This window comes from Platalea leucorodia (genome assembly GCF_965183815.1).
Source record: "Platalea leucorodia genome assembly, chromosome: 5".
Taxonomy (NCBI): domain Eukaryota; kingdom Metazoa; phylum Chordata; class Aves; order Pelecaniformes; family Threskiornithidae; genus Platalea; species Platalea leucorodia.
The window spans coordinates 77,384,945-77,493,831 of NC_138827.1; the positions used below are offsets into that span (position 1 = coordinate 77,384,945).

At 52.7% G+C, this 108,887-nt stretch overlaps 10 protein-coding genes across 11 annotated transcripts; 1 reads left to right on the plus strand and 9 right to left on the minus strand.

Annotated features, from left to right (window-relative positions):
* Positions 1 to 15,834: 15,834 nt before the first annotated feature.
* LOC309590341 (homeobox protein Hox-D1-like) lies at positions 15,835 to 16,683 on the minus strand (the record flags this gene model as incomplete). The annotated part of the gene is made up of 3 exons (XM_082311460.1): positions 15,835 to 16,106; positions 16,239 to 16,347; positions 16,504 to 16,683. The coding sequence occupies 3 exons, from the start codon at positions 16,681 to 16,683 to the stop codon at positions 15,835 to 15,837; spliced, it is 561 nt and encodes a 186-aa protein (XP_082167586.1).
* Positions 16,684 to 25,689: 9,006 nt separating this feature from the next.
* On the minus strand, positions 25,690 to 27,400 carry HOXD3 (homeobox D3; the record flags this gene model as incomplete). The annotated part of the gene is made up of 2 exons (XM_082313984.1): positions 25,690 to 26,444; positions 26,905 to 27,400. 2 exons carry the CDS (start codon positions 27,398 to 27,400, stop codon positions 25,690 to 25,692), a joined length of 1,251 nt encoding a protein of 416 aa, XP_082170110.1.
* A 14,100-nt stretch (positions 27,401 to 41,500) lies between these two features.
* HOXD4 (homeobox D4) lies at positions 41,501 to 42,623 on the minus strand (the record flags this gene model as incomplete). Its single annotated transcript, XM_082311783.1, has 2 exons — positions 41,501 to 41,805; positions 42,215 to 42,623. 2 exons carry the CDS (start codon positions 42,621 to 42,623, stop codon positions 41,501 to 41,503), a joined length of 714 nt encoding a protein of 237 aa, XP_082167909.1.
* A 16,168-nt stretch (positions 42,624 to 58,791) lies between these two features.
* Positions 58,792 to 60,392, minus strand: HOXD8 (homeobox D8; the record flags this gene model as incomplete). Of its 2 annotated transcripts, none has more annotated exons than XM_082312120.1 (2): positions 58,792 to 59,220; positions 59,834 to 60,392. In XM_082312120.1, 2 exons carry the CDS (start codon positions 60,390 to 60,392, stop codon positions 58,928 to 58,930), a joined length of 852 nt encoding a protein of 283 aa, XP_082168246.1. In that variant the 3' UTR covers positions 58,792 to 58,927. The 2 variants fall into 2 exon arrangements, with proteins under 2 accessions (XP_082168246.1, XP_082168245.1); XM_082312119.1 differs by having other exon boundaries at positions 58,792 to 59,223.
* Positions 60,393 to 65,389: 4,997 nt separating this feature from the next.
* Positions 65,390 to 66,711, minus strand: HOXD9 (homeobox D9; the record flags this gene model as incomplete). The annotated part of the gene is made up of 2 exons (XM_082312122.1): positions 65,390 to 65,631; positions 66,039 to 66,711. 2 exons carry the CDS (start codon positions 66,709 to 66,711, stop codon positions 65,390 to 65,392), a joined length of 915 nt encoding a protein of 304 aa, XP_082168248.1.
* Positions 66,712 to 70,729: 4,018 nt separating this feature from the next.
* Positions 70,730 to 73,173, minus strand: HOXD10 (homeobox D10; the record flags this gene model as incomplete). The annotated part of the gene is made up of 2 exons (XM_082312547.1): positions 70,730 to 71,007; positions 72,432 to 73,173. The coding sequence occupies 2 exons, from the start codon at positions 73,171 to 73,173 to the stop codon at positions 70,730 to 70,732; spliced, it is 1,020 nt and encodes a 339-aa protein (XP_082168673.1).
* Positions 73,174 to 80,909: 7,736 nt separating this feature from the next.
* Positions 80,910 to 82,340, minus strand: HOXD11 (homeobox D11; the record flags this gene model as incomplete). Its single annotated transcript, XM_082313257.1, has 2 exons — positions 80,910 to 81,145; positions 81,734 to 82,340. The coding sequence occupies 2 exons, from the start codon at positions 82,338 to 82,340 to the stop codon at positions 80,910 to 80,912; spliced, it is 843 nt and encodes a 280-aa protein (XP_082169383.1).
* Positions 82,341 to 88,672: 6,332 nt separating this feature from the next.
* Positions 88,673 to 89,739, minus strand: HOXD12 (homeobox D12; the record flags this gene model as incomplete). The annotated part of the gene is made up of 2 exons (XM_082311862.1): positions 88,673 to 88,911; positions 89,178 to 89,739. 2 exons carry the CDS (start codon positions 89,737 to 89,739, stop codon positions 88,673 to 88,675), a joined length of 801 nt encoding a protein of 266 aa, XP_082167988.1.
* A 5,782-nt stretch (positions 89,740 to 95,521) lies between these two features.
* On the minus strand, positions 95,522 to 97,248 carry HOXD13 (homeobox D13; the record flags this gene model as incomplete). Its single annotated transcript, XM_082312551.1, has 2 exons — positions 95,522 to 95,772; positions 96,558 to 97,248. The coding sequence occupies 2 exons, from the start codon at positions 97,246 to 97,248 to the stop codon at positions 95,522 to 95,524; spliced, it is 942 nt and encodes a 313-aa protein (XP_082168677.1).
* A 7,360-nt stretch (positions 97,249 to 104,608) lies between these two features.
* On the plus strand, positions 104,609 to 107,712 carry EVX2 (even-skipped homeobox 2; the record flags this gene model as incomplete). The annotated part of the gene is made up of 3 exons (XM_082312251.1): positions 104,609 to 105,032; positions 106,150 to 106,409; positions 107,047 to 107,712. 3 exons carry the CDS (start codon positions 104,609 to 104,611, stop codon positions 107,710 to 107,712), a joined length of 1,350 nt encoding a protein of 449 aa, XP_082168377.1.
* Positions 107,713 to 108,887: the final 1,175 nt, after the last annotated feature.

Consider the following 108,887-nt stretch of genomic DNA (forward strand, 5'->3'; position numbering starts at 1 on the left):
TACATTTCTTTTTGATGAAAGAATCCCAACAGGTGGTTTTTGGAGTTGGGGGGGGGGGGGGGGCGTATTTTTAAATTCCGTGTAGAAAGAGCTGTTGGGAATGCTGTAACCAGCGCTAAGGTCTCCCAAGAAAAGTGACTCAAGCCATCTTCAGTTCCTCTGCCGCTCTCCTATGTGGAGCTCTGATACGCGTGAGGGTTTAACCCCATTCGTTCTCTGAAGGTAACAGAAATGATAACATATGGTTTGGAGCCTGAAAAGAGAAAAAAGGTCAACCTCTAACCACCTGAAAGTGCCACACTAATTGCAAGTTAGAATTCTTCCCTGCTATAAACATGAAAAAAAATGTTAGTTCTGGCTATATAGCTCTGGAATACGTTGCTCCCCTGAATTGGTTCAGAACAACGTACCAGTTGAACCGTTAATTTTTTTACCTTTAAAACACAAATGATGGAGGAGAGGCAAGGTGGGCATAAAATGATCTGAATCTGGCAGGAGGCTCTTCTGAAAATCTTAGGTGCTTTCTTTACTCACCATACTGAATATCTTTTCAACATCCTGGTACCAAAATGCTTCCTGAACTGTCTTGGGGACAATAAGTTATAACTAAAGGGACCCAGTAAAGGGTACAGCTGCCTTTTCTTCATCCCAAATTAAGATTCCAGAAGACAAACTGCATTTTGAGATGTACACCTTGCCTTTAAACAACTATTAATTTCTTAGTCTTAATTCTATAATATAAAGACTATACAAAGTTTGGGAAAATGCCATAAAATCAGATTATGTATCCAACATGTAGATTGCAGAGAACATAGTGGATATGTGAGACTTGTTTCATTATTCTACAGTGCCTCTTGATCCTCATTTCTTTAGCCACACTTTAGTAAGAATTAAAAATATCTCATTTTATCCAATAGACTTATTCTGCTGTGAAGGACAGATAATACAATGATATTTCAGTCTTGTAAGGTAAGATCTTAAATCTTGTAAGTACTAGAAGGTACTGCGTTTGCCACAGGGCTTGCTTGCCTTACTTTATATTAAAGTCTAGTGCTCTTTAGTGGCTGCTTTTTGCTTTTGCTTCTTGTACTGCTGATCATCTCACCCTGCCGTGCCTGGGAACATTTTGATAACAGCAGTGGCCATGCGCCTGGGCTGGCCGATGGCCAGGGCGTCGCTGCTGTTTCTGTGCTGCTGTGCTGGACAGGCTGGAGCTCCAGTGTCAACCTGAGCCGAAGGGACTGTGACCTGTGGATGAGTCCACGAAGGAGCAGGACATCCCGAAGCATCTGTGGACGTTGATAAGCCCATGCCAGAGCAGGTATGTCTTGAAGCATCTGTGGCCATGGTTATGTCTGTCTGTCCCTCTTGAAGGGATTGTGGCCCAAGGATAAGTCCACACTGAAGAAGGTACACCTCGAAGCATCTGTGGCTGTGGATAAGTCTGTGCTGCAGCAGGTACATCTTGAAGTGGCTGTGTGTGAGGTCATGCTGGAGCACCTCAAAGTGTGTGGCCATGGGTAAGGCCATGCTGGAGCAAGTTTACTTCTGAAGAGACTATGGCTGTGGGTAAGGCCGTGCTGGAGCAGCTATATCTCTGAAGGCATTGTCGCCCATGGAGAAGGCCACGCTGGAACAGGTGCACCTCTAAGTGACTGTGGCTGTGGATAAGTCTATGCCACAGCAGGTATATCCCTGGAGAGACTGTGGCTCATAGATAAGGCTCCACTTGGAGCAGGTAAATCCCTAAGGGACTGCAGTCTGTGGATAAGTCCAAGCTGGAGCAGGGGCAACGGGAAGAGTCCATTGCAGTGTTAAACCCGATGGTCTGGTCCAAAGCATCCAGGGGTGGAGACTGTAATGGAAATACCTTTAAATTGTAACCCAGGATTCGAGTTGCATGTTATGGGAATTACTATAGCAGGAACCCCTTGTTGCTAGCCAGGCTAGGAGCAAGGGGAGGAGTTCCTTGCAATGTTAAACCCTATAACCTGGCCCAAAGGGACCAGGGGTGGCAATTGTAATGGAAACACCTTTAAATTGTTGTAACCCATGATCTGAGTTGCATGTTATAAGAATTACCATAGCAGGAACCACCTGAACCAATGGAAGACAAGCCTTACAAGAAGCAGTGCAAGTGCAGCAGTGACCCAACCTGAGCTGGCTTTGGTGCCCAATAACTCCACGCAACACACCACCTCTCCTGCCCTGAGCAACCATCAACACAGATGAAGCCCAAAGTCATGGACTAAATGAACTCAATGGACATTTTGTGGACATTTGTGGACATTTTACAGACATCTGACAGGGGTGGTCCATAGACTAAGGGAATGATATGCGTGTATTGTATCAAAGGAAGAGAATGGGGGAGGGGTTTAATGAGGATGTATTGGATAATGTGGGACCTGAGCATGACATATATGGTATAGAATAAGGGGTGGATACTGTCCTAGTTTCAGCTGGGATAGAGTTAATTTTCTTCCTAGTAGCTGATAGAGTGCTGTGTTTTGGATTTAGGATGAGAATAATGTTGATAACACACTGATGTTTTGGTTGTTGCTGAGTACTGTTTATACTAGTCAAGGACTTCTCAGCTTCCCATGCCCTGCCAGGTGCACAAGAAGCTGGGAGGGAGCAGAGCCAGGACAGCTGACCCAGAGTGGCCAAAGGGCTATTCCATACCATATGACATCATGCCCAGTATATAAGCTGGGGGAAGAAGGAGGGGAATGCTCCGCACGATGGCATTTGTCTTCCCAAGTAACCATTACGCACGATGGAGCCCTGCTTTCCTGGGGATGGCTGAACACCTGCCTGCCGATGGGAAGCAGTGAATGAATTCCTTGCTTTGCTTGCACGCACAGCTTTTGCTTTACCTATTAAACTGTCTTTATCTCAACCCACGAGTTTTCTCACTTTTACTCTCATGATTCTCTCCCCCATCCCACCAGGGGGGAAGTAAGCAAGCAGCTTAGTTGTTGGCTGGGGTTAAACCACAACAGTATGGAACAAATATAGAAATGTATTAGTGTTTGCAAAGTATGTGAAAGTCCTCTGGTGACACTTACTATTGAATCACTAAGCATCATTACTAAATACATTCTTCACTTGGTAGTGGAAGCACGCTATTAGAGCAGTAGCAAAAGCAGAAGAGCCAGTAAATACATAGGAACAATGGACTGAGAACTGAAAACAGTGATGTGAAAGAGGACCGATTATTTTAAAATGCTGATGAAAGCTACATTTCTAGTTACAGTTGTAAGTTGAATAGCACCAAATTTACAGAAACTCTGAGCAGTCTTGAGAAGTTGAGTGGCTTTGTATTAGGGGATTACAACAGTCTAAATTAAGCTGGTGTGGCCTATTTGAGTCCTTTCATCACCAACAGTACTTAGAAGGCTAAAAGCACAAGACATGGCACAAAAGTTGCCCTGATAAGGCTGAGTGTGAACTAGGTATGAGCTAGGCCAAATCCACATGTTAGCACCCAATTAAAGAGCAAAGTTTATCTGTGGAGGTCAGTTTGATACAAAGAGCTCATCTCCAGAAATGGAGGTGGATGATGCAAACTAAGTCAGGGAACAGAAATCAGGAAGTCATCCAGCAAGTGTCAACAAATACATACCCACAGAAATCTATCAACAAATCCAAACAGTTAGACAAAACAGGAGGAAAACTGAGTGGAGCTCAGCCCATGCCTCCAACATGTGGCAGCACACAGATGCTCAGGCTCTCTTCTCTAGGACAGGAGATTGGGGTGGTGGGTTTTGTTTCTGCATTCCCAGTCCTCCTCCCCGCTCCCACTGAAAGAACTGTTTAAGCAGAGCATCTTGTAGGAAATCCTCCAGGGAGATCTCCACTGATGATAGATAGTAGCAATGAAACCAACTCCATCACCACCTTCACCTTTATTCGATACGCCTCTCTCCTCCCCCGGCTTTTTGAGGAAAGGCATCGCTCTTGTGAGCCTGGCTTCCTGCAGGGCCTGCATGTGAATCATTTCTTCAGCTGGCCACACCGTTAACAAATGTCTTTCTGGTAATTCTTGCTCCACACCATGGAAAGCTCCCCAGCTTTCACAGATTTTAAAGGCATAACAGCAGATCCCAAGGTGCTAGTCCCTCTGATTTCAGTGCGGAGAGAAGGATGCACTTTCAGATAGGATTTCAAGGGAAACCAAAAGGCAGAATTAGGCTCTCCCTTGGGCTTTGTATTTTTCAAAGTCAAATGGAGCAGGTCTAGCAGAACCATTACCCCTTAATAAGGGTCTCGCCTTACACAGACATGCCCAAAAGATGGAGTGCAGTTTTCTCATAGCCCATCTCTCCACAGGGGCTGCCTTTACCAGGTAAGGTATTAATTGCTAGGGTTAAATTGTCCACTGGGGAAACAGGATTAGGCCATATATACATATGCTCCATTTTAAATAGAATGGAATTTGACTAGGATTAATCTTCTGCCTAGAAAAAAAAAAAAGAATGTTCTTATTAGTTCCCTTAATATTACTTAGACAGTTTTTAACATGTATGTTTGATTTGTATTGTTCTTTTGTTCCATGTTAATATTTAACAAAATATATGGCTATCAATAGTGCATACCTATACCTGCAATATAAGTCCTTTGCAGACAGAACTGTTAGGAATATTTTTACAAGAGGAATTGGGAAATGGCAATGAAAGACTTTTGGCCTCCTGCATTTTTTTAAGCTGTTTGCTTTTTAACACATCCACTATTGCAGACCATTCAAATTACAGCCTAGCTGGCCAAGTGTACGACAGGACATAAGATTAAACAAATCACCAGAAAGCAAAGGCATTTGAATGACTTTCTCCAAATTTGAGTTCTGCTAGGTATCACATGCATTTCTCAAGTTCATGAAGCACACTGTAGGCTAAGTCGAATTTAAGGTGGATACAATGGTATTATGTACCAAACACTGATAGCAAGCATTCCTCTTCAGAGCACTGTTGAGGTGGTAGAGGACACTGCAGAGTTGTTCTGTGTTGCAGTATGACCTTTCTTCATCCCAAGACAACTGGCTAGGTTCATGTGTTGCTCAACAGACCTCATCAGAGCACTTTCTCAGCACACGACTGGAGACCTCTGCCCAAACCACTGCTCTCCATTTCCATGGAGCAGGTCTCTAACAAGTCAGGCCTGTCCAAGACACAGAGGAGTGCTGACAGTCGCAGATTCAATTAGGAATGATTCTCTCTGAGAGAGAACTGTGTGGAAATTTCACTGATGAGTGAAACCTCTGAAGACTGTGTGGTATGGCTGGTGTTTGAGAATAGGCCAAGTGGCAGCGAGAGACTGCAAAGAAACCAGCACTGAAACGCCTTTTCCTCACCTGGCCCACAGCCAGGCTGCCCCTCTGGTGTAACTTAGGGCATCCTGGGGGCTGCTTTGCATTATGCTGCCTGTCAGTGTCTTTAAAAAGCTATTATAGCTGCTGGGAATCTCTGCAATGAGGGAAGACTTGAGTAAGTCCTTCCCTGCCAACACATCCAGTGCCAGGCAGCAGCAGGAGGGTGTTTTTATCATGACTTCATGCCAGAGGTTCTCTGTACACTAAACAGTCTGGCAAAGTACACAGAGCAACAGAAACAGATGGATCTGGACTCGCGTGATCAAATAGATCTCATAGGGCACTCTATATCTTTAATGCAAGTGTTTGCCTATCAGCCATTTCATGCAATCCACTGTTCTTCAGTGTGGGGAATGGTGCCAAAATTGCCCAACTATGAGCCAAGTCACAAGTTTTTCAGTCACACACACAGTCCTGGGAGCTTACTAAGGAGGTACCATTTTATATGAGAACCTGAACTCAAAACTGAGGCTAAACTTTCACCTCTGCAGCTCCTGTGCACTTCCTTGGGAAGTTGGCATGTATGTCTTGTGGTACCACCCATGACTGAGTAAGAAATGAGTATGTTTTTATGGGAGTTCAGTTATATCTTACAGTAGATTTTCACACTATGATAACATTAATTGCATGTTGCTGACAGTATTCTCTTATTTTCATAATCAGTCAGGTACAAATTTTGGTCTAATAGTTGCGTAAACAAGATAAGGTACGATTTCTAGGAACACGCTTCTATAAAAATGCAATAGCCAGAGTATTAACACTAACCACATTGCACTTACGGAAGATACTGCATACTTAATTGACAAATCAATTAAATCTGATGCATTTCCAACAACCCACATGAGGATAGAAAGAGTTTTCATAGAGTTTTAAAGGCACAAGAATAGCATTTCTGAAAGCAAACAGGGGATCTCAAACTGTGTATGAAAGCCATTAGATGAATCATTTTCTCCTCCCTTTCTCACTTACCTCCTTTCTTGCCTTCTTTTATTCAGCAGGGTCAGGTTTTCAGGGGTGCCAAGTCTATTTTAGCACATCTGTCATCCTTACAGCGAGCAGGCATCAAAGCAGTTGTGCAGAAATCCCAGCTTCACTGTTCTACTCACTGGAGGCATTACCAGCCCCCAGGCTCTTGCATATTCCTGTCATTCACAGCAGCTGCTGAGGAAGCTTTCTCCATGCTCTGAAATAGCTAAGGTCTTCAAGTCAGACCTTGATCTTCCCAGCCTTACCTGAACTTTCACACGGGGACTCCGCAGGTTGGCAGGGCAGAGCCTCTACAGCCACAGTCCATCCCACTGACCCCAGCCCAGGGCATCAGGCACCCCCATGGGGACAGGGACACCAACTCATAGGTCAGGATCCAACTAAGCAGGAACCACAACTAGACAAAGAAGGTAAATGCCCTGGGCTCAGCTTTAAATAGATCACCTGGGCTGATGGGCAGGGTGTGGTGGGGGTCCCAGGTGGGGCTGGTCAGGCCCATCAATGCCTCCAGGACCCTGGCAGTGTCTCAGCTGCACATGGAGCATGTTTCTCCACGCAAGTGGTGGATTTAGAGCAATAGGTTTCACAGAGCTTATGCTATATGGGACCAGGATTTGGCTTTGAAACAAAATCTCAGATCAGAGGGGCCTGCAAGCAGGAGCTCCCAGAAGGGAGACAACTGCTTCAGCGGGACTTTGCCCTTGTTTCCCTGCCCGTGCTACCGCACAGGTCCATGCTGCTTTCCTCTACCCTCCCTGCCAAACTAACTCTACCTTTGGCTCCCTTGGATCCAACCTGTGTTAACAGACTGCTTCCATACTTGTCTATGTTTTTCTAGTCCCTAATTGACCAGACACCAAGAAATCTTTTTTTAAAGCATGAATCAGGGCTTCATTGTCAAAACAGCACGAATGTCAAAGCAGCAATCATGACTCCAACTTGCAGCAGTGATGGCTGTGAAGGTTCATCCTGATATTCGTATAGCTCATACTGCAGCAAAATCCTGATTCCATCTTGTTAATGAAAGTAAGAATAATTGTTCACAGTTTGACTGTAGGCACTGGTTAGGCAAGTCTTCTCAAACTCTAAAGATGTTATCTGGAAAATTAAGGAGCTGCAATTGAACTCAGTTTCTGGACAAGTGTGGTAAATACTGAGGAGGTTTATTAATTCATCAAAGCTCCTTGTGAGAGGGTCTAAATCCTCCTCTGGAGGCCAGCATAGAAAGAATTAACTTTCTTCTTCTTCCTGTAGAAATGATCACAACTGCCTACCCTGCATGGAGGGAAGAGGCAGCTGTAATGAATTATTTATCTGTAGCACACTGTAAGAGGGATGTGCTGTGATTAATTGTAGAGCTGGGCAGGAAATGGTTTCCTTGTCCCAAAAGATTTTTGAGATTAAAAATGCGTTGCTATTCCACACTGGGATAAAACCAAAACCCCTTTAAAAGATCTTAGAAATAGAGAGAGAGCAAAACCCCCCTACAAAAAAAAAAACTTGTCAGTCGTATGTGTAGGACTCTTGCAATATGAAAGCCCAACAGAAAATTTTAACACCTAAGAAAATTTGGTTGAGAATTCATGGGATCCAAACCACTCCATTCAACCTCCATATCCTTGGGGAGTGTTCTAGGGAAGAGACTAACATGCTGGAGCAGGGACATGAACCTTGTTGATCTTACGTGAATGCTGTCTCTGCTGAGCCGGGATGAGGCTTTTCGTGCTGTCCATCTCACTTCAGGAGAAGTGTCGTGACTGGTTCTACCTGATTACTTGGTCTTCAGAGGATCAGTCCATTGTTTATACTGACTTTTCTGTTTTCACAGCTAAATGCTGCAGAGCCGAATGATCTTTTATAAACTTTTTCCCTCCGGATGGGCCACCTCCGTTTTTAAAAAGCTTACATGGAAGTGACTTTTTATTTTCTGAATCATTTCCCCTGCCTGTCTCATAAATAAGAAGCTTTTCTCTAGTTTTTGGTCAACGTTTCCAGTTTAAACATGTAGCCTGACCATACAGGAGTGCCCTGCTGTATTTTTAAGGGAGGCTGAGAATTGATTCACTAGATATGACATAGCAGCAACTTCAAAAGTTGAATCTACTCCACCTAAAATCATTGTCTTATTCCATAAAAGGAATAAGAAAAGCTTTGCCATATCTTCATTACAGCTGTAGAAGTTCATACTTGACATAGTTTCTCCCCAGGGTACAACTGTGGTAAGGAAAAAAATTATGCTGACTGAAATAACTTGAATGTATGTAGATTAAAAACATATGGTCTTTTTAGTAGTGGGTATGAGTTGGTGAGGCTGGGTACCTCCTGAGATTTGTGAGGAGATGTGGCAGATCAGATTGATCCTTTTCCTGGCACCAGCAGAAGGATGTGAGAAAAGCACCAGGTGTCTCCTTTGGTCTTTTTTGAGATCAAGCAGCCAGAAAGAAAAAGTAGTGCAGCAATGATTTCAGAACATTTTGCAAATAATACGCACTTTGAAGCTTTTTGAACACTGGGACATGGAAAAGGAATGCCTGATTGAAAAATATTTTGAGCCACATGAGCCAGATTCAGTTTCCATCAGTGTGCAGAGAGCACAGGCTAGCTAAATTCCAGCCTAGTCCAGCTAGCAGCCATGTGTAGGCATGACATCCCCAATCCATTACCTCCTCTCAGTTCCCTGAAGGCTGGCAAAAGTTACAAGAGTAATGTTGTTAGGATCTGAAGCCTTCATAGTCAGATGTTCAGAATTAAATGTGTTTAGTAAAATGAATGCCTGGGGTTGCCAATATATCTCAACTCTGGTACAGAAGACTTACAGTGATGAGTTAGATGGCCAGTCAGTCTGAACTATCAGCATAGTTGAATGCAGAGAGGACCAATGCAAAACAAGCCTGGAGACTGACAAACCCAGCACATGTGAGCAATTGGTGGCACTGCTTGTACATCATGCGGCCACCAGTGAGGCTCAGGCTAGCCTGCGGCTGCTGAAGGCTTTAGAAAACAAATTGCAGGCTGGCAGTGACCGCAGATCTGGGTGTCCCTGTCTGGTTGTGACCGCTGCTGACAACAGCCAGATATGCCATCACCTTTTTATTAAATACAATGGATTTTAAATTTAGGAAAAAATCTTCAGAAGAACAGGCCAGAGCCATGCTCTTCCAGTCCCTGCTATGTGCACGCCTTTGAAAGCACGGCTGTCTGCCTCTGGGGTGGCTGAGCTCTGTTGTGGGCCTTAGATCACAGGTGACAGACACAACAGCATCATAGATGACACTGACAACATGCAGACAGGATATAATGCTTTTTTTCTTTTTTTTTTTTTCTTTTTCTTTCGCATTTATGATTAGCCCCAGAGTTGTGATAGTCCTTTTCTTGTGTGGCTCTTGCTGTAACAATTCACACCTGCGAAATCCGAAATCAGATTACCAAATCTATTTGATTTGGTACTACATTTGAAAAGCAACCAGAAGCGCCAGGTGGTCCATTTCTTAAGTAAGACGTGACATTAAGAGTGTTCAACAGTCCTGTCCCATTTTTTTGAACTGTCTGCCTGGTCACATTAAAATGAAAATCACAGTGCTCACAGTGTTGGTTACAATTACAAAATTTTACAGAATCTTGGACCCATTATAAGACATCACCCTGTTGCGTGCACTGTGTTTTGGGGTCTAGTCTCTCCAGCATGAGAAAATGGGTTTGATAACCCATTGGTGCCAGGTACCTTCCACGCTTTTACTCGGCTGAATTTGTAAAGCAAAAGACAGATGGTTTTTATTGATAGGCTTTTAACACAATGATTGGTAATTATCATTGGATTTGGTACACTCAGATGTTGAAAAAATGTCACCCCACATAAATAGTATAATTTATTAATCCATAAATGTGTGAGGTTTAAAAATAATTATTCCAATATCTATGCTTAACATATGGATCTGATACTAGAGATTGCCAGGATTAGAAACTGTTTCCATTATCTGAACAGTTACTGGGCAAAATCTGATCTGAGTGGTCATTAAAAAATTTAGCGAGATTTTTATCTATTTTCAAATACCACGCTAAACTTTATTGTGTTTAATCTAGCTTACTTGTTAAAGGAACATAAAAAGGGGCATTAGGAATGTAGATTTAGTGTAGCACAACAGTTAAGATGAAGAGTAATGGCTGGGAAGCCTTAGCTCTCAGGTTCTCCTGCTATACTAATGTCACCAAAATCATATTACTGGGATGCGAGCGTTTTTCATGGGCTGTATGGGCAGAAGGAATGGTTCCTTATGCCCAGCAGAAGCAGCTCTCCCGATCCACTGAATTCACACATGGGTGTAATTTTATGCACACTCACAGCAGCATGGATCGATGCACTGCAAAGGTCTTTGTTCTCCGTGTAAGGGCACAAGCACGCAGGTTAGGTATGTCCCCCATGCCGGTGGGTGTAGGGGTCTCACTCTGAGGCCAGGGCCATGGGCCACACTCCTTGAGTTAGACCTGTTAAACATTTTAATAAGGCATGATATGCCATCCTGGTTAAAAATGCCTCAGTTTCCAGAATAAACTGAAATTTCTTGTGGTTTATTATTTGTAACACTATGCTTTCTGATGAAGTGTAGTAAAAAGATCTATTTTCCAGGTGGTGGGAAGTCTGATAGGCTGGTAGAGAAGGAACTGACTGTGTTTGTTCATGTATTTGTTTGTTTACTTAAACTGCTGGTTTTCAATCTGCTAATCACCAGGGGCTGTTGCCTTTTGAGGAAACAAAAATATAAGAAAAACAAAATTGTTTATGAAAAGCTCTTTTGTGGGCCAGCGGTCTAAATATTTTCAGTATTAAGGAAGCCTTGTCCTGCGTACAAATAGTTCTCTGGACTGTATCTCTATCTGAGATTTTAGCACTCTATGCAGGCATAAGTTTAAGTCAAGGAAGATTCACGATGCACAGCTGAGGGTTACTTTGTTCACTTGGCTGGTGCTCAAGAAGAGCATATGATTTCTGGATAAAAGTAAAATACAATAAGACACTGGCTCTCGGAAGTATATTTTCCTATATATTGCCCAGAATTATTTGGGGGGCGTTTTAGAGATATGGTTGGGGAGGTGGGTGAATAACAGACATTGTTACGATAGGGAGAAGAATGAGTTGTCATTTTGTTCACCTTTCTTTCTTTCTTTCAACAGGGTACCTTTTCCTGGCCAAAGACTCCTCTAGTACACTGACATTAGGAAAGTCATAAAAAAGGATGGTTGAGATCGAGCGAGTCACATACACATATAGCATATGTAGCCATATATCGCCAATAGAAAAGAATGTGTTTCCCCTGAACTTCAGTCACCTCTTAATGATAAACTGGTAACAACCATGTCTTATTTGGGGTTCCTCTCCATGCCACTTTCTCTTTGGTCATCAGGGATTTGCAAGTGTTCTCAGGATTTCCTTGGAATTTAGGCTAACAGAGCGGTGCAGGACAAATCATAAGTATGATTTATTAGCTGCTAGAGACAAGTGCTTGGAACTACAAGGAGGTCTTTCCATTTTGTAATTTTGCCTGCAAAGATTTTTCTTAAAAGAGGTAATAGTCTGTTCTCCTCTACTAGTAATCTGTGCCGTTTTATGCGTAAGCCACCATTCCAGGTTTTACCAATAAATAGAGGAAATGGCACACTTTTAAAAGGAGATTAAAATGTGGTGATTGGGTTGCATATTTTTGTTTTCTGGCTTACTGCTGTGTTCTTTCATGCTCAAAATAAACCTGTATATGCAGCTCATACCATAAACCGCAGTCGTTGGTTTGACCCTTGGCAAAGCATTCCCTGTGCTGTATTTGCAAGCGATAACATACTCATTCAATTCTGCATGGGAAGCCAGATACCCAAGCAAGCCTGGGTTCTTGCCTAAGCTTGGTTTTCAAAGAGGTGTGATTTTCTGTTATCACTTACCTATCCAAAGGATATGAAATCTCTACATTCACATATACCACTTAGGAACACTAATTTTACAACTTTTTTCTCCTTGGAAGCCTTCTAAATCAATATTTTTGTTCTGTTTCAGGCAAAATGGGAACACATTAAAAAAAAATTATTTTGTTCATATCCCTTTGTAGCCTGTGGCCCTTTGAGCAATAGTCAGTAGGCAAAAATAAATATATGACTGAAATAGAATGGTCTATCTGTGTTTTCTAATGATGTTTGAGGGAAAATAAGGCCAGGAAATAGTATTTTCATAATTTGTGATAAATTATATGGTGGTGGGTGTCTACTGAGGCAAGTCTGGAATATTTTGTTCCAACTGCGGTGAGAACTGCAGCTTGTGCTCATACCTCTATCTGCCTAACCTAAAACCCGTTTCCAGCTGCTAGGCATCAAATTGAACGTGTGTGAGACACAACTCTTGGGATTAATGTTAAATGAGTGAATCTTAGACCTTATCTATCATTTATTTGTCTCATGTGTGCACCCATGTATATCACAGGCATTTTTATTTAATTATTCAGGAATTGGCACATGACTTGCATTAGCTCCTTCCTCTGGGTATCTTGCTGACAGAACAGTGCAAAGGAGCAATATCTAATCCTCATATAGCTAAAACTGTTTGCGAAGAAGAAAGATCCTATTAAACTGGCCCTGTCATGTGAGCAGAAATTACACTTAATACTAAGTACCAGTTCTTAAGACAGAATATAGTTGTGTTCCTACCAGCAAATTGATTCAGACTGCCATAAAAGAGTTGTAAGGTTTCATCTTAATTTGCAAGTAAATCTCTCTATATTCAGGCTGTGTCATTTTGATGGATACAGAACTGTGCACTGCTACAAGGCCGGCACATGTATTTATTTATTCAGGAAAATATATGGCATGAAAACATTCATTATAAAAGACTTAGTGTGCTCTAATGGCCTGATCCAGCACCACTGAAATCAATGAGAATCTTTCTTTCCACGTTGGTAGTGCAGGAGCATGCCAGCAGCGTGGAAAATGTTCCTCTGGCCTGAAGTGCCTAGCACAAATGTCAAAATCATTAGGAAAATAAAAGGCTGACAAACCTCCAACCCCATAGACATGTGACAAATTTGGAGGCAACTGAAAACACAGCTGTTTTCTAAAGTTCGCATGTGAACCATATGCTCTCAGAAAGATGGGTTTTTCTGGCTACATGTCTATGCTTATTTGTTGTTTAAAAAAACAAGGAGTACTAACAGGAGACTTGGTAAAAATGTACCTTAAAAGCAGCTGAAAAGGGTTGGTTAGAAGTTGGCTTGCCTTTAATATTCAGCTTGCAAAACAAATTTGATTTACTTGAATCTGCATGAATTTTACCAGATTTTGCTTTATTCCGCTTTAAATAGCATCTTCTCAAAAACAGGTGGTAGAAATATTATTTCCTATTTTTAATGAATGATCAGCCTGCAGTATAAACGCTTGTTTGGTGTCATTACTTTAATAAGGAACTGCAAACCACATACTTTGGTTGCAACTAGTTTCACACGAGTACTTCAGTCCTGAGAATTTTTCAGTGATAACCCATGAAGTCAATCAGCCAGTGGGACGTGAACCATAACCCCATATACAGAACAAAAACGTCCCTGTGTGCATGCACAACCGCAAGCCTCTAGCTTTATTGTACTTTCCGGGTACAGTCGGGACATGATGTGTAACCAAACACGTCTGTCTTGGGAGGTCCCCTCTCTCAGATGCTTGCTGCTGGGGCACCCGTCTCCTTGCCAAGGAGGCCTCCTGTCCCCACTCAGCCATGGGCCTGCTGCCGCAGCATCATCCCAACGTGCCTGCCCGGCTTTTGGGAGCACGCTGTTTCCCAGGGCTCCCACCAACCTCTGCTGAAGCTGCCATCAGTGGTGGTTTCCTAGTCCCTCGGCAGAAGAGACGTCTTCGTAAGAAAGCCTGTAAGCAGAGGGGCGCCTTGGGGAATGGAAGGTATTACGGAGAATAAGTATCCCCTACACTGCGGACTTTCTGACTCAAAACCTATCTTCGTCTTCTCTCTGTGTTTCTTTTGACCAGCAAGCATCCAACAAAGACCAACAGCTATTGGTGTCTGGGGCTGGCTTCCAGACAGGGACCCAGCGCTTACAGGTCCCCTGAGATCCATCTCCCCTGGTGCTACAATTTGTTCTTCACCCCGAAGTCCAGCACCCAGCAGAAATCCAGGGCAAAGAGAGAGTTGTCCAAAACCATTTTGTACCACAACTAAATAAAATCACTTTCCCATAAATCCAGATGTCATTCCTCTCCGCATTGCTGTTATGCTTTCCCAGTCACAGGCGGGAAAAGAGTCTGAACTCGGCTCCTTTGTCCACTTTGACACTGTTATTTTGTCTCTGGGAAAGATGAAATCAGGACAAGTGAGGATCACTGGTGAATTTTGCACTTGTATGGGGAAATCAGTCATTGTCACTCTTTTTGAACTAGTACCCCAAGTAAAAGAGCCAGGAATCCTCTTGGTCTTTTGCTGGCAGAGGTCTGTGGTCAAACCCCAGCATCCTTCTGCACTTTAACAGGTCTTGAGCTTTTGTATGTGGGAAGATCTGTTGTAAACTGATTTAATACAGTGCATTTCTTAACCATAAGATACAATCAAGCCTGAGAGAGCTGGATGATCTGAGAGTCTGGCCCTAGATGCTGTAAGAGGCTTTTTATTGTCTTGTCCTTGCCCAGGCACATGCGAGAGGTGCCGGGAGCCGGCAGAGCGGCTGCTGGCTGGTCCTGGGGAAGCCCAGAGCCTCTGCAAGGAAAATCCCAGCACCTCTGCAGTTAGCATGGTGCTAACTAGCATAGCTCCTCCTAAGACACTGTTTCTTTTAAAACCTTCCCTCAGAGTTACTAGACAGATTTTGGACTAAATCAGCCACATCAGGAAAAGGAATGGGAACGAATGAGGAATAAATACAAGTATAAACAGCCTCTTTTTTTGCAGCAATTTTGTGAAGGGTAGGGCAGGAGACAAGGGCACTTTTTTCAAAAGGGGATCTTGGACTCATGCTGGTATCCGTTACCATCCCTGCCCTTTCCCGTGAGAGGAAGTTTTCCGTGCTCTCCTCCGCTCTGCCTTCTCGGGGTTTCTTCCCCTCTTCCGCATGAACTTTGCCTGAGCCTGCGGATCTTTCTTTTTAAATGCAAAACGAAGAAGGGGTCGGAAGCTTGGGGCGGCCCCCCGTGGACCCACCGCCGCGCGGACCCCGGGGCCTGGCGGAGCTGCTCTCGGCTCTCCCCGGGGGGAGCGGCAGCCCCCGTTAGCTCCCCGCTGCGCCCGCCCGCTGCCGCGGCCCGGCCCGACACTGAGCAGCAGCGTTTCGGGCTGGCACCTTTCCCTGAAGCCTCATAAATAAAGCCGTAAATAAGTTGCAACAGAAAAGGCAGCGAAGCTGCATCGCCGCGGTCCCGCGTGAAGGGACACCTGGGGCGCCCCGCCGGCCGCAGCTTCCAGCCCAGCCCCGCCGCCCCGGGCAGAGCCCCCCGTGGGGGGCGGCGGGGCCTCACGCGGGGCCGCCCGGGGCACCCGTGGGCGCAGCGGCGGGGGCGGCCAGCACCTCCCGCTCCCGCTTCTTCTGCTTCATGCGGCGGTTCTGGAACCAGACCTTCACCTGGGCGTCGCGGAGGCGCAGGGAGCGGGCCACCTCGAGGCGGCGGGCCCGCGACAGGTACCGGCTGAAGTGAAACTCCTTCTCCAGCTCCGTGAGCTGCCGGGTGCTGAAGCTGGTGCGTGCGGGGCAGGCGGGAGGTTCCCCCCCGCACGGCGCCGCGCCGCCTGCAACGCCGAAAAACACCGCGCTTCAGCGGGGGCAGGGGAAGGGAGCGGGGCGGGGGTCGGGGCGGGAGGGGGGGCAGAGGGGAGCCGGGATGGGAGCAGCCCCCGCCCGCGCCCCGCCGCCCCACTCACTTCTCCCGGGCGGGCTCCGCTTCGCTCGCATCCACTCGAAGGTGCGGGGCGCCGCCGGGGCCGCCGCGGGGGCCGGGGAGCCGGGCGCGGGGACGGCCCCGGGGCCGGGCGAGAGGCGCCGCAGCCCCCCGCCGCCCGCCCCGGGGCAGGGGCGGCCGGGCTCCGGCGGCGGCGGCGGAGGCGGGCGGCCGCTCCCGGGGAAGATGGACGTGGCGAAGGCCGGCGGCCCGGCTCCGCGGGTCGGCCGGTAGCCGGGGCCCGGCGCCGTGGCGGGGGCGGCCCCGTACCCCGCCGCCCCCGCGCAGGCAGGCGGCAGGGGGGGCGCGGCGCTGGCCGCCGTGCCCAGCGCCAGGAAGGCGCCGTCCCCCCGCCGGGCGTAGGGGGACTGCGGGGTCCCGCGGCACAGCCCGGGCGGGAAGGCGAGGGGAAAATACCCCAAGTCCATGGCCCGCGGGGCAGCGCCGCTCCCCGCACCCCGCTGGGGCAATATTGCCCTAATATAGGGTCGGGAGCGGGGCGGCACGTCCCGCCCCGCGGCCAATGGGAGCCCGGCGGGGGGAGCCCGCACCGGGGGTCCCGGGCGCCACCGGCTCCCCTGCCCACACCCGGTTGCCCAGGGCCGGCGTGGGGCTGCGGGCGGGCAGGCAGCTCCCCCGGGCCCTCCCGCGGTCCCCCCGGGACAGGGCCGCTCGCTCTGGACTCGCCGGAGCCGCCGCGCAGTTCGGAGCCGCTTGCCGGGAGTTTGGAGGGCGGGTGAGCCGGCGCTTTCCCGCGACCCGAGCTCCCGTCCCAGGGCAGCTCTGCCCCCTCCCCTTGCCCCGCTGCCGGCCAGGCCCCCGGAGGCTCCCAGGGGAGCCCAAGCAGCCCGGGGGAGCAGCCGGGGGCGCGGCGGGCTGCGCAGGCACCCCCAGGCTGTCCGCCCCTGGAGCGGAGGGGGCTTGCTGCACCTCGCGGCACTTAATGGCCTCGCTCCATCAGATAAGTGCTCTGCAGCCTCTCAAAAGTGAATCCCCGGGCTCGCCCCGTTAATGGGCTTTCATTTTTCCCTTGGTGATTCGGCATTGTTTACTGAGCGTTTGCAGCTGGCAGCAAGTGCAGCGAGTTGCACTGCCCAGCCAAACCCTCCAACTCTCTCTTGGTTTTCATTCTCCCAGAATGGCAGGGAACAGGAACAGGAACAAGCCTGGAGGAGGTGAAGCCTGGACCCCAAAAGTGATTGTCTTTCCCTAAATGGCTCCAAGTGATGCTTGACCATCCAGTCTGAGCTACACATATGCTTGATTTGGATAATGATGGGTTTCATCCAACTCGTGAACTGATAACCATGTGTCAGTGCAGTTCAGAACAGCAAAAGGGTGCGCTGGGCAGAGGATGCTTGCACTTTGGTGACATGGTGACATGACAGACAAGGAACACGAAGAAGGGCTACATCATGCTGCTTCGAATTAGACGTGTAACCTTCTAAGTCTTAGGAGGTGGATGTGGACTCAGATGGGAAATGAAAGGGTGGTACCTTATAAAAAAATATTTTATTTCTAAATAACAGCATGAAATTGAAATGCCTTGATCCATCAACCAGTGCGTTCCACTCAACAGCCCAAAGAGGACTAGAAGCTCTTGGCCGAAGTGCTGCTCGCTGTGGTCAGGAAGAGGCCACAAATTTTGCAAGGACCAGACATGGTGCCAACCACCCAAGGGCAGCCAGGATCCCCAGAAAAGGAAAATTTCCACGGGGTCTTTTGTGGATTTCAGAGAGCTAGGCTGGTGGCAGGGAAGGGACACCTTGGGAAGACACAATCAGACCATTTCACTGACTCAGTCTCAACTCTTTCCCATGGAGACTTGTGCTCTGCAGCTCAGCCCCAGCTGCCCCACCGTTACGCCCAGCTGATGGTTCAGAACAGGCCTGGTTTTCTTTCCTGCAGAGGCCCTGAGAGGACACATCCCTGGGACAGGCAGACACATGCCCACAAGGACACAGGAGCGCTTCCCTGCATGTGGGCTCTGACCAGCAACGTGGCCTTCTATCAGCCCCACTTTCTCCCCAGCTCATCCAGCCCATCTGCTATAAAGCAACTATTACAGAGCAAAGGCTGGCCATCCTGATTACTGCTTTAACGTGCTTGGGACTCAGTCTACAGACAGCACTGTCGCTGTAAGCCCAGAAACCCAAAGTTAGGTGTTCTCCAGACACAGACATGTTCACTGCTCCGGGCTGTGCTACTCTGCTGCACTAATAATGTGGTATCACCTACATTTCCATTTGCAGAGGATGCAGGTATAAATTAAAAGAACAGTTTAAATCAAATACACCTTGTCAGGAAACCTACATTTTGAAGGAGGGGTTAAATTCGGGATGATACAAACTTGCTCAGCACACGCATGGCAATCAGAGTGGTTTGGAAAATGTCATCTTTGACAAAACAGAAGCCTGGGAACACGAGGCTTTCTCTTTAGCAGAGAAGGCTGTCCACACAGGAGAGCATCTGTGCTCTTCAGTCTCCCCTGCTGTAAAAACTCCTGCCCGCAGTGAAGCAAACAGCACTGGCTCTGGAGGAGGGCTGCTACTTTACTTGAGTCTTCTGTTTGCAGAACGCAACTCATTTAATTACACCTAAAGCTGTGTTTTAAATGCTAGAAGAGCTGTCCATGTTCACACCAACATATGATCTTTCCATTCATCTGGCTGGATTCTGTTACCGAGTTTCTCGTTCATTACCTGTTTGGTTTTGCAGCACTGTTCAAGGATGAGGAAAGCAGAAATCAGTGGCTAAACACAGGCAAAGCATCTCTTGTTGCTGCTCTGGCTTTTGAGGGGGATGCAATTTTCTACGCTCCTGAATGTCACAGTGTTCAGACTTAAATAGCTAAGTCCCAGTGATATGAAGTTGAGCGACTGTAGCTGTTTTTTTGCAAGAGGTCTAATGGGAAAGAATCCCTGGAAGTCAAAGGAGGAAGAAGAAAAGTGGGTTAAAAAGAAGAGTGGGAGGAACATGATGCTGTCAAAGGCAATTTGAGAATGGCTGGGAGGTTTAGGGACGTCTGTGCAAGCAGTGCAGTGATGGCACGAGCCAGGGGAGCTGCTGGGGCAGAAACATCTGTGAGAACAATGGACCAAACCAACCCTTGTGCCAGCACGCTTCTGGAAACATGTGGTCCCCTGCAAAGCCTGACACAGCCACTGTGAAATTAAGACATGATGTAGGAACAAGCCCAGCCAAAAGGCCCTAAGCCCTGTTGGGTGCAGACACTTAGCAGCAGTGCCTCAGGGAGGCTGCTTGAGCAGCATGTGTGTTGAAGGCAATGGCAGCCCTGAGCCACAGGGACTACTTTGAGGTTGGGGCGTGTTGTCTTTCCTCTCTGGAGCAAGCCTCCACCCTCTGTGCTTGTCACAATAGCTAACACACAGGAGATGCAACAGATTCCTCCCCAGCCCTCAGGAAAGTGATGTGGAAGGTCTGGCATGACCTTGTTGTTGCCCCTCTGCTGCCACAACATTGCCAGGTGGGGAGAGCTGGTTCTCAGCGGTACGTGGGGATGTACATCCATGGTGTGGAGACAGCCAGGGTGTGGGTGGGCATCCCGAAGAGAGGTAGGCAAACACTGGGGATTTAAGCAGTGGCCCTGTTAACACAGGCAAACCATCAAAGGCCCCTGGGAGGAAGGCTATCAGAGAAGAAGGAGAAGCTCTGGGGAGTTTATTTTGCAAAGTGTGAATAAAACCAGGGATGTACAGAGACCCCAGGGCAAAGAAGGGGAATCATCCTGCGGCTCCGGGGGAGCCAGACTCAGCTCCAGCACAGGCACAGCCCTTCCAGGCAGGCAGGGCACTTTGTGCTCTTCCTGAGGAAGGTGTGTTTCCCTCCGCCATCGATATTTCCCTGCCACAAGCTCCCCTTTCCTGGCTGACCCCTGGGGTGGTTTCACCAGGCCTGGGACAGGGACCTCTCCTCTCCCAGTATGTGGGATTAACTACAAAGATCCTCTGCGTGAACACAGAGAAGAGGAAAGTCTCTCCCTCCCTCTGTAAGGATTTCCCCAGAGGAGTGATTCCCCATGGGCCCCTGTACCGTGTAATTCCCTGTTTCCTGTCCCATGGCTGTGAGTTTGGTAGGAAGGAAAAATTGCGCGTATTGATAACCCAGAGGTATCAAGGTAAGCCACACTGCTGTGTGCAAAACAGAGATGTCAAAGGTTTTGCAGCCAATATTTCTGCCTTGCCTAGCCCTTCTTGCTCCCAAAGATCCTAAAAGGTGGCCTAGATTCCTTGGAGGAAAGATCGAGGGTACGCACCTCACTCAGCATGGGGTTGTGTACCCTCTCCCAAAACTTCTGCTGCATATCAGCAAATAAAAAAAAAAAAAAACCTGCGTATCAGCAAATAAAGAAAAAATGAACCCAAGTGTTCAAATTGTACATTCAGGCGTATTTTTACCCAGAAGACCTTCATCCTGCCTAGTACAGATCCCGTGCTAATTTTGTTCAGCTTTGTGCTTATGATCATTGTAGCTGAGCCTTTCTGGGGTTCATCCCAGAGCTGTTCAGGGTGCTCCGGGACCCTGGGCTCTGAAGGTGGAGACAAAGGCCCGCCTCTGCTCCTGAGCAGCATCTGTAGAGGCCTGGGGATGTGCAGGCACAGACACCTCACTGTGTCCCCTTTTGCATCTCAGCCTTTGTGACCAAAGGAGCTCGGTGCTGTCCTGCCACGTAACTCCGTGGCTCTCGGGCTCCAGGACTGGGCTCTGCCTCTGCTGGCCGGAGTTTCTGGTCGAGTCCCAGCTGGCTCAGGCCCAAGCAGAAGTAGGAGGAACCGTTGTCGAGTGAAAAGTGCTCATCATGTGATTGATGACCCTTAATAGAGCCAGCCCCTTCCCTCCCCCGCCAGCCCCACTCCCAGCGAGGATCACAGCATACCCGCTGCCACTACGCACATGGGAATGGAGAGCTGTTGCCCATTCAGGGATTAACCTGCTGCTCAGTCCCTGCAAAGTAGCTTCGGCCAACAGAGCTCTGGTCCAGCCCATCTCATGCCTTTTAAAAGCAGAGGTAGCCAGTTCATCAATATATAACATCACGTGGTGGTCAACCAACCACTGCAGCCCTAATTGCCCCAGCAGCACCAGCCCCTTTGTGCTGCCCGTCTGGCTCCAGCTTTTGTTCCCAGGCAGGTCTGCAGCAGCAGTGCTGGATGCCTGGGTCTCTCCGCCGCGCAGCACGCTGCACCTTCGCCGGGCTGCCATTTTGTGTGGCCGCTGGGCACACATGGCAGGCTGGCACATAGAAGGATGGCATCGGAACCTGCAGCTCCTTCCCTCCTTCCCTGGCCGGCAGCTGTCAGGGAGGCACCCTCCCAGTGGTAACCCGGCAGCCCCATCCCCTTTACCCTCTTTTTTCCCTAGCTGAGTAGTCCCTTCTGTGCCTGGACCTCCCTGTAGGCTTTTTCATAGGGCTTGCCATGGGGTTCAAAGGGTGTGAGACCCCAGTGGTGGATCCTGCCTTCAGACTTCTTGCCATGGAGCTCCAATGACCCAGCTGGTCCCCAAGAAAGTCAGGGGGATTCTAGCTGGTGCTGGTGAGCTTGCTTTCTTGGCCAGCCTCCCCTCTGTCTGTCCTTGCCTCCTGGGTGTGCAGCCAGTTGCCTACTCTTCACCCATGGACAAGGGTGCCTGCAGCCCCAGGTGACCCAGGGGTGGTCCCATGGTGGCAGCCATGTGGGATGCCCCAGAGTCCCTCCCTGGCCTGCCCAGGGACCAGGGCTGGGAGCCTGCGGTGCTCTGCCCAGGGAGCACTCACTAATGGAGCAGGAGGCATTTGGCTTTGTTTTCCCAGCCCCACATAAGTGGCACCTGCAAGAAAGTGGCATCCCTGGGAGCCCCTGGCTGTGCCTGCCTAGGTCCCCCTGCCTGGGTGCTGCTCACCAGGTCCTAGACAGAAGGACATGGATGGGACCGCCCTCAAAAGAAACAGGGCGCAAAGGGGCAGCTCAGCCCTGCACTGACTGCACAGAGCTAACACAAAGCCTCATCTCCTTTTTGCAGTGGGGAAATGGCTGCGGCCCCATTAAATGGTGGGTGAGTGTAAGGGCCAGACCAACAAGTGGAGACCCAAAACCCACTGATCTGAACAGGAGAACCTGCATGGCTTTGCTGAAGCTTGGTGCACCCCTGATGCCTCTCAGCCAGTGCTGTCGGCTGCTCCCCACCCCAAACACTGCTGCAGCACTGCTGGCATTTAGAGGCCTTGGCTCAGTGACCCTGTTACGGGTCTGGAGCAGATGAAGGGAGCAGGGAAGGAGAGGAAGTGGTGCTCGTGCTCCTACTTGCAAAGAAAGGCAAGGCTGGGATCAGCCCCAGGCTTGGCCTTGGCTGATGAGTTGTGTTTTAAATGGGTGACCAGAGTTCAGCACATCAGATGCTGTTGCAAAGGAGCTGAGTTTCTATTGAGTGTGAAAGGGCGTTGGTTTTAATTTATGGGTTTTAAATGATGGGCCAAGAAAAAGTCTGGCTTGTGCCAAAGTGTCTCTCTCCTCTAGATTGCTGGTGCTTGTACAAACATTGTAAAAATGCCAGCGATCTCGCTAAAGTAACATTACTTCTAATAATTAGGTTATCATCACAGACTTCTGTCGCGTTACAAACGAGACGCCTCTGCCAGAGTCACGGAGAAGAAAGTGAATTTATTTACAAGAAGATTCCCCCTCGCACATGCTCCTCCTCCTCCCCCACTGGAAACCAAGTCTGCAAACCCCCTCTCTCTGCAATATGAAAATAATTCAGGGCAGTGTGCCTCAGTAACACCGTGTTTGTGGTCAGGGTTCCTCTGAAACCCCCTTCTTCCTCAGATCTGGGGAAGGGCTATCTATAAACAGCCTTTTCTTTCTTAACAAATTTAATGAAGGACTAATAGTGTAAGTCAGAGCAGACGCTGTTTGAAGAACAGCCTACAGAGCATGAAGGTGGGAAACACTTGGGAAAAGCACATTGGGTTACACCAGGGACGGCCCTGCAGAAATGGTGCCTTGCCGTTTTGCAGGTAGAAGCAGGTGATGCAAAATACGTCGTGTTTTCAAGAACACACAAAAAAACCTACGTGGACAATTTCAGCCGTGGGTACATTGGTTACAGAAAGTTTTGGAGATACAAACATATATATATATATATATAATTATGGAATATTATAGAAGTGTAATTCATGAGTGGTGCTTAGCCTTACTTTTTGCGTTGTTTCTATGTTTTGTTTACTCCTGGATGGAGCTTCTAAGAAACAATTTGTGTGAAAACTTTCATAGAAAACAATTTTAGGGCTCAAAATGGTTAAAATATGTCTCCGAACAAAGTAGTTTATTCTGCTCTGTTTTGTTTACAGATCTACAACACATATATCCAAATTTGCTTGGGTAAAAGTGAAATTTAACAAAAGATACACTTCTCAACGTAGCACGACATTGTTAAAATTGCACAGAGGGGAAAATAAAACCCTAGGTAATATTTTGAATTGGTACTGTCCAGCCAAACACAAATATCAGAAGGCGAGGAAGAAAGCAGGGAGCAGAAAGAAAAGAAGAAGAAAAGAAAGAAAGAAAACTTGTCTGTGTTGCCCAGAATCGGAGGAGTTAAAATCTCTCTCACAATAGGAATGCCAGGTCCTGTCATTAGAGGATGGAGTAGGAGCCGCAGCGTTTGTCAAACCGGGAACTGGCGCGTCGGACGGGTCGGTGGGGAACACAGAAGTTCGGGTCAATCTTTAATTCGACACTTTTAGAAAGAGATAAGAATAGTCTTCTCGGAGCGACATGTACCGTCAGGAAGAGACTTTAATGACAACGTTTACAAAAGAAGTATCTCTGTAAATCCAGCGAGGGATTCAACACAGCCGCGTAACTAGAGAGGAGGAAACACGAGGGTTCAGAGCATCGTTCCTTTTTTTTTCCTTTTTTTTTTTCTCCTTTCTGGTTTTTTTTTTCTTTCTCTCTTTGTTTTGTTTTTTTTTTTTTTTTTTTTTTTTTTAAATCCTTCCCCGTGTTAGCTGTCCCGTCCGTGGCAGAGAGAGGCGGCGGTGCCCCCGGTGCCGCGGGCAAAGGGGACGGGACCGTCCTCGCCGGGCGCGGGGGGAGCGCGGCGGCACCGCCCGGCCGCTGCCCGCACCCCGCCTCGGCGGCTCCCCTTCGGCTGTACGGATCTGATTGTCAATTTTCTTTCAAAGTTTATTTTTATGAAAAACAAGAGGAAAAGCTCGGGCTTCCAAAGATGTCTAAAAAATTGATTTATGGTTAGTATAAAGACAACAGTATAAATAACAAAGGAGGCGGCAGCTGCTGCGCAGATTGCTATGGAGACCCTAATGAAATTAGCACTATCAGAGGGTTTCTAATTTTTTTGCGTTCTAAGCTTCTAATTTCTTTCCTATTTCAGATAGCCAGAGTGTAATTAAAAATAAAATAAAATAAAATAAAATAAAATAAAATAAAATAAAATAAAGAAAAGAAAATAGCCCACCGAAATAATAATTCGTGCGATAGATACCCAGTCAATAAATAAATGTTAACCTCACCGAGGTTTTTGTATGCAGGATTTGATCTGAAACGAGATGGCCAAGCGCCCCACTTTGCAGATCGCCTCCTCAAAGCGGCTGCACCCCCAACTAAAGGTGGCCTCACCCGGCCGAGCCAGCTGCCGGCCAAGCCACCGAGGCGCTCGAGTGGGGCCAGCCGCTTAGAAATAAATACTTTAAAAATACTTTCGATTTTTTTTTTTAAAGTGTAACGGCTCTTCGCGTGATGTCAGTTTGTTTTACTCTATTAATGACTTACGACTTGCTGTCTTAATTAATCCTTACATAAACTACAAACACCAGCCACTGTTACAACTGTTCAAGACTACTCTCTCAACTAGCTCAGACCGAATATACTAAATAGGTGAAATGTAAGTCACCACGGACCTGAATCGCTCTTCCGAAGTACTGGTGAAGAAACTCTACAAATACCCACATAAATACATTAAGACGAGGATAAATAATCAGTGATACAAAAATGTCTCGCTTAAAATAATAAATACATATCATTTAGTCCGATGCGATCCTTACGTTCCGGAAGAATCCATAAATTAACTTCTCTGAAATAAGCTTACGCGCGGGCGAGTTCCCACCGCTCACGACTGGTCTAAAACACCTCAGCATGACGCGCTGCTAACACTACGGCATCTCTAAGACTTACCTTCAAGTACACCAAGCTTATCAGTCCCTCGGTTGGCAGTATATTGCACTGTCATGCTTAGCACAGCTCTAAGAGAAGGGCTCCTGCTCACGGACCTACTCGGGGCTGCGGAAGAAGGAAGGGAGCTGCTAGGGGAGACAAATCCACTAACACTGTTGGCACTCGAGAGCAAAGTAACACTGTCCCGTCAGAAAAGTGAGGTAATGGAGAGGGGAGCGGGCCCCGCCGGCCGCCGCCCCGCTACAGATGCGTGAGCTTGGGTGCCTCCTGCATCCGTCCCTGAGAGGTGTGGTGGGAGGAGAGGTCCGTGTAGGTGGGGTGGGGGTCGCAAGGTCCGTGGTGGTGGCCGCCGGGGATCTGGGCGGCGCAGCTGTAGTCCACGCTGGCGGAGGAGGGGTGCTGCAGGTGCCCCAGGTTGAACATGGGGCCCGAGGCCGGCATCGAGTCCACGAAGTTGCCCCCCACGTAGACGGGGCTGCCCTGCAGGCTGGGGTTGGCGAAGCCGCCGCCGCCGCCGCTCTGCATGGGGTGGGGGTCGTACTCCGCGCCCGCGTAGCGCTTCTGCTGCGGCAGGCAGCTGCTCAGCGGCGCCGTGTAGGCGGCCAGCCCGTACATGCTCTGCTGGGATTTGGCGAAGGAGGTGGGCGAGGGCGCGTCGTAGCTGAGGCTGTTGACGCTGGGGAGCTGGCTGGAGTAGCCGACGTGGTTTGGGCCGCTCAGGGGGGGGCTGCGGTCCGGGGACTGTCCGACGGGGGAGTGCATGATGCCTTTGGCTTTCTGGTCCTTTTTGTACTTCATCCGCCGGTTCTGGAACCAGATCTTGATCTGCCGCTCGGTCAGGTTGAGCAGGTTGGCCATCTCCACCCGGCGCGGCCGGCACAGGTAGCGGTTGAAGTGGAACTCCTTCTCCAGCTCCACCAGCTGCGCGCTGGTGTAGGCTGTGCGCACCCGCTTGGAGGCCGGCCCGGGGGGGCTCTTGTCCTCGCAGCTCTCTCCTGCGGGGAAGAGGCACAAAGAGCCGTTGGTCCCCCCCGAAAGCCCCCCCCCGGGGTCCCCCGGAGCCCCGCCGCCCCCTCCCGCTCTGCCGGCGCTCGGGGAGGGGGCGCGGGGGGCCCGGGGGCGGCCTCCCCCCCTCCCTGCCCGGCATACACCCCCCCCGCAGCTGCCTCCCCCCGGGGGCCCCCTGGGGCCGCCCATCCAGGCGCTGCCAGGACCCGTCGGAGCCGCGCCTGCCGCCGCCGGGCGGGCAGGGGGAGCGGGGCGGGAGCCCCCAGCCTGCCCCACCCGCAGCGCCCGGCAGGGCTGGGACCCCCGAGCGGGGCGGGGGGGCGGTGGCAGCTGGAGGAGCAGGGGACAAGGCGCAGGGCCAGGGGGCTCAGGCCGAGGGGTTCAGCCCGAGGGACTCAGCCCGGCTCCCCGGGCGGGCGATGGGCCAGGGCGGGCGTGTCGGGCTACCTGAGGGGGCGCATGTGCTTTTCTGCTTGGAGTTCTGCCGGGACTCCTTCATCCAGGGGAATATCTGCTTGCTGAGGGTGGCGGTGGCCGAGCCCGAGGAGTTGGGGCCCCCCTTGGCTTTTTTCGGAGGGGGTGCGCTGGGGGGAGGGTTGGGCGGCGAGGAGGGCGGCAGGGCCGGGGGCTGCTGCTCGCCGATGCCCGGGGGCTGGCTGCCCCCGGGGCCGCCCCCGGCCGTCCGCATGCAGCTGCCGCTCAGCTCGCTGCCCTTGTGGGCCGGGGCCCGGCCGGGCGCCGAGCCCTGGACGGAGCAGGCGGAGCCGGGGTACTCGCCGTCCAGGCCGGCCGGGCCGTAGGGCTGGTGGGCCGCGCCGTAGGGGTAGGCGTCGGCCTTGCTGTAGGTGTAGCCCCCGAAGAGCCCCGCGTTGTCGTAGTAGGCGGCTTTCTGCATCCTCCGCTCTGCGATCGCCGAGGCCCGCGGCCCCCGCTCAAATAACATTGACCGCCGCCCCGCGCCTCACGTCGTCGGCCCGGGCCACTCGCAGCCACCTGGGGAGGGGGACAGCGGGGACACAAAAGAGACCTTCAGTGGGGCGCGCCGGCTGGGAGCGGCCGGACCGGCCCCCGCACGTCCCGCACCCCGCCACCCCCAGCCTCCCCTGGGCGGGTGGGCCCGAGGGCAGCGGGGAGGGAGCGGGGGCACCAGGGGGAGACTGGGGGACATCAGGGAAGGACCGGGAGACATCGAGGAAGAAACAGGGGACACCAGATGAGGAGCAAGGGACATGAGAGAAGGAGCGGGGGACACCAGAGAAGGAGCAAGGGATATCAAGGAAAGAGCAGAAGACACCAAGGAAGAAGCAGGGGACACCAGAGAAGGAACAGGGGACACCAGAGAAGGAGCAGAGTCGCCAGGGAGGGAGCAAGGGACACCAGGGAAGGAGCAGGGTCACCAGACAGGAGCCAGGGCAAACCGGGGCACACCAAGGAGAGAGCAGGGCACACCAGGGAAGGACCGGGGGACGGCAGGGAAGGAGCCACCCGAGAGCGATGGTGCTGGTGGGGACGGGGAGACATTGGCGGCCCTTCCTAGAGGCCACTCTTTGAGGCATTTGGGGGGATGTTTTCTTTCTCTGTTCTGTCTTTGGACCGTTCCCGCACGAATTTGGCGGCTGCAGGCGAGGGCTCTCAGCGAGCGAGGCGAGGCGAGGCCGCGCTGGGTGGCGTCCCCGGGGACCCCGCCGGCCCGTTTCGGCTGAGAGCCCCCGCCGCCCCCTCGCCCGCCACGCGTGCGCAGGGCCGCGCCGGGCTGACATGATGGATTGAGCCCGGGCTGCGGCCGGGCAGCGGCAGAAAAATCCCGTCCCCTTTGTAAACCCGGCCTCCTTCTTCCCCCGGATTCCTCCGGAGTTAAAGTATAACCGGCGCCATTCACTCCCTCCACTTTGCACTATAAAGGAAGTCTCAGGTCAGCTCCTCTATTTTAATCCTGTGATGAATTAAATTCCCTCACCCGACGTTTCTCGTCCCTTTTATTTGTCCCCAGTAGAAAGAACCTGAGACGTTGGAGATCATTTTTAGGGGGTTCTCTTCTTTTTCCAGTCTGCAAACTTGTGGCGCTCCCCTCCCCGGCCCCCTGCCTCCCCAATCAAGCTGCTCAGACCGAAAAAGCACGGTCCCCTTAGGGCAGATGTTTTGGGGCAGGGGGGCTGTTACCTTGCCCCTTGCTGCTCCCGAAACTTCTCTGCGCTTGTTGCAAGATAGAAACTCGTCTGCAATTTTGTTGGGGTTTTTAATATTCCCTGTTCTTATTTTTCTTGTCGGATAGGGGTTTTCTCCGACATTTTTAGTAGTTTTGTAAATTAACACATACTTCACCCGGCAACATAAATCTGTAACTCAACCTGTCTTAAGGATTCATTGTATTTCTCCAGGTTTTAAGCCTATTAACATACCAGAGAAGAGTAGCTGGAAATTTTTGAACAATGTCCGATAATTACCATTCTCCAGCCTATACTTAAGCAATTCTACCAGAGAACTGCTCTTTCTCCCGCAGCAATTGGCACCGCCAAGTACCGCTGGTCTGTTCTCTAAAATTCACCGGGCAACTCCTCTGTGTAACTCGGAACAACCTCAGCGAGCTGCCTCCCGCCGCCGCTCTCGGCGGTTTATCCCCTGTCGCAAACCGCCGCCGTCCTTTTCTTCCCTGAACAAAAGCCTGGGATGATCTGCGAAGCTGATGGAAACGGGAAAAGAGCTATTTTCCTCTCCTGGGAAATTTTAGTAAAAAAAATGTCTTTGGAAATGGACGGTGGCGATTCAGACGAGTTTTAATGCGCCGTGATAATCTTGACGAGTCTTGAAAGTATTTTTGTGCGAAATAAGTCTGAAGCTCGTTTTCCACTTCTGTCATCTGCATTTTCGGGAGCGATCTGGACTGAGGACTTTTGTTAGCACAACACCGCCTTAAGCGTAGGCTTTTATGTGCCTTGTAAAATATAGTTCCCAAAAGAATACGCAGAATCTTAAGAAAGAATATTGCTGTTAAGCTGTTAAAAGCCTTATTTCTTTTCTGAAATACCAACTGCTTGTGAACTCTGCTTGAACCTAAAAAGGAGGGTATGGGCCATAAATCACATGGACAATGCTCAACTGTTTGGTGGCTCATCTTTAGATCTTAAAAAGAGAGAGAGGGAGAGAAAGAGGGAGAGGGAGAGCTTTCCAGGTTTTGATTTTCTACGAGTGCAAGGCCCGGGGTGATGTTTTTATAGGTAACACCAAAGCAGGGGCTCAACACTTGGTGGTTTGGCCAGAAACAGCCTCCAGGAAAAGAAAAAAAAAAAAAAGTGACATCCAAATGGTGAGGCCGAGCCGTGGGAGGTGGGCTCGGAGGCACCGGGGGTAGGAAACCGCGAAGTATCCATGTCTGTGTTTCAAATTTCCCTTCCTCCTCTCCAGAAAGGTTAACCTCGCCTGAACTGTTAGGCGTTGCACACGATAATGGGGATCTTTGTCCCGCCACTGGTTCCAGCGTTTTTGGAGGTTACCGACCCTCTCACGGCTCTGTCTGGGGAGCAGCCGGGAACCCACGCGTCCACTCCACGCGTGTGCGCGGAGCGGGGCGGCCCACACCGGCACCGGCCCGGCACTGCCAGCCACTTTCCTCCCGACACTTTCGTATTAAGCAGTTCTCTTCTAAAACTTCCACTACACTTAATTCTGCTTAGGATCAATATCTAATATGATACCGAATAAATAAGAGGCGGTGAGAGCGGCCAGCGGAGCGGTTATTAAAGCAGCCGGAGCTCTCAGGGTGCATATCAATGCACCTGTCACTGCGGTTTGTAACAAAATTTATGACTGCTAGCGCCGTGGCAGTAAACGCTCTGGCCAGGAATGAAAAGGAAAACACTTCCCAAGCCCCGGCACTTTCAGAAGTGCAAAGCAGCCGGCGCGTAGGAGGGAGCCCGGCAAAAGAATCTCCCGCTCGGCACGTTTCCCGGCCGCCGGCCCGGGGCAGCCCCGTATATAAGGAAAGCGCTGGAGCCGCCGCTGTCCCCGGCCGCCGCGCCGGGCCGCGGGCAGGGCAGCCGGGCGGCGGGGAGGGCAGCCGGGCGGCGGGGAGCCTCTGCCCTGGGCGGGCGGCCGGCGACCCGCCGCTGGGGCTGCGCCTGAGCCGGGGGGGGTCTCGCCTTTGGGGGAGGCTGAGAGCCCCGCGGGGGGGTGGCTGGCTCCGACGCGGAGCGGTGGCCGCCGTGGGGCCTCTTAAACCAGCTACCGAGCTCCCCCCGGGGAGCCACCGGCTCCCCCCGGCTGGGCGCAGGGCTTGGCGGCTCCCCAGCCGGGCTCGGCTCCCCCTGACCCCCGGCTGCTTTCCGCGGGGCTCTCTGCGGGCTGGTACCGGTTTGGCGTGGAGGGCGCCGGGCTCGGCCGAGCAGCGCTCCCGCCCCGCGGGCCGGCGGCCGGGTGCGGGCTTTGCTCCCTGCCGAGGGCCTGTCGCGGTGGGGAGCGGGAGGCGGATGGAAAAGGAAATGGAGAGAACTCACCACACTTATGTTTTTTCTTGATTTTTGACTTTAACTGTGTGGGTAGGATCTTCAGGTTCCTTGGGATAATCCGTGGGCACAGACCTGCAACAAAAGTGAGAAGTCTCAGCGGAAACGGCTTTGGTTTGGACTTTCTTCCTTAGGACTTTGTTAATAAACGCACCTCTCGCCGGCAGCCCCTCACCGTGTCTCTCCGTCCGCGTCAGATCTTTTACCAGACAAAGGGCAGATGCTTCTCTTCATTTATTAATAGCGCTTTGAGAGAGGCGGGGAGCAAAGAAAGAAGCAAAATACCCCGGCTGCGGGTCGGACGCGGGCAGGGCGGCCTGCGGCGGCCGCTCCGCCGGGCTCCGCGCACCGGCCGCGGCCGCGGAGCCGCGCCTGCCTCCCCGAGCGCCCAGCCCGGGCCGAGGCGCGGAGAAGCAGCGCACGGCGGGGAGAGAGCCCCATTGCGGGGGAGCTGCGGTCACCCCCGTCGGCCACAGCCACCGCAGCCGCCGCCCGCACCCACGGCCCGCGGAGCGCTCCGCGGGTCTCTCTCCCTTCCTCCCCCCACTCCCGGGTAAGACAAAGATAAGCGAAGAAACCCCAGCACGGAAAATAGGCCACAAATATTTGCGGCTTGAAATGAGCATTTTGCATTTGGCTGTGTAACGTGTCGACTCAGGACTTTAAGAACTCGAGTGCCAGAAAATCCCCCACAAAGAAGCCCGGGTCATTATAAAGACGATATCTAGCCACCATAAGCCTTTGAAATGACCTTTGGCTCGCATAGCAATAACTCACCACTTAATGAACAACCAACGGAAGCGCCTCCAATAGCTCACAACACAAGAGAGCTTACAACTTTCCACCAAGTCTTCTCTCTCCCTACCCAAACCCAGTAGGATGCAACATTGCCCCTCCAAATCACCTTAATTTATGCTGGCAAACTGGAGTTAGGGAAATGGAGCTTCATGATTACACATGATGCTCGCTCAGGTTCTTGGCCCGGGCCTGTCCCGGTAACGTCTTATATAATATATTCACGTCGGCTTACGTCAACTTTAAGTGCTTTATTTTTTTATTTTTTTAAAGAGAGTTCATTAGAAATAGCACTTTACAGGGTGTATGAAGGCAGCGTAAGTTGGGTTGCACCTTAGCCCCTGAGTGGAGAGATCATAATATTGCAAAGCGAGTCATTGTTAGCCGCTGTTGATTAACACGGTAAGTTTTCATTTTGTGCCTAATTAATTATCGACTTCTCATCCCTTTCCGAAGCAGGTCCTCAGCCTCACAAGCGATAGCCTTCCTGCTCTAGACATGCTTTACTTGGCGAGAGCTTGGCCAAATACCGAGAGTTCCACGGCCGCAGGAATAGCCCCCAAAGTTTGTTCTGCGGAGAGGGGAGCCCGGGCACGCCAGGGCTGTGCTCTGCTCCCAGCGCCGCTCCTGCAGAGCCCAGCTCGGAGAAGAAGTTGCCAGAGCTAAACCCAGGGAAATCTTTAGAATTATCCAGGCGTGGGCCCAATATAGGTATTATTGAAATTTTAGGTGAAGTTATAAGTGAGTGCTTCCATCGAGCCAAATGAAATGCTGCTTGCAGTAATTGGATTCAGCTGACTAACTTGGCAGGCCAGCAGCTTGGAGGCATACAGCTAAGAAAAATGTTCACTGCCTTTAACTTCTGATCGAGCAGAGCAACACGCAACAGAAAGAAAAGAAAAAAAAAACCCACCCCACCCCAACTTTCTCGCCTTCCCCTCGCCTCCCTGCCCCGTCTCCCGCGGGACGCCGCGGCCCCCGCGGAGGGCTCGCCCGGGTGATGCGGGGCGGGCAGGGTCCGCGCAGCCTGGCACCCGCTCCTGCCCGCCAGCACAAAGCCCGGCTCTGCGCGGGGGCTCTCTAAGAAACACAACCCGCGAGTTCACCCGGGCTCCAGGCAGGCCGCAAGTCAGTGGGAAGAGGTGCTCCTGGGAGAGCCGGGCTGGCTGCAACACCCCAAGGGGGAGCGGAGCTGCCAGCGGGTGCGGGGAGGCTGCGTGGCCGCTTCCAGCCCCCCAGTCCGCCCAGAGAGGCACCGGTCCCCCCCAGGCACCTTCCCACCGCCTTATCGATCAAACCGCACAAATGCAGGGCAAGAAACTTCTCGGCAGATAAATATCAAGCCGTGCTGCAAACAGCGTGTGTAACTCGAAGGCATGAGCATACCGGTAACATCAACACTAAAACAACTGGGGGAGGAAAACAACAGCCGCTGAGGAACACGAATGCACGGCGAGGGGAAAAGGTTCGGGAAGGCACTTGGCAGGGATATTTAAGAGACCCTATGTAGGGGCTACATTACCGATGAGCCTATTTTAAACCGCCCTTTACAAATCAACACGGCTACCCCCTGCCCGGCTACCCACGGCAACGCATTAACGTGATGCTCAATCTTACTTTGGCAATGCGAGCATCTAGCAAAGTTGTCTCTCCCTCGTTTCTTCACTTATTTGAAATTCCCTTCCTGAACCACCGCAAATTGGGAGTAGGATAGGGATAAACCTCTTCCCCTAGCCTTTGGGAAGGAGTCCACTTTTTATTTAAAGAGCATAATAAAAAGAAGATACAGCTTAAGACGTTCAAGGAGGTGGAAACCACTCCATGCATTTGCAGCCGTTGTGGGCAGAGATTGCAAACAAATTCCAGACAGTCTCTGAGTAAAGGCGATAATGCAGCCCCTGTGGTTAAAGGTCCCATTTTGTCATGCAGTTGCTTACCTGTGTATCAATTTATCATAAACCTGGGCTCCTCACTTTTCAGGATCTGCGCTTGCAGTTCTTAGAATATATCCTTCACCCTTTGTCTGCAGACAATACTCTCCTAAACCTGATCTTGCGGTTTTACAGACATTTCCATACACCAGAATTCCCGATAGAACGAAAACAGGCTCAGGCTCAACTACCAATAAAAGAGAGCGAGTGGAAATCGGAATTTGTTGGGCTTTAAAAAAAAAAAAAAAAAATCAACACACAACCCTTTAGCCATCAGCCTCCTGCAGCCAAAGGCAGCAATTGGCCGGCTCGTGTTTTGTTTTGGTTTTAAATCGTGCGGCCATTGATGAATTTTGGGGGCGAGCAGGAGAAACCCCTTTATAATCAGAAATATAGGCACTGCCTTAAAATACAGGCATATTGTCCCACGTGATCGCGGGAGCAGCTCGCCGGGGCCGAGGCAGGCGCGCTCCCCGCGGCCACCCGCGCCCCCACGCAGCGGGGCTGCCGCGCCGGGACCCGCGGGGCGGGCTCCCCCCGCGCCCCGCTCCGCGCCCCGCGCACCGGCCCGCCCGGCCGCGCTGCCCGGCCCGCTCTCCTCCCGCAGAGCTCCGCGCCGCTCCGCACCGCGGCGGCCGGCGGCGGCGGCGCCCGCACTTACGCGCCCCGCGGGGCCAGCGGAGCCGGGGAAAAGGTGAATTCCGCGGGATGATCCCAGGGCGCAGAAATTCCCGGCGGAGAAAGAGGAGGTATTTGGGACCGGCTGCAGCCGAGAGTCTGCGCCGGGGGCAGCTCCGCAGCAGCGCTGCTCTGGCCGAAAGGCGCTGGGGCTCACTGGCGTGCGCGAATTTTTGTTTTCTCCTTCTCCGTGCCGGGAAGATGCCGGGCAGCGGGGACTACCCCTGTCTGGAGGCTAAAGAAGCGTTGGGGGAAAAAAAACCCTCATGACATTTGTGCGTGTGTGTGTCTGCCCTGAGCCTGCCTCCCCCCCTCTGTGTGTACGGAGAGACATAGAGCAAACCCGATGTATATCCGTCATGTGTGCCCACAAAGCTCCCCAACAGTTCCAGTTCGGCAAAAGAAAAAAAAATTATATTAGCTCCTCTGATTTTTCTAACATATCTGTAGCTATAAATACACCACACCTAATCTAACATCTGCTATGATTTCATTACCATCCAAAGCATGGGGATGTGACAGTAACGTATTACCTTACAATACTAACCGTAAGTGCATTGTAACATTTATCTAAATTACATTGCTTTTCCTGACTTTGCAAACCAGTTATAAAAAGATTGGAGTCCAGTGATGGAAACATAAGTTCAATGTAAATTATTGTGTACGGCTTCGGATTTATAATCCTATATTTCTTCGAAACGATGCACTTAAATCTCGCCTCAAGTAAGAGGTAATGGTTCTTTATATCCTTTTCCGTCAGCCATATATTTCGGCGTCCGGGTAGTTTTGCGGAGCCCCCCGCGCTCGCGTGTCTGTGTGTACATACAGCAACCCCTACACGCACAGCGTGTTCTGCATACTTGTGTACATACACACAAAGCCGAACATAATTCTGGCCGCTGTTTAGACATTTTGGATGACGGAGAGGTCTTTCGCTTCCTACACAAAAGTGCGAGGGAGAAGTTGGGCACCGGTCGAGCAAAGAGCACGAAGAGGATTCGGAAGAAAACGCCTGTTTGGAGGGCAGTTCGGAACCCCCTGGAAAAAGCCCCACAGCCCTCGGGTGTCTTTTCAGAGGCTAAGGGCAAGGGAAAAAAAAAAAAAAAAAAAAAAAGGCGGAATTTAATGTAAAAATGGAGGACGGCTGAAAGAAAGGAGCGCCTTCGCCACCGCCACCAGAATTAAGACATCGCAAAGGGGACTGAAAAAGTATTAAGGAAATGTTAATCCTTTGGCTGGTGGGACTCCAGCTTTGCGCGAATTTGTCTCCAGTAAAGGATCTAAGACTTCTTCAATCGGAGCATATGTTCATAGAGCAATAAAACAGAAAGATTTACAGTCTCCGCCCGCCCCCCAGCAGCCTCGCACCCTTTCAGGAATTACTTATGATGATTTATAACAACAACTCCGGCAATTGTCAAACTGATAAAATAGCCCGGGCTATATGCGGGAATAAACGCTCTTATGAAAGGGCTGCGATTTATGTTCGGGTCCATTTTACTGCGTGTCTTGGTGGAGTTTGGTTTCTTTCCCGGACCAACAGGATAATATAAAACTTCATTGATAAAAATGTAGGAGTTCCCGTGAAGTAGGAAATCTGTTCCTTAGTCACTACCCAAGCACATAAACATTTGTCATCTTTGAATAATTGAATTAATGTGTTATTGTTTGAATGTATAATTCATAACATAGGAAACTTTGTCTCTGTCCTGCCACCGAAACGGAAGTAATAAAAAGCTACAATCTAGGGCTTTTTAGAAATTACTCCGGCAAGGGATAATAAAGAATATCCTGTTTGTAGAAAGTATTTCCAGCTGACTCTGGGATTTCGCAGAGAAATCTCAGCCTCGCTCTCCATATTCTACGGAGTTTATGGAGACTGGCTTTGTATAAAAACACAAATCCGATTTCCCCCTAGTGCGGGCTATTGATCGGGGGCTGGGGAGGCGGCGTGCCCGCTTCGGAGGCTGGATGCGCCCGGGCTCGTCCGCAGCCCGGCGCCGGGCGGCGAGGCTCGGGCGGAGGCGGGCGGCGGCGGGGGCAGGAGCGGGCAGGGGGTGCGGGGAGCGGGGCCGGAGCCGGAGGAGCGGGGCCGGGGGAGCGGGGCCGGGGCCGCCCGGCCGGCCTTCCTGCCGGCGGCGGGGGCAAGGCGCGCTCGGCGCCGGCTCCGGCCCCTCTGCAGCCCCGCCGTCAGGACACGGGGCAAAATTTACGACCCGGCTTGCGGAGGAGCTGAGGGCCTTTCCCCGCCGGTGGGAGCGGGCGGCGGCTGCCCTGGCAGCCGCATTGTTCCCTCCGCGCCTCCCCGCGCAGGCGGCCGCGGTCAGCGCCGCCGCCCCGGGAGGCGGTCAGCCTGCCTCCTCCGCGGGGCTCCGCGCCGCTCCGCGCTCGCCCTCTTCCCCCCGCTCCCTGGGAAGCAAAGGTCACCGCTTGCGCCCGGTCCGGCTCCCGGCCGCTGCCGAGCTGGAAATCAGGAAGCAGCGTGCCCTATTTGTCAAGCGTTTGACAGCTGAGTTCATTAAGGCTTAAATAAGAAGGAATAGAAGTAAAAAATGTTTACGTACCGGGCGTCTCTTTTTCGGCAGCTACCAAAGAGCTAGGTGTGCAGAGAGAGGGACTGCACCCTTTGTATATTATATTCTTGGGATCTCTTCAGTTTTCAAGTCTGATAGAGTCCTTTGCTTGGCAGATTAATGACGACTCCCTGTTTCTTAAGGGACGTGCTGAATTAATTATTTCGCAAATCACGTGGTCAGGACTTGTAGAAATCTATTCTTATCATCTTCCTTGCACTTTGAAATTCTGCCTGTTATGACTGTTCCTAGCAAGATTATTTTGGTCTCTAGGCTTGAGGGGGGTGGGAGAAAAAAAAAAAAAAAAAAAAAAGGAAAAAGAATCAGGGGAAAGGGCTAACAAACATGGCCGTTGGAAGCGGTGTGGCTCTGCACCGAGAGGTCCCTATTTACTGTACTGTACAGTGAGTGGGCTTTGCTATTGACTCTGCCTTTCCCCTTCATTCTTACCTTAACGACTAGTGGTGATATAATATACAGAACTGTATTGATGTATCGGGAGTAACAGGAGGAGCCATTAAGCAGGAGAGAGGGAAAGTATAATAACAAAATGTGCCTCGGTATTTAAACTTAGCGAGTGTGTGCTCAGAAAGGCACACGCACCCTCCCCTCCGTGCACTCCGGGCAGCAAGGGCACACGCCTCGTCCTGTGCACCACGCTCCTTCCCCAGGCTGAGCAGGAGACTGGCTTTTTGGACTCGTGCCTTAACCACGCTCCAGGAGAGAACGAGTCCTCAGTGACAAATATTTATGGCAAAAACAGTGCAATCGACTTCTCCTGGCCGGAGGTATGTGATATTGTCTGAGGTGCTTACGCAGGGAAGAAAAAAATGATGTTTGCCTTAGGTGGACAGGAAAGTTTAAACTCTCCAGGTTTGTGTTTTCTTGTGATCCTTCGTTTGTATCGGCTGAAAAAGTGAAGCTTCCTGCTCAGAGAAAGCTACTCAGTGCATCTCAATATCAAATGTCCATTTCTTTTTAAATTGATACGTTCCAGGACTCACCTAAAAGGCACACATCTGTGTGGGGATCGAGGTGGCTTCAGGTGTGGCTCCTTGCCTCCTACCACACATGCATAAATCCGGGAGTCATTCTAGGAGGGCTTGTTAAATGCAAAGCAGTAGCAAATGGATGACAGGCACTTTTAACTGCAGCCTAAATGTAAATATAGACTCCAGCTTGGCCTAGAGTCACACCATTATGGCTGGGGCAATCAGCAAACCTGTTCAAAGGGACATTTGGAAGGATGCTATGCAGAGTCACTCATCTTTTAACACTGTAATGATGGGAGGGACCAACATTTTCACAGAAGAGAGACCCACCTTGTAGGGACTGTTTGTTCAAGGTACAAACCAGAAGCTATTTCTCTACACCTTTTATTATTTCAAATGTATATGGAGGGCTTACATCAAAACTACAGGCGACAATTATTATAAATAGTGCTTTAATCAATGGCAGCAAAACATTGGCAAAGTCTATAAAAAGCATCACACTTCAACAGAGATGAGAGTATTGCTGGACAATGCGACCATTTGACAAAGGCTCCAATGCACAACGTTTCACCCATGATAGACAAAAATAACCAGCTTCCCTGCCCACACAAAATAACTCCGGGGGAGGGTTAAAAACCAATAAAAAATAAACCTCAGGTTTGTTTTCCGCGGGAGATAATGTCCAGTGGGTGCTTCTGGTCGTTATTACAGACATTCCTGACCCTTCAGGGCATTGGCAGCTGGAAACTATTTCTTTTGGTACTTTCTGCCTCCAGTTCACATATTCTGCCAGCTTACAGCACAATTACGACTATGTAAACTTACAGTGCCCCGGCCTCGCTCAAAGGGGACTTGCAAACAGGGTTGTAAGAGCTGTGCCTGCTGAACCCAACACTCGTCCTGGAGATATTAACATTTCAAAAGACAATGAGACAAATTCTGCTCGCAGCTACATCCCTGTTTGACTTCAGTGGGCGGGGGAAGGAAATCTGGGAGCAGAATTTGGCCCTTTAACTTTGGGAGCCATTTCTGTCAATGAGAAGTACAAAGCAAGGATTTGCTTATCCAAGGCCATTATTTTCCAGAACTGTACCACAGATGCCAAAGTTGGTAGCTCTCTCTCGAATCACACACTTGCCCTGCTCCCAGCCAACTCATCACAGACTTTAAGTAGACAGCGGGAGTCCGGGAGGGGGATTTTCAAGAAGATCAGCCAGAGAAGTTTTTCTTTTTTTTTTTTCCCCCTTTCCCCCCCCCCCCCCCCTTTCCCTAGATTCGTATGAAGAGCAAAGGCAGGGCTTTGGACAACTGTGGAGACGAAAGGCCGCTACTGCAGGAACCGGGTGTAACAAAACTTGAAAACTTGGCTCAGGAATTCCCTCCTCAAGCGCTGCTGCTCACTGCTCTCCATGCCAGAGAAAGGGAAGGGTAGTTTGGGTCCAAAAGGTTAAGGGTTTAGAGGTCACTCTTCCCGGCTGAAATACAACTAATCGAATAGAAAATTTGTCCTCTGGGTGAACCTGTTCCTGCAATTTAGCCGAACTTCAGTAAAATACCTTTTCAGCTTCTCAACGTGAAGGCGTCAGAAAAAAGACGTCTTTACTATGTATGAACTCGGTGCTTTTTGTCATAGAAACAATGATGCGAATAATGTGGGAATATCCATCTTTAATATCACGACGTGGAGATATTCAAGTATTGCCATGTGCAAGTCTGAGAACTGGGCTAACCCTAAGGAAGAACAAAGAGTTTTCTCCAGGCTCTAAAACAAAAGACCAAGTCTTAAAGACAGTTTGCGGACTGCTAGGAATGAGAAAAGGGCAGAAATTAACCGCTGGCCACAGTTAATGCAGCCGAATACACTCCTGTTGAAAAGCTTGCCTTTTATTTTCGAATTCATTCAAGCCCGTTTTGGCCAGTGTTTTCCCGAGCGAGCCCAGAAAGCAGTGAGTCCTCGGTGGGAAGCACCCAGCCTGGAGATGGGCACCCCCTGCTCTTTCCACCTCCCTTCAGCTTTTGCGCTGGGTTTCCTTCTTTGCCCCTTTTCTCTTTAATAAAGGAATCATCTCGTTACAATTTCGATGATATGGTCCCTCTGCCAGGCTGCCCTGAGGGTACAGGAGATAAGGGCTGAGCTTTAAAACCGCCTGAGCCGAGGTGTAAGTGGCTGAGGCAGCTGGTTTGGCTGGGTTTGGTAGTTACAGCACACTAAAACTTTGGCACGATGCAGCCAGCAGCCAGGGACAAATCCGTGGGTATTGGACCAGCTCTGCTCCCATCCAAGCCTTTCGCCTTTCCCTGAAAGCAACTTGCTGAGATTTCCAACCATTGAAGTCATGTGTTGTGGTTTGCCTAAAAACAATCACTGTTCTTAAAAAAAAAAAAAAAAAAAAAAAAAAAAAGAAAGAGCCTAGCAGACCAAAATAACCCCAAAACAAAACAGCAACCCACATAGCCTCTCTCTCTCGGGCAGAAAAGAAATTTAAAATCTGATTGAAAGAATGCATTCAGCTTTCAGCTTTGAATGGCTCAGGTTATATCAGAAATTGGATTAATTTTTCACTCCGGGGTTTTCTGTTTAGTTTTTTGTTGCGGGGGTTGGGTTTTTTGGTGGTCTTTTCCCCCCCTTTTTTTTCCACCCCCATTTTTAAATGAGGTATCGATGGTTTAAAGCACAGCGCTGAGCAGAGCAGACTTTGGAAACAGATTTCAAGCCTGTTAGCCCTGGATGGCACACGGTAAGGAGCAGGGAGGCTTCTCCTATTCACAAAGAAGGCAATTCAAAAACAGGGACAAGAAAGTTGTGTACGTTCAAGACAAGTAAACATTATACATGTGTTCATGAGACTGGGAAGGAGAAATACTGTATTTCAGCTCCCCTTCCCCGTTTTTGGTTTGACTATTTTTCTTTTTATCTTCACTCTTCTACGTAACAAATAAATAAATACGCTAACACTATCAGTACATAAAATAACCCGTTTTCACTTAATTCCTATGCACATCTTCTGAGACGTTATGGAAATGAGCAAGTATTTTCATTACACCAAGAAAGGTAAAGCAGCACAAAAAGTTCACAATTACTAGTCTTTATGTTCAAATAAAAGACTATGCTATAAATCTCCTGTCCTCAAGTTGCCCAAATGCATCCTCCCGAAATTGCATGGGATAAAAAGACAATCAAAAGTAAAAATCCCAGAATAAAGCATCAAACCTTCACTTTCAAATTCAAAACTGAAACACAGGACAGTTTCATTTTCAATGATTTATTACTTTTTATGGACAGAAGGTCTCGTTTAATATTTTCCCAATTCCCACTGCCTGCATGATGCGTCTTTTTTTCCCTCTCTCTCTTTCTGCCCCCCCCCTTTTTTTTTCTTTTTTAGGTTGTGCTAGCAGAGGCAAATAAAATAAAAGTCCAAAGTAGTGTCATTTTGTCTCCTGTGTACAACGGTACCTTAAAGAAAGATGACAGTTTCTCGAGTCCTTAGCTGCTACATGCAGGTTCTGCTTGGGCAGTGTCAGTTATGTACAGTACTGGTCAGAAGCGAAGGATGAAATGGAAAATTTCACCTCTTCTACAAAGTTGTCAAGTCAGTCTGATGGTCCTTGGAACCAGTCTGTAAATGGGGGTTTGAACCAGAGGAAGAAGACCTGCCCTTCGTGTTGGGCAGTTTGTGGTCTTTTTTCCACTTCATTCTTCTGTTCTGAAACCAGATCTTGATCTGGCGCTCAGAGAGACACAAAGTGTGGGCTATCTCGATACGGCGGCGCCTGGTCAGGTACCTGTTAAAATGAAATTCTTTTTCCAGTTCTAGGACTTGCTGTCTGGTGTAAGCTGTGCGGGAGCGTTTAGGTTCCCCTCCGTTGTAATTGGGATTCACTGGGAAAAAAATACGGAGAACTTTACAAAGCTAATCTTGACTTGCCGGTTCGACTTTACAAAAGAAAACCTTACGAGCTGCGAGCATGTGGCCGGGCTGGATTCGTCCCAGTTGCTTACAATGGACGGGCTGCTCTCCCCCTCATTTAAGGCAGGCGCTCCAGGCACACGCAGCGCAGCTAGGTAGGCTGGGAGCCCCTAGCAGGCTCCTAAAATGGAGTTTTTCCCCTGCACGGCAAAGCCCCGCATGGCCAACGGCCTATTTCCTCAGCAATAAAAATTTATGACGAGTGTAATTGGCTACCTCGGCTTAAAAAGCTCGTCCACGAGTCTGGCAGGGACTCGGGCGAGCGTCGCTGAGGACGATCGGAAGCAGGGTAGAAGAGCAAAGTAAGAAGAGGATCCTTACCCGAGTTAACATGGACTTTCTTCATCCAGGGATAAACTACTGCTGGCTGCTTAAGTGCTGACCCGTTTGGGGGTTTGAGGGCCGGCTGCTGGCTGCAGGCTCGCGAGTTGGACATTGGAGGCGGTGGACAATGCTCTGCTTGGCCGGGGAAGTGGCTCGCCGGGCCGGATTGCTCCTGTCCGTGACCCCGCGGCTGCACGGCAGAGCCTGGGGCATTGCTACAGCTAAAGGGCTGCTCGCTGTAGTTTGACCGTGGGTAGAGTCCCTGGTGCTGGAAATCAGAGCCCTGCGAGGCACTGTAGTACTCGGCCCCCTGCTCGCCTAGGTAGCTATTCTGCAAATATTCCTCGCAAGGAGGAAATTTGGGATCCACATACTTAGAGTTCACCATATACGAACTCATGGCCATTAATTTCTGAAGGTAGAAAATACTAATTTTTCTCGTGTTGTCTTTTTTTCCCCTGCCATAGAGCCCTCCTACTTGCTGTCAACTGAATAAAGTTAGGCGGGCATGTGACCGGCCCGGCCAATGGGGAGGCGGGAGCCGATCACCGGATTTCTCCGCAGCTCAGCATTTCCACCAATTTCACTCCATAATATCCCGGTAACCGGGTGACCCCCCTCCCCGGCGGGTCGCACCCCCCGGGCCAGGTCCCGGCGGTGCGGGGACGCTCCTCGGGCGGCGGCCGCCTCCCCGGCCCGCAGGTAGGGCCAGCCTTTTGTCCGAGCCGCCTGCCCGCAGCCCCCACCGACGGTGCCCCGCCGGCCGATTGACCAGCCGCAATCGCCAGCGGGGTTCGTCACCTCGCTTGAAATAAAATATCGAAAGAAATACGCGGAGCGAGGAGCTGAAGTGGGGTTAAAAGGGAGGAAACGGGCAAGGAGGCGAGGAAAAGAAAAGCCATCAAAGAAGAGGGTAATATGACGTACAATAGATCTGTCCTGTCTTTGTCTCGCAGAGGTCATCCAAAAGTTACCAGAATTTAGTTCTGCTGAATAAAATTAGGCAATCAGTAACTTCTCATTCACTTTCAAGCCTCAATACATATGTGTGCACACGTATGGGGGCACACAGGCAAACGCCCACGTATATACACGAATCTGTACACGCGTGTGAGTAAAGTCATACAGATGGCAAGAAACCGTTCACTTTTAACCGCTGAAGTTCAATCAATTGAGCTGAAGACGGCATTTAATTAGGTTAAAAATATCACGGGTTTAATGAGGTAAATTCGGTCTTCATTCATCAATATCATTCCTGGAGCACAAGTAAATACATTCCAGTGAGGCGAATGCTGCTTTTGCTGCTGTCGTAAATATTTTGATGCGATCTGGACCCTTGACAGAAAAAAATTGCTAACTTCTGGCAGATCTAGCTAATTTATGAGTATCTTTTTAAAGATTCATTCACTGATTGGTGGATAATTTTTTTTTTTCAGAAAATTTGTAACTTCTGTTGAGATTAACTGTTTAAATTCACAGTCTGTTAGTGAGAGTTACAACTGAACGACAACTGAAATTTTAAGAGACGTCCTAAAACCTAGCAAATAGGAGCGAGGCAGCAAAACTTTTATAATTTCTGAGTGTTCGGCACGCACACGCCTTTTGATTCCGCCAGTATTTAAACTTCTAACCATTTGCAGAAAGGTGAAGTTTTTGCATCGACCATATATTCCCCTAGAATCGAATCTGTGACTATATGAATATCACACAAATTCGGTTCTACAGGGTATATATAGACAACGTAATAACATTCTGTTTTCATCTACAATATAGCAGGTCTTTGCAATTCTCTTAGTCCTTACTGTCTTCTGAGGAATGCAAACTATTCTGCTGGGACTCAGTTCTGAAATACGGATTTGCAGGAAGGTGGGATTTCAGAAAAGATTCACGCTTGGTATTATCGCTGCAATAGAGCTCTACGACTCTCCACCAATTTATAGCGATGAATTTCGCCTACCAAATTCTCAGAAAGACCTGCTGCTCACTTTAAATGCTCAGCCGTTTACGTCCTCGCTACGAAAAACGGACGTTACCGGTCAAATTGCGCTATTTAGAATAATAATGGTTAAAATAATTTAGAAAAGAGCCTTTATCTATTTAGGCTAACACGAATCTGAAGAGATTCTCCATAACTAGAAATCCTCCCCCCCCCAGACAAAAAAAAAAAGAATTAAAAAAAAAAAATCGAAACAGAAGTAAAGCAGCCGACAACAGAAACAGCGATTGGTGAAAAAGAGGAGATTAAAGGCTGGAGTTAGTTGCTCTCGGGAAGCAGAGAGTTTCCAAATTTACCTTCATCCCATTATGCTGGTCTAGCTATTATCCCTGCGAGCTGCCTGCGAGCCGCAGCCTCGCACCCTCCCAGGTTCTCCCCGCCGTAGCGTTTATGGTGAAGGGCAGGGCGAGAGGTCAGCCGAAATCATTTACAAACATATCACAAAGTTTCATTATTTTTACTTTGTCGACAGCGGCACACAGGAGTACAAAAGTTCATGAATTGTGTCTGACCCAGCTCCTCACTGCTGTCCTGCGGTCAACCTCTTCTCCTTCCACTATTTAAAACAGGCACCATAAGGACAAATAATGGTGCGGGTGTGATACATCCAACCACTGCGGAGGGCAGATTTAGGGGTGTTGCGTTTATCCGAGCGATGTGTACCGGTTTGTTTGCCTGCCTCCAACTCCCAGCTGCCTGATCTGGAGGATGCTATTTTTAAACATCTGCTTTCTTAGCACTGCGGTGGTGTCTTCTTCACAGCAAGTGCAACTCGAAACGACTTTGTGTCCCTAATCTCTTCCCCCCCCTCCCGCCCCAGATTATTTAAATCTCCACCCAACTATTTTAAGCAGCTCGCCCCGCTTTCTCCTCCTTTCTCTGAGGGGAGGGGGGATAGCACCCCCCCGGGGGGGGGCTATTAACCACCCGGCTGAACTGGCAGGGTAACACCCCCCCCCCCCAAACGGAGCTTGCGTTTGGGGCAGCCCCCGGGAGCGGCCAAGCCCGCCGAGGGCTGCCCGGGGAGAAGCGATGGGGCTGGGGAAGCAGCAGCTCCCCGCTCTCTTTAATACTACACATTTTCATATTTGTTAGACGCTGTGACCTGCGTTTCACCTTATTGCACGACTTGCTCAGACAGGTCAAAGCCAAAGAGTTATTGATGAACAAAAGCGTTATATATTCACCTCCTGTTCAACTGCCCATACAAAACGCTTTTGATCTATCAGGCTTTTTGTATTCTGGTTCATAATCAGTATGCTAAATGTACGTTGGCAGAAAACAAGTAATCCATACATTTAGGGCCGGCCCTGGAATAAAATGCCAAGGGCATCTACACAGCGCAGGGCTGAGCTACGCGGGGAGGAAAGTTACCTATGGAACAGAATTAAAACTGCAACGCTGGAGGCGATTCTTTAGTTCGTATTTAAAGGGCTCGAAAACCAATATCTCCACGTAAGGCAAAAAGAGAAGGAGAAGCCTGGCACAAGCAGTGAAAGAGATTATTTATCAGCAAGCAGGGAGAGGAAACAGGGAGAAACGCAAACAAACACAGCTCCGCTCCTCGCCAGCTCCGGGGCTGGCAGAAACAGGGAGGGCAATGTATACCAAATGAATGAATCTCCAAATATCGCAGGCTTTCTTTTCCTCCTTGAGAGACAAGCCGGTCTCAGTCTGAAGAACCAGGACTGATGCACTTAGCTCCTTACTGCAGCCAGAAAGGTCCAACAGCATTGCCTGCTGCACACAGAGCTGCTGCCCTCCCCTCGGTCCCCCCAGCGCAGCTCATGCGGGACCATCGGGGATGCGGAAACCCCTACAGCAAAAGGTTGCCCTCCTGAGCTCAGACACCCACTCCCCCCCGCGCCTTCACAGCATTTACATCCACGTTTGACCCTCCCTTGCCCGGAGAGACCTAGTACCAGAGGACGAGCGCTGCCGCCCCGCACGACCCGGCTGCAGCGTGGGCTGACCCGGCTGGCTGGCGCTGACAGCCTCCAGCCTCCTTCCCTCATTCACCAGGCTATGCCAAACGAGGTCGACGTTAGAGAGCAGGCACAACTCCGCTTTGCACCCCGTCTGGAGGAAAAGGGGGGGAGCCCGGGTTCTGAGGCGCTGGGGCACGGCGCCGCCCGCCCGGGCTCTGGGCGGGGAGGCGCTGGGCGGCCCCGCCGAGCCGAGCCGGAAAGGCTGCTAATTGCCTCGGGGGTGAAGAGCAGGAGGACACCTGTACAGCCCCAGAATAAACCCCCGGGAGGCTGCACCTTTAGCGCTAGCCGGGGTTATGACATGGTACCACAAGCCGACTCCACAGAGACTTCACATGCTGACAGCCTTTTCTCCTTTTTTTTTTTTTTTTTTTTTTTTTGTAGCAACATTCAGCAGGGATACATCAGTTTAAATTCTTCCAGTCTGAAGGGAAGAAACAGTATTTTCAAGCATCGCAAACTCTACAAGAAATAAGAGGTTACTTACCGTGGATGTCCTTCCATGCTGCCGAACCTGTTGCAATAAAAACGTTTGTTACTGTTGTATTCCACATACGGGTGATATTTCTGGAGAACAGTTACAGAGCACGTTTGATAGACGAAGGCAGAGAGGAGCTGGTGGTAAATCCTGCGAGCAGCGGAGTGGTGGGGTGGAAGCCCCTTCCGAATGAGGACCACGTTGCATTCAGGCAGTTTTTTATGAACACATGCTTTCCCTGTGACCGGGGTGTGATCTTTCACTTTTAATATTCATAGTCTAGATTTTATACTGGATAATTTCTAAAGGGATGAAAAGTCAGACCTCCCTCTTTCACTGGTGGAAAAAAAAAGAATAACAAAGGCCTTTTTTTTTGTTCTGTGGCAATCCAGTCACTTACAAATGAAATATTCAGATCACCTTTGCTAAACCATCACCCACAAAATGTCACAATATGCCAGGCAGCATCGTATCCGTGCTGAGCACGGAAAGAACTACAATTTTATAAGAATAAAGCTCGGATTACTCTAGGATAGGTCCCCTTTAAGATCACCTAATTAACCAAACAGTAACCACGACACATGCGTCTTTGTTTGCATTACAGAAGCACGGATTTGACTTGAACTTTCCTTCAAATCTCTTAATAAACACATTCAAAGATCACATTAAGGAAAACAAAAACACGCGCTCGGTCTAACGCTCCTGAAAACGCAACTTGTATTTTAGAGGAAAATACTAATATTGGGGGTTTCTTTTCTGTAAGCGATTTTTCACCCCTTCTATCGCCTTCCTACGATATCTTGGAGAGTTATTGTATTACACACAGAGCGATTGCCTCGGTATCAACAGTTCACTAGATAGAGCTTCCCAAGACTTTTTTTTTGTTAAAAAAATATTTTTTTTAGTTCTGCCCACTCTGGATAGCATTCAGAGCTTGCGAGGACAGTGGAACAATATCAGCGTTTCGGCACTAAACATTCCCTTACGGGTCCTTTCCTTTCTTTTTTATCCTTTTTTTTTTTTTTTTTTTTTTTTTTTTAATAAAAAAGGTTAGCTTCCAATCAGATGTCCCATTAAATTCCGCGATCTCGGACGGGGAGCAGCCCGCTCCTCCCGGCGCTGCCCTCGCCACCTGAGCTCTACCTGTCCCTCTTCCCCAGCAAAGCTGCTCCGCCGTGCCGGGCGGAGCAGCGCTCCTTCCCCACTCCCACGGAGTTTCCCGGGGCAGGGAGGGAGCCCGGGCGCGGCGGCGGCGGGGGGAGGCTGGTAGCGGACTTACTGCGCGCCCCCGCCCCGGCCGGGGGGAGCCGGGAGCAGAGGTGCCTGCACGGCCGCATTCCCGCAGACGGTTCCCTGCTAACACTTTCCCGATTACTGCTTCCAGGAACGAAAGCATCTGCACTTGTATGCTCTTAAACTAATTTATGGTGGGAATTATATTTTGGCTTGTCAACTCTCAAGCCATAAAACAAAGTTTATTGGAATCACGTGCTTCTAAATAGCCACTCAGGACCTATCTCTGTGGAACCATAAATAACCTTCAGCTTTAAACTTTTATTCGCTAAATAAAGGTTCGCTGAATCTGTCCTGTAAAACGGGACCGGGTCGGAAGAGCGGGGATGGGCGGGAGGTCAGCTCCGCGGCGTTATGCCGGCCTTTTTGAGGAGCGTGTTGGAGGGAAAGCTGCTAAGAGGGGAGTTAGCGCTCCCGAATTGCTCTCGAGAAGGGAGCCGGGTGCATTTTGCCGAGGGTACCCGTTTGAACCCTTTCTTTGCATCTCTGAGGGGACAGGGAAGCCCATCGTCAGTAAAAAACCCAGAGGTACTGCGGGGAGAGGATATCCCTCTCTCCCTTCCCGGGATGTTTATGGGATTTTGGTCAGGCGCCCCTGGAAAATGGTTGTGACTCGTTCACCTCGGGCGAGCCGTGCCAGGGGCTGCGGGCTCGCCAGGCACCGGGCCGACCTTTGCAAGCGACCAAACTGCTGGAAACAGCGAGGGCACCGGGCTTTGGAAAGGGAGAAAGTGTGAAGCCTGCCACAATGAGATCTTTGAGGACTGGAAGTTTAAGGAGGGTTATAAAACAATAAAACAGCCCTGGTGTGAAGGGAGCAGGGTGTGAGTTAGCAAATGAGAATTTCAAGGAGCCCGAGGACAGGAAGTCAAATGTCGCCGGCAGCCACACGGCATGCAGGAGCCCGGGCATCAGCTCCCGATCTGTCATGGCTAAGATGAGGAAGTCGGAGCGGCCAGCAGCTCCTGGTGCCCCCAAGGAGGGGCTTGTCCCTTCCCCAGAGGGCGAGGAGCCGCGTCCGCCCCGTCGGGGACCGGCCGCGGGCAGAGGGGACCGGCCGCTCCCCCGGCCCGTGGGTGCGGATGCCGATGCGCCTCCGCACAGGGGCTCAGCCCTGAAAAGCCAGCCAGCTTCAGCTCCTCGCTGGGTGGTGGCACCAGCTGGCACCAGCGGGGTGGTGTCTATCTAACCCCAGTTAGGTCCCTCCTGGTCTGCTCTTACTTGGCCATTTCCTACCGAATCTGGCTATACAAGTTTGAAATTGCCTAAAAGGGGCAGCCTAGCTGTCGCCGTACTCTTCAGGTGGCTCAAATCACAGCTGACCCATTAGTTCTTCTCCAGAGAGCAAGAGACATCCTGAGCTCCTTCCCTGCTCCTTCTTTCCGACGCGGGGTTACTTTGCTTTCCGCTATCTTCCTTGCTCTGTGTCAATGCTTTAATCATACAGCATCACCTTCGTGCTTTATTACCGGCCTAAGCTGGGGAATGGCTCTTTCTCCGTGTGCCCCCCCCTGCCCAGGGCAGCTGGCAGGGGCAGTGCGTAAGGTGACATTTCAGCAACTTCATCGGGCGGGCGACGAAAGCCCGGGGGATCCGGCCAGGTGCCCCCGGGAGAGGGGTGGGCTGCCCTGCGTGGGGCTGACTCGTGGGTCGCTTTCAGCCGGAGCACGGCCCGTGCTCCCAGCCCCGGGCAGGCGGGGGAAGGGCTCCACGGGGCTGTGCCCCGCACCGCGCTCGGGCACCCGGGCCTGGGCGCGGCAGGCGCTGGACCAGGCTCCGTGGCAGCCTCCAGCGCCCCTCCCCACCCCAAACACCCTGTCCTCACTGGCCTCCGGGGGAATGGCTTCAGCGACAGGCAGCTGCAAAAAGACAGGAGGATGCCCGTCCCCTGGGAAGGTGGGGGAAAGGCTACGGATGGGGACGTGAGGGGAAGGGTGCAACGGGCAAGTCCAACAAAATGTGGGGAAAACAGCCTGGGACGACAAGAACCACGATGCGGAGCCAAATGCCTTTGCCCCGGGCCTGGCAGCGGGTGCTGGGCACGGCGGAGGTCCGGTGCCGGGTAGCGGGGTCACGGGTGGGCTCCATCCCCTGTGCCGGCACGGGGAGCGTCACGTCCCTCCCCGCGTGTCTGCGATCGCTTCTTGGCGCGTCTCGTGGGCAGGAGAAGCCCAGGGTTTCGGGACAGGGCGCTGCCCACCAGCTCTGTTCAGGCGGGTGCGGGAGGAGAGGGGCCGCGGCGGGGCAGGCAGCGGGGCAGCGCTGCGGGCGGGCGGCCGGAGCATCAGCCCCTGGCAAAAGCGGCGGGAGCGGCGGCCCGGGCCGGGCATGTGCGTGGGGCAAACTGGTCCGGGAGGCTGGGGCTGGGAAAGGTGAGGCTGTGGGAGAGAGAGGAGTTGATGAGAGAGATTCAGCTCCCCTGTGATCTAGGGGCAAGATTAATGTTTCTGCAAGTGAGTAATTCTAGCCCTGAGATTTTGAAGAGGGAATTCGGAGGATTTTCACATTTCCTATTCTAAAATGCAGATGTGAAAGCTGACTTTGCAGCTCTGGCCAGTTCATTCTCCAGGCTTTGATGCGAGTTCTCATATTCGGGGTTGACGATCTGGAGATGGATAAGATGTGGAATGAAGTAACCCAGTAATTACCAGGTTTCCCTCTGGTAATTGTTGCGATAAAAGGGTTGAGTAAACTCAATCTCATGTGTAAACCGCCCTCGCTCTCGATGCTACTTGACAGGCACGAAGAGCAGCATCCTACCCCGAGGACCACACCGCCAGAAGATGACAGGCTCCATCTCTGGCTTTGAAGACCTACCGAGCGCCTTGATAGCCTCCGACGCATTAGCCCTCTCTGCTTTTATCACAGCCCCGACCTTTCAGCAGTCACCTCGCCGCCCATGCCCTCGCCGAGCAGGATGTGGGCATGCAAAGGCCCTGCCCGCAGCTCCCCGCGCCCGCGGGCAGATCCGGCTGCAGCAGAGACCCGGGGCGGGCAGGGCAGCGGCGGGCCGCGCCCCGACATCAAACGGGGGCAGCGGCGGCGGCACCCCGGCTCCGCGGGGGGCGCGGGCGAGGAGCGCGGGGCCGGGAGGGGAGGCTGCGGGCCGTGGGAGCGCCTAGCTGGGGCAGGCACGGCCGGGGGGCCGGGGGCCCGGGGCCCAGGGTCATGCCCGGGCACGGCTGGGGAAGGTGAAGCCTGGAGGCAACAGGTGAGGCGGAGGCAGGGAAATCTGCCGGGCCCCGGCTTGCAGGGGGCGGGGGGGTGTGAGGGGGCCCGGGGCTCTGCCCGGGGGAAGGGAGCCGGCGGGGAGGCGGGTGCGGGCCGCCGCGGTGCTCTGGCACCCACATCAAAGGGGCAGGGAAGGAAACGGTGGCTGCCCGACATCAAAGGGCGGGCCGGTGACCGGGAGGGCGGCGGGGCACTCGAGGTGAGCCCCGCCGGCACCGTGGGGAAGGCAGGGAGCGCGGAGGGGCGCCCATGGGTGCGAGTAAGGGCCCCACTCGTGCCCCCCGCCCGCCGGCCGGCCCCTCCCGTGGGCGGGCGGGCGGCCGGGTCCGGGGCCCGGGGCAGGCGGCGGGGGGCGGCGGGCCCCTCGCCCAGGCGGGGAGAGCGGCCAGGCTTGTCCTACAGCGCCTTCTCCTGGAAGAGGCCGTGGAGACAAAATGGCTGGTGGCGGCGGCCGGGGCCTGCCGCGCCCCCGGCGGCCGCTCCGCTCCGCGCCCCGGCCCGGCCGCCCCGAGGGCGGGAGCCGCGGGCAGGTGACCCCGGCCCGGGCCGTCGGGGCGGGCGCCCACCCGCGGGCAGAGGCGGCGGAGCCGGGCCTCGACGGCGGGGCCGGGAGGGCGGCTGGGCCGGCCCCCGCAGACCCCGCAGCCTGGCGGGGTCCCGCTCGGGGCGGCCCCGGCGTGGGGCGCTGGGTGGGCGATGCGGGCCGCCTCCCCCGCCTCTCGCCGCCCCCTCCCCCGCGGGTGATGGGAGGCGAGTGGTGGGTTTGGGCAGAGCCCGCTGCCGCTGAATGCACTTTTATTGCCTCTTGTCTCTGGCAGAGACCCTTCCTCCGCGCCCCGCCCGGCCCCCGCGACCTGCTGCAATGTTTATTGTGCCTCATCTTTTCCTTTCGCTTCCTGTTTTTTCCTCTCCCGCTCCAGCAGCATTGAGTGCCGCACTGCAGTAGAGCCGTAAATACCTTTAACAGCTGCCTGCCAACCGAGGGGTGAAATACTGTCTTTGTTCGGATTTCTTTCTGCCCCAAGCGCTCATAAAACACCCCGTGAGACTTATATTTGTTTGGGGAAAGAGAAACATTATTGGGAAATAAACGAATCGGCGGGATTTGCTGTTCTTAAGAGCGCAAAACCAACGTGTATTTCTTCGCTCAGTCTTATCGCGTTTCGCGGGTCCGCAGTCCACCCCGCCTGCCCTCCTTGCACCCAGCCCCTGCCAGACTCGGGGAGCAGCGGCCGCACCTCTCCTCCGGGCAACTTGCAGCAGCTAAGCGGGAGCCCAGCCTGGCTTCCCAAATGGCAGCCGGCGCCAGCCGGGCACTGCCAGGGCGCGCAGGCTGCCCCTTCCTGCCGTGGCTTTTGTGGACCCGTTCTTTTACTGCCCCTGCGTCAGTAACGCGTGGGCTAGGGATCGGCTCGTTCCTTTCGAGAAAAAAATGAGATGAGTCATAAATTCTGGCGAACACGTCGGGAAACGAAGCAGGTGTGGGAAATGTGAAGGCGAATTCTGTGTTCCGAAAATTACAGCACACCAACACATCTACACACGTACAGGCGCTCACTTTATGTAGGTGTATAAATATATATATACAAATACAGTCCTCATATGTGCCATACGTATATATACACGTACATACAGAGTTTGTTATGGATACTCACACACATAAGTATATTTAAGAGCATACACATACCTATGTGGGCTTCGATGTTAATGAAAGAAATGAAGGGGGGGGGGGAGCAAAACAAACAAGAAAAAGAGAAAAAGCAAGGAAGGAAGGAAGCCGTTTAGGAGGGGCCGACTCCCACATAAACCAGTTGGATCATAAATGCATCTGTGTATCCGTATGTGTCAGCATATGGACCTGCAGACACACACATGCACATTAGAATTCGTTAGAACATCCTGCTTTTGTTTTCTTCTTTTCCCTCAGGCTACGAATAATTTGAAAACAACTCAAGGACGAGATTTTTCGAAGTTTTTGGAGAGATTTATAGCCAAGCATCTATAATTACTGTGTCACCTAGGAGGATTCTGAGAGCGAAACCTAACGCAATACATACTTTCCAAGTTAATCTTGAAGATTGTTGCTATGTTGAAAACGATTCCTCCCAAATAATCCCCAAGCCCTTCAGCAACGCGGGGCGGTCGGCTGGTGCAAGGAGCCAAAGCGTGAGGGAAAGGCATCCTATCGCTTACTGCGGCGGGGCTTGGGTTTAGCAGGCGGGGGAGGTGCTCGGGGATGGATTTAAAAGAATTTCTGCAGCTTCAGAATATTTACCTGGGGCACGTCCCACACCTTTCCACCCTCACCGGCTGTGGTTCCGTCAGGCATTTTGCTTTACAGTTAAGTGGCTGCTTTTGAGGTAAATGGCGATTCGGAAAATTGCTGCAGTGCAATGGCACGGTGCATTTCCATCACTGACCAACGACCTAAACGCTAAATACCAGGCAGCGGGTTTTCGACTGTGCATTAACATTTTGAAAATGAAGAGGAGATGTGTAAAATATATATACGTTCAAAATAATATATTTCCAAGGAATGTATGTTCTACAGAGAACAGTAGGGGTGTAGATACGTATATACACGTAATGCGGATATGGATATATATACGTATATAGGTAACGCAGATACAGTTTACGTGACTGTTCTATCTCCTCTACATATTTCAAAATAAACCTCGATTGTTTTTTTTTTCTAGAAAAGTCGTCCCCCACTTAGCCCCCCATGACTTCCACCTGGGTAAGCGGCCGTGCGCGGGGCTGCGCTCCCGGCCGTGGCTCTGTGCTGCCCGGCCAGGAGGAGCCCGGGGCTGGGGCCGCCCGGGGGACCCCGGCGCCAGTCGCCCGCCCGCTGCCGAGCCCGGCCCGTGTGCCTCCCGCCGAGCCGGCCGGGGCCGCAGCGCGGGCTCTTGCACGGTAGAGCGGGAGAAGGATGTGCTAAGCCGCCCCGGCGGGGCGGGCGGGGGCTCCCGGGGCTGGCCCCGGGCACAGCCCCCGGCCCGGCCGGCTCAACGGGGCCGCCCCGCACCCTCCGCCCCCGCGGGAGCGCTGACCCCGGTTCTCCTGCGAAAACACCTGTTAAGCTTTAAAGTTAACGCGAGCGCCTTTCCGCCATGGGGGAAACAGACGACAGCACCACCACACCGCGCTTCAGCCTGCCGGGGGGAAAAGTGCCCCCAAAAAGGCCTTTTCTTGGAAGGAACCCCGCGGCGGGAGAGGTGCTGCCTGCGCGCACTGCGCCCCAGCCTTCCGCCCCTCGGCGCGGAGGGTGGCGGCCCGCAGCGCCTTTCCGCGCCAGACCGCGCAGCAGCCGCACGCACCCCGCGGCGTGCCCACAACAGTTCGTGATAATAACAACAACGATAACTGTAACAGCAATAACAGCAACAATAGAGATAATAGCGATAGCAATAACAGCAATAACAAGGGGCTCCGAGGGACAGGTGACCCAGCGGGGCAGGAGGACAGGGGAGCCGGCGCCGTGCCGCGGTGCGGGACGGTGCGCGGCCGCGGAGAACCGGCGGCCAGCCCGAGGGGAGCCGAGTGCTTACCGGTTCGCGGCACTGCCCGCCTGCGGAGGAGCCCGGGAGGGTCGCTGTAATCCATTTTGCGCCCGCGTAGCAATCCGTGTGCCGGAGGAGGTAGCGGCAGCGGGGGCAGCCAGCGGCGGGAGAGGAGCGGGGGGCTGGAGGCGGCGCGGCGGCGGGCGCGGGGCTCCGCGCATCCCCCCGCGGGCGCGGGAGAGGAGGCGGCGCGGGGCCGGGGCAGTGTCAGCGCGGCGGCGGGGCCGGCCGCGGGTTTCGGGGAGCGGGACACAAACATGAGGGCGACTGCCATACACCTCAGCCTAGACAAAGGTTAGGAAAAGAGGGGCTGAGGCTCTCTGAAGGCAGAATGCAGGGGGAAATTCGCCAGGGAAATCAGGAAAAGGCCATGAAAGCGCTCGCTGCCTGCACATGACCAGCCGCAGCCAATGACGAGCCCAAATAGGTCATAAAAAGGTCTATTACCAAGTTGTAAATTTTCTTCAAACAAAAAGGAATTTACTGCAATTCCTTGCGGATTTTGCACATACTGCTTCCCAGCGCCATGTTTCTTTCGCCTGCGCGCTGCGCTTTTACTGAGTCCTCGGTCCCGCCTGCCCGCGGCCTGCGCGCCCCGGGCGCGGTGGCGGAGCCCCGCGGGAACGGCCGGGGCGCGGAAGATCCGCGGGGAGAGCGGAGAGCGGGGCGAGACCCCGCGCAGCGGCCGCGGAGCCGCACGGGGGGGGACGGGGGACCGCGCTGTCCCGGTGGGTCCGTGCCTTGCCCCAACGAAAGGGGGCTTTAGCCGCATCCCCCCCCCCCCCGCTCCGCCGGGCCCTAAAAGAAACCGCATTTCCTTTAGCGCCCGCTGCTGAAGCCGAAGCCGTCGCCGACTTAAAAACAGTCGGAGCCGCTTCCCCAACGGGAGCGTGCGGTGCCCACGGGTTGTGCCGGGTGCTGTCATCGCGCCCCGGCTGCCCGCAGCCTCCCCGGGCGGGGCCGCCTCCGCCCCCACAAAACCTTCGCGGGGGCGCTGGCACCTGGGGCACCAACGGCGAAAATCCGATTCTTAGAAAGTACTCGAAAAGACTAAAAAACGGCCCCGTGTCCACAGGGAATGCTCGGCTCGGGGTCGGAATATTGCGGGTGTTTCTCGCTCAGTTTTTGTTTCAGGGAATAGCCAGAGCCCTCCAGCAGTGGCCTGCCTGTTGATTGTACCTGCCTCGAAAATAGAGCTAACAAAAATAAACACTCCTACAGCTGTAGAGTTTTTAAAGCGCTGCTTCAGGCAGCTGCACACCCGTGAATAGCACACCCGTGCAGCGTGTCCCTCGGCCGAGGCACCGGCACCTTTCGCGGTGGCTCTGCAGCACCCACGGCCGCGCAGAGCTGCTCGACGTGGGAACGGAGAAATTCCGTGAAAACCAAAGGCGCGGTAGATCCGCGCTGCGGCTCGCATGGGCGGCCTCTCGCCGCCGCTGCAGCCGCGACCCGCGCAGCGACGGCTTTTCCCTGCCGAAATACCGCTGCTTGCTCCGGAGCTCGATGGCTCCGGTTTTACCGGCGGTTTACTGATCGCCCGGGCCAATTTCTGGCTCGCTTTTCTTTTCCTTAGCAAGACTCCAAGTACGAAAGAGGCAGAGATTCAGCTGCCAGGCTACGGGGGGAAATACCTTAACAACTACTTTTTTTTAATTATTATTATTTTTCTTAATAAACAAGACAGGGACGATCCCAGTCACCGCTAGGCCTTCGCAAATGATGTGTGCACAAGGAAGTCTGGTTTTGCCTGCGTGGCTGCGTTCCCAGTCGGCCCAGGGAGAGCGACGCTAACGGAAACTTTGTCAGGAATATTTTAATTTTATTCTCTTTGTCTGGCAATTAAAAATAACTACGGCAGCAGCTCTTTCCGGGACAAATATTAGCCTAGGAAGTGCTCCGCTCGGTTGTGAAGGTCCCCCCGCAGCAGCACGGCTCTCCCCGCGGCAGGGCCCGCCGGGACCCCGCTGCGCCCAGCCTCGGCCGCAAGCGCAGCGGAAGAAAAAGGCTCATTCCCTGCCCGGAGACCCAACGTGCCGGTGCCACTGGCAGCAGGCACTATATTTTGAAAAGCGAGGAATTTTTTCTCTGCGTCAGGCTACTGGGTTTCCTTAAACCTGCCGTCACCAGCCCCACATCCTTCCTGGACACTAGGGATACCGGTGTATTTATGCAAATCCATGCAGCAAAATGTTTACTTCACCACTTTGCTGCAATTTCCCCGCGTTTACAACCTTTAACCGATTACGCGATTAAAATAAATCCAGAACAATAGCTCCGCTTGCTTCTGCCTCCCTCTAGAGCTGGCGCTTTGCAGGAGTGGAAGCGGGCCTGGCTCAGTGGCGGGGAGGGGGGAAGAGGAAGGGAAATGAAATGAACTGAACCCGCCGTACAAATCCCAACCCCGGGGACGGCGGTTCCCGCCGTGCCGGGTCCGTTCCCGGGAGCGGAGCGGTGCGGGCGGAGAAGGGCCCCGGCGCCGGGGGGGCCCGGAGGCGGCCGGCGGCCGGCACCTCCCCAGGCCCCTGGGTGTGAGTTTCCGAGCGGGGCCCCGGCTCGGCCCCGGCTCCATCGGGAGCAGGCTCGTTTCTCGGGCAGAAAATATAAATTTGTCGTGTTTGTCGCAGCGGCTGGCGCGTCCCTGCGGTTCCCTTCACGGAACCATCGCTCATGGGGGCGTGAGGCGGCGGGGAAAAAATGACGCAGAAATCTTGGTAGGGATTTATACCTCATACCTCAGCCCTCTGCCTGCTGTTCCTAAAAAGGACTGCTCTCGGCCGTCCTCTCAGATACCGCGGTCTGCGGGACCCCACCGAGGAGCGGGAGAAAGGGGAGGGAGGGGAGAGGGGGAGATAAATTAAACCGTTTTACTGATCGGAGCAGACTTCTCTCCCCGCGGCTGCGGGGAACCGTGCCGCAGGCTCTGCCCTCGCCGGCTGCGGCCTCCGCTGGGAAACGCACCCAAACCGTGCGATAACATTTAGGGGGAAAAAAATGCCCTTTTTTCCCGTTTACGCGTGGTGTGGGACCACAGACGATTACAGCCCCACGCAAGGCCACAAAAGCTTTGCATTTCTCTGCTCGTCCGCCACCCGCGGTGGGAGGCTAGGCCTGGTTTGGCCGCGGTTTGCATGGTGGGGCCGGCAGCCCCGCACCGGTCGGGAGCAGACCTCGGGGCCGGCGGGGGCCCGGCCTGCGCCCCGGTCCCGTCCCCCCAGCCGGGCTGGCAGCGGGCGGCCCCGCCGCCTCGGGAGAGGCACAGAAAAAGGCGAAGGCAGGGCCCAGGCCCACACGTCGAGGGGGCTCCCAGGGCCGGGCCGCAGCGCGGGCTTCGCCCGCAGGTGGGGCCGCGGTCCCCGCTGGCCGCTGCTTTGAGCCCGGCCTCGCAGAGCCCAAGGCTGGTGGGCGCCGAAACGTCGGTGGCGGTGACAGTGTGTGCAGGAGGCAGGGAGCAAAAACAAGGTTTTGTGTCCCATGTGCCGTTCCCAGATCCCAGAGAAACACCCAGCGTCGGAGGAAGGACAGGGGAAAGGCGCAGGAGAGAGTTCGTCCACGCGCGGAGAGGCTCTGAAGGTTACTGGAGGAGTGGATTACAAAGAGGATACCAGGAAGCCGATACATTTTATATTTGAATAAATTTGGTTTATTTTAATCAAATATCAATAGCAGAAGGTTAAATATATTTCTAAGATCTTTTCTTCAAATTTATTAAATTTATTTAATTTACTTAACATAAGATAAGAACAAGAATTAAAATAGTACAAGTGCACTTGTCTTGATTAATAAAGCATTGTTATATGTCTTGCTTATCGGTATTTATTATTAGGAAGTTTATGTCGTTTCCCGCAATCACCGTCTTTTAAGATTGCAAAAAAATATGTATTTATATCTATCGTTAGACACGTATTGCTACAAACTCTGTATCAAATTTCCAAAAGAAGTAGATGAACTGTTAAATCTAGAGATTGTTCCGGATATGGTTAAAAACAAAACAAAACCAAACCACAAACAAGTGAAGCACCCGAAGCAGAGAAATGTCAAGCGGAGGGACACGGGGTCACTCGTCCCACGGCGGGACCACGTACAAGGGGAGACGGGCCGAGATGTCGAGCTATGGCGCTGGTTATTTTTTATAGCCTTTCACAAAGGCTTTTAGGGCAAAATTTAATTCGTCTGGCCCTCAGCTCTGTCTTCTTCCAGATCATGTGCTTCCTTTTTGGCCTCCCCTTCCTTTCCCTCCTGTCTGGAAGCGGGGAATTTGTCCTTGTTGTTTTCTTTTTTCCATTTCATCCTCCTGTTCTGAAACCAGATCTTTACCTGCCTCTCCGTGAGTCCTAGTGCGTGGGACACCTCGATCCTCCGCTTCCTGGTCAGATAGGGGTTAAAGAGGAACTCCTTTTCCAGCTCTAGAGTCTGGAATCGGCTGTATGTTTGTCTTCCTCTCCTCCTACCCGGCGCTGCTGTTTAAAACAAAAACACAGGGTTTTGGAGTTTGGCGTGGTCGTTCAAAAGAAGGCGCAGGCAGGGAGCGAGGGCTCGAGTCCCCCTGGCAATGCCTGGAGAGAAGCCCCGCAGAAAGGCAGGCAGAGAAAGCAGAGGGCACGGAGGCACCTGGAGCTGTACACACGAGTGCGGGAAAACCAGCGATAGCAGATGCACGAAGCGCCTCAGCTCTCCCCCCCCCCCGCCCCCGCCCCGCATCGGGGTTTACGGGACCGAGTTTGCGGGGTCACTTTATTGCCTGGCGCCCGGGACCCCCCGGCCCTGCACCCTTCCCCCGCAGGCGGCGGCGGCGGGAGCCGGGCGAGCGTGTCAGCTGCGCCCCTCTCTCCGAGGGGCGACGCCAGGGCTGCCCGTGGGGTGGCGGCCGCCTTCTGCGGAGGCTTCTGCTTGCTCACTGTATCGCTGTGCGCTCGCAAGCCACCGCGGTGATAGGAATCGCGGGGAGAGAGGCAGGGAGAGAGGGAGGCAGAGGCAGGGAGCGAGAGGCAGCGAGAAAGAAGCGGGAGGAGGAAAAGAAAGTTTCAAACTCAGACGTGAGATGGAAGCAAATTTTTGACTGCGTCCAACCTTGTGGTCTCATCCAGGGAAACATTTGAGCAGGAGACGAGCTCTGATTTAAGTGGTCTGGTTCCTCGCCAATATTAGCACTGGACGATTTACAGTCAGGATATTGTACCAGCTCGGCCTCTTGCTGTGTCGTAAAAATCTGCTGTCTCTGTAAGTTATCGTATCCGTAAAATTTAGCGGGCTCCCCGTGACAGGTAACCCCGCTGCAGGGGGCAGGAGGCGGAGGCGCGGCGGGGGGAGGAGGAGGCGGCTGGTAGGCGGCCGTGGGGCTCCCCCCGGCCGGGTGGTAAAAGTCCGCGGCCGCGCCGCCGCCGCCCCCCGCCCCGCCGGGCGCGGGGTGCGGGAAGCCGGCGGCGGCCGCGCCGTTCCCGTAGAGCAGAGCGGCGGCAGCGGCGGCGGCGGCGGCGGCGGCGTGGCGGCCGCTCACCTCGGGCGCGAAGTGACAGTCGTAGTACGGGGGATTGATGGGCTCCCCCGCCGCCGCCGCCGCCGCCGCCGCCGCCGCCGCCGCCGCCGCCTTGTACTTGGAGTACAGCGGGTTGACAAAGTAGGAGCTCATCGGGGAGGGGGCAGCGGCGGGCGGGGGCGCGGGCGCGGGCACGGGGCGCTGCTCCCGCCGCCGCCGCCGCCGCCGGTGCCTCTACGCCGCGCTCATGCCGCCGCCGCCGCTCGCCCGTGCGCTCCCCGTTCCTGCTCTCCGTGTATGTGGTGACCAGGACTGGAATATAATCGCTCTCAAAATGACCTGCCTCACTGCTTTTACTATTTCCTATTAGGCACACAGCAGCCCGCGCACGCACACGCACACCACACACACACACACACACACGCGCGCGCGCGCGCGCGCGCTCATGAGCTCAGGGGGGACTTTTGGCTTCAGTTTACATGTGCCGCTCCTCAGGCAAGAAAAAAACCCGGCCCAGCCCTGCCCGGATCCACCCCAGCCGCGGCGGCCCCGCTCCCCCCGCCGGTGCGCCCTCGCCAGGAGCCGCCGAAGCCCCCGCCGCGCAGGGGCGAGGCGGCCGCGCAGATCCCGCGCGATAACCGCGGGCGCGCTGCCCGGGGCGCCGCCGCCCGGCCCGCCCAGACGGCGCTGCCGGCGCTCAGGGCCGCGGCGAAGCTCCGAAGCGCGGCCTGCTCCGCCGGCCGGGGAGGGCAGAGGCCCGCCGAGGGAGCCGATGCCCGGCGCGGGGAGCCGGGGGTGTCGGCGAGGGAAGCTGGGGCGCCCGAAGGGCAGCAGCGTGCAGCGGCCGGGCCCCGGTGCCAGCGGGCCCTCCGGGTCATTTCCTTGCAGGCGAGCAGAGCGCTGGGAAATGAGATGCACATTTACCCTTGACGCCGTGCACGCATGGCTGAGGCTCCAGGTTAATTGATACTTAATGGAAATCATGCCTATGAATATACTTTCCATCATTTCACCCTTGGTGGACGTCATTACCGAGGCAGAGAGAGGGAGGAAAGAAAAAAACCAAACGTGTGGGTGAGCGGTTAGCACCGCTCGGGGACGCGGTCCGAAATAAGCGAGCCCTGTTCTCCGGGAGGAAGGAAGGAAGGCGCTGCCCGGCAGCCCCGGCGCTGCCCCGGCTCCTCGGGGCGGCCGCCCCCGCGGGGGGAGCGCGGCCCGGCCGCCTGCGCGGGCCCCGCTCCCCGCGCTCCGGGAAGCGCCGTCTCCCGTCCTCTCTTCCCCGCTTCGTCCTGCGGTGGGAACCAGCTTTTCGGACAGACACCCCCAGGAGCTCGAGTCCGCCCTGTTTTGGAGAGAGACGAAAAAAGGAGGTGAAATATAATACGGGCCCCGCCAGAGCCACGTGTGACCGTCTGGTGTGAATTGACAAAAAATATTTGTGGTTACACAAAAGGCATCGCAGGCTCCTTCCCCATCACACCTCACTCACCCCCACCCCCCACCCTGCCTCCATGCCAATTAACTCGCTTTGTCTAGGTGGCCAGCCCGGCTGCCCCGCATACGAGCGCCCGGCCGGGCCCTGGGCCCGCAGCGACACCCCCGCCCGGCCCGGGGCCCCGCGGCCCGGGGCACACCCCTTTGGGAAGCCGGCGGAGGCTCGGGGACCCCCGTGCAGCCCGGGGCCAGGCGGGGGGGGCGGGAGAGGCCCGGGGGGGGGGTAACACGACTTTTTGGTGCTACAAGGCCAGACAGCAGCAACAGCCCATCGCAAGAGAGCAGCGGGAAGGCAGAAGGCCAGGCCAGGCAGGGCGGGAGCAGCGGCAGAGAAAGGCCGCCTCACCCTGCGGAGGGGCGCGGAGGGGCAGCGGCCTCTTCCCGCATCCGCGCCGGGCCCCCCCGCCCTTTCGCATCCTCGTCCCCCCGGGGCGCCGCTCCCGCGGGCCAGCACGGCCACCCTCGGGGACCGGCTCCGGCCGGGGGGCGCGGAGAGCGCTGCGCGGGGCGCGGAGCGCTGCGCGGGGAGCGGGGCGCGGCGGCGGCGCTAGAGTGGAGCGCGGGCGCCCTCTGGCGGCGCGCGGCGGCGGCGGCAGGCAGCGCCCTCCCGCCCCGCGCTGCCCGCGCTGCCCGCGCTGCCCGCGCTGCTCGCGGCGCTCCGGCCCCGCCGCCGGTGCCGCCAGAAGCCCCAACGGCTCCGCAGGCCCCGGTGCCGCCGCGGGACGGCGGCGCGGCTCCGCGCCCCTCCGGCGGGGCGCTCGGGGATGAGCCGCTCCTCCTTCGCTTTCTGCTTTTGGGTTGCTTTTCTTCCTTTTTCTCTTTTTCCTTTTTTTTTTTTTTTTTTTTTTTTTTTTTCCTTTCTGTTGTCGGTCGGGGTTTACAGTTCCATTTTCTTAGCACATTTCGGCTGCTCTCTTCCCCCCCCCCCGCTCAGTGCTATAATTAACTACATACAAAGAATGCGCCTCGTTTACACATGGCAGCCAGGAAAGACGCCTGAGCTTTGAAGACCGCTGCTATCGCGTTTTCGATCATGTTTCCCCACATATTACACCACGAATTCTCCATGTGTGGTAGTTTCAGCGTTATACGTTTTTGCCTTGAACGTGTTATTTTGTTTGCCCGTGCATTTATGTATTTACGGATTGATTTATGTAAACGAAAGTAAAGACGAATCTTTGTTCACCCCCCCCATTACACATGCCTGTGAATTATTCGGTATAATGCGGGTGCGTGTGCACGCGACTGTGCATATGTGCAAACATATATTAACGCAACCAACGGGTAGGAATTAAATTATTGTTCAATTTGACACTAAAAGTCATTTCCATCGAAGAACTGCGTTTCGTCATTCGAGACGTTTGGTTTTCTTTCTGCCATTTTGAAATAAACGCACAGAATACTGGAAATAGGTAAACAAAGGGGGGGGGAGAAAATATACAAGGTAAAATCTGTCAATCTGCCTGAGATAAAATATTAAAAAGAGATGGTGTGAGCTTGTTGACAATTTCTTACCAGGGCCTCTGCTAGAATCAACATAATATAGCTTTGTGTGGCAAGAATATTGTTTACGTGTTAGATAGAGATCAGCCCCCTCCATGATTATTTTCGAAAATATGGAAGCTAACATCGTGGGATTCACCGCCGTAGAATATCCAATAAAATACATTTCAACAAATCAGTGGACTTTGTAAAACCTCTCAGTTTCGTGACCTTCGGGTCTTTTTCGAGTCTGTTGCCTTGGCCCAACGCTGACATACTGAAATTTATAGTCCAAGATTTTAAGACCTAGTTTGTCTGCATTTTTTGGCTTTTTTCCCCCTCTAACAAACACAAACATCAAAATAAGGTGGTTTCAAAGAAAAGCGCCATAGCATATCGTAAACTCATTAGGTCCAGACGTCTAGCCATCTCAATGGTTTTATTATACCACGGTTCTTCCTGTTTTAAAAGAATTATAGGTATCTTCTCGACAATGGATGGGAAGCAATGCAACACCTTTTCCTGGCACTGCATGCTTTTGCCTTTTTTTTTTTTTTTTTTTTAATAGAGGTAAAAAACATTAAACACCAGGTCTCTCAGCTCTCCCCTTAATCTTGAATTAACCGAATTGCTCGTAAATATTTACGGGTCCTTCATTTTAATGGTTGCTCTTTAAACAAAGCATTTTTTACAATGAACTTCATCTCAATTATCTTGATAAAGTCATGTGTGTTTATAAATGCAGAAGGCATGAGACGCGTTGCTAAATGAGCTCTCGCCAGCAAAGCTGAACGTATGGAAGCAGCCGTGTCCCCCCAGAGCTGCCCAACCTTCAGATTAAAGAGCGCAGAGATTAGAAACGGGGAAAAAAAAAAGAAAAAAAAAAAGAAAAAAAAAAAAAGAAAAAAAAGGTTTAAGCGAATAGGCATCATTTTGCTTCCCTGGCTCTGGAGGGCCGGTGCGGAAATATTTCCTAAGTTATCCCAAGAGATCGCTGTTGTTTCGAAGGCCGCCCGAGCGCAAGGCGCTGGGGAGCAGCCGGCGCACCTACGCGGCGCGGCGCGGCCCGAGCCGGCCTCTCCGCCGCTGACCTCCAGGAGCAAACCCCTGGGAGGCGAGGGGGGGGAAAGCGGTTTTCCTCCGGCCTTTGTGGCTGCCGGAGGTGCTGCTGCCCCGGCAGCGCGGCCGGGCTTTCCCGCGGCCCCGGCCCGGCAGCGCTCGGCCCGCGGCGGGCTCCGCGGGGGCTCCGCGGAGGTTCCGCGGCGGCTGCGCGGTGGGGCGGGCGGCGCGGAGGGCATCGCGAGGGGCGCACAGATTTCTCCTCTCACAGCAGCGCTGTCGTTCGGTCACGGCAGACTTTATTGTGTAATAACTGACAACAATTACAACAGGTCCGTAGTTCGAGACACGGGGTGGTTAATTAATACAACAGTCACCGGGGGCAGGGACGCCAGCTAGCCGGGGGACCGGGAGACGTTAGGCCTATTGCGAACGGCTTCAAGGATGAGACAACCTCCTAATAGTGCACTAAAGGGGGGGGGGGATAGCTCGTGGCCTCGCTGTGGCATCTATTGCAAAGGAGCGAAATTCAGACCTAGGAAGCAGAGGTTTTGGGTAAGGTTTCCTCTTCGTAAATCGTGGACAACACAGCACCCCCATTGATTTAAGCGCCTGTAATTTAATATATATTTTATTACCGTAAATATAATTAATTTCCTTACCTTTTCATTTTGGCAAAGTAACTATCTAGACTACATCACTTTTAAGAACCATGTCAAACATTTAACATCAGATAGAGTTCCCAAAGCTAACGTGCACTCACAATATCATCAACCAAACGGTCTGGGAAGGGAGGGGGGGGATGAAGCGACTCTGCAAAACACATTGGCGAGCAAGACAAAATTTCCCAAAATACCTGACATAGACCACGTTTCACTTCTATCTAAAAAAAAAAAAAAAAAAAAAAGACCAGATTGATTTAAAGTTCTGGGGTGGGGGGGCGCGGGAGAAGGAGGAGAAACGTAGGGGGGGCTGAGGGGGCAGGGGAAGAATAAAATCAAACCAACCAAAAAAAAAAAAAAATCCAACAACCAAAACCCCAAACCCAAAACAAAACCCAAAAGCCCCAAACTCAAAACTAAAGCAATATTCCCAACTGCGTTTCTACCCCAGCGTTAGTCTCCTTTATTGCCTTTCTCCTTGTTCATCTTTTTCATTTTCATTCTTCTGTTCTGAAACCAGATTTTGACCTGTCTCTCTGTGAGATTTAAAATCCTAGCTACTTCGTAACGGCGGTCTCGGGTGAGGTACATGTTAAAGAGAAATTCCTTTTCCAGTTCCAGAGTTTGATACTTTGTGTAGGGACAACGCTTTTTCCTCGTTGAACGAGCGTGGATCCAGTTTGCTGCAGGGTTATCTGGAAGAAGGGAGGTATATAGGGGGCGGGGGGGGGGGGAGAGAAAGGTCGTTAAATTAATTTAACGAAGGATGGACTGTTTTCACAACTTTGGAGGAATTATCATAAAAGCCTTAATGCCCCAGTCTGTTTACTGTACAAATGATGTCTTGATGGTAGGTGGTTATGTGGAGTCTTTTATGGGTGCTTGCTGCTGCTTGCGCTGGGGTAGGCGTCTAGACGTTTTTATAGGTTAGTAAAACTATCAGTTTTGCACATTCGAGCCTTACAGGTTTCGGCAATAAATCAAAGGGGCAATTTCTTTCTTTCTTTCTTTCTTTCTCTCCCTCTCTCTCTTCCCCTCTCTCTGCCTCTCTCCCTCTCTCTCTTCTCTCTTCCCCCCCTTTTTTTTTTTTTTTTTTACTTACTTGGGTCAAGTTGCTGCTGTTTCTCCTCCTTCAGATCGCTGCTCGGGCTGGGGTTGTGGCTGCAGGCGGCGGGGTCCTTGGAGCTGCCGGCAGCCGCCTTCTCCCGGGGCTCCTGGAGGAAGGAGCTGCACGTGTACTCGGGCACACCGATCCCCTGGGACTCCCGGGACGAGGAGCACTCAGTCCTTTTGGAGGAGGAGGAGGAGGAGGAGGAAGACGAGGAGGCGGCTGCTCCCGTCTCCGGCTTTATCCCGTAGTGGCGCCCGTTGGCGGAGCCGGAGCTGGACGCGGAGCCGCCGCTGCCGCCGCCGCCGCCGCTGCCGCCGCCGCCGCCGCCGCCGCCGCCGCCCGGGAAGCCCGGGAAGGGCTCAATCCAGGAGCGCACGTAGCGGCCGGCGTCGGCTGCCCCTAAGTGGGGCTGGTGCATGTAGGGGTGGTAGATCCCGGTCATTGCCGCAGACGGCTGAGGGTGAACCGTGGACCAGGAGGTGGAGAACACGGTGGATTTTGGTGCAAAGCTACAGGAGGAAAAATCTGAACTCTCTGCAACACCTGATGGCCTGGAGGTCGCACTGTGACCTCCCTGGACGAATCTACTCCCGTAAACTTCTTCGCTTTCATGGCCTATGAGAGAATCGACATAATAGTTACTTATGGTGCCACTAGACGACATTTTAGGCTCCCCTCTTAGTCATATAAAAGGTTACACTGTTAACTGTATATGATACCCTCCCGGAGAACAATCGTAGTATTTTGCAGACTGCAACCCTCAACCATTGGTTGCGGAGCCCACGTGATCATATTTACCAATACTGCGAGTAAATCAATCCGCTAAACTGGGGCTGCTGTGATTAAAAAAAAAATCATCATCAACAACGGCCCCGCACAGCGCGCCGCGCCGCCTGCGCGCCCGGACCGCGCCGGGCCGCCCGCCCGCCTGCCCTGCCCGCCCTGCCCGCCCTGCCTGCCCTGCCTGCCCGCTTGCCCTGCCTTGCCCGCCCGCCTGCCCTGCCCGCCTGCGCTGCCCGCCTGCGCTGCCCGCCTGCCCTGCCCTCCCTGCCCGCCTGCGCTGCCCGCCTGCGCTGCCCGCCTGCCTGCCTGCCCTGCCTGCCCGGGGCGCGGCGGGCGTGGCCGCGCTGGCAGCCCACGGCCGCGGCGGGCGCGGACTATTTCTTCACCTCCTTTGAGTGATTTCTGCCATTCATTTCTTAATCAATGAGAGGCAGGGTGTTTAAATAAATCCAACAGCCTTGGCTTGCTAATCACACTCCAAGCTGCTGAGGAAACCCGCTGGGAAAGGGGGATTCTTGCCTGTAAAAACAAACCATCGCAAGCTGGGACTGTAACGACTTCTCATAAAACAGGAAAATGTTACAGTAAAAGCACATTGCGGTACTTCCATATTTCAGAGCATGTGCGGGTATTATTATCCGCTCCCCCCCGCCCCCGGACAGAAAGTTTCCATGGAAAGGATACACTTTTTAAAAGAGATGCCCATTGTGTTGTTTTAAAACAGGTGGAAGACCTCTGTAATGATTTTATGCCTTTCAATAAAAATTTTATGAGGTGTATTTGATTATAGATTAATGTGTCCCTAATAAAATGGACGGATGGAAACAGCAAAGCCTGTGTCTCCGAGCACAACTGACGTGTGGCTGAACACATGCTCCTGTATCTGCGAAACTTTGGGGCTACACAGCTCCGGCACGGCCCCCTTAGGGTGCCCAGCGCGGCCCGGGCGGGGACGCGGGCAAACGCTGCCCGGAGGCGGCGGCCCGGCCCCGCAGCGGGCAGCGCCGCGGCCGCGGGGCAGGGACCGGCGGGCAGGCAGGCAGGCAGGCAGGGCTGCCTCCGGCAGAGCTGCCTCCTCCGTCCCTAGTTCAGGGGGAGCCGGGCCGGGCCGCGCTGGCCACGTTCAATGCCTACGTGAGATTTTTGCCCGCTTTGCTTCCTTTCCCTTCCCTCCCCTCCCCTCCTCTCCCTCCCCGGCCCGGTTATCCTTCCCCGAGCGAAACGGTGCCCGGTTAGTATTGAAAACTAGATTACCCATGGTCTTCTGCCCACGCCTGCTCTCCCGAGCGAGGGACGGCGGCTGTGCCGGGATCTGGAGGAAACGCACAGAGTTAGTGGGGAGCCCGCAGCACAGCCCGCCGAGGGCACGAACAACAGCTCTGAGAAAACACTTCCTACTCGCCGGCCGGTATGAGGAAGGGACTGAAATTCCTGTTTATTTCATGATTTATTACTCTCTTAGGCTGTTTTCTTCCTTTTTTCTTCTCTTTTTTTTCCCCTTTCCTTTCCCTTTTTTTTTTTTTTTTTTTTTTGTCATCTCGCTTTAGTATTTTCCTTTGCGTTTTCATACTTTTCTTATATTTTTCTCTAGAAGCAGGGTTTGTGGTATGGCGAAGGACTGCCCCTCGCTTCACACAGATATAAATTGATAAAGCAGGCAGATTAGAGTGAGCCTCCTTTATTATATACGTTAAACACTTGGTATGGAGCCAGCTAATTACTTCCCACTGCTGAAACTTCTTTGGTGATGTAGCGAGTATCTTTAAAGGAAAAGAAAAGACGGTTCGAATGTACGCAATATTTAAAGAGAGGGGTTTTTTTGAGCACCGTTTTGTTGTTTGTTTTCGAAACGAGAGCAAGCACAAAATACCTACGTGCTTGCGGCTCCCGCAGCTTCAAAATGGTGATGCTTTGGTTTGAGGAAAATATACCTCTGCCCTACGAGTAAACGTGGCCATGAGAAAGCATTGGCTTAAATTAAATATCAGAGACAAGAGAGCAAAATGCAACGCCACCAGCTGCAATATGAGCAGTATCGGTGTCACCAAGTCAGACAGCATTGGCACTATCTTGCGTTTAATTTCTTGATTTAGAAACTGCTTAGGGGAGGAATGGGCGTTGATTGTGAGCAGGCTGGTTGCCCAGCGCAAACAGTAGCCACGCTATTTTTCCAGTACTGTTTGAAGGTGAAAGCATGCCCAAGTATTTGCACTTCAATTTGGAGTCATGTTCATTTGCAAGCCATTTGCCGTTCTGCTTAGGATTTCTGCTCACACAGGCACTCACCCGCTCTCTCACACACGCCCTTCCTCAGCTTCCAGTGCAGAGCCCTGCGAATAACATTTTTCAGCTATGTACAGAAAGGGTTAAGAGTCGTGAACTTCATTATCTGGATGTGTGCTACTAAAATGGAATTGCGCGAAATAAAACGATCTCTGAGCAAACAGGAACGATGCAGGGTGACAAAAGTAGGTCTGAAGAGGCTGGTGTACTTTTGTAAGCACGCTTGGGAGCGTTTCTGCTCAAAAAAGCCAACCCTGCCAGATGTTTGAAGGAATATTTTCCCATCCACCATCTTCTGAAAGCTCTTGAGCTAACCAAGAACGGAACTCCTTAACATTTACTTATACCCAGCTTTGCATTTGGTACGATGGTTTTTTTTTAAGCGAGTAAAGACACGAAATCAAAGTCTACACATTGTAAGCACGCAGTGACTGATATTATTAAAATCAACATACGAACGTCAAATAAAATGACACACATATTGCTGACAGCTTGTAGTAGAAAGATTTTTTTATCACTTACCATTTATGAGTTGATTGGATGAGGATGTCCAGTTTAGGTCATAATATTTTACTACGTTTTTCTTTTTTTTTTTCCTTTCTCTCTCTCTCTCTCTCTTTTTTTTTTTTTTTTTTTTTTTTTTGCATTCAGTTTGTCAGACTGCGAACATCACACAACATTTTATCAATTAATCGTTTGTTTACAGGCACAATTGCAAATGAATTAGGTTTACATCATTTCCCGCCCCAGTCTCCACCCCACCCCTAAAAAAAAGGAAGGAGGGGGAAAAAAAGAAAAGGGTGAAAAAGAAAGAAAGAAAACTAAGCAGACACACACAAAGACCAGAAAATGGCAAAGAAGGTACATCAGTCCAAAGAGCTGCTGATAGAGAAAGATCAGGAGACCAACCTGCATCCGTACTTTAAACATTTGGAGAAAACCAAAGGAACCGCAGTAGTTTACAGAGTTTATTGCATTATACATGCGAACAGAACATGCACAAGAAGGACATATTGCTGCTGAACGACTACTATTCCACATATGCACCACAAGGAAATGTCTACAATGGAGAAGAAGGAAATATTCCATTTTACGAAGGACAATCTCTAAGTTCATTTGCGAGGATAGTTACATTATAATGTGCTTCTCTTTCCCCCCGCCCCCAAAGTTTTTTTCCCCCCCTTTTCTTCTTGAAGTATTGAATGTACTCAAAACGTTATGGCCCGTGTAACAGCCCCACATAAATACCATTTTGTTAGTAAAAACATGAAAAAGTCACATTGCTTGGATGTTCGACAGTTCCAATAAGTTAAGACCAAATGATAATATTCAATAATAGTTACCCTGCATTACGATGAGAACAAAAATAAATTACACGTGCTAGGTTTTATATATACTCATCATAGTAATACATATTCACTTGCAGCGCTAAAAGAAGGACGAAGAGTCACATTCTATCAGAAAAAACAAAACAAAACAAAACAAAAACAAAAACCAAACAAACCCAAAACCAAAACAAAACTGGAAAATGCCGGGTTTTGCCAGAGTCTCTCCTGCCTTTAGCAAGTGGCGGTGCTGTGCCCATTCCTCACTGGTGCCCCCCCCGGGGTTAGGGTTTAAGAGAAGGTCAGATTAGCGGTCAGTTCCCGGATTCGGTTCTCCCTGCTCATCTTCTTGAGCTTCATTCTGCGGTTTTGAAACCAAATCTTGACCTGCCTGTCAGTGAGGTTTACGCTCTTACTGATCTCTAGACGGCGCTCTCGAGTGAGATACATATTGAATAAGAACTCTTTCTCTAATTCCAGTGTTTGGTGTTTAGTATAAGGACACCTCTTCTTTCTGCCACTCTTTGCAGTTAGCCAATTGCTTGTTGGAGTATCAGACTTGATTTCCTCTATCAAAATCAAAGAAGAAGAAAAAAAAAATCAAAAATACCTCAGGCTGTTAGAGTGTACCCTTGGCCATGACCCCTCCTCTGCAGCGTCTGGCAGATATGGTGGATGTGGGCATGAAACACAGCTCGGGAGAGGTGTGGGCGCAGAGCGGGGACCCGCTGCCAGGCTGGGCTCGCCCGTCCCCGCCGCACGGCACCCTGCCTGCGGCGCCCCGCTCGCCTGCCCCTGCCAGAAAGGGGCTCTCAAGTTTTCGGCTGGCGTTCAGCATTTCGACAATGTTTAACCTGTCACCAGCCCCATGGCCACATTTTAACGGGTATAGCCTCGCCATGGCCGCCTCGGGCTCCCACCACACTTGCTACGGAAATAGCCCAGTTACAAAATACCCTCGCACTGTATTTTGAAGCAGCTTCCCCCCCCCGCCATCAGCTGAATTACACCAGCACACCTAGGAACAGACATAGACGTTTTCCCAGCCAAAAAGATACACAAGAAATTAACACCCTCTGCCTCGGTTTTTGTTTTGTTTTTTTTTTTTTTTTTCCTCATTTTCCTTTTAGATTTTTTTTCCCCCCACCAGAAAGAAATCTGCCCCACATCAACCTAGACCTGGGCTGTTAAATACAATTCAGATAAAAAGAATCTCCATGCACACGTAGGGTAAAAATCGACCTAGAGGTTGCAAAGTACATTTTGATAGGAGAAAATTTCCCGTTTTGGGATTCTTCGACACACGCCGTTTGAAAGGAAGGCTTTAGTGCACTTTTAAAGGGAAAATAAAAGCAGATTACCATCACCTTTAGCTTTCAAACGCCTTTCAAAATACTGTTGCACTTTTGGAGACCAACCCAAGGTTATCTAAAGCATCACATTGAAATATTCCACCTTTGGACCAGGCAGATAGCGGGCTGCTGCTTTCATTGTGCATTTGTTTCCAACTTTACCCAGCCTGGTAGCACCTATTCCTCACCTATTTTAATAGGATCGTAATTAACTTTAAATGCAATCAAACCGCAGTAAGGCTCAGTGGGGGAAAAAAAAATAAATAATAAAAAAAAAAATCAGCGAAATATTACGAGAGAAAAGTTGAGCTGGTCGTATTTTACAACCTCCAGACCTGCTTTTTTAGAGGTATGGGGCTGCTTTTGGCTGCTGCAGCGCATTAAGGAGCAGACGGCTCTATTCCCCGCATCAGAGAGGCGGTCTGCATGCACGAGAGAGGCAGATCTCTACCGAAAATCTTTGGACCCTTTTGTGTAGCATTTTTGCCTGCCAAAATCTTCAGAGACACAGCACCTGCAGCCCGATACTCCTTAGCATTAAATGTGATGGCTGTGATGCTCGTTAGTATATTCGAGCGTGCTTTATGGTGCTGGCGTGTTGGAGTTACACCACGGCACGGCTTAAACTCGGTAATACAGACCTTTACTCTCCTTCTCCTGGACTTCTGGGCTGGACACGGAGCCTTCGGGCAGGCAGCTCCGCTCGTCTTGCAACGTGGACTTGGGCTCGGGACTTTCCACTTGAGAGACTTTAGCGGTGCTGTCTTGGTTGTTCGGGTTTTCATTCATTTTCTTTTCCAGCTGAAGTTGAGCAGATATCTGCGGTTTGGAGCTGCCGCGAGGGTTTAACTGTAACATTACAGTTGAACTCGTTTCAGGGCTATTATTGTACTCTTGGGTTTTCCCAGTGGCGTAGGTCTGGCTCAGTCTAAAATATCCTGGGACGGGAACCTCGGGGTTCTCAATGGGGCATGATTCAGACACCAGCCTCTGGTAGGAAGGGACGTCTGCAGAAATGAGTTTGGATCTCTTATCGGAATACATGCAGCAATTGCTTTCTTCTTTAATATTTGTAGTGAAGGAACAAGTGGGGACCTGCTGTGTAACAGGTTGCTCTATTCGACAAGATCTGTTCGGGTCTGTCCAAGTGTCTACTTGAGGTATATAAGGATGTACATTCATACCCATATTTTGGTGATTAACTTCTCTTTTAGCCAGAGACGGAAGGAGTCCACAGGTTTGCATCCCATACGTCCCAATGTCTGTGCTAGGTGGCATATACATGCTGGCGCTGTTGGAGTAGAAACTGTCACTCCTGCACGCACTGATGAGAGAATCTACTAAAAAAGTATTAGCGGCAGGAGAGCTGTTGGGAAAGGACATTTTGGGGCGGAATTTGAGGAAGAGAGATTGTGTCCTTTGTAGGCTGACATCTCTAGGAAAACATTCCCGTGTAATTGCGGATGCCTCCGCGCGACCACATGACAGCCGGGCCAATGGCAGCGCCCGCCGCCCCGCGCCCCGCCGCCCCGCCGCTGACGCGCCCCGCCGCGCCGCCCCGCCGCGCCCCGCCGCGGTCAACAGCGACCCCTAGGCCGCCGCCGCGGCACCGCACCGCGCCGCGCCGCCCCGCCGCGCCCGCCGGCCGCGCTGCGGCAGCCGGGCCGGGCACCCCGCCGCCGCCGCCGCCGCCGCCGCCGCGCCCCCCCCCCCCCCCCGCCCCGCACCGCGCCGCCCCCCCCCCCCCCCGAGCCTCCGCGGGCGCGGGACCCCCCCCGGGCCGCGCGGCCGGCCGGGGCGCGCGCCCGCCCGCCGCCGCTCCCGCGAACCCCCCGCGCCTGACAAGTGCGGGGACAAAAGGTTGCGGGATTTATTAATGCGTATTAGGGGGAATCAGGGGCGATCGATAACAGCCTCATCTACATTCTTGGGCGACTTGGTAATTTTCTTGCTTCTGAAGCTTTTTCCAGAGTTATACCCTCTGTTGCCGCGCACGGGAAGATATTTTATTAACAAATCAATCGAGACTTTGTAAAGGATAAGATTAATAGTTACGATTTAGCATAATGGCGTTCGCGTTATGAATTATTGAAAATTATACTATTGATTTTTCCCCTCGCTGCTAACCGAGAAGGTCAATTTTTGTTTTAACACACATCGTCAAATATTAAAAGCTAGACTTTTGTCATAACTCGAGTTTTATAGGGAGGCTACATTCCTAAAATTATTTTACAATGCTCCCTCCCGACCGCCTGGGAAAAAAAAAAAAAAAAAAAAAAAAAGTGGGGTTTTCACTTGCCCTGCAAACTGAAACCATCATAAAGATAATTTCTCCTGCTGTAGCATTGCTCATTAAAAAACACACAGAAACTCCTATCCTCGCTGCAACTCTTCCAGCAACTTTTCCTTTTTCTTCCCTTTCCTCTTTTTTTCTTTTTTTTTTTTTTTTGAGGGCGAAGAATGATAAATGCATCTGTGTTATAAAAAAAAAAAAAAAAAAAATACCGAAAGCAACAGTACCTGTCTACATGGCAAATCAGATTTTTCCGTCCCAACATTTTAAACTTGTTTTGCTGGTTTTCCCCCCACTTCGTACCCATATTTACACCCGCAGCTATTACGTTTTAAATAGTGATGGCACAAACTGTTTATTACTCTTTTTCCTTTCCTTTCTTTCTTTTTCTTTTCTTTCTCTTCCCCCCCCCCCCCTTTTTTTTAAAAAAACTGTTCTCAAACTGGAGTGTTTCTTATCTGGGACTAATGCTGTCAAGGACTCTCGCCCAGACAAAGTGAACTTGTTGATAATTTTTCTGTCGGATTCATCCGCCTGTTCATTTTGGGCCTTTCTACCATCAGAACACCCCTTCAGATCCCCGGGAGCGGGCAGCACGTGAAAGGATTTTAAAAAATCTACGTGCGTCTTTCGCACAGCCGAAACCACGCGTTTTCCACCCGCCTGGGTTTGAATTTTCCCCCGTTTCCTGGCATTCGGAGGTTTTGCGCTTTGCCGTACGCTTCACACTGCTGGAAACAATAACCCTATTTAAAATTTCGCTGTGGCAATGAGACAGACCTTTTAAAACCTTATCGCAGCTGTTCAAATACAACATCATTGTCAGGTTAAGAGCCGGCGTCTTTTATGGCTGCGGCCCCCAGCTTCTGCCTCGCCGGAGAGTTTCGATATTACCTTCGTAACCTCCGCCGCGTCCCGGCTCCCGGCGCAGCCCCTGCCCTCCCCGGGCCGGCCCCGCCGCCGCGGCGGGCGGAGGGGAGCGGCGGGCGCTCCGGCGAGGCGGCTGTTTAAGATCACGATCAGAGCCACGGCTAAGATTTGCCTGCGCCCGAGGAGCAGCGGCGGCGGAGCCCACGACGCTCCCGCCGAGCGCCGCGTCCCCCCCGCGCTTTCTAGCAATTTCCTCCTCTTCAGCAACAGCCCGGACGACCCACAGCGTCTGAAGAAACAAAATACTATTTTCCTGGACGCAGCTTAAGCCTCGACTGTTAAATCTAATCAGGAATTTTATGCCCATCAAATGGCTCTTTCATAATCTTTATTTACACTTTCAGAAAAGGGGGTCCCAGAAACACCCCGGCCGAAGCAGGAGCCCGGCGGTCCGCGGCGGGTTTCGCCCAACAGCCAAGTTAAAACAATGCGCAAATGCTGAGCTGCTTTCCACGCCGGCCTCGCCGGTGCTCGGGAGGCTCACTCCCTGCCTCCTGATTAGACATGAGGGCTCTTTGATTTTTTTAATTGGAAGTATGAATTCCTTGCGTGTCACTACACGGAAAGGCGGATGATGGCTGTGATGATAATGGTTTAAGTATCGTATTCAGGACTGGCAAACAGCTCCGTAAGACCCTTCGCTCACGATAAATCACGAGGGTTTTTAAAAACGGGCAGCAATTTTTTATTGAAAATGAACGGTAGGAAAGTTTAAGTTTGATGTAAATAGAAGTTGAATAAACATGCGAGAGCCGCTGGGGAACTGGGGACTTAGGCTCTGGGCATTTAATGTCACTCCTGTTTTAAATCATATTAAAATGGAATCAAGTAATTAACATTAATAAATAAATCAATATTGTGCAATAAATGAGATATACAATCTACATTAATATAAAGGTTTTGCTCTCAGAGCCCCATATTTTTCCGAAGGAGGGAGGGAAAAAAAAAAAAAATCCCAACCAATGGGTCCATGCAGATGTAAATTACTGTTTGTAATAAAGCATAGGTGGACATTACAGTTTTCTCCTCCAGCAAATGTCAGGGCTAAAAACTTGAGGTTACCAGACGTGGCAGCCGGGCTTAATTTTCACTGCCTTATCTTCCCAAACCTTATTACTGGTGATATGATTATTTCCTTTTTTCTCGGCGGTGCTGAGGATTCTCATAGTTGCAATTTGCTGTGTTTGTGTCTCATTATGGGAGGGGGATGGGAGAGAGGTAGGAAAGAGGCTAGATATTTTGCAGATGCCTTCAGTAACAAAGGTATTGCGAGGAATATCTTATTTTAAAAACAGGCTGGAACCCAGGAAGTTTTTAGTAAAATTCCTTTCATTTGCTCGATTTCAGCATTTTATTTAGGTTGTCTTTAAACGCGCGGATTGTATATTTTATGCCACGCTGTTTATATTGCAGGGAGATTGAAGAATACTTTTCATTTAAGGAAAAAAAAATTGGCTACGATATTGTGTCCTTTCTTCTTTTAATAATGCAACTGTCACGTTGCCCAGATTTCCATGAGCCATATTTTCATAGAAAGAGTCGGCGTCTGGGCTGCGGGCTCAGATTCCCTGGTTTTTTTTTGACCGGGGGGGCGGGTGGGGGGAACACAAGAACATGCTGATGACATTATGCCTTTTCCTAGATATGAAAGCTTATAAAATAAACAAAATAGCACGCTGGCCATTTCTTCAAAGGTGTTATTTCTGAGCGTGGGGCTCGCCCAGTAGCACTGACTGTACTCCCAGCTTCGCCCGAAGCCTCAGCCCTTCCCCTGTTGTATTTCTATATTTCCCTGGACACAGAAGCGCATATCTGGTATGATGAGATTTTAGCCTGTACATCGGTCGCCGCTTCTGCCCTCAGCCTGGGTATTTGGGCTGCACGTTTATCTTTCGGCAGATTCCTGCCGCATTTGTAGTTTCATCAGAAAATAAGCAAGTGCCATTTTCGTTCTCCTTAAAGGACAAGCCCAAAGACATTTGGAAATAGCTCACAGCCTTTTCTGTCTAAAGGAATAAAACAGAGAAAGGCGTGAGGTAAAAAAAAAAAAAAAAAAAAAAAAAAAAAGAAGATATTATAGACTCGCACAGAATCATCACAATTACACGATGATTCAAAAAGAGAAGAAAGCGGCGCTTCCATATTCCGGTATATATATTTTTTTTAACTAACAACACGCCCTGGCTCCCGTCCCTCGCCCGCACTCGCTGGGATCGGCCTCCCTGTCATTGCGCGGGGTTAGGGCACCTCGCATGAAGGCTGGCGGGGCTGGGGTCGGTGTGGGCTCTCACAAGGAGCCCTCTCACGCCGAGAAAAAAAAACACGCACCGAAACTTCGCTAAACGGCTCCCTCTCGAAGCGGGTCTCTCCACCGAGAGCGGGGGGTTCTCCTCCGGGCTCCGGCTGCGCCTGCCAGGGGTACCTTTGGCGTCAGGGATCCCGAGGATTTCAGATTGTACAATGCCATTTTATTACCGAAGGAAAAGGCTATTTCTAGGAAACTGTTAACAATGAACTTCTAAAAAAAAAAAAAACAAACCCAACCCAACAACCCAGAAGACAAAGTGCCAACAAATGCTTTCACGAGAGACGGGGCTTTAAAAAATGCGGAATATGGCTGAGCCAACGTGAACTAGATTTCGATGAATTCTGCAAATGAGCAGAAAGCAGCGAAGCCCTTTCTTTCCTCAGATTCTGACCAAAAGTGCGCACTGGAGGGAAAAAAAAAAAACCAAAACAGAAAACCAGAAAAACGGAACATGCTCGGTCACTGGAGAGCGTCCAGGAAATTCATAAGCTTCGCTTTAATTTTCTAATCTCTAGTTTCATTTTAATAGATCTCCATAGTACTTTTAAGGAGAGGGATTTCATTCAGCAATGCCTTGGCAAGGTGATGTTCGGATATTAAAAATATCTTCTTTTCGCTTTAATCTCTCTGTCTCTCTAAAAAAAAAAAAGCACTCTCAGGATCTAATCTCGCCCTTAAATAAAGTATGTTTTTAAAATTACGCTTTCTGTACCTAGGGGTTTATTTAAGAAAAGCCTCGAATAAGAATCGAAAGATAAACTGTGGAAACGCATGGTTTTTATATTACTTTTTGTTCCATCCGCGTTAAAGCTGTCCTTAAAGAAGCAAATAGATTTTCGTTCTAGGGAACGAATTCTGAATATCACTGGGGTTTTTTTTCCTTTCTTAAAATTATGGGATTTTTTTTAAAGCTCGGATGCATTATAAAAGATTACGACCCCCCAGAAAAAAAAAAAAAAAATTCTTTTAAAGTGGCATATTTCTCCAGCACGTCACGGTTATGGGTTATTTGTTTAATAAATCTTTTTGATGCTTTATTTTCTCATTTGGAAGGCCCTGAAATCTTATCGTTACTTATATATTAGATATTTTATTAGCAGTGGAATTATTATAGGGGGAAGAGAGAGTGGAGCACCCGGCCGGCCGCGGGCATTGCAGGGCCCGGGCGCGCCCTCCTGTGGCCGCGGGCCGCCAAGCACCGGGGCGCTGCCGCCTCTCCCGGCGCCTTTCTCCTCGGCTCAATTTGCTCTCTGTCATGGGTTTCTTCCTTTCTTTTTAAATGGAAACTTAAAACTGCTATAATTGAGCATTTATGCGAGATTAATGCTAGGGTGTTTCGGTTTCCGCGGCCCTCTTTTGCGGTGTCTTAGCATTTTAAAGGCGTATTAATCCGCTAAGAGAGACGGTTAAAGCACTGCAGGGAACAGAAAATCAAACGACTCGTTCTCGCCCTGTGGATTAAGGCTCGGGAGAGACGCGAGAATTTTGCTATAAGGTCAGGCGAAACGCTTTGAGAAATTCCCCGCGCCTTTGCGCATTTCTAATTAATGGGCTTTGTGGGGAAACGCACATCTGCAGAAAAGCTACATAGAAACACCACCTTTCTCCCTAAATTACGAAGCATTTCCTACAGCCTCCGCATTTTTTTTTTTGAGCGAAAAAACGTCTTCTTTTTTTTTCTTTTTTTTTTTTTTTTTTAAGAGCTAAAAAAAAAAAAAGGCGATTTGGGGCGAATTCCCGGGGCGCGGAAGAGAAAGGCGAGGGAAGCGGGGAGCCCGCCGTGCTGCGGCTGGCGGGGACCGGAGCGGGGCACGCTCCCCGCCACGCCGCGGAGACCCTCACCTCGACCCAGCTGGGATTTTCTTTGCGTTATGATGCATTTGCTAATATGGCCAGCTATGCGGTAATAAGTGTGTGTGTGGTTGTGCGTGAGTGTGAGAGAGAGAGAGAGAGAGGGAGGGAGACGGAGAAAGAGAGAGAGTGGGTGGCGGTTGAAAATAACAGAGGAACCTTAAGGCGCCTAATTATTCAGAAAGGTTAAAGGTGATGACCTTGACATTTTGGAAGTTCAAAGGCATACACTTATGTTTTTCTTGCTAAAGGGTTTAAGAAAAAATTTTTTTAGTCATGCCTCCCTCCGCTTCCATTTCTCGATTTTTTGAATTCTCGGGCTTTTCCTGACTTATTTGGGCACTTTTGCCTTCCCTGCGTGCGAGCGTAGCGAGAGCCGCTTCGTCCTATTCAAAAAAGGCAAATTCTTTTCTCACTCCTCGCCTTTATTGCAGATTGCGGAAATCTCCTTTTCACCCACCAGAAGGTGTATAATATAACCCAATTAAGCTGTTTAGAACCTCGGGTTTTATGGTGTTGTCTAGACAGTTCAAGGTTTTGTAAACAGCCCGGCCAGGTCACGCAAGATAAAGCGGCGCGGAGCGGAGCGGACCTCCGCCGGATGCCCGCCCCCGCCCAGGGCCCGCCGCCGCCGGGGCAGCGGGCTGCGCTCCGGGCCGGCCGCCGGCTCCGCTCGCCCTGCCGGGGGATGATATTTAAGAGATCCACCCCTTTGCCTCCCTAGGTTTTTTCTTCTTCTTCTTTTTTTTTTTTTTCCCTCCCCACTAGTGCCAATTGTTTATAGCTCCCTCTTGTCTGACTCGCTCCGAGCCCTCGGTCTTTCTGCTTTACCCTTCACTAACAAGTAAACAGTCATTGGCGTTGGGGATTCTGGGCTTATTGGGAGCCTGACCAGTTAAAAAAAAAGCCTTTTTCGTTGTTTATAGTAATGGTAGCACCATCAGAAGTGATGGTCTGCAGACAGCCATGTTGGCTCTGCCTCACAGCGAGCAGGGAAGGCTGCGCATACCTACAAAAGGAGAGTTAGACATCTAGACTATTATTTTTTTAAAATGCATTTAAAAGAACCTGACTAGGCTTCCTCCCGCTATTATTTAACTGAACTTGGCTCTAGCCCGGGAAACGCTAGGATCCTTCGGAGATGGAAATCCATACAGTGCACGGAAGTTATAACCTTAACTTTACTAGAAACCATTTATTCACATGAAAAAGACAGTGGCCCATGCTTTTGGATGACAATAGAAACATATATATATATATTTTATATATAGCGAACGTACATTTACCATCTCTTAAATAAACCGCATTCACTTAGAGGGAGGAAAGTGTTACCCTAACTCAAAAGCAACAACAGAGCCCCCCCGAACTCAAGGAATTGTAAGCAAAAACTACCAGACACACTGCAGGTCCATTGCTGGTACTGTGGGAGAGGAAAAAAAAAAGCACCTTTGGCGAGAAACACTTGAGAGTGGACAGCTGGATTTACCCTACTTTCCCCTTAGCAGGAATCTGCTCCGCCAAGCCCCGAAATCTCCAGTGGCCATTCAGTATGTGGAGTTGCACATGAAAATGAAACTTTGAGTTCCGCAGGGTGGATGTGTCATGTAAACCAATTTACTTTTGCATTCAGATAGCAGGTCAGAGAGACCGAGATATTCTTTGTTTTTCTTCTTTCTTCCTTTTCTCTTGCTCTCTCTTTTTAAATTTTTTTCCTTTCTTTCTTTTTTTTCCCCCCCCTCAAAACAAGGGATTCCCAGTGAAATATTGGAGTCGATCTCTGTTCAGTTTCTTTTCTTTCATCCTTCGATTCTGGAACCAGATTTTAACTTGCCGGTCAGTGAGGTTGAGCATTCTGGACAACTGCAGTCTTTTCTCTTTGTTTATGTACACGTTGAAGAAAAACTCCCGTTCCAGTTCTCTTATCTGGTATTTGGTATAGGGACACCTCTTTTTCCTTGATCGCTGGGGAACTGCTGAAATTCAAGAGAGAAGAAACTGATTTATGCTGCTGCTACACGAACATGCTCAGCTAGGAAGAGATCAGAGACTTTGACAATATCCCATTGCCTGGAAAGCAGCCCTCTAGCAGTTCAAAAAAATATTCCTGGGGCTTTTACTCTCTGGGTGACTTAGCAAAAAAGCGAATATTTCCCAACTTCTCCTTAAAAGAGAGCACTTCGAGCAATACAGGGAGATATTTAAATGGGCTGGAAAAATTCCAAGTTTCTCAAACTCCTCTCTCTCTCACACACACACCCCCCCCCCGCCCCAAACAAACGAAGATCTTAAGCTCTAAACCGAAGGCAGCTCTGAGCACTACCTGTGAAATTTCCCCGTCTCCCCCCCGTCAAATCAACAATTTAATAACAATTAATATCCTCTTCCAAGAATACCTTAAGCCCACCTAAATTGGTTTCCTATCGTAAACACGCTTTACAACGGTAAAGGAAATCTTATAGGATATATAAAATCCTTTGGATGCTTATAAAATTGCACATAAAATGCGGCTTGACAAAGTGTTGGCCTTGTACTCTTGCCCCCAATTTACTACTGATACCTACCTGAACTGTTGCTCTTCTCTGCAACAGCCTCACCAGAAGGGGAATCGGCGCTGTTTGCTGGTGTCACTTTCTTCTCTTGGCTGGAAGGTGTTTTACTGCAAGTGCTGTTCTGGGCTTTCAAGTCGCCCTTGTCCGCGTCCCCCTCGCCCTCGGAGTGCTGCTGGTACGGGGGTCCGGGGGCTGTCTCGTAAAACTGGTCGAAGCCTTGCGGCAGGATGCCGTTCCTCCCCACCGAGCTGTAGAAGTTGGAGGCGGCGGGAGACGGTCCGTGGTGGCCGCAGACAGGGTCCGTTTTGAATAACATTTCCGTCCTCCTGTTCGCAGGCTGCAGAAAGTCTCTGTGCATCACCTCTTCAGCTGAGTAATAAGGAGCATAACTGCCCCTGTACTGCCATTTGCTGCGCTCTAATCCGTATTCCCTGAATGCCACTTCGCGCACAGGTTGGACATGAGGTAAATTAGAAGAATAAGGAAAAGTCATTTGACAGGACGACGATTGCGACAAAAAAGAGGGTTTCGTCGAGAAATCTGAGGGCGAGACGTAATAGGCGCACCCTGGCAGATACATATTGGATGTGCCGTGGCTGCAATCGTCAAACTCAGTCATGTCTTCCTTTTTGCGATTGCAAGCAACCAGGAGGCTTCAATGCATTGAACAAGATCCATCTATTGCACAAGAGGGTTTGGACAGGATCAACTAAGAAAAAATCCCCACCGTGTGCTGACGTGCAATTCATCTTGATTGATTCTAGTGGTAATTATGTCACGTGACGCGATGTAGAAATGTCCTTATATCTATATCAGCCCCTCGGAAAGGCTCCTAAGATCTCTCCAAAGAGCCCTCCCAGCACGGAGAGAGGAGCGCAGCGCTTGTGCAAATACAGCCGCTCTTCCCCCTCGTCCCTTCACCGGGCGATGAGGTACCCGTAGGTGGTGCGGCCGATCACCTGGGGCCGCGCCGCCCGCCCGGGCGCCTGCCCACCGCCGCAGCCCGGCGCCGAGCCCCGCGGCGCGCAGCCCCCGCCCGCATCGCCGCCCGGCCGCCGGCCCTCCAGCAGCGGCGGCGACGGGGGGAGCGCGGCCACCGTCGGGGAAGGTGGCAGCCCCCGGAGCGCGGGGTGCGGGCTCCCGGGCGGGCACCCTCGGCTGGGGAAGGTGGTCGCTCCTCCTCCGAGGGAGCGGTGCTCGCCGGCCGCCGCTGCGGCGGCTGACGCGGGGGTGCCGGCTCGCTCAGGAGAGCCAAGTCCCGTTCACACGCTCCAGCCTCCGAGTGGATCTGCCCGCCCGGCTCCAGCAATCCACAGCTGGCATCAAAACCGCTCACCAAATGCAAAGCCCGAGTCCCGAACACCTCGCTTTCCCTCGCTTACAAGCCCAAACACTGCGCGCTTGTGTAAGGGCGCCAGAGACAAACTGCAATGAGAAACAGGCAAACAGAACATCTCTCAGTGGCCGGTTTCATGAAAGGGAGACACTTTCGGGCTCTTCTGGAAAGCAAAGGGCTAGGGCAGGGAGAGGAGTCCTCCCAGCACGGCTTCCTTGGGAATCAGAGCGGCACACAAAGTGACCTCTGTTCCCCTGCCTCCAACTCCCACCAAAATGTTCATTTTCATTGGAAGGGAAAAGCAGGGTTGGGAGCGGGCGACGCGCACAGCGCCCGCCAGCCCCGCGGCCGCCCTGCCTTCGAGGGCTCGTTTTTGCCAATTTTCTTTTTCCCTTTGAAATATGATTTTACATAGACGAGCACAAACCGGGTCACAAATGCTGAAAAGGGAAGAGAATAAATAATACGCGCCAGCAACAGCCCTATGCTCGAGCAATTCCTCATTCCAGAAACCTTTGCCAGCTCTCTATGGGAATGCCTTTTTCCGCCACTGTACGGCATAGCCAGAGTAGCCCCGGCACATGCCGCTCTCCAAATACACCCGAAACCCGGGCGAGCTCCCCACGCCGAGCGGGGTCGCCCCCTGCCACCCAGGCACCCCCCGGGCGCTGCGGCCAGGCGGCAGGCCCCAGGTCACCTCCAAAAAGGCAGCCTCCGCGTCCCACAGCAAGCAGAGAGCCCGGCAGGTAGGCAACCGGCCCCAAAGCCCCGCGGGCAAGCGGGGGGAAGGCCCGGGGGCCCCCCGGCTCTGCGAGGCGCCGGTGCCCGCGGAGGGCTCGGCCCCGCCGCCGCAGGCGCCCCCTGCGCGCCCCCGGCTCCGCGCCGCGGAGGGGCTCCGGGGGCGGGAGCCCCCAGCCCGGGCTGCGCCCCGCAGCCTGCCCCCCGCCCCGCCGCCGCCACCGGCACGGCCCCTCCTGCATCCCCCGGCCCCCCAGAGCAGGCGAGGGCTGCCCAAGGGGCTCCCGCACCGCAGCCCAGCTTGCCCTTCCTAAAAAGCAGACGACCAAAGCCAGGCAGATAAGATGAAACTCATTCCTTTTTTTCTCCCCGCCTTGCTCTCCTTTTTTCTTTTTCTTTGTACGGTATGGTATTTTTTGCCCTGGTGCCTCGCTCGCAAGCCACCTCAAACGCCAGTCATTGCTCCCAGCAGATAGACTCTCACAAGGTATCACTAGAAATCAAGGCACAAAACCACCATTCCCTGCCTTTATCGGTAACTTTCGAGCCTTCTCCATTCTGCTGCAACACATGAACAACCTCCTAAAAATGATGCCTGCGCAGTTAAAATGGCTTCTGTGTCACTTACCACCCTGAGCTTGCAGCAGAGCAGGGCAGGGATCCGTTTGGATTGTGCCCCCAGGTTTCTGATCGCCTATCTCATCAGGAGAGATGGCTCTAGGAACCTATGGAGCTTCGTTTTCTCTACCGTTCAAACAACTCATTACTCCTTAGCCAGAATCCCTCACCTTCCTTTCGATGCAGCAAGCCCAGCATCAATTAAATTTTGGCGCAGGAGCCAACCGGTTTCAACTAATTCAAGTTCAAAGACATGGCGACGATTTGTTAATACGAAAACAGCCCTTTTAGGAAACAGTCCCTTAAAAAGCGATCTAATTTGGGGAATGTGAGTCCAATGTCGCAGCAGAGACCCCGCTGGAATAAGGCAGAGCTGGGGGTCCCCGCCTGCCAGAGCATTTTCACCCCGGGGTCGGTTCCCAGCCCAGCTCTAAGCATTTCATATCCCCCCCTCCTTTTTCTTTTTTTTCTTTTTTTTTTTTTTTTTTTTTTTTTGCCTTACTCAGATTAAATAGCATCGAAACATAAATGCACATCATGTACGCAGTCGGGCGACTACTTTACCGTTAGGCGTCTTGAAACATCTGCAACCGTTGCCTGGAATTACCAAGTATTCGGGTCCAAGTGACATTTCCAAAAGCCCTCCGTGGAAATTAAGGCGACGTGCATACCATTCGGGTTCAAAAACGTACCCAGTCCGGCTGGAGAAGATGCGGTATTTTTGTGCCACCCAAGATAAGACACTAACTTGACCTTAACTTTGTTATGGCGCCCCTAGTATCTGGAGAACGTGAACAGACACTGTCTGGCAGCTCTCGTAAAAACCGACTGGAGAAGAGATTCTGAGTCATTTCATTTATTGCCACTACAGTTCTGCAAGAAAGCTTTTCCTCCCTGCCAAACTTTAATTATTTATGCTCTTTTAGGAAGCACAAAGGCATCCAGAGCCATTCCCAACAAGCCGAGTTGCCTTTGCAGCCTTATCGAAGGAGGAGGAATGGAGAGCCCCCCTCGGAAGGGCTTTATCACGTTTAGGCTGCGGTCGGAATGCAAAGATGTTTATGTTGGAGTAAATAAAGGGATGGATGGTCGCCTGCGTGCTGCGGGGGGACGCGGGCGTGGGCGCAGCAAGCGGGTGCCCGCCGCTCCCCCCCCTCGCACCGTCTGCACCCACAAAGCCGTGGCGGGGGGCGAAATGCAGCTGGAAGGACACCCGAAATAATCCGGCCGGAGGGCGTGGGGTACATCCACCTCCCTCGGGTGCATCTCCCGCACGCCCACCGGCGTGCCGCACACGCGTGTGCACACATGTGCCCACGGGGCGGCTCAGGCGGGTGCGCGCAGGCAGCGCCGCACAGGCAGGGCGCGCCCCGTGTCTGCGGCTCTGCCACACGCGTGTGTGCCTCCCCACACGCGTGTGTGCCTCCCCACACGCCCCGAACGGCTGTCGTCGCCCGCTGCCTCAGAGGATCAGCTGCAAGCTGGGGTATGGGCACGCGTGAAATCATGCACCATTTTCCCCCGCCTGTGTGTCTATGCACCGTCTGCGCCCGCAAATATGTGCGCCTGTGCCTGCGCACACACGGTTACACACAACGGGCGTTGCTGAAATAAGGGCATCTATGTACATACAGGCACATACACACATACGTAATGCACATACTTTTGCGTCGCATCGCATTTTAGATCCTACCTCCTCTGGTTTTGCTCCTTTCGTGGGCGATTTAGACTGGAAGCTTGACAACAAGCCATCGTCCTGGATCAGATACGTTTAGTAAATAATACATTGCCTTTCACGTCTTTTCACCCGAGGTTCCTCTTCGGATTTCACATCACCCATGTAATAAAGGGACTGGTTGTACTGGGGCGGGTTAGGACAGGGAAGGGCGGCGTAAAGGGTCCATTTCTCATGGACTGTAGCCGGCTGAATAGTATTCCAGGAGGGAACAAGAAAAGGGGCTTTATCTGGTTTTTGCTTTTCTCCTGGCTTGCATCATTGGGGTTGCTTCTAGTTTTTTTAATTAGGGAAATGCTACTGAATGAAGAGACTTTTATTGTCCGCAGTGCGCCAGCTCCCAGCACAGGGGCTGAATGCCTCGAAGGCTCGGAGGGACCCCGGGGTGGTGCCCCCGGGCGTAGGTGGCTAGGTGTGCACCCCCTTCCCTCGGGGGGCTCTCACCCGGCGCTGCTTCGCCTCCGCTCTCCCCCTGGCAGCCACCCCGCCAGCAGCGGGGTAGGTTTCTGTCTGCACCGGGCGAAGCGGTGAGAGTGGCCATGCTGGACGGCGAGAAACTCGCCTCCAAGCCGGGCTGGTTTTCCGTCTCCCTCCCGAAACACCACCCGAGCGTTACCTTTGGGGCTCTCTGGAAAGCTCTCGGGAAGATGGCTGCATTTCTGCCCTCCTAGGAATCCGGCCTTTACCTCCCAAAATCATCTGGACCACTGCGCCCTTGCGAGCAGTACTTGCAAGCGAATGAGCGGGTAGGAGCAGAGTTAAAATATGCCTCTTTATGAAATAATGAGTTTATTGCCTTCAGAAAGGCAATAGCCCCGTGTAAATAGGTAGCTGCTTTGTGCCATTCCTTGTGGTTGTTTAGCCTTGTTGCATACGCCCCGAACAACCATATCCGAGCCTACTTTATATACCAGAACATAACGCAGGCTCTGCCAGCGTAATTATTATTACTGTTGGGAGAGGCAACCCAAGGTTTTGCGTGTGGAAACGCCTCTTCATTAGAAACAGATTTAGGTGGAAATTGCAGCCAAAAGCCGTTTTAATCCGGACCTAAAATTCCGTGAGCTTTTTATTATTATTATTTTCTCGAGTATCAGACCAAGGCAATATCTAGCATTTCCCCTGGCTCTGCAGCTCCGGCCAGCCTGACTGTGCTGGTGCTGCAGAGGATGGAGGCTCCCGGCAGAGAAAGCCTGTGAGCAAGATGCGGGGAAAATCGATTTCATTCTCGTCCTAAAACAATAATCAAACGGCTTGGGCCAGGCTCCCAGCCCCTCTGGTTGGGTTATCCTCTGAGGTTTATATCTGGGCAAAAAACCCGAAAGCGTTCCCCCCTTTCCCTCATAAAAACCTCTGCGGAAACGGCCGTGGGGACGGTCTCACAAAATAATCAAACCCACCAAAACCTCCGTGCTCTCCCCTCTCCTGCGCCTGCAGCACCTCGGGGTGAGAGGGGGGGCCCCGGATCCCCCAGCCCTGCCCCGGCCCCGGCCCCGGCCCCGGCACCGCCCGCTCTCCTCCGCCTGTTTGTTTGGGGCAGCTCTTGGACAAGGCCAAAGTCAGCGGCGCTGGAAGGGCAGGGCCCGGCCCGGCCACCTGGGGCGGCACCGGCGGCGGCGGCGAGGCGAGGGCCGCCCGCCCCCGGCCCCGCGGCCCCCTCCGCCCCCGCGGGACCCCGCGCTGCCCCGGGGCCCGGCGGGCGGGGGAAGGGGACGGCGGGGCGCTTCTTCCCGAGGGGGGGAACCTCTCCGCCGTGCCCGGGGAGCAGCCCAGCCCGCGGCCGGGGGCGGCGGCCCCCCCGGCGGGCAGCCAGGGCTGCCCTCCGCCCGCGCCCCTGCCGTCGGGGCGGGCAGCCGCAAGCCGAGCGGCGGGAGCGGCCGCCGCGGAGCCGGCGCGCAGGTTACGCGCGGGCCTTGCGCGGGTGTCACGTGCCCTCTCCGCCGGGCCGCGGCCGGATCTGCAGCTCCGAGCGGGGGGGTGGAGAGGGGAAAAAAAAAAAAAAAAACCAAGAAAGAAAAAGGTTTATTTGTTAACCACTTTCCCCCACCGCTGCTCGAGCAGGTTACTCCAAACCGCAAAACAAGCCGGCGCCGCAGGCTCGCCCTGGCGTGCAGGGCAGCAGATGAAGGGAGCAGCCGGGACTCACAGAGCTGACGTCTTTACTAGGCGTTATTCCTTTATTTTGCTGCAAAATGGTGTTTACATACAGATAAAAGAAATCGATTTTAGTTTAGCACCGCTCGTTCTCCGGGGAAAGAGAGGGTAAAAAGCAGGACACCATCTATATAAAAGGAGAAAGAAAGATAAAAAGCTGATAATACAGGTTTCCGTGCTGGTCTGGCTTGTCTTCTTCACTTTGGCTAAGAACTCAGCGTTTGCCAATTTACGCAGGGATCCTACGCGTTTCGAGAACTTGGTTTAAATGGTCAAAAACCACTCTCCCCGCGTTTCACTCGCGAATACGCTCTACTCTAGGGGTGAACACTCCGGGCACAAGTTCATGCAGGAACGGGCGGACTCTGCTCTAGTACATAGAAAGCGCCTGCTCACGCATTACTACTCTTTTCTTTTTCATCCGCCGGTTCTGAAACCAAATTTTAACTTGCTGATCGCTTAAATTCAGTCTGTTTGATAGTTCTTTCCTCTTCTGTCGGTTAATAAACTCATTGAGGAGAAACTCGTTTTCCAATTCAGCAATTTGTTGTTTTGTGTAAGGTTTCCGTTTCTTTCTTGATCTCCCCTGGGTGGGGCACCAAGGCAAACCTACAACAAACACGTCGATAATTTAGTGGATGAGGGCTGGGTATGAAAGAGAATATGCAAAAAAACCGCAAGACAACAGGGCTAAACTAGGTCGGCAAACCTGGCAAAGCGCGTCTGACAGCACAATTTCTATCTACCTCCGAGTCGCATTAAGCGATTATCGCTCCGAATGGGCTACAGGGGGGTTACAAAGCAATTACAGGCATCTCTTAGAAAGCAAGCATCGCTAGGTCGCCTCTAACTAAAGCGAGATATTTAAGGCATACCATCCTGCACTGAAGGTCTGAGGCATGACTGGACTGCTGCGGGCTGAACTGTCAGGTTCAAGTTGACGGAATTCTTGATGTCCTCCTTTAAGCTGGAAGTGCAGGAATTCACTTCAAAAAGAGCAGCCGAGCCGTGCAAACTTCTCTGCAGGCTCGAGTGATCATACTTTACGGGCTTTAAGTTGGCTGCGTGAGTAACAGTTGGGTCATTTGCGAAAGATTGCCTCTGCCTGCATCTCTCCTCTTGTTTGGAGCTCGCATCGTGGGCGTAATATTTATTGTTGTCTTCCAGGCACTCTTTGTTGCCGTTGGAGCTGATGTTGATTGGAACGGAGCCGGGGAGGTAAGGCTGCGCCGCGCCGCTGAACGCGTGGCTCTGCGGCTGGGCTGCGCACGAACTTGAGCAAGTCCAGGGGATCGAGCTCCGGGGGTAGGAAATGGTGGGCAGAGCCGCCAATTGACTGCCATTAGCCCGCAAATTAGGAAAATAAAAGGAATCTGGAGATTGCAAATTCAAGAGAGAACCAACGTAGCCAGATCTGTAGAGACTGCGATCACACATTTCCAACAAAGGACTTCAGCTGTTCTTACAGCAGTATTTAGTTACAACAGGGAATAAGCGGAAAGCCTGAAACGATTGGACGAAACTTTGCAGACAGGTTCTTCAAAGCCGGTAATTTCAGCACCGCCTCCAGCCACCGAGCCACAGAGTCCCCCCCTTTTTTTTTTTCTTCTCTTTTTTTTCCCCCCTTTTTAAAAGTCTTATGATAACACTTGAAATATGAAAATACCGAGCTCGCAAGGGGGAGGGGAAAACATGGTCTCCGCTTCTATAAAAGTGGCCGGGGCTGGCTAGCAAAGCCGCGGCGCCAGCGGAAAGATGAGGGGAAAACAAACATTTGCAGAGTTGCGGAGGGGACAGGGCAGCGCCGGGCGCAGCCCCCGGCCGGCAGCACCCCGCGGCCAGCCGCCCCCCGCGGCCAGCCGCCCCCCGGGGCCAGCCGCCCTGCGCCCGGCAGCCGCCGGGGCGAGACCTGTACCCGCGATGAGAGTGTGCACGGCGGGCCGGGAATAACCTACGATGGCTCCTTCCCACTGAGGGGAAGGAGATGTGGCTGTTGAGGGCACACGTACGTGTTTCTGCCCCTGTACAGAGCAGTACACCTTGTGCCTGCCTGTGTGTGTGTCTGTGTTCGCAGAACAAGCATTTTGTCCGGTTTATATACGCGTTTGTTTTAATTGCGAGCAACATGATATGCATCTGCATATGCTTGCAATTAAAACCTTAATTGATCGGGTATTACCAGGATCGTCATTCTGGTACGCTAATGACTAGTATTCTCTTAGGTCCGCCCGTCTGCACTTTTTACCTTTCATCTTCACTGCGAAGCGAAGGCAAGCTTTTAAACCACTCTTCTAAAACTCGGGGTTTATTTTGTCTTTAAAATACAACCAAACAAACATCAACCAACCGAGAATAACAACAGCAACAATACGGAATTACTTGAGAAACCCGCCGAGATAAAAAAAAAAATAAATAAATAGAATCGAAAGACTGCAAGACAGAAAATGCCCGGGTCTGCTCTGCAGCAGAGAGGATGCGAGCGCAGCGGTGGGCAGAGGGGAGCCAGCCCCAGCTGGGTACCCCGCTGCTATCTCCCAAGTTGCGTGTGAGGAATTTCTCTCCCCTGACAAGAAAACGATCCCTTACAGTGTTATTGCAGTGTTATTTTGGCGGGTTATACATATTTCTACATTTTTGAGAGATCAAACGAGAGCCCAGTTATTCCGTTCTCTCTCCCATTTTCCCCGTAGCACCGGAGTAAGTACGAATAAAATCATATGAGAGCATCCTCACGGGAGGTTGTGCGGGTCGGGAGGCAGCGCACTTCCCCAGAGGCAAGCCGAGGCCCCGTGTGCTGCACCCAGAGGCGCCCGCACCGGGCCGAGCGGCCGGACGCCTCGGGGAGGGGCGCCCCGCCGGAGCCCAGCCGAGCTCCGCCGCGGCCGCGGGCACCCCGCTCCCCGGCCGCTGCCGGCCCCGCCGCCCCCCAGCCCCGCGGGGGGCTCTGGAGGCCCCTCCGTCAGCCGGGCCGGGCCTTTCTGCCCTCGGCCGCTTTTCCAAGAGGAGCTCCCCTGGTCTGAGCTAGCCCAGCTTCAGGCAGAGCCTCGATGGCCGCCTTTGGCCACTTTCATTACCTCGGTTAAAAACTTGAACCTAGTTAACAGGTAGGGTTAATTTTCCCTGTTATTATCCTATTAATCATAGTTTTAATCTTGGTTTTATTTCTATGCCGAGATCAGAGAAGCTGCCCCTCTTGACATTCTCCTAATCAAATTCATCTTTCTGTTTAATGGGAAATTGGGGTAAATTCTGCAGTAATTTCATTGCCCTGGAAGAACTCTTTAAATGATTGCTCTCTCCTAAACCACACAGGACCACACAAGCACCGCTGGAGGATATTACTGACCACTGCCTTTAATTTTTATTGTTTGAGTTATGTCTACCAATTGAATCTCCCTCTTATTAGCTTACTTGTTTTCTGCTTTTTTTTCTCCCCAAGAGGATGGATAATAGTTTCTTTTCATAATCGCCTTTTACGAAAAAAGCTGACTCTGATTTTCGGTTCTCGGAAGACAGAAGGAACATTTTGTGTTCAAAGACTATATATTTTTGCCCGCAATAAACACAAGGAATGGATGTGAGTTCCCAGTTACCGGAAAGAAAGGTGACACTTCAAACTAACTTTTATGGGGTTAGAGAAAACAGAGCTTTCAATTAATGCTCAACTCATCTGTAATTGCTAATTAATACCGCGAAAAAATATGAAAAGCAAAATCTGGAGTAGCTGGAGACACTCACAGCTGCGGAAAGCGATGTTGGTGTTTAAATCCGTAGGGAAAAGAACTGACAGAAACATCTTGTTGCCGGGGCGGCTGGCCGCCGCCGCGGTGCGGAGGGAGCCCCGGACGGCCGCGGGCTGGTTTTTCCAGCCGCAGCCGGCTTCTGGTTTGGGGGGCGGCGTTTTTGTGCCGCGGTTCCCCCGCCGGTGCCTGTACAGGAAATATCACCGCTGGGCAACAGGGCGACCCGGAGGGCTGCTTTCACACGCTCCTTGCCGCTCTTTTTTTCTTTCTTTTTTTTTTTTTTTTTCCTTTTTTGGCTTTAAATAGGCAACCGGATCGGCCTGAACATCAGAGCATCCCTGGCATATTCTTGCAGTTTACAGATGAAGCTTGCTCTGCGTGTGACCGAGTAGTCTCCCTCGCTCATTTATCACTCGGAAACGCGGCTCCCGAAGCCAGCGCCGGCTTCCCCCGCCTATGCCGGGGGTTGTCCAGGAGATGGCAGGATTGCCTCAGACATGGCTGGGAAACCGCGCCGCCTGACAGGAGCCGAGCTCCATGGCAGCCGCGGGGCAGGCGAGCCGCCCGGCCTGCAATGCATCATTGTGCCACTGCGCATTTGCAGCTCACTCCGTCGAGGTACATATTAATTATCTGTAATAATGCGCGCTCCATTTCAGGCGAACCATTACGGCCTTTTCTCTAAACGCGGCTGCAGTCGGTCACAGCCGTCCGCGTTTAGAGAAAAGGCACGGGGATTTTGAATAACACCCGTCAATCCCCCAGCTCCAGGCTTAGAAAACCCTTTCAGTCTGCACTGGTAGGTGGACGGGCTGATGTGCCCCGGCCCGCAGCCCTGGCCGCGCCTTCCTCCTGGCTGTAGCTGCTGGTTTCTTAACGTTTCTGCACGTTGTTACGAAATTAAAAGGCGACTCCTCTCCATCTGGTACCGATTTGTCAGCCAGTTCGGGTTTCCTCCTGTCCTGGGAAGGGAGCTTTGGCCGTGGCAAAGCTGCGTCTTCTGAGAGCCCGGAGGCCGGCAAAGCCGAAGGTTAAGCCTGGAAGGAGGAAGGGAACGGCCCGTTACCGCCGCCGGGAAACACAACAGCGCTGGCAGTGCCCGGCCTTCCCTCTGCGGGGAGGCTCGTTGGGAGGAAAAACTTCTCCAGAATTAATAGGACCGAAGTATGTGTGGTTGTGGGGGGGGGGGGGGGGGGGGAGCCAAGAGGGAGAGAGGGAAGAAGAATTTAAAACATTCAGAGAAAACAAGGCTGCACCAGGAGAGGGCTGTTCCAGGTACTTAAAGGTTGTGCCCCACAAGTCACCTCTTTTCCAAGAATCAAGCAAAAATGCACTTTGCGATAAAATCTGAAATGCTCCGAAATGGACTTTTTTTCGTCCGTTCAGAGAAAATAAACGCCTCAAAAGCCGTGAACGTGCAAGCGGAAGAGAAAGGGGAAGGAAGAGGGCGGAGGAGGCGGAAGATAACCCCCCGCCGCAGCCCGCCGCTTGCGGAGCGAACGGAGGGGCGCTGCCCCGGGCCGGCCGCCCCCGCCGCCGCGGAGCCCCGCCGGGCACCGGCAAGTGCCGGGCCAGCCGGGGAGGGGAAAACAAAGGAGCTCGGCCGCTGGGCACCGGCAGGCAGAGCCGGGCCCGGGGAGAGCGGGGAAAGACAGACTTTCCCCGGGCTCCCACCCCGGGTATGTCTCGCCGGCAGCGTTTCTTTCTCCCAAAAAACCCTTCCCCAGCGGCGTCTCGGATACGCCTTTCCCTCCTTCAACGCGCCTCGCATCGTATCTGCCTCTCCCTTCCCAAGAACCGCGTCCTATAAGTGGCCCTGGGAAGATCCCAGGCAAGCCTGGAGCCCGCGAAACGCCCTGCTGCAAAAAGAAGGCGAATTTCTTCCTCTCTTTTTTTATATATATATATATATATATGTATCGAAAAGAAATCGCTTTATTAAAGACGGTTCAGGAACAGTTTGGCAACATCGTTAACAGCTTGGAAGTTCAGCCAATGTTTCCAACACAAAGTAAAAGCAGACTTTAAGACAAGAAAAGAAAAAGTTATGGTTTATGGAGAAACAGTCTTACCGTATGTCTTACCCACATACACTGGTAATCAAAGTGTTTAGAGCAATAGTATATTATAATAAATAATACTAGTTCGGAACACACACATTTTAATAATTAGACGAGGCACATTAACAGAGAGGATAGCGCTTCTCTCTCCTAGTAGTTGACTAGCGTGTCTGAGCACCCTGTGTAATATCATAACATGCACACTAGTTTTAAAATAATAAAAAAATCGTCAAAATCCTGGCCTTTCGGCCTATATAAATTATGGCATCTTTTGAAATTACTTATTTATTGCTTCTGTCATTAACACCCGTTTATTTTTGTAAATTAAAAGTTAGCGGTGAACTTAGCTTCTCCGACCAGGAGTTTTTTCTGTTTTTTAAGCGCCGTGGCGGGAGGAAGGAGAAGAGCCTTGTGCTTGTCCGGACAAACAGGCTAGCGCGGGCGTTTTACACCAGGTCTGCGCAGGTCTACGCACACCTCCGTAGCGGCAGCCTCTCCCCCGGCCGCAGGAGGAGCCGGCCCACCGGTCCCGCCGCAAGCGCTTCCCCGCCGTGCCCGGAGCCGCGCCTCCGCCGAGCGCCCGGCCGCGCAGCCCCCGCGGCCGGCGGCGCCCGCCCGGGCCCGAAGCCCCCCTTCCCGCCAACAGCCGCCTCCTTTTGCAACCGGGGAATACGAAATCCTTCCACTGAAAACGAAACCGCGGCAAAAAAAGCCCCACAACTCCCTCAACCAAACCCAAACCTGAGGAAGCGGGGAGCGCGGTGGGACCTGCCTGGGACCGTGCTGTGCGCCCCGCAAAAGCTCGGAGAGACTCTCCTCCCTCGAAAAAGCAATTAAAAATCCGGCTGCAGACGTTACCCCTCCACACAACTCGCAATTCTCTCCGGGTCCCGGTGGGCTCGGCGGATTTTGGCAGCAGCCGGGTGCTGCCACGGGTCCGGACTCCGGCTTTCTTGCATTTTCCGATTGATTTTTTTTTTTTTTTTTCCACTCGGCGTGTTTTGAAGTTTACGATACCAAATCAAAACTGACACTTTTTGGCACTGGCTGTTGTTCAGAGAAGAAAAAAAAATTACAGAACCCCCCCAAAGAGTTAAGCATTTAAGAAAGTTATAACTGTAACCGTTCAACATATTTAAATTCGTTTATACTGGCCTAGAGGGAAGAACAGAAAATATAATTAATATTAATATTATTATTATTTTCAAAAGGAAGAAACAGAACTATAATTCAAGATTTGTCAGCACTCCTTTCCACTGAGAGAAAAACGCTGACTTTCATAGAAAACAATTCCCGAAATTTCGCCACCGCTGGAAGTAGAAAAAAAAAAATTAAATATATTTTCAAGTCTTTCCAAAAGTCTTTAGCTGGTCGTAAATTGAGTTTATATATCCATCACTGTCCGCAACTAATAGATCAAGATACATTGTCTTTCAGTTTGGAGACTATTTTCTTATCCTTCACCCTCCTGTTCTGAAACCAAATGGTAACTTGTCTCTCAGACAGGTTTGTGGCTGCGGATATCCTTCGCCTCTTGTCCTTGTTAATGAACTTGTTAATGGCATATTCATTCTCGAGTTCTTTAAGCTGCAGTTTTGTGTACGGCACTCGCTTCTTTCTCCCACGCCGGTAGACACACATATCGGGCTGGTTTAGTGAAACGTCCCCTATTGTAAAAGACATTATGTGAAAAATTAGAATTTTATTACAGGCGTTTAAAGCTTAACCGATACTTGCTGGGCACTGGCTTTCACGGGCAAATAAATAATGCCGGGTTGTTTACAGTTTATTATTATTTACACTGCCACATTATTTGCACGTTAGTAAAGCACCAAAACCTTGATGGACTGTCATCACTTTTCCGGCATGCACGGCTAGGGAGCATGCAGGGCGGCGGGGGCATTGGCTGGGGGGCCGAGAGCGGCCGGTCCTGGCAGCGCGCACACAGGCATGGCTCTGGCGTCGGCTTCCCCGGTTTGTTTGCATGTGGTTTGTGCCTCTGTGCCCTCACTGCTCGCAGTCTCTTAAGTGCTCTGGGGCCGGGTCAGTCGCCAGCCGGAGAGGCAGAGGAGCGCCAGCCTTCGAGCCATCGTCCTGCAAACTGCAAACGCGAATACAAACCCGGCCACCGAGGGAAGCAGCGGGAGAAGGAGCCCGAGGCCGCCCCGGCGCCCGCGGGACGGGGGGCCCGGGGCCCTGGCGCTGGGTGCCGGCGGGGCTCTGGGCTCTGTCCCGCGGGGTGGAAGGCAGAGGGTGAGGGTTCCTCGGGGGTAGGGGGGGGGAAGGAAAAAGGAAAATCCACCGCCCCCCCGTCTCTCTCCGCTCTGTGCGTGTCTGTGCAGCGTGTCCACCTCGGCAGGCCGCCCCTGCAGCCCGGGGGGCGGGGGAGGGGACGGGCAGGCGGAGGAGGCGCGGGGGGGTTCAGCTCGGACCATTTCTCTCCCTCTCGTACCTGGAAAGGACGATTTCCAAAAGTGTGAGCTCTGTGTCTGATCTTTGGCACAGTAAACCTGACTATTCCAGCCATTAGCCAGAGTCCAAGACTGATAGCCCTCCATTGATATGTATGTTTCGTGTCTCGGTTCCCCAGAGCCAAACGTTGAGACCATGTCTATGTACCCAGGAACGTGCTGGTAGGGGGTTGTATAGCCCTGGTAGAAGGACACTTCCTTCGCCCTGGAGGAGACTTCATTGGCGGGGACACTCGTGCTGGTCAGACTGGAGACGTCCATGTACTTTTCCACGGGAAAGCCGCCAATGGAGGCATGGGGGGGAGACTTCAGGGCGTTTTGCTGGATCCCAACCCCGTGGGACATCCTGCAGCTATAGTATCCATTGCCAAAGTGATACCCATAGCCGAGCGCGGGGGCGGCGGCCGGCGCGGCGGAGCCCGGGCAGTCCTTGGCCGGGGGGTCGGGCCTCGCCGCCGCCCCCGAGCGCTCCCCTCCGCCGGCGTAGGCGAACCCCGAGGCGGCGGCGGCGGCAGCGGCGGCGGCGGCCGCTCGGCCCGTGTGCGCCGCCCCGAACACGGGCGAGGAGAGAAAATTACGGCACTGCCCGGGGGCTCCGCCGCCGCCGCCGCCGCCGCCGCCGCTGCTGTCGCCGCGCAGTCCGTCCATCTCCCAGCTCGCTGCTTTGCTCATGGCCTTGCACATCGCGGGCGGCGGCGGCGGCGGCTGGGTCCCCGGCCGGGCATGATGCAAACGGTTATTTGCCTCCAACAGGTTGGATCCTGGCGGTACGTTTATAAAAACGAAGTCCAGGTTGGGAGGGGGGACGGGGGTGGGGGCGGCCGGTTCCAGATTAGTTTGCCGCAGCCCGGGGGGCTGCTCATAGGCTGCCGTCGAAACATGTGACCCTCCCGCTGCCCGCACTGCCCCTTTCGCCTCGCAGCCCCCCGGTCCGCACCGACGGTGCCCCCCCCTCCCTTCCCACCCACGCCCCGCCGCCGCGCTCCCGCCCCGCCGCGGCCCCGGCGCTGGGGAGGGGTTGGGCGGGCGGGCGGTGGTGATGCCCCTCCGGGCCAGCCTGGCCCCCGTGGCTTTCATCCCCCCCTTCCTCCTGCCCGTGGCTTCAAAAGGGCCAGCGGAGGACCAAGGGTCCTCCGCTGGCCCTTTTGAAGGCGCGGGCAGAGGCCCTTTTTGAAGCCGCGGGCAGGGGTCTGACCGGATCCCCGGCGAGACCTTCCCCAGCTCATTGTTGTGTCTGCGGCAGGGGGAAAAAAAAAACCGACACGGTCTTTGTATCCCATCCTCCCCACCTCCCTCCTTCCCGGCCATTTCTGGAGGAGAAGGGCTTTGTTATAGGGGTCCCCTGGCTCCACTGAGCTCTCGGTCCATGGGAGACATCCCCCTTAGCCCCCCAGATATTGCTTCCAGCACAGAAAAGGCACGGGGTCTGTGCTCAGAGCAAGATGCTAAACCTGGCACTCATTAGATGTGGCTTTTTTTCCCCTTGCAGTGTCAGTTCATGTCGTGGTAAGGCAGCCTAGTTAAAACGCAGCGTTTGCTTATGCTGACGGCTGCTCTGGGGGTGACTTCCCAAGACGGTGGCACATCCTTCTGTCGTCTCCCTCGACTATCCCGCTGAGACGGAGTGGAAATTGGAGGAGCTCGAAGACCTGGAAGTGGAGAAAGCTCCGAAGACGAGTCCCGACCCCAGCCCCAACCCCAGCCCCTGCCCCTCTGGGCCGGCTCCTGTCGTTCCGCGGTTGCGTATTGCAGACACTTAACCCTCTCTCGGGCGCGGAGGGCAACAAGTTGCTGGGAAAGGCGGCAGTTCCGCGGGGAAGGGCAGGGAAACTCCGCGCCCGCTGAAAAGCGTATAGCTGGGGCCATGTTCACTGTCCCGACGGAGACCCAGGCGCAGGAGAGAAGGGAGACAGCCGCCGTGGAGGTGAAACTCAGTGCTGACCCGATTTCGGGGCTGGGGGGGGGCTTGCTGAGCATCCCGGGCAGGCGGTGGCGGGTCCCCCGGGCTGTGGGCCGCCGCGGGCGTGGAGGGGCCGAGCGGGAGCGCGGCAGGTCGCGCAGCAGCCGCCCGTCCCGCAGCCCTGCTTTGTAGCCGGTCTCATAACCGTTGGCAGTTTCTGGGAGCGGGGTGAGGAATGACAAACGGGTGCCAGTAATCACAGCAACCACCGGATGGTAAACTCGAGTTCACCTTCATTAGCTCTAACCACTTAATTGCTATTAATCTTTCATAATCAGCTAAGAAGTGAGCCAGACGTGATTACGTGTTTTGCTCGGTTATAAGCCGAATCAGTATTTACTCTCAGGACATGAAACCCTACATAATTAGGAGGAAGGTTTGTGGAGGCACAAGTTTCTCATCCTTTTATGTCCCTGCACGCAGCTTTCTGGTGAAAACATTGCTAACACGCTGAAGTCCCGAGAAACGAGAGACTTTATATCTCCGGACATCTTTCCATTTGTGTTCCCATCTCCCGTTGTGCAATAAATGCGGTGAAATTTTCTCTCCCGTCACGACATTTTAAATAAGGCCGCCGAAAGAAAGGAGCACCTAAAGCACAGGGTTTCGGAGCTTTTTGAGCTCCGTTACATCAAAGCAAACCACGGTGCAGCCGCAGCGACGGCCGCAGAGGACCTCAGCCCAGCCGAGAACGAGAGCCCCTCGGTGTCCCAGAAAACTGTGTCTTTGGGCGGGTTTATGACCAACAACTTCAATTCCATAATGAGCCGTTTTGTGGAGGGTGTAGAGAGCAGCACTGCCCTGCACGGCAGGATGTTATGCACGCGAATAAAAATAATGAGCTCATGAGCCAAGGTCGGATCTCTGAGAGCATCCACCCAGTTTACAAGTGGCAGGACGCGTCCCGCAACCCCGGTCCCGGGGACCGTGCTGCGGCCCCGGCCCCGGCCCGGAGCGGCCGGCCGCCTGCCCTGCCCGGGGAGGACAGTCCTCATGGAGGCTGCTCTCGGCGGCAGGCAGGGCGACGTGCCGGGCTTGCCGGGCTTCTGCCTGCGGGACAGTCCCTGCCTCCCCCGGCAGCCTCTGCATTTTCCGTTGACACATTGCACGGACGTCTGCATAACACACGAGCTAGACAGCATCACTGCAGAAAGTGGCTGTGTTCTCCCCCCGAAAAAAGAGAAGTTGGGTTTTTTTTTTTTTCACCCTGAAATTATCTCATTTCCTCAGATACATTTGCCATGATTTAACACAGTTAGGACTCCACTGAAGCTTTTAGCACAAGCTTTTATTATTTGCTGCCTGTCATTCGCCTGGTCTCTCCCAGGAAAAACAACCCAGTTTTTTCATCATCTCCCTCACCAGAATTTGCCGTTGGTAACTGTGTCTTTAGGAAGTTGCTTCTCCTGTCAGTGTTTGCTTCAGAAAAAAAAAAAAAAAAAATAGTCGTCCAGGACAAAAGGTAAACGCAAAGGAAGAGAAAAACAATCGCTTTATATTCCCCCCAAACTTTCCCCCATGCCCACTGCGTTCCATTGTTACCTTTTAACTTGTGTGGACTTTTAATAGCTAAACAGAAGAGCTTTCATTTTCCCCTACCCCTTAAAAAAAAAAAAAAGCCTGTTACGATAATGAAAAGATTTAACAGCAACGCGGGGAAAATTCTTGAATTATTTTTTCCCTCCAGATCTGTGCCACAGCTTCTCATCTCTTTATTTACTTCAGTCTTAAAAAATCCACTCCGAGTCGGAGGAAGTTTTCTCGGGACTCCCCGCGCGGCCTCGGCGCAGCGCTTGCGGGCGGCGGAGCACCGCGGGCGTTGAACCTGAGCTCTCGGGTCACGGGCTGGTGCCGGCCGCTCCCTGGCTCCCACCTCTGCTCTGAAGCAGCGCGGGGACCTCGGGGACCCTGACCGGCGACGAGCCCGCCGACTGGCCCCAGCTGCGACCTAAAATGAAACATCGGCCGAGTAGCTTTGCGACCGCAGTAACGCTTTATCGTTTAAATTAAAACCTGTTTGTGTGCAAAGGCAGCCCCAGAAGACATCATGTAATCATTAACCTCGCAAAGAGAGCGCCCGCGGGATCTCAGCCTGGATAGCGGGGGGGGATGGTGCTGCAGGGCCCGCGTGACTCGGGGACACGCTGGGTTCGTGTCCTTCACCGCTCTCGGGTGACATTTCACGGAGAATTAGGACCGAACACGCAGGTAGACGCCCTGGGACTGGCCCTTTACGTGCTTGACGAGGCGGAGGGGAGAGTCGGGTCGGAGAGGGGGCGCGGTGCCTGCCGAGACGTGCGGGGAAGCCGCCGCAAGGACGCGGGGCTGCGCTGCCAGGTGGCCTCGGCCGGACAGGGCGGGCAGGCAGGGCGGGCAGGGCCGGCGGGCAGGGCGGGCAGGGCGGGCAGGGCCGGCGGGCAGGGCGGGCAGGGCGGGCAGCGCCCGCGGCCCCTCCGCGCAGTGCCGCCGCTGCACCGCCAGGTGGCGCCGCCGTGCCTGCCGCCGGCGCCGCCGCGGGCGCTGCCCCGGGCGCTGCCGCGGGCGCCGCGCAGCCCCCGGCCCGCGGGTCCCTGGAGGCAGCCCCCGCTGCCCCGGCGCCCCCGGGACAGGCCCCCGCGCCCCCCACGGCCCGGGACCAGCCGTCCGCCGCCTGCTCGGACCCCGCGGGGCGCGGCCCGGAGATCCTGCGCTGCCGCGGGTAGCCCGCCGTCGCTGCGCGCCGCCCCGGGCCCCTGTTGGCAGCCTGCCCCGGCGGGGAGGAGGGAGCAGATATTCCTGTCCGTCCGCCCAAGCACGCTCTGAGCGGTGAAAAGCTGGCCGAGATGTTGTTTGGCTGATTTAATACGAACTTCATTTCAATTAAGTTGCGTGACCTCTTTTTCCCGGCTCAGGTTTAATAAACGAGCGCTGAAATATTCTTTGATGCCTCCAGTAATAACTTTCAAGGTAAAAATGAAAAGAAGTTTGGCCATAGGCCTAAGCAGCTATTTAAACTTACAAGAACAACTGAGTCAACAGCGTCTAACAAAACCTCGCATATTTCGGCGGTCTCCGTAACTTCCTCCCCCTTTGCCCACTAATGTCACTGTAATGCCGGAGGTTCTTTAGGCTGAGCTGTTGGTTTTGAAGAACTATAAACATATGCCGAAAGGTTTTTAGGCTGTGCTGTTGTTTTGGAAGAAAAAAAACCCAAACCAGATAAACATCGGTGCAAGTAAATGCATCTAGTTTGCTGGGAATATAAATGTCAGATGACTAGTTTATTAGTGGGTTGACGGTTTGGGGTGAACTGATTAACTGCATGGCGGGGAACGGTTTTGTTACCTCACATCTACTTAGTGGAAGATTATTAACATCTTTTATGACATGTTATTTCCCTTGGATATGAATGTAGCTATATTTTAAGATGCGTTGTACATAACTTAAGGTATCAGCATTATTTAAAAGGTGCAAAACATAAAATAACACTAATAAAGATCATTCACAGCCGCACTTGCGTGTAACTTATTTTTCTCACATTGAGGCTTTCCATGTAGTCTTTTCCATCCGCTCCGAATAACACGAAAAGCGTTCCCTCCTTTTTTGCGGTGCAGTAACATTTCTGGAGTCTGAAGTTGTGCCGGCTTTGGTTGTGTGCGCGCACGAGTGCCTCGGAGATGTGGTATCTCGGCTGCGGTTTTCCAAAGAGCAGGAGGAAGGATGCTCGCCCTGTTACAGCCTTTAAGAAAACAGACGAGGGCGCCAAACGACAGCAATAAACGCGGCCGCAGGCTTCCGCTCCGCCTCCCGCCCCGCCGGGCCCGGCTGCCGGGGCCGCCGGCTGCTGCGGGGCCGGGCGCGGCGGGGCAGCGGGGCTCCGGGCCCCGGGCCGGGCTGCGCGCCCCCCGGGCCCGCCGGCCGCCGCGGAGCGGGGCGGGGCGGTGCCGCTCCCCGCTGCCGCCCGCGGGGCGCCCGCTCGGCCGCGGTCGGGAGGACCCGAGGTGGGGTGCAGCCGCGGGGGCACCCCCGTCCCGCCGGGAGGGCAGCCCGGAGCCGCCGTGCCCGGCCCGGCCCGGGGAACCGTGTGCGGGCTCTGCCCGCCGCCCCGCGGCTTGCGCCCCGCTCCGCTCCCCTCCGCACCGGCCCGCTCCGCCGCCGCGCCCGCGGGCAAGGAAAAGTTGATATTTACTTTTGTCTGGTTTGGGGGCTGTAAAAGGCAGGACACCACACTGCAGTCTAAATTCACGTTTCAAAGGGCTGACATAAAACGCTCATTAATGGAAGGCTGGATTTTGCAAACAACGCCTAGAATGTTTCCTAAATATTTGGTGGAATGTTTAGGGAGACTTTAACACGTTATTAAAAAAAAAAAATCTGACAAGTATCCCATTTTCGAGCTATGAATCATGCGCAAGAGCACAAGAGCTTAGGAGATGTGTGTGACTAACATTAGCAGGAACAGCTCTCCTCGCAAAAAATCACACCCGCTTTTAATCGCAGGAAACGCTGGTGTGTTTCTCCGGGCGATGAAACTCAGATTCCCAGGGTCCAAATACTAGATGATGCGGGTGAAAAAAAATCACGGCGAGGAGAAGGGTTTGGCAGCTATCGAAGACCACTCCAGAGATGCTAACGACAAAGAATTTATCTTCGTTTAAATGGTTGCCATCAGCGTCATTATTACTAGCAAAGTTATCACTGAAGGGAGACTTTCCGAGTGTCGCGGCTGCCGAGGGCGGCAGCCCGTGTCCCCCGCAGCGCGGCGACGCTGCGCCCCGCAGCACCCGGCAAAGAGCGGAGGGATGAGCTCACTGAGCCACAGGTAACTTTGGAGAGAGGGTGCTAGGGGTGACGGCGTCCCTGCTAGCTCGAAGCCTGTCGGCGATAAACCCCCATCACTTATTTACAGTATTATTTTTAATTTCTAAATGCGTAGGCGTTGTTGGCGGTGGGGAGGGAAGAAGCAGAGGGCTGGAGAGAAACCTGCCGGGAGGATGAAATGGCACGGCCGCGGAGTGTTTTAAACCACGAATGCATTTAAAGTCCTTCGCTTATTCCCCCCCGTGCCATACCGTACCACAGTATTGTCCCAGAGGGGAGAAAAATCGCAGGCCGGCTTCGTCGATAAGCAGGATTGTAGAAAGTAAAAAGGAGATCACATTTAAGGACGCAACGAAGAGAAAGATATTAGCGTTATAATACATGAGACGACAGTAAATATTTTAATTTCCAGGCAACTGCTGTAGGTGCCCTCGGGTGGGAGCGCGCCGGCAGCAGCGGTCTTAGAAAGTCTGGGTCCGCGCGTGCGAGGGGGTGCGTGGGGGTGTCGGGGCAAATTCCTGAATAAAAGTACTAGTGCCGCCTGGAAACGGGAGGAAAAAGTCAAGAGAGAGCAGCGGCAGGAGGTTCTCGGTCCTCTGGTCCTCTTCCAGCATTTCCTCGCGTTGTGGTCTAAAATCCGCCTTAGAAATAATAATAAAGAAAAGCATTATCTAATATTTAGCATCTAGTTCTGTCCGAGGACAAATGAGAAAGAAGCTGCATCATTAGGACCTAAAAGGCAACAAAACAAAAATCAGAGCATAATGATGCACCTAAATGAAGGGGGAAATGTTGCACAGCTCATTTTATTAATCAGACTGTCAATTCCACCCCAGAGGCCAAACCCCAGAGCAATTCAAGCAAGATCTGATCAAGCTAAGGACAAGAGCTTTACTCCTCACTTCTCGTCCTTCTTTCTTTCCACCTGGATATATTTGTCTGCTCCGAAGCCGCCTTCATTATCCACTGACAGGAGCTTGTATTTATTTGCTTATAAACCTGTTACAATAAATGATTATTCGAACAGCGTCATTCGTACCTTAATGACGAGCACCACTTTTTGATGAATGACATTTCGGGCTAGAAAGGATGTATGGGTCATTTTGACCAGTCATTCCCTCGCTTTGGCATCCCACAATTTTTACGCCTCCCTCAAAAAGAGATAATAATATTTAGAGACACTTGCCGGGCTGAATGTGAATTAGCCCCTGCTGCAGCTCATCATTAGTACAGGACCAGCCCTGCAACTTTGACATTTTTTATAAAGCTGAGATGATGGAAAGAATAAGAAAAGAGATGATCCTGATGGAGAGAGGGCTGCACAGCCCTACAGCTGGCAAAAGGCTCTCGAATTTGTCAGACTCAGCTGGAAATGCGGTGCTGGAGGCCCTTGAAAATTCTCCGCACAGTGGTCGCCTCAGCCCGAGACTGACTGCCGCCTCCCTGCACAGCGCTATCGGGGACATCTCCGCCAAAGGCAAATTTGAAATAGACACTTTATTCAATCTTCAGCACCCGAGCAGTGAGAGCACCGTCTCCTCCGAAATCCCGCCGTCGGAAAGCAGGAAGAAAATCAGCCTTTATTCCGAAGTTGCTCAAGAGGCAGATATGAACAGTGATGTGGAGGTGGGCTGCTCCGCGCTCCGCTCCCCGGCCAGCCTGACTTCCTCCCAGCTGAAGGAAAACAGTAACAAAGGTAACTCTTCCTTTATCCTCTCCACCTAAGCCCCGCACTTTGCCAACCGCCTCCGAAAAGCAAAGCAAACCCACCGCCACCGCCAAAGTTGCTCGCCTCTGCACCGGCGCTCTCTCTTCTGCGAAGACAGAGCTCCAGGCTGTAAAATATTATTGCGATTCCTGCGCTATCCCGATAGCCGAGGCACACAGCCCGGGCGGCTCCTGTGCGGGTGCGTGCGTGTCTGTGTGTGTGCGTGCCCACATCCATTGGTACGGAGACATATACCCAGAATATATGTGGGCACAAACAGCCACCCACCTACATGTGGGGAAAGCTTTCTCCTTATTTTTCCTCGCGCTCTTGGGGCTCTCGGCGTCTCTCGAGCTGGATGTATGTGCATGTACATACCTAGATTAAATTAGAGAGAGAGAGGAGTGCGAGGAAACTGTCCGTGTTTGTCTGTGTGTGTCCTTCTCTGTGTGTATGCAACGTGCCGTCCTGCGTCCACCTGGAGGTAATTGGGCATTGTTCACTTTCCTCCTGTTTACAACAGAGGGTTTGAAACAGCCTCGTTCCCTTCCCGCTTTGCGGGGCATGGTGATGGACGATGGTTGTTATTATTGCTATAATTGGGGAGGGGGAGCCAGGTGAGCGCTGCATTTCCTAGGGGCCACAGTGCATGGCATTTTTTGTCAAATTTGCCAGAGAAAGGAAGGGATCCTCGACGTAACGCTGGGGAAAAAATTGGCTTTTATGGCTGCTCTTATTTCGTACGTCTCAAACGAAAATAAGAACGGCAGGCGACGGGGAAAAGGCTAGCGCCGAGCCCGGGGCTCCCGGCAGCCTGGCGGAGCGGCGCCGAGCCCCCCGGCCCCTGCCCTCGCCCGCTCTCCCCGGGGCTCGGCCGCTCCGCAGTCTCAGTTACTGAGAATAACGCGGTGATGAAGTGACTCACCCCCCCCCCCAAACCCCGGCCCCCCCCAAAATCCAACTTTATCGATTCTGCGAGCAGCAGCGATTGGTAAGGATGACAGCAGGCGTTAAGGACGGGCGCGCAGGGCCCGGCCCGGCCCGGCCGGGAGGGCTGGGGGGCCGCCCCGCCGCCCGCCCTCACCCCCGTGCCCTCGCCCCGCAGGCTACGCGGAGAGCAGCCCGGCGCCCAGCACCCCCGCCGCCGCCGCCGCCGCCCCCGCCGCCGGCATCGGCAGCCTGCACAGCGGCGGCGGGCTGGGCGGCTCGGCGGCGGGGGCCGACCAGGTGCGGCGGTACCGCACCGCCTTCACCCGCGAGCAGATCGCCCGCCTGGAGAAGGAGTTTTACCGGGAGAACTACGTGTCGCGGCCGCGGCGCTGCGAGCTGGCCGCCGCCCTCAACCTCCCCGAGACCACCATCAAGGTACGCCGCGTCCCGGGCCCCGCCGAGCCGCCGCGGCCCCGGCGCAGCCCCCCGGTGCCCGGCACCCCCGGGCCGGCTGCCGGCTTCGCTCCTCGGCCGAAAGGCTCGCCGAGCTGTGGTCGTCCCTTGTGCCCCTTTGCTTCTCCGCACCGAACACTTGTCGTTTGCTTTTTTAAAAATAGTGTTATTATTTATTTTCCTCGTCAGTTTTTATCGCGTTAGCGTATTTCCTAAAGAGGGAAGAGAAAATAAGCGCGGCTATTAAGCGCGGGGGGATGAGCGCGTCAATACCGTAAAGTCATAGTCCTGCGTGGGGGGAGGGGGGACGACTCGAAGGGAAGACGTTTATTCAGACAGAAGGGGTCCCCCCGGGCCGAGGGGGACCGTTCCCACCGCTCCCCGCGGGCAGGGTGACAGGCGATGGCTCCGGGCGGGAGAGGGGTCGCCTACAAGAGAGGCGGCGGCGTAGCGGCGGGCCGCGCCGCTTTGGGTCGCGGTGGGTGCCCGCCGGGGCCGGGGCCGGGGCCGGGGCCGGGGCCGGGGCCGGGGCCGGGGCCGGGGGCGGGAGCGGGGGCGGCGGGGCGCGGTGCGGTGCGGAGCGGAGCTGAGACCGCGCTGTGCTTGTCTCCCCGCGCAGGTGTGGTTCCAGAACCGGCGGATGAAGGACAAGCGACAGCGCCTGGCCATGTCCTGGCCCCACCCGGCTGACCCCAGCTTCTACACCTACATGATGACCCACGCGGCGGCCACCGGCAGCCTGCCCTACCCCTTCCACTCCCACGTCCCGCTCCACTACTACCCGCACGTCGGGGTCACCGCCGCCGCCGCCGCCGCCGCCGCCTCGGGGGCCGCCGCCGCGCCCTTCGCCACCTCCATCCGCCCGCTGGACACCTTCCGCGCCCTCTCGCACCCCTACTCCCGCCCGGAGCTGCTCTGCAGCTTCCGACACCCCGGCCTCTACCAGGCGCCGGCCGCCGCCGCCGCCGCCGGCCTCAACAGCAGCGCGGCCGCCTCGGCGGCGGCGGCGGCGGCGGCAGCGGCGGCGGCGGCGGCGGGCTCCGGGCCGCCGGGGGGCTCGGCGCCCTGCTCCTGCCTCAGCTGCCACAGCAGCCAGACGGCGGCGGCGGCGGCGGCGGCGGCCTCGGCGCTGGGCTCCCGGGGCCCGGCCGCCGCCGCCGACTTCCCCTGCACGGCGGCGGGGCAGCGCTCCGAGAGCGGCTTCCTGCCCTACTCGGCCGCCGTGCTCAGCAAGGCCGCCGTCGCCTCGCCGGACCAGCGGGAGGAGGCGCCGCTCACCAGATAACTACCCCGGCCCGGGCCCGGGGGCGGGGGGCCTTTTGTAGGGGGGGTCGGGGGGGCGGGTCGGGGGGCGCCCCCGGGCCCGGCCAAAAAGTTCCGTCTATTTTTTTATTGCTGACCGCCCCGCCGCGCCGGGGCGCGGGGCCCGGCGGGGAGGGCGCTCCGCGGATCTTGCGCCCCCGCGGAGGCGGCCCCGCGGTGGGCGCTGCCGGGCGCCGCCGGGCTCCGGGGGGCTGCGGGCGGCCGGGCCGGCGGGCGCAGGGAGGGAGAGCCGGCGGAAGGGAATGTGTTTCTGGCTTTTTTGTTTAATCGTTTTTTTTTTTTTTTTTTTTTAATTCTTATTATTTCGGTTTGAGTTCGACTAAATGGGAAACGTCTCGCCTATTTCCGTACGATAAGCGGTGGCTAATGGGGCTGCCGCGGCCGGGCCAGTAACGGGAAGGGAAGTGTGAGATTGACAGGATGGGGAGAGGCATTTTTTAAGCTCACGCTTTCTAACTACCATAATCCACGCTATCTGGGAAATACTTGAATCTCTCTAGGTGTAGGCTGTCGTCCTGAAGCATTTACCTTCCAGACACTTTTCTAAATTTGACTTTTTTTCTTAGCGTCTTTCTCTCCTCTCGCTAAAACGGCTCTTGGATTTATTTCTCACGCATCTCTATCGCGCCTTTGCCTCTGAAAAGCCACCACTGGGTAACTGAGACCTGCTATACCAAACCACTGCTACTGGAGGGACTTCCTTGAACTTGAAGAAAGGCACATCAAAAACCACCAGTGTTACTGCCATGTCAATTTTGATGCTAATAATGTGCAGATTATGACGAAAATTGCCAATCATGTTCTCTGATGGACCTCCTTTGAATGTGGAATTGGAAAAAAGTTCCCCGCACAGAGACCTGCTGTCAAGTACTAACAACCCGCTAAGGGAAGTCATTAGAAGAGACAGATAAGAGACTTGGTACATAAAACATTGTTCTTGGTGCATAGAATGTATGTTATTTAATGTTATCTCTGTTACCTGAAGTGATTTCGCACAAGAAAGCCACTTTCTTATCATCTCAATTGCCAATTTTCATTTTGGTAACTTGGACGCCCCGGGTAGACTTTTCTCTGTTAAGTTGATATTCCACCAATGTGAAGAGCCTCATTAAATCAAACCCAGATATTTCCATAATG